The sequence below is a fragment of the Artemia franciscana genome, chromosome 9 (genome assembly GCF_032884065.1).
Source record: "Artemia franciscana chromosome 9, ASM3288406v1, whole genome shotgun sequence".
NCBI lineage: Eukaryota > Metazoa > Arthropoda > Branchiopoda > Anostraca > Artemiidae > Artemia > Artemia franciscana.
Window position 1 is genome coordinate 3,371,117 of NC_088871.1, and position 144,179 is coordinate 3,515,295.

The 144,179-nt window shown below is 36.2% G+C and overlaps 3 protein-coding genes and 1 long non-coding RNA gene across 7 annotated transcripts in view; 2 read left to right on the forward strand and 2 right to left on the reverse strand.

Moving 5' to 3' along the window:
• Window positions 1–5,398: 5,398 nt before the first annotated feature.
• On the reverse strand, window positions 5,399–87,168 carry LOC136030892 (uncharacterized). Of its 2 annotated transcripts, none has more exons than XM_065709985.1 (12): window positions 87,007–87,168; window positions 79,121–79,281; window positions 58,927–59,029; window positions 54,357–54,566; window positions 50,861–50,961; window positions 48,191–48,352; window positions 39,525–39,621; window positions 33,775–33,888; window positions 22,930–23,024; window positions 19,428–19,641; window positions 12,968–13,130; window positions 5,399–5,729 (listed from the first exon to the last, which is right to left on the reverse strand). In XM_065709985.1, exons 1-12 carry the CDS (start codon window positions 87,068–87,070, stop codon window positions 5,534–5,536), a joined length of 1,680 nt encoding a protein of 559 aa, XP_065566057.1. In that variant the 5' UTR covers window positions 87,071–87,168; the 3' UTR covers window positions 5,399–5,533. The 2 variants fall into 2 exon arrangements, with proteins under 2 accessions (XP_065566057.1, XP_065566058.1); XM_065709986.1 differs by lacking the exon at window positions 87,007–87,168 and adding an exon at window positions 85,384–85,550.
• LOC136030898 (uncharacterized) lies at window positions 48,895–55,729 on the forward strand. Its single transcript, XR_010618386.1, has 3 exons — window positions 48,895–49,288; window positions 51,509–51,667; window positions 55,222–55,729. It is a non-coding gene; the product is annotated as an uncharacterized LOC136030898 (long non-coding RNA).
• A 23,801-nt stretch (window positions 87,169–110,969) lies between the features above and the next one.
• Window positions 110,970–144,179, reverse strand: part of LOC136030894 (large ribosomal subunit protein bL9m-like) — a 67,782-nt gene continuing 34,572 nt past the window's right edge. The window contains exon 5 of one of the 2 annotated variants that reach the window (XM_065709990.1): window positions 110,970–111,170. In XM_065709990.1, the coding sequence (XP_065566062.1) occupies window positions 111,093–111,170 (78 nt within the window). In that variant the 3' untranslated portion in view covers window positions 110,970–111,092. Of the gene's footprint in view, window positions 111,171–144,042 lie in introns of those variants that run through there. The other variant, XM_065709989.1, reaches the window with a different exon arrangement.
• Window positions 114,608–137,101, forward strand: LOC136030893 (2-epi-5-epi-valiolone synthase-like). Of its 2 annotated transcripts, none has more exons than XM_065709987.1 (8): window positions 114,608–114,780; window positions 120,739–121,078; window positions 123,679–124,000; window positions 125,149–125,332; window positions 128,194–128,402; window positions 130,733–130,900; window positions 132,422–132,674; window positions 135,171–137,101. In XM_065709987.1, exons 2-8 carry the CDS (start codon window positions 120,783–120,785, stop codon window positions 135,272–135,274), a joined length of 1,536 nt encoding a protein of 511 aa, XP_065566059.1. In that variant the 5' UTR covers window positions 114,608–114,780; window positions 120,739–120,782; the 3' UTR covers window positions 135,275–137,101. The 2 variants fall into 2 exon arrangements, with proteins under 2 accessions (XP_065566059.1, XP_065566060.1); XM_065709988.1 differs by lacking the exon at window positions 114,608–114,780 and adding an exon at window positions 114,855–115,001.

Consider the following 144,179-nt stretch of genomic DNA (forward strand, 5'->3'; position numbering starts at 1 on the left):
GCGACTCTTAGCTTTGCCAAGTTGCTTATAACTTCGCAATAATAATTTCTTTCTTGTTACAAAATATTTTATCAAATGATAATTTTCGTAGGGAGAAGGGTTTCTTAGCCTGGTATTACACATAATTTCCATCACAACATACTACTAATACTTCTAATAACTCACTGCAGCATCAAGCCACCTGTGGCCCACACAGTTTCACACGCTCTGCCTCCATCTCAATCTATTTAAAGCCGCCCCTCTTCACACCCCTCCCTAGAAATTCCAATGTACTTTAAATCCTTCCTCACGACCTCCACCCCCTCAAACTCTGGAACGACCTGCTATTCGTTTGACCCTAGATGGTTGGCCGAATAGGACGATTTTGAGTTGTGCTGCAAGTATCTTGAATCGATCCTACCAGTCTTCTATTTACAATAACATAATCAGTACCTATTACCTTTATGTTTGATGTGATATTTGTTTTGATATCTGTTCATTTTGAGTTTTAATTATACTTTAACAATGATTTCTGGTCGCTTTAGGTTTAATGTTAAATATTTCTCCAGTTTTCATGTTTTTGGCTTAAGAATTAAAATACTTGATTCAAATTTAAATTCTCAATTTGCATTAGATGATCTGAAACTTATCTCTGATTTCATTCAGTATAAATATTGTATAAACTTCCTTCAATTTGAAATCAAAGTTTGGATTGGTTCTCTGAACGATGATTTTGATTCAACACTAATATATAGAACATATACTCGAAAAAATCCTTGCAAGAGAAGATTCGAAAGACTGAACGTGAATAAGAATAGAATAATGAAAGAATGAATATATTATAGAGGAATTACTCAGTTTTCTTTATTTCTGACTCTTTAAACTGTCTCTTTTGTGACTTTGTCGTTAGTGTTAGCTAAATGTGGTGTAAAGAAGTTATTATTCAGACAACCTCAATGCGTAAATGTCTTAGTTGAGTTAAAAATCCCTCTAAAAAGTCCCTGAAAGTTAAAGCTTAAGTCGCCCTTGAACTATTTCAGATACGCTCTTTTGGCAACCTAGATACCATTACAGTCTTTTGATTTACTTCAATATTCCCCTCAACATTTACCTCAAAAGCAACCTCAATATTCCTTGAAACTTTCCAGTAAGGACTATTAGCTATTCATGAGATATTGCAAATATGTCCTTTTGACAGATGGGATACACAGCGCCTTTTGATTAAGTTCACCACACCCCTCCCTCAGCATTCTCTGTAAGTTTCAAGTTATTACCTTTAACTTGTCCTGGGATATCCGTTTGGTCAACCTGGATGAGAAGTGGTGTCTTTCGTATACGATATATGTCTATACGATATACGATATATTTATAAGATATATTTATATTTATACAATATGTAAACAATATTTATACGATACGTATATTTATATGATATACCATATATATCGTATACGATATATTTCGTATACGTATGATGTTATATACGAAATTAATTAAGTTATATAGAATTCATATATTCATGCAGGAAGGATGGGATCAAGCATGTTTAGCTGCTTCCTTATGGTTTCCTGAAAGTTTCTAGTTAATAATCTCAGCCATTCCTGAGATTCGGCAGAAACACTTCCGGATTTCTTTTCACAACCGGATTCACACAGGATTTCTGGAACCGGATTTCCTTAATTTCAACTTCACCCTCATTATTCCCTTAAAGTTTCAACTTAATGACACTTAACTGTTCTTGAGATATTGAAGATATGTTGTATTTACAATCCAGATGCATACGTATAGCGTACTTTAGTTTAGTTTAGCATCCTACTTAGCAATTCCTGAAAGTTTCAACACAATACCCATAGATACCATAGAAAAGGAATAGATACTAAATTTATCTTGGCTAGGATACCATCTATTTCAATTGCAACCAGCCCGGACATTAGAGTTCCCTAATAAATATACCATATTTCTACCTGCGATCCTATCTATTTGTTTTTGTAGCCGTCAGCTTAGTCAGTAATATTTCAATCAGACGGTTCTATAGGGGCTTATACCTTACACCTTTTTAGCCATAACATGAGCAACTAGCATTCTATTATTAATACCTTTCCAGCCTAAGCAAGACTTAGCTGCTTCCTTAATCATCATAGGACTCATTCCTTGCCTATGTGTCCCATCCTTTTTGCATGAATATATAATTTCTATATAACCTAATTTCGCGCTTCTTACCCCCTGGGATATGAGTTTCTGAAACTCCTAAAGAGTCCAATTTGAAGTGTCTGAATTCAGCAGGGAAAATTTCCATATGATAGTTGTTATTCAACATGTAACGTTCCAAGTTATGATTTACATATTCACTAAATCATTGAAGTTGTTATGGCACCAGGAAAAACAATGGTCCCAGAACCAGTCCAGGATGGGGATTAATAAATTTTCTCAAGTTTACACGAAGTACTGAAGAGCCGAACATCAAGAAGTCCCTGGATCTTCAGTAAACATTAAGGCTTTGTGCAACCCTGGGCCTATCTTGATGACAACATGGTTTTCCACACTTGGCGATGCTCTTCTATCAACAAGAGTTGAATCTTGCACAAGCAACCTCAAGGCTATTACCTCCGGTTCATTATATAATCATACCTACAAATATTATGCTACTAGAAGGAGGAAGCCCATAATAGATAACTTTGCTTTGAAAGATTTTTCAGCCCCTCTCCCCTCCTAAAAAAAACATCGAAACGAACAAAGTTTGGAAGAATGATCCATCAATCAGAATCCAATCAGATGCTATGTCGTTTGCTAGGCAATAATTTCCTCGTTCAGGTCACCCTGAACGTATCCAGGTCACCTCTTAAAACTGGTGACCTGGATGAGTGATGAGTGGATGAGGTGACCTGGATGAGTCACCTCTGATTCATCCAGGTCACCCTGCAGTGGCATTTGCAGTTACGGTTCTAGTTAAGCAAACTAAAAAAAAGGTTCAGCCTGCCCACTATGAAGCCACGTAAGCAGGATTTCTTTTTCGAGGATAAAGAAGGAGGAAGGAGCCTATGGCGGAACAGAGATCCCAAACCATCTCACAACTTCAGAATAACTTCAAACATTTTATGCCCAGTCCATCCTCTTCAGGCCATTCGTCAGGATTATAAATAAAAGCTTGAAATCCGATCAAATTACATTTTTTCCGTGTTTTCGTTTGCAAACTCCAAAATTAAGCAAGAAGCAAACCAGGCACTTTAAAAGGAAAGACGAGTGATAATTAAAAGACCAAATTTAACCTTATTCTTTCAAAATGTTTGGAAGAGGTTTCCGTCTTTCTACTACTACTACTAAAAACACACCACAGTACCAAGCCACCTGAGGCTAACACAGTTACAAATTGTCCTTCTGCATTCTAATCTATTCAAAGCCTCCCTCTTTACACCATCCCAGGAAGTTCCCATTTCCCTTAAATCATTCTTTACGATATCCTCCCACTCCAACCGCAGACGAACTGCTGTCCGTTTAGCCCTATACGGTTGACCAAAAAGGACAAACTTTTGTAATCGATCATCCTTCATTTGCAGAACGTGCCCTAGCCATCTCAACCTTTCTCTCATTATAGCCCTAGAAAGAGGGCTGAAAAACACTTTTTTTACAGCCAAATATTTGAAATACGGTCAGTCAGCCGGGTACCAAAAACAAGCTGTATGCAATTTCTCTGAAAATATCTAGCAAATTTTCCTCCGTTTTTTGGAGCGTCCATCCATCAGTGCAGCTTCCAATATTCTAATCTTGGTTTGGACATTTTTCTTTCTATTCTTTCAAACTTTTTTTGACTGTGAAAAAACCTCCTGAGCCTTGACTATTCTACTTTTAACATCTTACTGCTCCCACCGTCTTTGCTAATAACACTACCAAGGTACGTGAAGCTGTCCACTTGATTGATCTTTTCTTTACCCAACGTCACCATTTTCCTAGTCTTAGTGACTTAATCTTTTTAAAATTAATTTTCAAACTTATTCTAGCACCCTGAACTCGGGAAACCTCGAATAGTTCACTTGCTCAAACTTTAAGCTAGGATGCTTAAATCGTCAGCATAATCCAAGTCCAGGAAAGTTTTTCTTCCCCATTTGATCCTGTGTTCTCTCACTGCCTTTCCTGTGCTCCTTACTACAAAGTCCAACAAAATGATCCATTTAAATGAGTCAGAACACAACTCTACTAAACTCCTAATTTAATACAAAACCAGCTACTAACCTCATTTCCTACCTTATCCGCAGTAGAGTTATTCTCGCATATAACACTAATCACATTTGGCTGGTATACCGCACAAGTATAAGACCTTCATAGCTAAAGCTCTTCTATCAGGTGAATCGAACGCTGGCTCATAGTCTATAAAACTAAGAGCCAAAGGTGTGTGATAATTCGGTGACACATCTTCTACCCTTCCTAAAACTGCACTGTTCTTCTCTTAAAACTTTATCTAAAGTTCTCTCAGTCTAAAAAGTATTATCGTACTAAGAAATTTGCTACCTACAGAGACCAGGCCTCTATATTTACCACACTCACTCTTACCACCTTTCTTATGCAGGGGTTTGAATAAGGTTTTCTTAAAACCACTAGGTACTTTTCGTTTTTAAAAACCATATTCATGATCTTCAGTGGCTTATTTCTAACCTCATAGCCACCATATTTAAAAAACTCATTTCAGTTCACTTTTATCACCTTTCTTATAATGGGGTTTAATTAGGGCTTTCTTAAGATCGCTAGGTACTTCCCCTTTTTCAAAAATTATATTTATAATCTTCATAATCATAAATAATAAATTTAAGGAATAACTACCCATAATATTTATTTGAAACCTTTCGATTCGATAATTCTTCGATTGCACTAACTCGATTACTTCGATACTTCGCGTCAAATTTGAAATCAAGCGCAGGAATTTCAGGGGATCGACACATTTTTTTTTTACGAAATGAAAATTTTCATAATTTGAAATTTAATAGTTCGAATTATCTTTGGTAATTAGGATAAAAGGTCAGAATGATAAAATTATTTTTAAGGTTTCGTGTGAGGTCACTCATCGAAGTCTTCGGGATTCTACCCGAGTAATAATTTTTGTGCAACCTTAAGGACAAAAAAAAGGATTTTTGAAGGGTAGTTTAGAGTAATTTCTAGTCAATTATCATAGCTACAGGAACAACTAGTCATTCGATTAATGCCTTAGGGAACTAAACAGATCACTAAGAATGTTAGTGATGAAATCACTAACAGACCCCTATCCTATATATTTGAACAAATCTCTTATTTTACCATGTCATTGTGGCATATACATGAATTAAAAAAAGATTACACTATTCTTATCGATGTAATTTTGTTTTATAGAGGAGAGAGGGGTCTTGACCTGGGAAAGCCTTTCGAAGCTTTCCATGAAAGGCTAGAAAAGCTGTCATTTTTAATGATGTTTATTCTAAAAAGAATTTAAAAGTAACAAAGAGACAAAAAAACAGAAAAAAACCATAACAAACATGATTGGAAAGGAATTTTAACATGTAATATTGTCGTGTTAGGTTATCCCAAACGGTCACCATAGGGACTGTCCTCCTTCAATAGCCAAATTGTGGCCTGTCATATAATCAGAAGCCTCCGAAGCTAAGAAGACTATAGCACCCTGTAAATCTGTCACCTCTGCAAATCTCCCTGCTGGTATATCCTTGAGCCATAGTTCTGAGAGAGGTTTCAATGCCTCGTTATGAATTAGCGGTGTATCTACAATTCCTCTGAAACAAAAAAAAAATATATAAATAACCTAAAATAAAATAAAAAATATTATAATGTTGGAAGGGCAATAGGTACCCATATCAGTTGGGTAGCAAAGTCTAATTACGCAATTTAATAATTGTTAAATCATATCATTCTTTTTCTGCATAATGGAATATATTTTCTGTACAGACATGCACTTGTTGAGCCCACAAAGAAATTTAAATGCATATTTGTATGAACTTCCCTCCAGGTGTGGATCCAGGGGTGTCGGGAGGAATATGGTCCCACCAAGGTTTTTCTGGCGCCCTCATTCGTTTTTTCATTTTACCTACACCAAGATATCTGGATCCAGCAATAGTCTTCTTTTCTTCATAACAGACGAAGTCTATTCGTGAAGGAGCTAGGCAAGGGGCTATTTATTCTGTTTAATAATTAGGTTTTATGCTCATTCGAGATGTCCCACATCATGTATTCATTAGGGCATTAACACATATCTTCTGATTCATATGGTGACGATATTCTCGTCACCTTTCGAATCTTCTGTTTCATATGGTGACGATATTCTCAAACCTAAGTCGAGCTACTGAGCGTGTCTAAAAGTAATTTCCTGCCCTTTTTGATGATTACTTTAATCTTGGTCTCTAATTAATTGCTATGCTTGGTTGTTAATTATTAATCGCTCTGATTAATTGTAATCTCTATAATGGCTCTGACGATCGTTCATTACATCCCTCAAGTTTTAACAAAATGAAGGAGCCTTTAGAGGTTCCGCGAGTTCAGGGTACAAGAATAAGTTTGAAGATTAATATCAAGAACATAATGTGTATATATATCTATATATATATATATATATATATATATATATATATATATATATATATATATATATATATATATATATATATATATATATATATACTTATATATGTGCGCTTTCTACAGCATAAAGTCTGCTTTTCGTTGACACTTGCTTTAATCGAACAAGATCCTAAGCACCTAAGAGCCTCGCGAATAGATTACAATATTCTCATGGAAATTTGCGAGTTTTACTTTCTGGTTTGTTTTTAAAAAAATAGAATCTATTTGATAATTTGAACAAGAAGTGCCAAGAAATTCAAACAAGAGCTAAGAGCTCATTTGGCACTTTTGACGAGGACGGAAGAGCCAAGAGTCAAAAGCTCATATAGTATGAGCTTTGGCAAAATTCTAAGAATCAATAGATTGCTTTAAAAGGAAAATCAGAAGCTTAATGCCGGTCGCGATTTAAAATAAGTGCTCTGAGTCACGAGGTCCTTCTAAATATCAAAATTCATTAAGATCCGGTCACCCACTCGTAAGTAATAAATAGCTCATTTTTTATAATTTTTCCTCTCCCTTTTGCCCCCCAGATGGTCGAATCTACCAATTTTCATCGTCCTAGCACGTCCAGAAGCACCAAACTCGCCAAAGTACTGAACCCCACCCCTAACTCTCCCAAAGAGAGCGATCCAGTCCGGTTACGTCAATCACGTATCTACGACATTTATAAGCGTTTTCCAAGATTTCCAGTTTCCCCCTCCAACTCCCTCCAATGTCAACTGATCTGGTCGGGATTTGCAATAAGAGCTCTGAAACATGAGTTCCTTCCAAATATCAAATTTCATTAAGATCCGGTCACCCGTTCTTAAGTTAGAATACCTAATTTTTTCTAATTTTTCCAAGTTAACAACCCCCAGCTCCCCTAAAGAGAACGGATCCGTTCCAATTATGTCAATCAAATATCAATACCTTGTGCTTATTCTTCCCATCACGTTTCATCCCGATCTCTCCACTCTAAGCGTTTTCCAAGATTCCCGGTTTCCAAGATTTCCGGTTTCCCCCTCCAGCTCCACCCAATGTCAACAGATCTGGTCGGGACTTAGAATTAGAGTTCTAAAGCACAAGATCCTTCTAAATATCAAACTTGAATAAGATCTGATCACCCGTTCGTAAGTTACAAATACATCAATTTTTTGTAATTTTTCCGAATCACTCCGCCCTTCCCTAACTCCACCAAAGAGAGCGAATCTAGTCCGGTTATTTCCGTCACATATCTTGGACTTGTGCTTATTCTTCCACCAAGTTTCATCCTGATCTCTCCAATTTAAGCGTTTTCCAAGATTTCCAGTCACCCCCCCCCACCAACGACACTGGATCCGGTCGGGATTTGAGATAAGAGCTCTGAGAAACGATATCCTTCCAAACATCAAATTTCATTAAGATCTGATCACCCGTTCGTGAGTTAAAAATACATCATTTTTTCTAATTTTTCCAATTGAACCGTCCCCCACTCCCCCCCCCAGATGGTCGAATTGGGGAAACGACAATTTCTAGTTTAGTCTGGTATGGTTCCGACAAATTTCGTCGTCCTAGCTTACCTGGAAGTGCCTAAAGTAGCAAAACCGGGACAGACAGACCGACAGAATTTGCAATGACAGAATTTGCAATCGCTATATGTCACTTGGTAGATACCAAGTGCCATAAAAAGTTTAGGATTTAGGATCTAGGGGATTGTATTAGTCTAGGATTGCATCAAACATATATAGACAAATACACAGAAAAAAACACACACGCACACACACACACACATTATCTAATATATATATATATATATATATATATATATATATATATATATATATATATATATATATATATATATATATATATATATATATATATATATATATATATATATATATATATATATATATATATATATATATATATATATATATATATATATATATATATATATATATATATATATATATATATGTATATATATATATATATATATATATATATATATATATTTATATATATATATATATATATATATATATATATATATATATATATATATATATATTATATATTATATATATATATACATATATACTACTACTACTACTACTAATAACTCACTGCAGCACCAAGCCGCCTGAGGCCAACACAGCCACGCACGCTCCTCCTCCAACCTAACCTATTTAAAGCCTCCCTCTTTACACCCTCCCAGGAAGTTCCCATTTCCTTTAAATCTTTATTTATGACATCCTCCCAACCCAGACAAGGACGACCTGCTTTCCGTGTAGCCCTAGACGGTTGGCCAAAAAGGACAATCTTCGGTAATCTATCATCCTTTATCCGTAGAACGTGGCCTAGCCATCTCAACCTTTCTTTCATTATAGCCCCAGAAAGCGGGATTGAACCACACTTTTCGTACAACCTACTGTTCGAAATATGGTCAGTCAGCCAGGTACCCAGAACAATCCGTAGGCAATTTCTCTGGAAAACATCTAGTAAATTTTCATCTGCTTTTCGGAGTGCCCATGCTTCAGAGCCATATTTGACCACTGTCATCACTGTAGCTTCCAATATTCTAATCTTGGTATGTAGACTTATCTTTCTATTCTTCCAAACTTTTTTTAACTGTGAAAGAACACCCTGAGCTTTAGCTATTCTACTTTTAACATCTTCACTGCTCCCACCATCTTTACTAATAATACTACCAAGGTAAGTGAAGCTCCCAACCTGATCAATCTTTTCGTTACCTAATGTCACCTGTTCATCTTCACTTATTCCTAGCCTTAGTGACTTAGTCTTCTTAACATTAATTTTCAAGCCTATTTTAGCACCCTGAACTCGTAAAACCTCTAAAAATTCATTCATTTTGCTCACACTTTCATCCTTACCTTAGTACCTTAGACCTTAGTTCCTCCAGAGCCATCGGTGGCGCATAGGGCGTCGACAAAGCCTCTCCATTCGTCTCGCATTGGTGCTGCAGCGATGACGTCTTCCCATTCAGGTATTAGTGAGGTGCCGGCCGTCCTCAGATCTCGGTCATGTGTTCGTCTCAATGTATTTTTGGGGCGGCCTCTCTTTCTTCTACCGTCTGGCTTCCATTCATAGGTTGTTCGAGGAAGGCGGCTCTCTTCCATACGAAGAACGTGTCCCAGGTATGTCCACCGCCTTCTTTTCAGCAACTCAATGACTGGAGGTTGACCTGTTTTTCTGCGTATTTCTGCATTTGTAATTTTTTGTTGCCAACTTGTATTCAACATTCTTCTGAGGCTCATATTTTCAAATGCAAGGATCCTTTTTTCAAGCTGGGTGTTTATTTTCCAACATTCACTTGCGTAAAGGAGAATTGAGAGTACATTGCTATTGAAGAGTCGAAGCTTCAGTCGCATTGAATATTTATTACTTCTCCAAATAGGCTTCAATCTATTGAAGGCACCTGTAGCTTGTCCAATTCTACGTTTAATCTCGGTCGAGATCTCTCCATCACAATCAATCCAGCTACCCAGGTACTTGAACTCCTGGACTTGTTCTAGATCTTTGTTTTTGCAATGGAGAACAAGTGGCGAGGTTGTGATGGCCATGCTCTTCGATTTGTCAATGTTTATCTTTAGCCCGACATTCTCTGCATTCTCGGTAATAGTGTCAAGCAGTTGCTGCAACCGTTCTTTAGACTCTTCGAGAAGGACAACGTCGTCCGCGAAGTCCAGATCAAACAGTTGTTTGTTGCTTACTTTTACCCCGTAGCCCGATGTGAATCTCAGGGCATAATCCATTATAATTATAAAGAGCACGGGGGAAAGTACACATCCTTGACGAACACCAGACATGATCTTGAAAAATCTGGTTGTACCGTTTTCGGTCTTTACGCAACATTCCGATTCTTCATAAAGCGCTATAATCATATCTACTATTTTCTCGGGAATTCCGTAGTATTTCAAAACTCTCCACAAGCAATCTCTGTCAACTGAGTCAAATGCCTTTTAACAGTCAATGAATAGGAGGTAGAGCTTCTTGTTCCATTCTTTTGATTCTTCGACAAGCATTCTCAGTACAAATATTAGATCAGAACAGGATCTCCCAGTTCTGAAACCATGCTGCTCTTCTCGTAGAGTTGCGTCTAGTGCTTTCCGCAGACGTTGCAAAATGATGGAGGCTAATAGTTTGGATGAGACAGGGAGAAGATCGATGCCTTTCCAGTTATGGCAGTTCATCAAGTCTTCCTTTTTGAAGAGTTTGACTATAATGCCTCTGCTCCAATCTCTTGGGACCTTCACTAAGGTCCATATTTTGGTGAAGAGAGAAAGCCAAATGGATATGCAGGTACTAATTGAATACTTCAGCATTTCTGCTGAGATGCCATCAATACCCGGGGCTCGTCCATTTTTTAACTTCTTTGCTGCATGCATGATCTCCTCAGCACTCGGAGGATCTGTATTGATGTCTAGATACATAAAAGGGATATCAGGTACGTTAGCTTGGTCGCAAGTTCTCGGTCTGTTCAGAAGTTTTTCGAAATGGGAAGCCCATCTCTCGTCAATTTTTTCTGGATCAGATATAATTGATCCATTTTCGTCCTTGACAAGGGTGATTCGGCTGCTTTGTTTTCCTACCATCTCATTTGTCAATCGGTAGACAGTCTTGGAGTCACCCTTCCTAGCAGCTTCTTCAGCTAAAGCTGCTTTCTTTTCAAGGAACTGTCTCTTGTCCTTTCTTGCACTCTTTTTTACCTCATTATCTTTTCCTTTGTATAATTGTTTTGTTGCCAGCTCTGAACACCTTGTAGTATCTATGAGCATGGCTTGCTTGAGTGCCTTTCGTTCGTCAATCAGTTTCCATGTTGTGTCAGAGATCCACCTTTCCTTTGGTTTCTTTCGGAAACCTAGCTTTTCTGCGGCAATCGTCGTGTATGCACTTTTTATTTTCTCCCATTTCTTCACACTTTCATCTAATATGCTTAAATCATCAGCATAATCTAAGTCCAGGAGCGTTCTTCCTCCCCATTTGATTCCATGGTCTCCAATTGCCTTTCCTGTGCTCCTTAAGACGAAGTCCATCAAAATGATCCATATAAAGGGGGATAGAACACAACCCTGCTTAACTCCTGATTTAATACAAAACCAGTTGCTAACCTCATTTCCTACCTTAACCGCAGCAGTATTATTCTCGTACACAGCGCAAATCACTTTAATGTATTTTTCTGGTATACCATATAACGATAAGACCTTTGTTAACGCTGTTCTATCAACAGAATCGAAAGCTTGCTCATAATCGATAAAACTAAGGACCAAAGGTGTTTGACAACGAAGGGACTTCTCAATTATTAACCTAAGAGTGAAAACTTGGTCGACACATCCTCTACCTTTTCTAAAACCACATTGTTCTTCCCTTAAAACTTTTTCTACAGCATGTCTCAGTCTAAAAAGTATCATATTACTCAGTAATTTGCTACCTACAGAGACCAGACTAATGCCTCGATAATTACGACACTCACTCTTGTCACCTTTCTTATACAGTGGTTTAATTAAGGTTTTCCTAAAATCATTGGGTACTTCCCCTTTTTCAAAAATGATGTTCATAATCTTCAGTAGCTTATTCCTAACCTCAGAGCCACCATATTTAAGAAACTCATTAATCATACTATCAATACCTGGGGCCTTATTATTTTTTAATCCTTTTAGTACTGTCGCTAATTCTTCCTCACTAAACAAATCTTCCTTCACATCCAAGGTATCACAAACTTTTTCATTTTCATCTATATCTTTTCCTGTAACTGTATCTTGGTTTAGCACATTCTCAAAATGTTCCACCCTTCTTTCTTTAACTTTTTCCTTATCACTAATTGTGGCCCCATTTCTATCTTTAACTGGGACTTGTCCGGATTGGCTACTCCCTTTCAATTTATTAACATGCCAGTATAATATTTTACTATTATGCCGTCTAGCCGGATCTTCCAGATCCTCAGCAATTTTATCCATTGCCTCCACTTCACATCTCCTTAGTTCATATTTTAATGCTTTCTCCGCTTTCTTTACATTCCTTTTGTTTTCATACGACCTATCACTCAGATAATTCTTATACAAACCCCTTCTACTCTCTATTAAACCTAAAGCTTTTTCACTAATATTCCTAGTTGCAGTCTTAGCACTCTTCCCTAGGACACCATCAGCAACTTCACAAATTGTTTTTCTGAAATTATTCCATCCATCTTCCACGTTGTCAAATTTTAAACCCTCAAGTTTAGTACTCAACTGTTCCTGGAATTTTTTTCTCAAATTTTCATCCTGAAGTCTACCAACATCATAACTTTTCGGGAGGGAGTTACCCTTCCGAACATACATTAGATAATAATTAAAACAAATATTTAGAGCAAAATATGTCTTTAGCAATGTAAGACAATCGGATCAATTTAATAAACTACAAACTGGTAACTTACGGAGAGATAGCGTTTACTCGGACCCCTCGATCAATCCATTCTGTTCCAAGAGTTTGAGTAAGCTTGACAACTCCGGCCTTTGAAGTATTATAAGAAAGTTGTTTCTGAGGATGAGGAACTATTAGGCTCGACATAGAGGCAGTGTTGATGATTTTACCATATCCTGAAACAAAATAATCGGTTTAAAACTAAACTACATTTTTTAAACTAAACTACTGTATGGAAAAATAAATGCTGCAAAATGAAGATCGTAACGTGATCCATCATGTTGTGATACAAGAAAAAGTTGGGTTCACTTGCGATGCCATCTAAAATAACTTATGACACGCTCAATGCCGCTAAACCTTGAATATATCGATATATTTGACTACTTTTTAATATTACATTAAGATCCTTCAGTCATTGCTGGCACACACCTCGTCGAATTAGTGTTTCAGCTACTGGGTCTTTTATACAGGGACAAGTAGCAACCTTGTCAACCAACCTTGCTGTAGCAGGGATCAAACCCAGGGCCCTGTATTGCCAAGCAGAGCATCAATCCACTTTGCTACAACAGGGTACTTGACTACCACTAAAATTTTTGGTTTTTGGATGCATTTTTGCTTATAACTTAGTTAGTTCTGAATAGTATAACAGACTATTCTGGGATGATAGAGTTTTTATGGCAAAATTTTGATTGGATGATTGTAGAATTGGCGAGGGTGGCTGCAACTACAAAAAAAAACTATAGAATTCTATACCATGAAAATACTGTATTTATTTGCTGTTTTTGGTTTGTTTATTAGAAAAATTATAGAAATAAAACTATTAAAGTTTTCCAAACTGAAGTGAATATTGGCAAGCGAAAATAAATTTACTTTTTAATTAGTGTTACTCACACTGGTGAGTCACATTGCCCAACACTGCTTGAGAGCAATAGATGGAATCAAGTCTTTCTGTTTCCATTAGATAAATCATTTAAAAAATACAAATCCTCCTCGAACAAAGACAAAAAGTCATAAAAAAAATGAGTCGTCCGGAGAGGAAAATAACGAAAATAACGTCCTGCACTAGTTCTGCACTTTCTAAAATCATACGGATTTGAGCGCTAACTCCAGTGTTCCTACCCTCTCCCCCCCCCCGAATACACATTTAGCTATCTTAACATTTTTTTTCTCATAGATCTAGGAAAATAATAATACTAACCTGTATTGCTCAATATCCCCAAGGCCTCGGCAATACAAAATTAGCAATCTATTTCTAGTAAATTACACTATATAAACTAAAAAATTACAAAAATTTATTTCTATCATCCATTGTTAGCCTGAGAACCTTTAACACTCACAAAATACTCCTCCCTCATCACACTCACCAACCATCTTTCATAAACCTATACTCACCATACAATTCCTTTCATGGCTCACACAATTCTTCATACCCACCCACCATAAGACCCACAGTATCATCCATATCTCTACACACGACGGGGCACAAGTATGGAAGATCCTGCCCTTCCCTCTTCCCTAAATATTTTCTTCTTGCCCCAAGTGGAAAATTATTCCCGCTCAATTCCATAACATACTTTAGCTCCTCCTTTCTTATAAACATCTTAAAAAATACCCCTTCCCCCAAGGTCTCCTTTATAACGCAAGTCCGTTTTACCATGGAATTCAATCTAAAATCCAATTAGAAATGGTGATAATATTGAAAATTAGTAACTTGTCCACGGTTGTCTTGCTAATATTCAGAACAAGGATCATGCACAAATCAAAGCTTCGCTTTAATTTGTGAATTTACTTGTCCTGAATTTCAACAAAGCAGCCCTGAAAAGTATTTTTACTTAGCAATTTTTTTTTCAAACATCATTGTTATGCCGTTCAAACTAGCTCCGTTGGGCAGCTTCACACCGATGGAGACGTTGTTCCCACTGTTCGTAGCAGCGCTGGAAGCCTTCAACCATTATGGTCTTCCAGTATGTCTGATGCAGTCTTTTGAATGATTTCAAAAGTCCAAAAATGACGGTCATTGAGGACATTTCAAAAGGAAGAAGTCAAAGGGACTGAGGTCAGAGGAATGAGGGGAATGGGAACCACATACATTCTTGAAATCAAGAATTCTGTTACGGAGATGGCAGTGAGACATGGGGCATTGTCAGGACGGAGCAACCTTTGCTCTGCAATGTCTGGTTTCACACTCAGACTTGGTGGAAAATGGGGGTTATTGTCATATTTATGCCTTTTTGGTCAAGTTTTGATCAGAATATAAAAGGTAGGAGGTAAGAGCTAATATCCTATTTATGCCTTTTCAGGCCCAAAGCTAATCTTACTTCTATTGAACCGGGGGAGGTGGCTCAAATCCTTGTAGTCACACTATATACCAGGACAGAGGGTTGAATGTCAAAAAACTTGGGTGGTAATTTTTTACTCGAACGAAACTGAGAACTAATTTTTATACTGTATCATTTCTAGTTCTAGACCCAGCCCCCTAAATAGGAGGGGGGAGATCCTTATATCATTATGATCAAAAGTGTGAAGAAATAGCTCGTTTCCTAGCAACACACTTTTGGAATCTACACCCACTCTAGGCTCTGTGAAGCGTATAGGAAAGGGCAGGACAGATGAAGAGGGATAGGGAAAGGAGCCCTATATTCTTCCCATCAGTGTATATTCACGCAGAGGAGGATGGACTCCAATCTAACGTGGTGAGAATTAAGACTTAGGCTTGAATCTACTTGATTTCTATGGAAGTGGGATAAGGGCTTACTGTCATCAGCCTTATTACTAGCCTTATTGCACGCAAATAAGCTCTTTTCTTAGCTTTGCAAGGACGATTTTATAAAAGATTAAATAAAAAAAACGAGTTTTTTAACTGAAAGTAAGGAGCAACATTAAAACTTAAAACGAACAGAAATTACTTCGTATATGAAAGGGGCTGCTTCCTCATCAACGCCCCGCTCTTTACGCTAAAGTTTGACTCTTTCTCTCAACTCTTCTTCTTAAAACAGTAAAAACTTTTAAAAAGTAAACGCAACGAACTTTTGTATTCTCATGTTTTTATTACATATATGAGGGGTTTACCCCCTCGTCAGTACCACGCTCTTTACACTAAAGCTTAAATTTTGTCCCAATTCATTAAGAATGACCCCTGAATCACAGAAGCCGTAGAACAAATAGTTGAAATTAGTGAAAATACTTTAGCGTAAAGAGCAAGGTATTAGGAGGAGGTGAGCCCCTCATATCCGTAATAATTTCTGTTCGTTTTAAGTTTTAATGCTGCGCCTTACTTCCAGTTGAAAAAAACTTGTTTTTATTTATTTTTTCATTGTTTTTTTTAATAATGCTAGAAAATCCTGCGCTCCCTTCATGGAAATTTTCTTACCCCATGACAAATTCCTCGATGGAAAGTTCCCCCAACATATCCCTCTCTTCTCAACCCCTCCCCCAACCAAAAAATCCCCCTGAAAACGTCTGTACACTTCCCAATAACCATTACTATATGTAAGCACTGGTCAAAGTTTGTAACTTGTACCCCCTCCCACGGGGACTGTGGGGGAGTAAGTCGTCCCCAAAGACATAGTTATAAGGTTCTTCGACTACGCTGAATAAAATGGCTATCTCAGAATTTTGATCCGTTGACTTTGGGAAAATAATTAGCGTGGGAGGGGGCCTAGGTGCCCTCCAATTTTTTTGGGCAACTAGGGCAACTTGGGGCAACTAGGCCCCCTCCCTCGCTCATTTTTTCCCAAAGTCACCTGGTCAAAATTTTGAGATAGCCATTTGTTCAGCATAGTCGACAGATCTAATGACTATGTATTTGATGATTACTTATTCCCCCGCAGTTCCCAGGGGAAGGACTGCAAGTTGTGAACTCTGCCCATTGTTTACATATTTTATTGGTTATTGGGAAGTATACAGACAATTTCAGGGGTCGTTTCTAGTGGGGGGATTGGGAGCAGAAGTTTAAGTGTGAAGATCTTTCCATGGAGGAATTTTTAATGGGGGAAGGGAGTTTTCCATGAAGGGGGCACTGAATTTCCAGCATTATATAAAAATGATCAGAAATCAAACAGTTCGTGGTAACGAACTGTAGCAAGGAGCGACCCGGCTCAATAGTTAACAAAACTCTAAAAAACGGAATTTTGATACTAAAAGATATATCAAAAGAATCGGATTTTCATGCTGATTTTAAATATATAAGTTTCATCAAATTTAGTCGTTCACTAAATCATGACGAAGACACATCACGGGTGCGTGTTTATTTGTTTTTTGTTTTTGTTTTTTCCAGTGGTCATCGCATCGACCAAGTGGTCCTAGAATGTCGCAAGAGGGTTCACTCTAACGAAAATGAAAAGTTCTATTGCCCTTTTTAAGTGACCAAAAAAATTGGAGGGCACCTAGGCCCCCTCCCACGCTCATTTTTTCCCAAAGCTAACGGATCAAAATTTTGAGATAGCCATTTTGTTCCACATAGTCGAGAAGCATAATAACTATGTCTTTGGGGATGACTTACTTCCCCACAGTCCCTGGGGGAGGGGCTGCAAGTTACAAACTTTGACCAGTGTTTACATACAGTAATGGTTATTGGGAAGTGTACAGACGTTTTCAGGGGAATTTGTTTTGGTTTGGGGTTGAGGGGAGGGGCTTTGTGGGAGGATCTTTCCTTGGAGGAATATGTCATGGGGGAAGAGAAATTCAATGAAAAGGGTGCGGGATTTTCTAGCATTACTATAAAAAAATGAAAAAATAAACATGAAAAAGTTTTTTCCAATTGAAAGTAAGGAGTAGCATTAAAACTTAAAACGAACAGAGATTATTGCGCATATGAGGGGTTCTAAAAATACTTTAGAATAAAGAGCGAGGTATTTAGGAGGAGATAAATACCTCGCCCTTTATGCTAAAGTATTTTTGGTAATTTCAACTATTTATTCTTCGGCCTTTCTGTTTCAGGGGTCATTCTTAAAGAATTGAGACAAAACTTAAGATTTAGTGTAAAAAGCGAGGTATCAACGAGGGGACAAACCCCTTCATATACATAATAAAAATATAAGAATATAAAAGTTTGTTACGTAAGTTAATTCTTAAGTTACGTGTATTTTTTACTAATAAAAACGTTCGTTAAAAGTTGAAAGTTCTAGTTGCCTTTTTAAGTAACCGAAAATTTGGAGGGAAACTAGGCCCCCTTCCCCACCCCTTATTTCTCAAAATCATCTGATCAAAACTAAGGGAAAGCCATTTAGCCAGAAAAAAGAATTAATATGCAAATTTCATTTTAATATTAATTCAAAAACGTTCAAAAATTAAATAAAAAACTAGTTTTTTTAACTGAAAGTAAGGAGCAACATTAAAACTTAAAACGAACAGAAATTATTCCTCATATGAAAGGGGTTTTCCCCTCCTCAACGCCTCACTCTTTGTGGTAAATTTTAACTCTTTCTCACAACCCTAAAACAATTAAAACAATAACAATAAAACAATTTTTAAACAATAAGAACAATTTTTAAAACAATAAAACTTTAGCGTAAAGAGCGGGGCGTTGAGGAGGGGACAGTTCCTTTCATATACGGAACAATTTCTGTTTGTTTTAAGTTTTAATACCGCTCCTTACTTTTAGTTAAAAAAATTATTTAATATAACACAGGGGTTGCTATATTTCAAGAGTTACTGAATAAAAGTAATGACAACGTTTAAATATGATGTATATATTCTTTACGTTTACCACTGACCATTGGTTCAGTGGTGTCTATTCACAAAACAGAGATGGGGGGGGGTCGATTTTTCAAAATTTTGGTGGGGGATTTTTTTTTATTATTTTAATGAATATACCAAAAAGGTCTTTTTCACTGATAGTATTAAAAAGGTAATTTGAAAGTATAGGGGGCAAGCTACTGATTTGGGAGGAGAGGGGAGGGGTTCTAATAAAGTATTCCCCCGGAAATGACCGGGAACTCTGTGTTTTTATGCAGGTGAAAAATGTTGAAAGATCAAGTTTACTTTTAGCTTTTTTATGCTTTAGCATAATTGACAAATTAAATTTTGTAATTGCATTTTTTATTGAATGTTAAGGTTATCAATGGAAAACCCCTTTTCATTGAACTTATGGCCAACTTACATTACTTGCCCATTTTTATCTTTCTTTTTTTATCATTCGAGGTTTAAAATAAAAAACGTAAATATTTCCCCAGTTCAAAAGGCTGCCGTGCTATGTTCATAAACTGGATCGAACTTAAAGACAAATATTGCGGCTGTTTATAAACATTTTCAGGTTCCTGTTTTAGCTTTGGAAAAATAATAAGGTCAAAAATTTGGAAAAATAAAAAGGTCATTGTGTGATAAATAGAACTGAATCGAGAACTGAAAAGTCGAGAACTGAAACATTATTTTTTACAGCAAGAATGCTCTGGCTTTCTTCAAAAAAGGCTAAATTTCGAATTATACAATTATACGAATTATATAATGATTTTCTAAGACGTTACATTTCTTACCCTGTTTCATCATAGCTCGACCTTCGGCTTGGCAACATAAGAAAACTCCTCTCAAATTGACATTCATAGTTCGATCCCACTCTTCTAAGGTTGTATCCTTACTGGCAGAGTTCAAGTTAACCCCAGCGTTATTACAAGCAATATGAAGTGCACCCCATTCGCTTATTACTTGATCTACCATACGATCGACATCCTCCTTATTTGTTATGTCGGCCTAAAAATGAAGCTGTTTTAAAACAAATTGGTAATTCTTTTAATGAGTTGGAATGTGATTCCTTTTTTTTTCTCTTTTTTTTAAATGCTTCATTGTGTTTTTTTTTTTAAATAAAAATGAACAAATAATAGTAAACGTTCGAAAATTTCAGCTTCATATATTTAAGCCAATATCAACGGAAAAAAGGCGAAATAAATAAAAAATAAAGAGAAAAATAAATATAACAGGGGAAAAATAAGAACGGTAATAAGTTTTACTTCTTATCCCCCCCTTTTTTTTTCTATTGATATAGGCTTTTAGATATGAAGCCTAAATATACATTCACATTTTTTAACTCTTATTTACACATCTATGGAAGTCGAGATGAAAACTGAAACAATATTTGAAAACAGATAAATCATATAGGTCGCATTTAGATAACAGATTAGATAACGTTATTAAATAGCGCATTAGAAAACTGAAACAATACCCGAAAATAGATTATTCATATAGGACACACTTAGATAACCAAATAGTAGATCAACGGCGACTTGTCCCCTACTTTCTTCTACAGGGTGTCCGTAAGGCGTGGGCACAGGCTATTTGTGTTTTTTAATCAAAATTAAGCGCTATTTATTTTTCAAATAACATAGTTCTGAAATTATGTCAGATTTTTCTAAATAACGTCATCATCAATTGTAATTACATCATAGTTGAAACTGCATCATCAATTAAGTAACATCATCTTTTTGTTCAAATAACATCTTTGATATTATTTTCATCATCTGCAATGTAAACGTTAATGCATTTAAAATAATCACGTGAAGTCGATAGAACAAATATGCATTACAATCAATTTGGTACACTCACTCCATGTTCGTTATTGAACATCCAAGTCATCTCCAAGTCAAGTTTATTGAATCTGTTATTTTTGATGAGTACAATTGAATTGAGAAAAAGACGGACAAATAATTTCTTAGGCTATACTGCACGTCCATTTATAATTGAATGAAATAAAAATACTCAAAAATGGGAGAACTTTTAATACGATCGTCAAATTAAAAAAAAAATAATAATAATAAACTTCTGAATATTTCAGCTTCATATCTAGAAGCCTCTATCAACGGAAAAAAGGGGAAATAAATAAAAAATAAAGAGAAGAAAAAAATGTTAGAGGAAAAAATAAGAACAGAAATAAGTTTCACTTCTTATAGTTTCCCCTTTTTTCTGCTGATATAGGGTTTTAGATATGAAGCCTAAATATTCGGACATTTATTACCATTATTTATGCGCAAAAATTGTTGGCTTTAAATTTAACTGCCATATTAAAAATTTCACTTTAATTATATACAAAGTTCATAAGTAATTTCACAGACTGTACTGTCTTTCTATTTACAACAAAAAAAGAAAATATTGAAAAATTTTAAAACTTGTAATAACTTGGGAAAACAAAAACTTTCTTGTACAATTAATAATAAATGTCCAAATATTTCAACTTTATATTAGGAAACCTTTTTGTTGTCACATAAAAAGAAAAGAGTAAAAAGGGGGGAAATAGAAAAATAAAGAGAAGAATGAATATGAAAGGGAATAAAGTAAGAACAAAAATAAGTACTTTTTTCCCCTTTTTTCCATTGATACAGGATTCCGGATGTGAAGCCAAAGCATACAGACTATTACTTTTTACGAAAAAGTTTTTCTTGTTTTGTTTTTTTTTAAGTTCATTTTCCTATAAAAGGTTTTAATTATTTTTTAATCTTTTCGGTTCATTTCAGTTCTACAGGAAACCCATGTAGCCAAGCTTTAATTTCTACCAAAGAGACATCGAAAACCTCTCGGGCTTCACAATATGCGTATGGTTGTAGCAGTTCAACCAAAGAGGAGCGATTATACTTTTATATTTCCCCGCTAAGCTTTTACTGCGCTGTTTTACGTTTGTGACGTAATTTTGCAAGCCAATCAAATGCTTTCTTAAGCGTGTGTTCATTAAAAGACGTTACCCCGTGCCACTAGTCGGTCAAAGCATGAAAAAATCCGGATTTTCAGACAAAAAGCTGACATATGCAGCCATAACTCCAGAACGGTAAATAATAAAAATCCGCTTAATATTTTAAAAGAAAGGCAAAGTTGTTCTTCAAAATTTCTAGTCTATAGTCTATATTATAGTCTATATTTTTAGTCTATAGTCTATATTTTCAAAGTTAGTCTATACATAATTGCTGTTAGTTTATGTTACAACAGTGTCTAGCCCCAAAAACGTGACCTGAGACCATTAGGACTTTACGAGCCATTTTGGGAGTGTTCTAAGAATTTTATGGTTTTTTACATGATGTGTCTTGGAATTCACATTTTTTTTTTTCAGAACAATTTTGGACCTCAATTTTCAAACATAATGAGCCTTTTGTTCAAATTTGATAAATAGAGGGATGGGTAGATAGATATGCATTAGCATACAATAAATAAACACTAATGAAAAATAAAGGTAAGTAAATGCTTATATTCAGGGCTCTATGGTTTGGAATGCAGGGAGAAAAAAAAAAAATCAAAAAGGTGAAAAAATACCTTATACAGGAAAATGAAAAGAAGCCATCCTCCCCTGACTACCCACCAAACCAATCGGAAAGCAAAGTCTCATATGCATCAGCAATAAGAACGTCCACTCCCAAGTTATCTTGGAGACACTAACTGCGCGCCAAAATTAAAAAAAATAAACATATAAGAATTTAGAAAATTAAAAAAGACTATCCAGAAAATATTTTGAAATTTTTCTAAAAGCACCAAGCGAGTAATAGTTTTTAGCTGATTCAGGCGGAGTATTTTAGAGAGCATGAGATTAATTCAAATATGTTTAAAGTAATTAAAGTGGCATGGAGGATAAATAGGGATAAATTTCACAGTAGCCCCAATACGACAGTATAAATTCAGTTCCATTCTTGAACTGACAAATTTTGGCACTGAATCTTTAGCAAAGCAACAGCTTCTAGTTTTTCTATTTAAAGTGTGGTTAAATCCCGCTTTCTAGGGCTATAATGATTGAAAGGTTGAGATGGCTTGGGCAGGTTTTGATGATGAAGGATAATAGATTGCCGAAGATTGAAATGTTCGGCCAATCGTCTAAGGCCAAACAGAAAGCAGGATGGGATGGGAGGATCTTGCAATAACATGTTAACGGAAATGGGAAATTCCTGGGAGGGTGTTAAGAGGGAGGCTTTGAACATATTAGGATGGAGGAGGAGCGTGCGTAGCTGTATTGGCATCAGACGGCTTGATGCTCCGGGGAGGTGTTAGTAGTAGTAGTATTAGTCTCACCTGAATAGAAATGGCTTTGATCCCTTTAGAAATTAGTTCTCTTCGAACACGGTCTGCTCTTAAGGTATCTATATCCACCACTGCCACTTGAGCACCTAAAAGATTGAAGAATGGTTATTGGGCGGGGTATAATTGGATGTTTTTAGAACACCGTTCCTTAAAACTGAAGACTTTTACAAATTTATCTATGATTTCCTGTATTTTTCATGCAAATGGCCTTTTGTGTCGTGTTTTAAAATCAAGTTTTTAAATCAAGAAAACTGTCATTTTTAGGATATCAAGCCTACATAAAACACGTGTTCAGATATATACAAAAGTATTTTGATAAGTTATAAATCTATCGGGATTTTTTATTCTGAAAAATATGTAATTTTTGAGCTGTGATTACACAATTAGACATCGTAATTACAAATTACCTTTTAGCTCAAAGAATTTCTATTTTAAAAAAAGTATTATATGAAAAATATTCATCACTAGACAGTACTTTCAAAAACCTGCCGTTAAAATTTCGGCTACCATAGCCCATGGATCGCTCTTCACTAGATTCCACCTACTGTGTATTTACAGTTATGACTGTCAAGTGTCTAAGGTGCTTTCCCTCGAGTAAAGAGCATAGAGGTCAAGACTCTCTGTGGTAACAGACTTTGCCCAAAAATAGCAAGTACACTTTCTCACAAAGCCCTTTATTGGGCATCCTTGTCATGTTCCAGCGCCCCACTAGCTACTGTCTTACTGTCAACTGTCTTAAAAAAGTAGAGTTGAGAGAAAGAGTCAAACTTTAGCGTAAAGAGCGGGGCGTTGATGAGGGAGCAGCCCTTTTCGTATACAAAGTAATTTCTGTCCGTTTTAAGTTTTAATGTCGCTCCTTACTTTCAGTTAAAAAAACTTGTTTTTTTTATTTAATTGCCAGAAGACATATCACGGATGCGTGTTTATTTGTTTTTTTTTTTTTGTTTTTTTAGTGACCTAAAATTAGAGGGCACCTAGGCCCCCTCCCACGCTCATTTTTCCCGAAAGTCACCGGATCAAAGTTCTGATTAAAGCCATTTTATTCACCATAGTCAAACAAGAGCTAAGAGCTCATATGGCACTTGTGACGATGCAAGAAGAGCTAAGAGCCAAGAGCTCATATGGTATGAGCTCTAACAAAGTTCTAAGAATCAATAGATTGATTTAAAAGGAAAATCAGAGGCTTAATGCCGGTCAGGATTTAAAATAAGAGCTCTGAGTCACGATGTCCTTCTAAATATCAAAATTCATTAAGATCCGATCACCCACTCGTAAGTTATAAATATCCAATTTTTTCTAATTTTTCCTCTCCCTTTAGCCCCCCATATGGTCGAATCTGGGAAAACGACTTTATCAGGTCAATTTGTGCAGCTCCCTGACACGCCTACCAATTTTCATCGTCCTAGCACGTCCAGAAGCACCAAACTCACCAAATCACTGAACACCTCCCCCCAACTCCCCCAAAGAGAGCGAATCCAGTACGGTTACGTCAGTCACGTATCAAGGACATTTGCTTATTCTATCCACCAAGCTTCATCCCGATTCCTCCACTCCAAGTGTTTTCAAAGATATCCCCCTCCAACTCCCCCCAATGTCAAAAGATCTGGTCGGAATTTGAAACAAGAGCTCTGAGACATGGATTCCTTCTAAATATTAAATTTCATTAAGATCCAATCACCTATTCGTAAGATAAAAATACCCCAATTTTCACGTTTTCCAAGAATTCCGGTTTTCCCCTCAAACCCACCCCCAATGTCACCAGATCCGGTCGAGATTTAAAATAAGAGCTTTGAGACACGATATCCTTCTAAATATCAAATTTCATTGAGATCCGATCACCCGTTCGTAAGTTAAAAATACCTCATTTTTTCTTATTTTTCAGAACTAACCCCCCCCCCCCCAACTACCCCAAAGAGAGTGGATCCTTTCCGGTTATGTCAAGCATGTATCTAGCACTTGTGCTTATTTTTACCACCAAATTTCCTCCCGATCCCTCCACTCAAAGTATTTTCCAAGATTTTAGGTTTCCCCTCCCAACTCCTTCCCAATCTCACCAGATCCGGTCGGGATTTAAAATAAGAGCTCTGAGACACGATATCCTTCTAAATATCAAATTTCATTGAGATCCGATCACCCGTTCGTAAGTTAAAAATACCTCATTTTTTCTAATTTTTCAGAATTATCCCCCCTAACTACCCCAAAGAGAGCAGATCCGTTCCGGTTATGTCAATCATTTATCTAGGACTTGTGCTTGTTTTTCTCATTAAGTTTCATCCCGATCCCTCTACTCTAACTGTTTTCCAAGATTTTAGGTTTCCCCCTCCCAACTCCACCCCCCCCAATGTCACCAGATCCAGTCGGGATTTAAAATAACATCTCTGAGACACGATATCCTTCCAAACATCAAATTTCATTAGGATCTGATCAACCGTTCGTAAGTTAAAAATACTTCAATTTTTCCCGAATTAATGGGCCCCCACTACCCCACAGATGGTCAAATCGGGAAAACGACTATTTCTAATTTAATTTGGCCCGGTCCCTGATACGCCTGCCAAATTTCATCGTCCTAGCTAACCTGGAAGTGCCTAAAGTAGCAAAACCGGGACCGACAGACCGAAAGAATTTGCGATTGCTATATGTCACTTGGTTAATACCAAGTGCCATAAAAACGTAATAACTACGTCTTTGGGGATTACTTACTCCCTACAATACCGTGGGAGGGGCTGCAAGTTGCAAACTTTGACCAATGCTTACATATAGTAATGGTTATTGGGAAGTGTAGATACGTTTTCGGGGGATTTTTTGGTTTGGGGGGAGGAGAAGTTGAGGGGGGTTACGTAAGAGGATTTTTCCATGGATGAACTTGTCACGGGAGAAGAAAATTTCAATGAAGGGGGTGCAGAATTTCCAGCATTATTTAAAAAAAAATAACTTAAAATTATTAATTAAAACTTAACTAACATTATTAAACCTAAAATGAAGAGAAATTATTACGCATATGAAGGGTTCACCTCCTCGTAATACCTCACTCTTTACGCTTAAGTATTTTTAGTAATTTGAACTATTGATTCTACGGCCTTTGTGATTCAGGGGTCATTCTTAAGGAATTGGGACAAAATTCAAGTCTAAGTGTAAAGAGCGAGGTATTGCCGAGGGGGTGAACCCCCTCATATACGTAATAAAAACATACGAATATAGAAGTTCGTTACGTAAGTTAATTCATAAGTTACGTATATTTTTTACTAATGAAAACGTTCGTAAAAAATTAAAAGTTCTAGTTACCTTTTTAAGTAATCAAAAAATTGGAGGGCTACTAGGCCTCCTCCCCAGCTCCTTTTTTCTCAAAATCTTCCGATTAAAAGTATGAGAAAGCCATTTAGCCAAAAAAAATTAATATGCAAATTTTGTTTTAATTATTTATGTGCGGAGAGCCAAAATCAAAACATGCATTAATTCAAAAATGTCCAGAAATTAAATAGAAAAAACAATTTTTTTTTAACTGAAAGTAAGGAGCGACATTAAAACTTAAAACGAATAGAAATTACTCCGTATATGAAAGGGGTTTTTCCTCCTCAACGTCCCGCTCTTTACGCTGAAGTTTGTTAATGTTTTACAAAGTAGAATTAAGAGAAAGAGTCAAACTTTAAGAGTCAAACCCCGCTCTTTACGCTAAAGTTTTTTTACTGTTTTAAAAAGCAGAGTAAAGCAAAAGTGTCAAACTTTAACGTAAAGAGCGGGGCGTTGAGGAGGAAAAGCCCCTGTCATTTACGAAATAATTTCTATTCGTTTTAAGTTTTAACGTCTCTCCTTACTTTCAGTTAAAAAAAAACTTGTTCTTTTTATTTAATAGCCAAAAAACACAATGTTACTTACGGTTATCTTATATGGAAACAATAATGAATCTCTGATCCATGCTCACAAAACAACTTGACAAAACGAGACAAAAAGTTGCTTACATGTGTTTTTGTTACTCTAATATTAGTCGGACAAAAACTTCGCGAGGGAAGGGGGGTTCAAGTCCGTTACTCCAACCCCTGGATATACCCCTGATGATTACTCAGAGTGTAAGACTAAAAACGAATCATTTAAAGCTAAAACTTTAGTGCTTTAAAGCTAATTTTTCTTGAATTTGTCAATGCCTACTCTCCTTCAAAACAATCAATCATAGAGTAATGTCGCAGAAACTTTGATAAGAAAGGTATTTCATTGTTTCAAATGTTGTTCTTGAAGATTTGCATAATCAACTGTCAGCCGAGCCATAACGCCAGGGTGAGCTTTCGCCCTGAGACCTCCCATTACAAAATCATTACTCCCATTGCAATGAGTATTCCCATTGCAAACATAAAGAAAAAAAAATCGGAAGATGAAGAGAACAAACGGGACTTCGACCAGTAGAAGAAAAGACAAGCTAAACGACGCAGATATTTCGCCTGTATAAAACAAGGGGTCATCAACACTAAAAGGAAAGAAAAAATTGAAACTAACCTAAAACCAAATAAAATCTAAAACCAAGAAATAAAAAAAAAACAATTGTTGCTACTGTGAATGAGTACAGTTTTTTTTTTCTCTCTTTTTTTGTCATGGCTGGCCTGCTTGGCTTTATATCTTCCAAGACTCCCATTAAGGGTAAGAATATGAGGTATGATACTATACAGGGTTTGAGTCTTCCATGGCGAGGAATCCAAGGAGGAGTGCAATAATAGAGGGAGTCAAGAGATGTTTGTCTGAAATAGGATGTCTGTAACTCCAGAAAGTGAATTTTAAGCCTAAATAACCATAATTTACAAATTTTCGTAGCTTTCAGCTACTAAGTATTCGTTGCGTTCATTCAGAGGGGATTTTTCCAATCTCGATTATATTTTTGGCGCTCAATGTTGTTTTTTTTTGTATACGCTATAATTACACTTTCACCAACTTTGTCTTAAAGAGGTGTTTGATACCCTCCCCCACCCCTATAATGAATGAATGAACTTTATTACCCGTAAAAGTATAAAAAACACGAAGTACGAAGTATTATAAATAAACAAAAACAAAAACGATAAACAGCGAAGAAAAAAAAAATCAAACTAACAAAAGACAGCATGGACCAATTAACCAGTATCAATATGGAAAAAAGGCTGCAGAGGGTCGTAAACATGAATAAGGTTAAAAGTCTTTTTACACAAATCATCACTGGAAGACCGAATCCGAGAAGGCACATCTATTAAACCAAATCGAGCAATTATTTTTTATTTCGGTGCCATCTAGGAAGCCGGAGGAGGAATTCGCAATATCTGCAATAAGCCGCACATAGAGTATGGCGATCTTTCTTAAGAAACAGATGAGCCATGCCTGATAAAAACAAAAGCACAGGGGCGCAATAAGCGTTATAAATCATGCACAAACCGTTGCGGTTGTAACCGCTTTTGTTTGGGGATATTTTTCCGTAAGCGACAAGTAGGTTTTTCACGGCTTGATTCACTAGGGATGAACAGGTAGTGGAAAGTGTCAGGCCGAAACACAGACCAAGCCAACATGGCAGAACTGCAGTCCCAGCAACGAATGGAGCGACCGCACAAGGGCTATTAAAACAAATAAACTCGCATTTAGACGCATCAACTGACAGTACGATCTTAGATAGTTCATTGGTTAAAATAGTAAAATTGGAAAGCAATCCACGGCAAGTTCGGGCAACAAGAACAACGTCGTCTGCACATGCAACAGAAGACAAACCAATATTACCGTAAAAAACGGGTAATACCGTAATGGTACGATAATTTACACATGACGTGGGGTCCTTGCCTCGCTTTTGAATAGACGTTACACGGCCATAAAGGAAACTATCAGGAACAAGTGACTGTGCTAAGCAAGACTGGAAAAATACTTGTAGATGGTTAAGTAGAGCAGGACAATCATAAGCAAAAAATCGGTAAGAAAGGCCGTCAACATCAAGGCTATTTGAACGCTTAATTTTTCTTAAAGCCCGGCGAATTTCAGATATTGCTACAGGCTGGACGTGAGCTTACAGGAGACGGTATAGTAATAGCAATTTAAGCAACTTATAATAGAAAGACTGAAGAAAACTATTAAATACGCTGAACACTTGCTTATAATGATCAACAAAATTAGCTAGCTGGAGACAAGATAGGGTAGATGGGGAACATTTCTCACTATTAATAACCTTATTCCAGGAGGCCTTATCGGTGGAGCCTGGCCATGCATTTAAGCATGCTCTCTTCCAACTGGCCTTATATTCAAGTTTACACTTTTCTTTCACAGAGAACACAACTCCGGACGATCGTCGGTCACATGATATCCACATACGTAGCCAAAATTTGGCTTTTTGCTTAGCACGTTTTACTTCAGGATCAACGTTCCAATTAGGCTTTCTTGTACCAATCCTAAATTTATCCACAGGCACTGCAGCTTTGGAAGTTGATTTAAGGCAATGAAAAATTTGATAATAATAGCAGTTTAGGTCAACTCCTCTTGAAGGCGAGGAAACCGAAGTTTGCAACAGGTGATATGGTGAATGGGTGAATGGGGGGCTCTTATCTGCTAGGAAGTGATTCTAGCAAGAGGATTGACATATCGGAGGTACCAAGAATGTCACAGTTAAGGTCACCAGCTATAACTCAATTTAGGTCTTTCAAACGTAGAATTTCGAGTAGATACTTCAAACTGGAGCAACATTTAGCAAAAGATGTGAACGATGATATAGAACGTCGATCGCAAGGTAAGTAAACGTTTATATAGGCGGTACTGTCACATTGAATCGCTAAGATGTTATCATCACAATGAATCACAGAGGGCTTTGATGGGGAACGGAAGAAAATTGCTAGACCACCGGAAGGGCGGCCTCTAGTTTTCTTGGCCTCTTGCGAAAAAAATGGTGGACAGAAGATCGCTTTAGGCTAGAAACGTTTGATTTGGTCAAAAGATGTTCTTGCAAGAACACTATGTCATGGAATAATAATTCATTAATTAACAAGTCTTTGTCTTTTGTGCCGTTAATATTGAGCGAAGCAAAACTTAAAATAGTGGCTTGGTTCATTCTGGAGCAGAGTTCAGAGCGCGTTTGATCACTGGGCAATTCATACTACAGGAAACATGAGCTTCGCCGCAGTTGGCACATTTCGGAGCCTCTAAGCAAGGATTGACTTTAGTATTGGAATGGCATCCAGAACAGTTAGAGCAATTCATCTCATTCGGGGCACATGGGAAGTGAGCAAACGAATGACGGATACTTTGGCATCTAAGACACTGTCTGGGCAGTTCTTTGTATTCCGATATTTTAAAAGACTCGTAACCCAAGCGCATACCTGTAGCGATGGCAGATTTTAATGTAGCGGAATCAAGGAACTCTAAACGGAATGTATGAGAAAAGCCAATCTGGGTGGCCTAGACAATAAGGAGAATAGCGGAGATGAGTATACTGCTAGAAATACTATCGGGAAGTCCCTTAATTACTCCAAGAGGTTTGCGATCGATCACTTTAGCAAGAATATTTGGATAGCTCGTAACAGCAGATGCGGCAAGAAAATTGAACTTTATCCCGCATGACAACAACCCATCTTTTCCTTACCGGATCGGACTTTACCGACATAATTCCGTCATGTCCGGCGAAAGAATCAAGCTTTTCCTTGCGAGAAACAGGGTCTCTTAGTTCTGGAGGCGTATATTTAAGAACGACAGCGTACGAGGGTTTGCAATTGGTACCCTTACTATCTGAGACCAAAGAACTATTTATAGACGTTGTTGGACTATTAAGGTGAGCAAGCGATTTTAGCTGATCAAGGCACTGGTTGACTTTGGCGGTAAGGATAGAATAAGCTGACGCCGGAATGTTGGGGACTTCAGTGGGGGATTTGATCACGAACCCTGAAATATCAATATTTTCTGCAGAGCAGCGAGAAAGAGTAGCGATAATGTCCGACAATGAACTATTCTTAGCACTGGGTCCCGAACGACGGTACAGGTATAGGCTCATCTGGGAAGCAATTGCTATATAAAAGTTTTTTACCGCCAAGAACGTCTTCATACTGGAAAAAATCACTAGCGTATTTCACAATCGACAGATGATCCAACCCCTCATCGAGATTGTGCTGAGCAAAGTTCAAAACTGGGCAATAATAAAGCGTACTGGTGTTCCAATTGTCCATGATAAGCAAATTTCACTCACGACTGGGCATCAGTCCAAAAACAATTAAGCGAAAAAGGTATATCCACAGAGAAGTTCTCAATAAGCACAATTATGAAATGATCCGCACTGGCCGAATGAATGCAATTAAATAAAAAAAAAAAACGCCCCGCTGTTTATGCTAAAGTTTGACTCTTTCTCTTAACTCTATTTTGAAAACAGTAAGAAACTTTAGCGTAAAGAGCGGGGCGTTGAGGAGGAAAAGCCCCTTTCATATACGGAGTAATTTCTGTTCGTTTTAAGTTTTAATGTTGCTCCTTACTTTCATTTAAAAAACTTACTTTTTTTTATTTAATTTCTGGACGTTTTTGAATTAATGTATGTTTTGATCTTGGCTCTCCGCACATAAATAATTAAAACGAAATTTGCAAATTAATTAATTGCAACAATCGGAAGATTTTGAAAAAAGGAGCGAGGGAGGAGGCCTAGTTGCTCTCCAATTTTTGGATTACTTAAAAAGGCATCTAGAACCATTAATTTTTTACAAACGTTCTCATTGGTAAAAAATATACGTAACTTACGAATTAACTTACGTAACGAACTTCTATATTCGTATGTCTTTTTTGCGTTTATGAGGGGATTCAACCGTCGTCGATACCTCGCTCTTTACACTAAAGCTGAAATCTTGTTCTAATTCCTTAAGAATGACCTCTGAATCACAAAGGCCGTAGAATAAATAGTTGAAATTACCAAAAATACTTTAGCGTAAAGAGTGAGGTATAACGAGGAGGTAAACCCCTCATATGCATAATAATTTTTGTTCGTTTTGAGTTTTAATCCTGCTCCTTACTTTCAGTAGAAAAAACTTTTCATATTTTTTTTCCTTGTTTTTTCAAATAATGCTAGAAAATCCTGCGCCCCCTTCATTGAAATTCCCTTCTCCCATGAGAATTTTTTCCCTGGAAATATCCTCCCACGTAACCACCCCTCAGCTCTCCCCCCTAAACCAAAAAAATCCCCCTGAAAACGTCTGTACACTTCCCAGTAATCATTACTATATGTAAACACAGGTATATGTAAATATGGGGTATAAAAAGGGTAAGAAAATTGGTCTCAAACCTTAAATACCTTATAACATTGATCTCTAACTTACTGTTTCATTATAAATCCATTTTTTTTTATATAATCCACAAGCACTGATTTTCCAATATTAATTTGGATAAATTAATTTTTCCAATGTTATGACGTTTTCTTCTTCATTGACATTGAATTTTAAATAAAAGCATGCGTTTTTGGTCGAAAATATGAAAGCCGGGTATTACGAACGCCAGTTATACTGTTTGCTATAAATTTACCTATATTAAATACAGCAATGGTTAGTTTCCGTATTTAATATAAGCTATGCTTTACCCCCACCCCCCTGATGTGCAAATATATAGTCCAAATTTGTTTCTAAACTATTACAGATTTGAGATTTCAAATAACCTATTATTTTGTAAAAAATGACCGAAAACGCATGCTTTAATTGAAATTTCGGCGACAAGGAAGAAGAAAACGCCATAACATTGATAAGATTTATTTATCCGATTTAATCGTGGAAAACCAGTGCTTGTGGATAATATAACGTCAAAAAAATGGATTTATAATGAAACGGTAAGTTTGAGTCCAATGTTTTAAAGTCTGAGACCAATGTTTTAAGCCTTTTTTATACCCCATAATTAGGTCATTTTTAAGAGGTCAAAAAGTGCTTAAATCTGAATTTCCGGTGGAAGCGATTATTATATTTGTAAAGAGCATAAAAAAAGGCATCGAGTGGTATATTCACTTTATACGAAAGCCAGTAATACTGTTTGCTATAAATTTACCCGGTAAATTTATAGCAAACAGTATTACTGTTTGTAACTTGCAGCCCCTTCCACGGGGACTACATGGGAGTAAGTCGTCCCTAAAGACAAGGACCACTCAGTCGATATGATCACCTCTGGGGAAAAAAAACAACAACAACAAAAAAAAAACAAATAAACACGCATCCGTGATCTGTCTTCTGGCAAAAAAAATGCAAAATTCCACATATTTGTAGGTAGGAGCTTGAAACTTCTACAATAAGGCTTTCTGATACGTTGAATCTGATGGTGTGATTTTCGTTAAGATTGTATGACTTTTAGGGGGTGTTTCCCCCTATTTTCTAAAATGAGGCAAATTTTCTCAGGCTCGTAACTTTTCATACGTAATTGATAACTGATCTTGATGAAACCTATATATTTAAAATCAAAATGTGATTCTTTTTATGTAATTATTGGTATCAAAATTCCATTTTTTAGAGTTTCGGTTACTATTGAGCCGGGTCGCTCCTTACTACGGTTCGTTACCACGAACTGTTTGATGAGAATAAATAATAACTTATCTTTGAGTGGGGCAAGTAATCCAGTGATTTGCAAGTAATCCGAATATTTCAATGCACGACTCAGATGATAGTAGTGCTGAATACTAACTCACAGCCACAATCCATAAATAATCCTTAAGCCGTACTCACATATAAGTTTACAAATTTATCTAACAAGTTTCAATTACAAGTTCAAAAGTATTTCACTCGTTATTTATTCCGAACAGGTACAGAGTTAATCCGGCTCAAAATCAATTAGTTGTTCACTAGTCAAATACCAAAAGAGAACTACCTCTTAAAAATATTATTTCAAAATTATTTTAACGAGACCTACCTGCTTCACCGAGAGCATGCGCAAAAGCTCGTCCGATGCCTTGGCCAGCTCCTGTTACAAGGGCAGTTTTTCCGTCTAACCGCAATCTTTGCATCACTGATTTTCCATTCAAACCTAGGAAAGGAAACAAAACGAATTTATGAAAAATATTTAGTATTAAAATTAACTTAAACATTAATGTTTAAGTTAATTTTAATACTAAATATTTTTCATTGAATAAGTGAATTAAATTATTGTAGAAATAATTTATAAGAGTACAAATTCAACATGATATAAGCTCTAGAAGCCCACGCTTTACCAAGGAGCTCATAAACGAAAAGATTAAGTAGTAGGTATTCTACAGCACATTCAAGCATCTATTCTAAATAATTATAGCAATGATAACAATAGCAATAAGTAATAGCAATATTACAGTTGAGGAAGATATAAATATTATAAGGGGCAGAAAAATCTGAAAAACAAAGAAAAGAGACATTTAAAGAACAGTGATACTGGTTACTACTACTACTACTAATAACTCACCGCATCACCAAGCCACCTGAGGCCAACGCAGCTATGTACACTCTTCCTCCAACCCGATCTATTCAAGGCCTACCTCTTTACACCCTCCCAGGAAGTTCCCATTTCCTTTAAATCTTTATTTATGACATCCTTCCATCCCAGACCAGGACGACCTGCTTTCCTTTTAGACCCAGACGGTTGGCGAAAAAGGGCAATCTTCGGCAATATGTCATCCTTCATCCGGAGAAAGTGGTCTAGGCATCTCAACCTTTCTTTCATTACAGGCCTAGAAAGCGGGATTGAACCACATTTTTCGTACAACTTCCTGTTTGAAATAAAGTCATTCAGTCGGGTACCCAGAACAATCCGTAGGCAATTTCTCTGGAAAACAGCATTAAATTTTCATCCGCTTTTCGGAGCGCCCATGCTTCAGAGCCATATTTGACCACTATCATCATACTGGTTACTGATACGCAACAAAGGCCAAAGATCATTTATAAGAATAAGAAGACCGATATCAAGGGCAAATTCTGCGGATGAAGGATGACTGATTACAAAAGATTGTATCAACCGTCTTGTGCTAAACAGAATGCAGGTCGTCCACAGTTGCGGTGGGAGGATGTCATAAAGAAAGATTTAAGGAAGATCTTCTTTAGAGGGAATAAAGAGGGAGGCTTTGAATAGATCGGGATCAGGCACGTACTCAGAAATTTTTTTTCGGGGGGGGGGGCAAAACCTTCGAAAAAGCAGATATAAATTAGCCCCTTTTTTATTCAGTAACTAAATAAATGCAAAAAGCGCGTATATTGGAAAATACAGATTAACTTTAATCTGCAGAATTGTAGCGGATGGAGGGGAAGAAGACTGAAGCCTCAAAAGTACGTTTTAAGCTCAGGTTATGGTCATAGCGATTTAGAACCAGAGATTAATCTATTATATCCCAGTGAAAGAAAAATTTTAGGGTTAAAAATGCAATATAAGTGCTGTGGGGGGGGGGGGGCAGAAAACGTCAATTTTAATGAAAAATGATAGTTTCCAAAATTGATCCATTAAAAGTTGTACTTTGTCCTGAAAAGGGGGGGATAAAGGTCCTAATATCATGGATAATTCTATTTTGTTGTGAAATCAAACTCTTTTTACGAAAAAAAAGAGCTAAGAGCTCATATGGCACTTGTGACGAGGCAAGAAGAGCTAAGAGCCAAGAGCTCATATGGTATGAGCTCTAACTAAATTCTAAGAATCAATAGATTGATTTAAAAGGAAAATCAGAGGCTTAATGCCGGTCGGGATTTAAAATAACGAGCTCTGAGTCACGATGTCCTTCTAAATTTAAAAATTCATTAAGATCCGATCACCCACTCGTAAGTTATAAATAACTCATTTTTTCTAATTTTTCCTCTCCCTTTTGCCCCTCAGATGGTCGAATCTGGGAAAACGACTTTATCAAGTCAATTTGTGCAGCTCCCTGACATGTCTCCCAATTTTCATCGTCCTAGCACGTCCAGAAGCACCAAACTCGCCAAAGCACTGAACCCCTCCCCCAACTCCCCCAAAGAGAGCAAAACCAGTACGGTTACGTCAATCACGTATCTACGACATTTGCTTATTCTATCCACCAAGCTTCATCCCGATCCCTCCACTCTAAGCGTTTTCCAAGATTTCCGATTTCCCCCTCCAACTAAATATCGAATTGTATTAGGATCCAGTCACCCGTTCTTAAGTTGAGAATACCTCAATTTTTCTAATTTTTCCAAATTAACACCCACCAGCTCCTCCAAAGAGAACAGATCCGTTCCAATTATGTCAATCGTGTATCTAGAACTTGTGAGTATTCTTCCCATCAAGTTTCATCCCGATCTCTTCACTCTAAGCGTTTTGCAAGATTTCTGTTTCCCTCCTCGAACTTACCTATGTCCCCGGATCCAATTCGAGTCGAAAATGGAACATCTGAGACATAAGATCCTTCTATATATCAAGTTTCATTAAGATCCGATCACCTATGCATAAGATAAAAACACTCCAATTTTTACATTCTCCTAGAATTCCGGTTTCCCCCTCCAATCCCCCCCCCAATATCACAGGATCTGGTCAGAATTTAAAATAAGAGCTTTAAAGCACAAGATCCTTCTAAATATCAGATTTCATTAAGATCTGGTCACCCATTCATAAGTTACAAATACCTTTATTTCCGAATTAACCCCCCCCCCCCCCCGCACCTCCACAAAAGAGGACGGATTCAGTCCGATTTGTCAGTCACGTATCTTAGACTTTTTTTTTATTCTTCCCATCCAGTTTCATCCAGATCTCTCCGCTTTAAGTATCCGCTTTAAGTATGGAGGTAGCCCCCCCCCCCAATGATGCTGGATCCAGTTGAGATTTAAAATAAGAGATCTGAGTTATGAGGTCCTTCTAAATATGAAGTTTCATGAAGATCCGATCATTCCTTCGTAAGTTAAAAATACGTCATTTTTTCTAATTTTTCAGAATTAACCCTCCCCCCCCCCCATATAGCGGATCCGTTCCAATCATGTCAATCACGTATCTAAGACTTCTGTTTATTTTTACCACCAAGTTGCATACCGATCCCTCCACTCTAAGCGTTTTCCATGATTTTAGGTTCACCCCCCCCAAACTCCCCCCAATTTCACCAGATCCGGTCGGGATTTGAAATAAAAGCTTTGAGACCCGATACCCTTCTAAATATCAAATTTCATTGAGATCTGATCACCCGTTCGTAAGTTAAAAATACCTCATTTTTCTAATTTTTCCGAATTAACCGTCCTCCCACTCCCCCCTAGATGATCGAATCGGGAAAACGTCAATGATGTATCTATGTCAATGATGTATATAGGACTTGTGCTTATTTTTCCCATCAAGTTTCATCCCGATCCCTCCACTCTAAGTGTTTTCCAAGATTTTAGGTTTCCCCCTCCCAACTCCCCCCCCCCCCCAATGTCACCAGATCCGGTTGGGATTTAAAATAAGAGCTCTGAGACACGATATTCTACCAAACATCAAATTTCATTAAGATCCCATCACCCGTTCGAAGTTAAAAATACTTCTACTTTTTTCTATTTTTTCCAAATTAACGGACCAAAGATGGTAAAACCGGGAAAACGATTTTCTATTTTTAATCTAATCTGGTCCGGTCCCTGATAGGCCTGCCAAATTTTATCATCCTAGCTTACCTGGAACTGCCTAAAGTTGCAAAGCCGGGACCGACAGACAGACCGACAGACCAACAGAATTTGCGATTGCTATCTGTCACTTGGTTAATACCAAGTACCATAAAAAACAACAAAAACAGTACAATCGCTAATTACTTCAAAGAGGGTAAAATGTTAGACAGAAAATGGGTTAATAATTGGGCAGTGACTTGACCGGATAATTGCATGCTGTAAAATCCCAAAAAAGGCTTCACACATGTATCTAGATTCTTAATAAACGTCTTACTTTTGCCAGAAATCCCAAGAAACCATGGGGAAATTAAACATTTCACAAAATTTCGGGGGTGGGCCCGGGCCTGAAGCCCCCCCTGCGTACGTGCCAGATCGGGATGGAGGATTAGCATGCGCAGTTGTGTTGGCCTTAGTTGGCTTGGTACTGTGGTGATTTGTTAGTAGTAGTAGTAGTAATTCTTGACATTAAGCGGATCCATAGAATAGAATGACATAGTTCTTTTATATTGCGAGCTCAATGGCCTGTTTTTTATCGAACTTCGAAGCCCTCTTTAAGAGCATAATACAAGTTTCTTTTCTTAATTTAAACTGACATATTAATTTTCTATATAGTTTTTCTGAGTCGTTCATTCGTAATTCACACAGAATATGAATTGCCATTATCTTAAGTTTTAGTAACGTTGTAACCACGATACCAATTCGGCTGTTTTTTTCCCCTTCAATTCTGAAATTATGTTATTTTTTAGCATCATCATACAGATCATACGTATTGCAGTAATTCGTTAAAGATCTTATTATATCGGAAAATCCGAAATCTAATGCTCTTTTTAGGGAAAGAAAAAATCAGAAGCCATACAATCGTAATTTTTGTGCCACAGGATACGTCTCTGTCCCCAGGTGGCATCAGATTGAACTTAAAAATAGCCATTTAAACCGAAATACCCAAAAATCAATGTCAGGGTGACACGATGCACATAGACCCAGGACTAAGGATGAAAATTGTGCTCCACTTGGAAGATTCAAAATTTAAAGATAGCTAGTCTAATCAAAACGGCCAAAAAATTACAAAAATATGGCATGAAAGTTGTGAGATCATGTGCAGATCTCGGAGCAAGAGGCAGGTGGCAAATCTGAGTGAGCTATTAAGAACACAATTAGTTGTTGAGAAAAAGTAAAAAAAAAGAGTAAATGCAGTTAAAAAAACAACTAAAAAAAGAACACGATGCAATAAATCAGATAATATGTGCTCCACCCCATAGGTTAACATTGATAGCGTGACTTTTGAATACTTGGAATTATTCCTACAAGGGTTGCAGTCTAACATATGTTTGTTAGGAGAAGGGAAATTCTGATCGCTGAAGTATAGAAATTGTATTTTTAAACAGTCAATAAGCTCGAAAATATTATTTTTGTTTCAACTAACAAAAGATCCCGCTTGGCAAAACTTTTTTGGCTAGGAAGAAGTCCACTTACAGACCTTTGGTTGCGGTTTTGGCCAAAATTTATTCATTCTTCAGACATTCATTTGTCCTTTGTTTGGTTTTAATTTGTCTTCAGTTGTCTTTAGGAATCAACATGTCAGTTCTTTGAATTTTTACAGGCAAAAAACATTGTCTATTTTCAAGAATCAGTTGAACTTACTTATTTTCACGGCTGAATGTGGCAACAGCGACAAAAATATGGCGTCGACAAAGAAAATATAAAATATAAAAATCTCATAACGTTGAAAACTTCATAAACTTCAACATCAAATAAACATCAAAAACTTCACAAACTTCAACAGCGACAAAAAAATATAAAATATAAAAACTTCATAATGTTGAAACAACCTAATAAAAATCTTAAAAATTTACAGTTTTTAGGTATGAACAGATCTAAGATGAGTCCAAAGGGGAAAACAGCTTTTGTTTTGATGCCCTTGGTACTGTAAGAATTTGTTTCTTGGGGGTTTTGTTTCTGGAATTATTTTATTTTACAATGACAGTGACCCAGTAAGGAACATAAAAATCGGTAGTTTATGCGAGATTTTCCTGAAAAACTTGAACTTTAGTTTTAACGAACAAAAAATACCGCTATAGACGTCATCTTTCGTTTCGACTTTCTCAACTTCTTCTGCACTATCAGCATGTTGAATAAGCAACATTCCATCTCTGACAGGGAGCAACACCTGCAATTATATTAATTATTTAGATTATTAATTATAATAAATAATTAACTATATTTAAATATTTCAATTAAATAAAATAATTAAATAAATTTAATTATTTATTTAAATTTAATTACATTTTAATAATAATAAATTTAATTAAATAATAAATTTAACAAATTTAATTTAACAAGATTAATTTAATTTAATTATTTCAACAATTTTTAATTAACAATTAATTTAAATTAACTTAATTTAATTAATATAATTTGATTTAAAAAATTCAATTTTAACAAATTTAATTTAATTTCAACAAATTTAATTAAATAATAATAATTATAATAAATAATTAATTATTTCTGACCTGGGTATGGTAGGGATATTTAACAAGAACCGAAAACGCTTTTTTTCAACTTTGAAAATTAGAGAAAATCCACATTTAAATTAGAGAATGTCTTACACTGAATCTATCCGTGATGGAGTCTGTCTGTGGCTTAGATTTTGCCTTGTTTAGATTAAGATACAGAGTCCAAGATTGAGCAGCATTTTCAAAAAGTTAGGTTCCAGTTTAAAATGTTTTTTTTTCTTACAATGCACCCTATCCTCCCTAATAGGGGCCGACACAGCCCCAGATAAGGATAAACTGTTAACAAAATTCTTACTTTATAATGTAGAATAATTTTTATAGTCGAATTTTCATGTTTCCTTGCATTTTATTTAAGGTTTTTAATCATTTTAAAACAAGCTATTCATCAAAAGTCTCTTATTCTTTAGCAATGAAGTTAAATGCCCGTTAGCGAAGAGATGCGAGGATTCAAACAAAAAAAAAACAACAAATAGATACTATATTATTTCAGGGCTATGCGTCAATATATACGAGATTCCATAACTGGCATAGAACAAGGTGAACATACTACTTGATTCGTTTTGTATGTTCTTTTTAAATATACCAAAAAAAATTAGCCTGCGAATGGATTACCCTCCACTCTCCTTGCACATTAGGGGGGAACTTAACCCCACCCCCAAATGTGCAAATATATAGGTTATGCTTGGTTAGGTTATGTAAACAGTTCAGCGTATATATTTCCACATTTCCACGGTTACCGACCGATATATTATATTTTTATTCGCAACTTGTCCAGAAGATGGCACCATAATTCTTTAGGTAATTTTTGTCCAGTCCTTGGAGGTGGAGCCACCGGCTAAGTTTGACAATGGTATAGAGCAGAGTAGAGGTGAGTCAAATGAAGTCAAAATATATTTGTTGTCAATACTTGTCAATAAACACCTGGTACAGCAATGTTTCTAAATGTATGGTGACTTCGAGTATCTACATCCTCTACCAAAACAACTAAACAGAATACAATAAACCATACATTTCTGTTTAATGATTGTTAACTTGTGTGGGTGAAAGATCCAAGATTCAATTGCTTAAAACCATGGTATCCAGTCGGGGCCACAGCTAAAGTGGAGAGGGGTGTTGTAAGGAATGGGAGGGGGGATTCCAGGTTGCTGCCGCCGAGTGTCAACATACTGGAAATTTACCTTGGAAATTTAGCTTATGCATCAGTATTTGTCGGCATACTGGACAATTTTGTCAATAGATTTTTTAAATCTCTCCTCCAAACTTAAAACTCTAGCTGTACTTTTGTATCCAGTGTGCCTAGCATGATATCATTAGTAAGAGACGATATCATGTGAATGTAGAGTAAAGTTTTCACATTAATATGTGAATGGATAAAATTCAAAGTCCCGCTATTGAAAGTTGGGTTTCGAATGATCAATTTCAATAAATATCTTACGCTTCTTTAACTCAGACTTTAATGTATTTGTGAATATGTAACTAAACCGGTTTCTCCTACTATTATTTTTTCTGATTTGTCACATCTGTAAATATCCACCATTGCGTTTGTGTGTATAAGCAGGGTTACCACTCTAGTGATTGTCACTATTTCTAACGATTTTTAAATTGCGTAGCGATTTTTCTTGGCCAGTGATTTTAATCCTAAAACAGTAGCTAAGAGCACACATAGCACTTGTGACGTGGTCGGAAGTGCCAAGAGCTCATATGGCATAAGCTCTAGCAAAATTCTAAGAATCAATAGATTGATTTAAAAAGAAAAATCAGAGGCTTAATGCCGGTCGGGATTTAAAATAATAGCTCTGAGACACGAGGTCCTTTTAAATATCAAAATTCATATTGATCCGATCACCCACTCGTAAGTTAAAAACACCTCATTTTTCTAATTGTTCTTTTCCCTTCAGGCCCCCAGATGGTCGAATTGGGGAAAACGACTTTATCAAGTCTATTTGTGCAGGTCCCTGACACGCCTACCAATTTTCATCTTCCTAGCACGTCCAAAAGCACCGAATTCGCCAAAGCACTGGACCCCTCTAATTCCCCCAAAGAGAGCAGATCCAATCCAGTTACATCAATCACGTATCTAAGACAATTTCTTATTCTACCCACCAAGTTTCATCAAGATCTCTCCACTCTAGGCGTTTTCCTAAATTTCCGATTTCCCCCTCCAACTCCCCTCAATGTTACCAGATCTGATAGGGATTTCAACTAAGAGCTCTAAGACATAGGGATTTCAACTAAGAGCTCTGAGACATGAATTCCTTCTAAATATCAAATTTCATTAAGATTCGATCACCCGTTCGGAATTAACATCCCCCAACTCCCCCAAAGAGAGCGGATTCAGCCCGGTTATGTCAATCACGTATCTAGGACTTCGTGCTTATTCTTCCTACCAAGTTTCATCTCGATTTCTCCGCTCTAAGGTTTTCCAAGATTTTCCCCTTTCCCCCTCCAACTCCCTCCAATACCACCGGATACGGTTGGGATTTAAAATAAGAGCTCTGAGACACGAGGTTCTTCTAAATATTAAATTTCATTTAGATTCGATCACTCATTCTTGTTAAAAAAAACTTATTTTTTCAGTTTTTCCTCTCCCTCCAGGCCCTCAGACGGTTGAATCGGGGAAACAAATGTGGACAAGTCAGTTTGTGCATGTCCCTGACACACATACCAATTTTCATCGTCCTTATAGCTTATAAGCAGCTTATTATAATAGCTTATTATAGCAGAGCAAGGGCTATAAGCTTTACTTTTTGCCCAGCGCTAATATTTATTGTTTTTATGGAAAAGGGAGTCAAACTACGGAGAAGGGTCATTCGATATAAAATCGAAAGTTCTAGCTCCTTTTTCAAAATTCAAGGGTCACCAGATGGCAACCAAGCCCCAGCGCCCTTTTTCCCTAAATGCTTCCGATCAAAATTCTGAAATTTTAAAAGTTAAATTTTTAAGTCCCGCTATTAAAATTTGGGTTTTGAATAATCAATTTCAATAAGTATCTTACGCTTCTTTCAATCAAATGTTCATGTATTTGTCTTTATGTAACTAAACCCGCTTCTTTGATTATTTTTTTTTATTTGTCACTTCCGCACTTATCCCCTATTTCGTTTCTGTGCTCAAAAGCTGCTGCTGATCAGAAAAGGTAAAGAAAATCAAACAATTCGTGTAAATAGCCGAATTTTTGGAGCCCACATCAAATTATTGAGGTTATTCTTTGGTATGTAATAGACTGGGTAGAAACATGTGAGTATGAATATGGGCAGAGAATGGGGGGAGGGGGTTAAACTCTCGGTAAGGTTTTATTGGAGGGGAATATATTAGCAAATTACATCGGTATCGTATCGGTAGGAAACTGATTAATCGGTATTGATATCAGACCCCAAAAATTCATATCGGTCGGACCCTAGTTGAAACTCATATTTGGAAAAAGCATACAAAAAGAAATTGAGTAGTATAATCACCTTGTCCCTATGTTAGTTATGGAATCTCGTATAAGTCGACCTTGTCTTGTTTAACTTAAGAGCCTGTGTTTAAGATTTGGCAGAATTCCAAAATTAGACTCCAGTTTGGATAAATTTGCAGTTTCCAAAAAAATCAAGCGAGAATGAAAGTGAATATATCACTTCTTATCTTTTTTATGCTCTTTCATAATTTAATAATTGCCTCTGGATGACTGTAAATTTGAGCCTTTTAAGAGCATGTGTAAACTAGGATCGTTTTGGATATTACGAATTAAGAATTGTTTTCTTAACTCCTTATGTAGTGGACTGCTCATATGTCTCCTTATGTAGTGGACTGCTCATACACTTAAACCCTAAATTATGTTGAAAACTACATGTGTTTCTAAATGCAATAAGCAGTAGGCTATCGTGACAATGCACCCTCTTCTCTCGTATGGGGCCAGACTTGCCTAGACTAAGCCTTACGCTATATACAAAACTGTAAAAGCCTTTTGATTGAGGAACCGTTTGATATTACTTTTTTATTATTATACCCTCCTCCCCCCAATTCCAGGGGATTACTTATCCAGTGCCCCAAAGACCTGCTGGTAATTACATTACCTATTTTTTAAACAATCACATTTACTAAGCCCGGTTAGCTCAGTCGGTAGAGCGTGGGACTTTTAATCCTAAGGTCAAGGGTTCAAGTCCCTTATCGGGCGAAATTTTTGTACTGCCAGAAAAATTATTTCAATCGTTGAAAAGAATTATTTTTGCTAAACCGACTATAGGTTGCAGATGTATTTCAATTTTTAACTACTTTTAAATAACTACAACTTGAATAGCATTATTTTGAATGATGAAAACTTAGCAAAGCAGGACTTTTTTCTGTAGTGTAAACATAAAATTTTCCCCTTTCAAATTTTATAGTTTCAGTTTAAGAAATAAAATTTCGAGACAAAAGTAAATAACTTCACATCTAGGGTTTTGCAAAGGTTTCAGAAGTGGACAAGCAAATAGAAAGGCTCAATGAAACGAGTAAAAGGGATGGAAAGATTTATTGAGTCTCGTTTTCACTGCCCAACTAGTGGATAGATCAATGCTTGTTTTATCGTTGTCATACATTAGTTTGCGCAGTTACGCCGTTGTGGGTAGCAGTTGACTCCCCACAAAAAAGAAGAAACGCAGGTAAAAAAAATTGCTCATTTTTCCCAAAGTCGCCCAATAAAAATTTTGAGCTAGCCAGTTTTTTCAGCATAATTAAAAAATCCAATAACTATGTCTTTGCGGATGCCTTGACCCCCCAGAGTCCCCGAAGGAATGGCTGCAAGCTATAAACTTTGCCCATTCTTTATTTATAGCATTAGATTTTGGGGAGTATACAGCCGTTTTCAGAAGGAGTTTTTATGGTGGGGGAAGGGTATGTGGGAGTAACTTTCCAATGAGATATTTTTCGTGGGGTAAAGAAATTTTCCATGGAAGGGGAGCCAGATTTCCCAACATTATTTTTAAAAAATCAGAAATTAAAAAGAAAAGACAAGTTTTTTCAACTGAGTGTAAGGAGCAACATAAAACTTAAAACGAACATAAATTATTATGCATACGGGAGGGTCGCCCTCTGCTCAATTCCTCGCTCTTTACACTAAAGGTATTTTTTTAAGAACTTTTAGAAGAGCTTATTCTTCAAATTAATCGGTCTTCGTCATTCAGGAGTCATTCTTAAATAAATGAAACAAAAAATCAAACTTTAGCGTAAAGAGTAATGTATTGAGGAAAGGACGACCCGCCACATGTACGTAATTATGTCTGTTCTTTTTAATTTTTATTGTTACCTTACTTTCGGTTGAAAAAACTTGTCTTTTTTATTTAATTTCTGATTTTTTAAAATAATGCTGGGAAATCCACCCCCCCACGGAAATTTCCCTTCCCCCACAACAAAAAATCTCGTTTCTTTATTTAATCTTATATAAGAACTGCTTTGTAGAGCATGCAGTGAGTCCAGAGAACAATGGGTGTTTTCATTTTAATTAATGCTAAAATATGAGTTTTGTGTCCTGACATTGACTTAGCACTGTATGCATTATTCCACAATATGCCTTTCTCATTAAAAAAATTAATGAGCATAAATCTCATTAAAAAAAAATAATCTCATTATTTAAATATCTCAATTTTCAAATTTCATTATTAAAATAATCTCAAAATAATCTCATTAAAAAAAAATGTCCACTGGAGTCTAACTTACAAGGAATGAGTTTGCAAAAAAAAAAATCTTCAATTATATTATTCTCTTCAAGATGTTGAAACTATCCAATTAAATATGCGGTTTTAGCTGCATCAGTTCCTTCTTTATGTTCTTAGGGGAATTATGAATTTGAAGTGCGTATTCGAGAAACTAATTTATCCTAGGATTATTTGATTCTATTTTTGCCAATAATTGTCAATAAGGCGTCAATAATTGACCAAATTGACAAATTTATTCTGAAAAAAAGAAAAAACAAGGGAAAATCAGTTCCTTCTTCATCTTGTTAGGGGAATTATAAATTTGAAGTGCGTATTCGAGAAACTAATTGGTCCCCAAGATCATTTAGTCTAATTGATTATTCCCGTGAAAGGACTATCCAGCGGCATCTATAAAATCTCGCCAATTTAACCTTAAAATAGTTACCTAGCTTTTGTTCAGCCTGGGCCAGTAAACCCCATCAGTCTCCTTTTGCGTGACTGCGTAGTCTTAATTTCATTTGATATTTGTTTCAATCCTGTCTAATATTCGCACCTCCCCATAGACTAGTCCGTGGCGCACTTGGGAGGGGCACCTCTCAGTTTAGAGAACCCCGGTATAGACCTACTATGGACCCCAAGGAAAAAATATTTTTATTTACAAGTCTTGGGTAGCATACTTTGAATTTAAGTTTTCAGAGTTTAAGAAAAATACGGCTCAGAAAATCTAACTTATATTTCAATGAATTATACTGAAAAGCATTAACTTCTCCGACGCTTCAATTTGGAAAAAAAAAAACAAAAAAAAAAAAAACAGGGACAACCAAAAACTGAATCCATATCGACTTGTATACAAGAATAATTGAAAAAACTTTTTCCACGAAATAATTTTCTCAAGGATGAACTCCATTAAACCAAAAATGGGCAAAAATAAAATTAAATAATCTACCAAGCGTAAATCTACCACAAATCAGCATAAATAAATAAATGAAATCCAAAACCAACAGAAATTATAATAAATAACCGAGTCAAACTCAAAACGAGCTGAAAGTAACATGATTAGGGCCCTCAACCGCTATGCCTTCTCAAGGCCAGGTTCACATAGTACTTTGATTTCATCCACCATTTATTGTCAAAATATTTAAACTTAAAGAGCGTGGTTGAAATTTTACTCTCATGCTTTCAGAGCCAGAACAACATTTTGGTGTCCCTTTTCTCTTTTTTCCTAAATTATTTTGTAAAACTTATTTTTATTCCTCAATTTGCAGCGCTGGGTCCGTTTAAATATCTGATTTGCAGCTAGTATTTCACATCGCTCTATCACGAGGTTTTAGATGACTAATCTTATTTTATTTTGATTAAATATTAATTTTTGATTATTTTGATTATTGTTTTTGATTATGTTGATTATTTTGATAGATCAAATCTTATTTTGAAGGAGTCTACCGAGAAGCTTTTAGGGATAACGTCTGCAGGAATAACGTCCGAAATTTGACAGCCATATCAGCTTCAGTCAAATCCTTTGCAATACTCGTTGTGTCTCCCATTCCTGCTACTGTTGTGTTTAAAGTATTCCTGGAAATATCATAAAAATTGCCCGACGGTAAGTTGAGTTTTTTTATCTTGATAAATTGCTTGACAAAGCAATTAAAATTGTCAAAATGTGGAATTAAATTGCGGAGACAGGCGAATTTCGCCCCTGTGTGTACCAAAGACTGAAGGACTTCTACAGGGCTATTTAGACTACGATTTTGTGTCTGTAGTTAGATAAAAGTGTTTCAACTCACGGCAGCTGCGGAAATTCAGGCATCAAATAAAAGTGCAATAAAATTCCGACCGATCTTTCGCCACGTCAATTACCGACCAGTTTGAAAGTTGGTGTTTTAATTGTCTGCCAAAAACACGAGCCAACAACTGCAATCACTAAGAGGTCACTACCTCGTCTAGAGGTTGTTTCTGATATTCAAACTCCTGAAATAATTGCCAAAAAAAGTTTACTAAGCTGATCTTGGAGAGAGCATCAGAAGCACAATGTATATCAAAGCGTGATTGAAAATACATTGCCCTGGTGATCCTACCTTTGAAAACGGCTTAGCTTTCATTTTTGGCACCTACCCCAGAAGTAGGAAAATTTCAGATGTGACCTTAAGGTATGACAGCAACGAAGCGTCAAGTTACCGACAATTGAGTACAGCAAAAAAAGAAGAATTATAATGTTTTTTTCTTGAAGAATACTAACATTGATTGCATTTTCAATTGACGCTGGAATTTCCATGACTAAAAGTGAACGCTAAAACCTTTTCAAATCAGGCTGATCAAAGAAATTATATAATTTTTAAGTCTAATAAAGTAGCACAAACCATATCCCAATATTACGTGCTTTTTTGTGAATAATAAGAGTGTTATTTCTATACTTATACTTCTAATGAATCCTGAACTAATGAAATAATCATGAATAATGAAGCCTGACCCTTGAAGAGCACATTGTCGACAACAAAATTTCCGCCAGGAGCCAACAGCTTTTTTTATGAATAATAAATAAAATTCCAAAACGGGAATTAAAGGACCTTATTACCTGTTCCGTTCTTGGATCTGAAGCAACGAACTGATTAAATTCTTTCAATGCCTTCCCATTTTCATTCATGTCTTCTTCGCTGCCATATACCTGACCCTTGAAGAGCACATTGTCGACAACCAAAGTTCCGCCAGGAGCCAACAGCTTTCGGTCAATTATAGTCTAATAAAATATAATCATATGTAATATTCATACTTGTACATTTACTAAACGTGTTTCATGAACGTGGTGGCACCCATAGGTGCAACCTAATGGAGAACGAACCACGGCCCATGGTAACCAAAAACTTGACAATACCTTAAGAAAAAACTGTTAAGTAAGAAAAAATAGCCATTTGTAGCTGATTCAGAAATGGTACCTATTATTTAGATTAGTCATAATAGTAAAGTTTGTTGTGAAAACAAATTTATGGGAATTTCGAAAAATAGTCTTAAATCCGTCAAGACCCATAGTAACCAAAAGTTTAAAATTGAGGTCAAAAGAGCTTGATGAGCTTGTGGGTATACAACTCCCAGTTCATCCGCTTCAGATTCTGAAACAGTACATGCTGGCGCATCATCTTTGAAGTCTGATTATGGAACATGATGCAAATTAAATTTAAGGGTATTATTATTTATTTAACAAGTTCAATTTTCAGGGTTTTTCAGCGAAAAATTTTTGAGGTAAAAACAGATTTTTATTCAATATCGGCCCACTTTTTCAAAATGTTGGTTCCTGTCCCCTCCTCTCCGATAGAAAAAAGAACTGAAGCGGAGCTGTGAAGATTCAGCATTAAATTTTTCGAGAAAGGTAAATGAGTTTCCCTCTGATTTTGTCAGTGCATAAGTGTTTATATTTCGAACTGTAAATTGAATTTAATATCCTGATATCAAGCTTCGGTTATCAAGGATGATGATATTAACCTCCAAATTTTGTTATTTTAGGGAGGAGCGAAGTAGGCCCAGGTGGCGTAATTCCAGGTGGGCACGAAGCATGTAAAAATTTGAAATCAAAAGGATAAGTAGTAGAAGAAATACAGAAGTGCAACGTGTTGAGAAGCTGAGAGACGGACGCAAACGAAGCTGCACTCCTGACTGCCATTCGAGATGGATTTTTGAAGTGTGTAGTACGACTAAGTACCTTATATTTTGCTTATCTAAACACGCAATACTCAATCTTTTATGATTTTTTAATCGTCATTTTAACTGATATCTGGTTAAATTACATGAATTACTCGACTTAAGGCTCCTGCTGCATGATATGTGGCGTAGAGAGGGTAGCAACTTTGCTAACTGTCCTTCTTGTCCTTCTTCCACCTGGTCCGAGGCCTGCCCTTCGAGCGTGACCAACCATGGGATGTGGGGTCGAAGTCGTATATAATCCTAAGAGGGACTACCAGTGGCATGTGAGGGCGATGCCCAAACTCTCTGTTGGTTCGCTACGTAATTTGAGTTGAGAATGGCACTTGGTGAGTAAGGGCGAGGAGTCTTTCGTTACTCACAAATTTTCCCATTGGAGCCACTCAATCCAACATATCTGTGTGCATGTAAGGAGGGGTGGGGGACACCGGATCTTACAACTATTTTCTTGAATTTCGTATAATTATCAAGTAAATCGGTTGTTTTTTTTTCTTTTTCTAGTTTGAAGAAAAAGTTTGGAACTACTAATGCATAAATAGTTCCAAGGTGCGTGTATACGTTCTCATGAACAACTAAAAACATGTGCTACGCGTCTGACATGCAAACCTTTTGCTGTCTGGTTCAGCTTAAGTCACTATCGCCATCTGTAGACACTGGGTCCTTTTAGATTTTCTGGAATTTAAAGATGTAGATTTCCTTTTAGATTTCCATTTTGAAGATGTAGTTGTGCTTGGGAAGCAACAAATTGCTAACGTGTGAATTTGAATTTAACGTTAAAGTAAGTTAAATCGTTTAAATTAAGTAAACGTAATTGCAACTACTATTGCTTTTTATAAAAGGAGATGTAATACATTTCTGGGGAAAAAGAAAAAAAAAAAAAAACAGGGAAAAATATTAGGAAAATTTGACTTCCTCAGCGCGCTTTCTCGAATACGTTGGGAAATTTTAACACAGGCGGATTTGCAGTTTTCTATTGAAAAAAAGAAAAAAAAAGAAAAAAAACTTCTAAAATATCGGTAAAAACAAAGCTCAACGACAAAATCGTTGAAGTTTTGTGTAAAACGCAGCTAGCGATGGAATGTCTTTTATTGGGAAAGTCAATGAAGAGTTGTCTTTGAGAAGCAACAAATTGTTAATGTTTGAATTTTTACAGAATTTTATAGGCTACATTTTGAACCAATCAAAATGTTTGCATTTTGATGTCCTAGGTATTTCTAAATTATTATTTTTTATCATTAATTATTAAGTTAGATTATTATTATCATCATTATTAAATTATTTTATTAAATTATTATTATTATTATAAATTTCTCTATTAAATTATATTAAAATGTGAAGCAATCAAAAGAAAAGTCTTAGAAAATCGGTTCAGGTACGAATAGATCTTAAATGGATCAAAGGGGCAAACAATGTTTTCATCTCGATTTTCTTGGTACGTTAAGGCTGTAATGGATTTTTGCCATCTCATAGCCTTTATTTATATTTGTTATAATATATTTATTATATGTCAAGCGTTTCGTTAGGCTATCCATGTGCGCGTAAAGATACTTACCTTGTAATATTCTAAATATCCAGTCTTATCAGCGTCAATGAAAATTAAGTCATATTGTTGTCTTTCATTTGCTAATTGGTTGATTGTCTCTTGAGCACCGCCTGAAATATAAGTTCAAAGTTTAAAAAAATAGTCTTGCTGGATAATAGTTTACAGCTAAAATCTAGGTTTTTTTTTCTTTAAGGTTTTGGCAATTAGATTTTTTGAAAGCGGTGACGATATTAAATTTCCCTATTTCAAATCTTGAGCTGTAGTTCCTTATCCTTTTTTTTCATATTCTCTAGTCCTTATTTCATCATTTACGAAAGCAAAAATATTTGTTATTTCTGTTGCTTTTATAAAGCATAGAATTGGAAATTAATTTCATTTTTTAGAAATACTCAGGAAACATTTAGAGCTTTTTCAGAACCAAAAGACGAAATAAATTTACATCTAGATGCACATCAAATAATATATGAAAAGTGAAAAATAAAGTTAAATAATTATGTTGAATTGTAAGTTGAATTATGTTGAACAATAAAGAAGATATTCTTTTATATTAACCTTTGCTAATTTTTGTTAATATTTGCCTTTAGGTTAATATTGAAAGTATCTTTTTATTTTATACCATAAAAGGTTTAATAATCATTTTTTTTATTCCTTATTTAGAATGAAAACTGAAAAGATTCTTCTTACATCACAAGGCCCAGATCACAATGTTCTCGTGATTACACCTCCAATGTGCTTTACAACTGAAAATACCAGACGATTTCTATGGTCGTTTGAGTCTGTGCTTACAGCAATCCAGAGCGAAGGATTCAGCTTTAAGTAAGTTATTTTTACCTAATTATTTTAATAGAGCCTTATTTGTTTATTATATTAAACTAAACAACTCCAGTTTAACGGCCGCTCTGAGAAATAAAAAAAATTATCCGAAGGGATGAGTGGCTAGGTTAGAATTAAAAGTTACTGGTATAACATAGACAATTCCGCAGCAGAAATCGATTTCTCCAATAACAGCAGCAATTTTCTATCTTTCCGCCTCATCTTTAATGATTATTTGATTGGAGAATTTAAATTTTTTGATTGTTTGATAGGAGAATTTAATGATTATTTAAATTGGAGAATTTAAATTTTTTGATTGTTTGATTGGAGAATTTAATGATTATTTAAATTGGAGAATTTAAAAGAGAGTGAATTGCAGCAGGAAACTAATTAAACATTTCAGGCGTCCTCGGCAGAACAAGAAAGCATAAGGGTGAATAACTGAAGGTAGAACAAGAAAGCACAAGGGTGAAAAACTGAAAAAACTAGAAAATTTATTGTTTGTTTTATTTGTAGTGTTCTCGTTTTTGTCATCGTACGTTGAACTTTATCCCTATTCTACTTTCTTGTTTTGAGGCCAACTATTATATATAAACGCAAAATATTCAAATAGCTTCCTAAAGATTTTCTCATTTTCATTATCGGTAAAGGTCTAGAATTGGGCATCTTCAAAAGGAGATATGCTAAAAACAAAAAGAGAGACACGTTTAGATTGCTAATTTTATGCTCATATTTATATTTTGGTTCGCGTATATGACAATTCATCCCCAGATATCCTCTAATAGCCTTATATAGCCCTAGGCTATATTAAGAAACTAACAGAATTTAAGAGAGAAAATGGGTATGATTTAAATAAAACAGTGGAACAAAAAAAAACAGCTAAGAGCTCATATGGCATTTGTGACGAGGTCAGAAGAGCCAAGAGCCAAGATCATATGGAATGGGCTCTAGCAAAATTCTAAGAATCAACAGACTGATTTAAAAGGAAAATCAGAGGCTTAATTCCGGTTAGGATTTAAAATAAGAGCTATGAGACACGAGAAACTTCTAAATATCAAAATTCCTTAAGATCCGATCACTCTTTCGTAAGTTAAAAATACCTCATTTTTTCTAATTTTTCGAAATTAACCCTCTCCCCAACTCCCCCAAAGAGAGCGGATCCGTCCCGGTTATGTCAGTCACGTATCTAGGACTTGTGCTTATTTTTCCCACCAAGTTTCATCCCGATCCCTCCACTCCAAGTGTTTTCCAAAATTTTGGGTTTCCCCCTCTAACTCCCCCAATGTCACCAGATCCGGTCGGAATCTAGAATAAGAGCTCTGAGACACGATATCCTTCTAAATATCTAATTTCATTAAGATCCGATCACCCGTTCGTAAGTTAAAAATACCTCATTTTTTCTAATTTTTCCGAATTAACGGTCGCCCCACTCCCCCCCCCAGATAGTCGAATCGGGAAACGAATATTTCTAATTTAATCTGGTCTAGTCTCTGATACGCCTGGCAACTTTCATCCTCCTAGCTTATCTGGAAGTGCCCAAACTAGCGAAACCGGGACCGACAGACACACAGAAATTGCGATCGCTATATGTCACTTGGTAAATACCAAGTACCATAATAAATAAGACTCACATCTTAATAACCTCCAAAACACTGCAATCATTGTATTCAGCCTGAATAAGGACAAGAAATAACAAAAGAACTGAAATTATACGAGAGACAATCCGACATAACAGAGACAATCTTTTGTTATTTCTATGTTCTTATTCAGACGAAATTCAGTGATTGCAGTATTTTGGAGATTATTAAGATGTGACTTTTATTATTTGTTTGTTTTCTTTTTGTCTTTTTTTTTTGTGTTTTTTGTTTTGTCTTTTTGTTTTATCCTTTTTTTATATGTTGAGTTTCATTTACTTTAATTTTCCTTTCCTCTTTGATAAATGCTCCTGGACATGGAGTCGAAATATTCGGAATTTTACTATATCAAGTTTATTAAAGAAACTAACCAAAATACGATTGAATTCTCAGTTTATAATACGCAGCAACGAACCATATTTCCTTGTTTTTTCCCATTGTTATCTGTTTTCAAATCAGTTTTCATCAACTATTATGTTATTTTTTTATACATAGCCTAAGGCTATATGAGACCAGTAGAGGAGGGCTGGGGATGAATTGCGAACCAAATTATAAATATGAGCATAAAATTGGCAATCTAAAAATGTTTGGCTTTTTGTTCTAGAATGCCTCCTTCTGAAGATTTCCAATTCTAAACCTTTGCCGCGATATCTTCTTTATTATTTGTACATAATAGTGTTTTCACAACTTAAGTGAGTAATTAGTAAGAAAAGAAGCCTAATCAAGAAAGTACTCTATGAAATTTCCTTTATACAATACATTTCATATTGGATAGATGGCGTTTGATATATTTTTTTTTTTTTGGGGGGGGGGTCATTTTTTGATTTCTTTCAAATGGGGGGGGGGTGTCACAAAAAGTAAAACGCAACAAAATTTGTTTACAAGTATATTGTTACTTTTGGTCGAGTCGGAGGACACAAATTCTGGGGGGGGGGGGGTTAAACTGGGTAAACCCTCCTAGATACGGCCCTATCTGTCTGTACTACACATTTCAGTTCCTGTGCTTCCCGGAATAAATAAGATTGTGCGCTTTTCTATAAAATGAATAAAAAACTCACCGACTTCAACTTTTATTTTCTTTCCGTGTGGGGATTTATCAAAAGACAAACGGGCAAATTTTTCAAGGTAAGGTTCAATTTCACATGCTACAACAGTGCCATCTAACGGAAGTCCTTCAGCTAAAGACAAAGCACCATAACCTGTGAACATCCCTATTTCTAAGACACGCTGAGCTTTAGCCATTCTTGCGAAGAACCGCAAAACCTGCCCTGAAATAAAAAAAAAATTAAGTAGTGATTGATATAAGTAAAGCGTAAATTTGGAAGAAGATTAAAATGTAGGAGTAGGACTAGTGCAGTGGTAGGTTAATGCAATATAGTTAATCGAAACACGATAATAAGCTATTAACAGGAGTAGGGCCCAAAACATTAAATATCTTCTTTTTTTACCAACTTTATTACTCTGTCTAATTATATTTTAATGTATTCTTTAAGAAATTTTTATGAATTCCTAGGTACTATGTCAAATTGTTTTTTATGTTCTCAAGTTACTGCCTTTTTTTAAATTTTGAAATACGAATTTGGTCCATCTGGGTTTGTGAAAAGTCTATTTTTAAAATAAGATATTATTTAAAAAATTCGATTCTATAAGGGAAAATAGGTTCAGAATAATCGTAGATATGGTCAAAAGTCAGTACTATTAAGCCGGCTGCGGTATTACTTCTCCGAACCTGGAAATCAAACCATGTGAAAACCAATTCAACGGTGTGTCAAATCTAAGCTGCAAATATTTTTTTATATGAAAGAATCAATTATAAGATCTTATATGGCTATACAATTTCATTAAATTTAGTTATTATAAGCGTTTCAATTATTTTATTTCACAATTCTATATTTATATTTCCTCTTCCTTTTTTTTTTCTAGAATATTCATCACTTCTCTGTCAAACACTTCCCTGTATGGGGCGATGCTGCCATAATCTTCTTCGTATAAGTTATCTTTCTAGTTTAGTTATATTTTCTCTTGTTATTTATGTATTATGTGGGACAAGTATTTAGTTTCTTTTTTTGGTCGTTTTGTTAATTTTGTTTGCTTTTTCTTTTCTCCATAGGGTTATCTTTGTGGGTTATTAATAAATGATGAATTTGATGAATGCGAAAGATGAGCGGCGGTCTATACTGTGTTTGTAAATATTTCTAGTTATCAATGCAGCTTTACTTCGTCTGTTCTACTGATCTGTTAGTCTATTTTATTATACTGTTTTTCTTTGTTATATTAGCTTTATTATGCTTGCCATTGTTGAGTTACGTGTACTTTTGTTTTTGCTTTGTTTATTAATTTTTTCTCTGTACTCCACTGTTTATACTTTTGTATGTTTGTGGGTAATAAATATTATTATTATTATTATTATTATTAAATGTCTTCTCTGAAAATGTCTCTGTGAATACTTAGGTTCCACAGTCCATTCAGCTAAGTCCATCAAATGAAAAAGTCTTGAATTTTAATATTCTTTTATGAAACAAACCTCTGAGCGGGGGGGGGGGAAGCTTCGCGCCCATCTTCACCTAAGTTACATGATTTTTTTATCACGGTACGTATATTTTTCACACAGTATCCTGATTCAATTTAAATCTACCCTTTCTAATTAGAAAGACGTTATATTACACAACATAAATTTTAAAACATTAGTTAGGTTTAATAAGAAAAAGTACGTACACAAATTGGGTTAAATGGTATAAATTTTAGAAAAGACAGGAAAAAGTTACACATTCATTTAGGTTTTCCTTTTTTCACTGATATCATTAACCATGTTTTTTGTACAATGAAGCTCTTCGACCTTCAAGATACAATAAAAATTATCATAAGGTCCAATCTCTGAGCATTTGTTTGAATGGGATAGTAGAGAACAACAGGGTTGAAAAAGAAAAAAACTATATGCCTTGAAACTAAAATAAATAAGATAGGGGAAAGCAACCCTAAAGAGCGTGCTGATTTCAAGACGCTGTAAATATCAATAATCGTCGACAGCTATGGTAATAACATTTAACGAAAGGTAAAAATCCTCGATTACAATATGATGTAATCATTTTTTTAAAGGCTAAATAGCTACAAGTTAAAGCTTGAGGGACAAATTGTTCAACTGAAAACAATCAATTCGTCCTTAAACTAATTCTCTAACTATATTCTTCATTTTAATTGCGATTAAGTTACTATAGAACCATGGTCCCATTTTGTTTTCTTCTATTCATCTTGGGAGTTAGACCTTGTTCATATCTTTGATTTTGTTTTTGACTTGAGCCATTGCTGATTTTACTTAAAAAGGTTGCCGATTCCGAAAATTCCGTCAAACGAAATACTTGGACTAAATAAGTACCGTTTGACAGAAAATTCTATAAGCCTAGGGTTCAGGCAATACATAAGGAAATATGTTAAGAAAACAATTCTTACTTCATAATATGCAGAATAATCCTAGTTAACATATTTTTCAGGGGGAGATCCTTTACCTTCACTATTTTCCTTGCATTTCCAGTTTTTCCATCACATTTTTAAACATTTGCGTCTATTCTCTAAGCCTTGAAAATCGTTTATAAACAAACACCCAACTGCCATATAACTAATCTAACCTAACTTAACCTAATTTATCAGTATTTGTCTATTAATACTTTTCTGTCAGAAATAGATGGCACTGATGGTGATTACATATATAGGTTATTTAAAAACGGAAAAATACAGTTGAATCCATGTTTAATTTTCAGAATTTTATTGAAAAAAAATTGTACAGCAGTGAAAGAAGCGAAGATAAAGGTTCTCCCCCTGCAAAATATGTTAACTAGGGTTATTCTGCATATTATGAAATAAGAATTGTTTACTTAACATGTTTCCTTATGTATTGCTTAAACACTTGGCTTATACCTGGAAAATTACTAAAATTCGTCGTATTTGAGAAATTGCATCTAAAATTCATTACATTTGAGGAATCACACAAAGGAGGAAAAATCATCAAATTTATTGGTAAATCATTGGTGATGGCTATTTTAATTTTAAAGTGCATCTTTACTTCAGAGAATTTAAGGCCTTTTTTAACAACAATTCTGATTATAAAATTGGAACGGTGAGTTCATAATCTGGATTGTAAAGTCGACAACTACGGTCAAAATAAAGACTGTGTATTTGGTCTGTGGACAATACGACAATCAAATTTTACATGTCGATTTAAAAAACTTGAGCTGGGTTCGACTAAACAAAACTTGGTCAACTAACAAATCTACTTGTTTCGCTTTTAGTGTTTTATTTACCAGAAAGTCAATAAAGTTAACTAATAAAGTTTACCAGGCCTTTGCAAATAGAAAGGAAAGCTTGGCAGAAATTTTGAAGTTGCTTTTGTGTGAGCCCTACAAAAAATTTGGAAGAGACCATCAGGTTCAGGATGGTGATGCCTATAACGATCAACACAAAGAAGAAGGCCAAAATCCAGCCTTTTGTTGAAATTTTACACCTCTTTTTTCCTTCTATAAAAAGAAAATTGAACTCAGAATAAAAAGAAAATTGAACTCAGAATTAAAAATAAATCTGAGTAAGTGCTCTTAATAGCTGTATTATACAATCTTGGAAACCCAAAATGAATCATCATATTTTGAAAGGGCCAAGACTTCTACCATAAAGGCAAGCATAAGCTGTCAAGTTCAAATTTTTTGCCAGAAATTCCTTGTGGATATATAATAACGAAGAATTGGTAATGGTAGTTTCGTAGTAAACTTTTTAGTTAACTGAGAATCCGTTCGTAAAAAAAAAACTTTCAAAGTTAACTAAGAATTACAAAAAAACGGCAAAATCTACTTAAACTATTAGAGTAAAACGAATGATGCTTTGGTTGTTCCACTGATAATTCTGAATCTCGTTTGAAAAACCAGGTTTGTCAATGGAAATGTTCTATTATTTATCGTTCTGGCACAAAAAGATGATTTAGCACAGGTGCATTAACTTTGAAGTAGCCAAAATAAATATAAAAAAAAGTTTTCCTGGATAACATTTGATAGGAAAGAATTCCTATTAGTTCCTCTTTTTCTCGCCATAATCACTGGTTCACAACTTTACTACCTTAAATTGCAGCTTGGAGCAATCTAAGGATTTCTCCTTGTAGAGCTCCAGAGTCAATTACTTAAGTTGTATTCAAAATTATTCAATGACCAGGTGCAGTACGCTGATCAATTGCTTCCCAGTTACGTCTAAACTCCCAGGAGGGCCATTCAACATCCAGGCCACTTATTTATTAATAGTCCATATGCTCGTTGACAAAGTTTATACGTAGAACATGTTAAATTAATCTTCTTTGTGCTGTTTTATTTGCACAGCTTTCACTAAAGACATCCTGCAATAGGTAATGATGATAAAATATGGGTTTAATAATTAGTATTAATTGTCCGCACGAAGGTAAAAGTGAAACCTATCTAAGTGCAAATTTCGGAGAAGGTTCTAACACCATAACCATCAAGATTATCATACGCCTTTTTTTGCAAACTTAAAAGATAGGGAGCTCAAACCAAAAAAGCTCAAAATTTCAATATATTACATTAAACACCTTTATTTACAACTAAACTCAAAAATTAAAATAAAAGATAAATGGATTACCTTCTACATGTCCAGTGATGCACGTGACTGGTAAGTCAAATAAAGTTATTCCCTTTTCATAATTTTCATGCCAACGTTCTGACCGCGTTCTTGTCCATAACTCCTAAAAAAATAAAACGTCATGCTTTGTTCAGCCGCAAGTTAGAAACATTCCTATCGCTATTAAAAGCGACTGGGAGAAAACAAAAGGGCTAACAACTGCTATATAGGCGAACTTTCTTTAATACTTGACTTATGTCCCGAACGTCCTTGCAGGTCGCGTTGAGGCCATCTTCATTATACGTTGACGGATCAGCTCTCTGTAGGATATTCGGACATCTGCTTGATTTAAAAGTTGTAGGAGGTCGTTTCCAAAGTCGTTTCGCCATCTCTTCCTTGGTCTGCCAGGGCGGCGACTGCCATATACTCTACCTTTGAAAATAACTTTTGGCAGTCGTGACTTCTCCATCCGGTGAACGTGGCCCAGATATCTAGGCTGTTGTAGGCGCATTCTCTGGTGTTTTTCGCTTCAGCCCGATCTTCCCGAAGTTCCTGGTTAAGACTCTGTCGAGGTATGTTATACCGGCTATACAGCTAATGTATTATAATAACGCGACCCTAGGAGCCCAAGGGGGTTTATCGCCTTGCTGCATATTGAACGATGTTAGTGTGTCTGTTTTATGTTATACGGATGACGTTCTTAACCTAAGTAGAGCTGTGTTTAGTTTGGAAAAAAGTTTTAGGTAAGACTATTTTAGGTAAAAACTATTGCTAAGAATTATGGCGAGATCGGTCTTTCTTTAAACGCGGCTAAGCCTCAAGTGCTATTATTTAGTTTTAACCGTTACAAACCCTCAGAGTGCATCTGGGTGATTCTGATGTTGTATCACTTCAGGAACTTGTGTACCTTGTATTAACTCTTGTTACATCCCTAAAATCAACTCGAAAATTACTTATTGCCTGAGCCAAACCTAAGACCGTAATGCGTATACTGGTGCAGTTGGATCACAGCTGAATCTTGGTAAACACCACATTGCGAAAGTATATAATGCTGTTTCCCTCCCTCTTGTTCCATATCTGGTTCCTTTCTTGGACATTTTTAACCAATCAGATAAAATAGAAATCAGGAGGGTTTCAATATCTTAAGTTTTTTATTCGTGTTCCTCCTTGGACTAGGAAAGCTAGAGTGCGGGAGAGATGTAAAACCAGCTTGCAAAAGCATATAATGCTGTTTATCTCCCTCCCGTTCTATACCTGGTTCCTTTCTGGGACATTTTTAACCAATCAGATAAAATAGGAATCAGGGGGGTTTACTTCAAACATCTAAAGCTCTTTATTCGGGTTCCTCCTTGGACTAGGAAAGGTAGATTACGGGAGAGATATAGCTTGCCGGATCCTTTTGATGCTGCAGATAAGCTTTTTTCCAAGCTTACATAATATCCGTCGAAATACCCTTGGAATGATTTTTTTTTCTAGTTTGCTTATTGTTTTTTGCTGGGTTATTATCATTTTATACTGTATTTATTTGCATGATTCCTTTAAAGAGGTTTACCACCCACGGAGTGGCTTACTTTTGCAAATTGTTTGGTTTATTCGAGTTTTAGTTTGTACGTATTTGCTCCTGATTTTGTATGTACTTTTTTGTTTAATTCTCTTTCTTTGTGTTATGCTCCGCCGCCATTGTCTTGTTTTTGTGATGGGTTATAAAATAAATCAAACAATTAATTAATTTTGTTTCCAACGCTGAAATGTTTCGCTCGTCCTCCAGTTTTAGAGTCCACGTCTCACAGACGTATAGGGGGGGGGCAACCTTTAATATCCTAAGATAAGTAGTGTAGTTAAGTTAATAAAATGTCAAATGATACCAGACTTGGTAAGCGATTGGCTTTTAAACAAGAGCTCATATTGCGCTTGTGACGAGGGCGGAAGAGCCAAGAGCTCATATGGTATGAGCTCTATCAAAAATCTAAGAATCAATAGATTGCTTTAAAAGGAAAATCAGACGCTTAATGCCGGTCGGGATTAAAAATAAGAGCTCTGAGTCACGAGGTCCTTCTCAATATCAAAATTCATTAAGTCCGATCACCCACTCGTAAGTTAAAAATATTTCAATTTTTATATTTTTCCTCTCCCTTCAGCCCCCCAGATGGTCAAATCGGAGAAAACGACTTTATCAAGTCAATTTTTACAGTTCCCTGACACGCCTACCAATTTCCATCGTCCTAGCACGTCAAGAAGCACCAAACTCACCTAACCAAAGCACCTAACTCCCCCAAAGAGAGCAGATCCAGTCCCGTTACGGCAATCACCTATCTACGACATTTATAAGCGTTTTCCAAGATTTCCAGTTTTCCCTCCAACTCCCCCCAATGTCAACAGATCTGGTCGGAATTTGAAATAAGAGCCCTGAGACATGAGTACCTTCTAAATATCAAATTTCATTAAGATCCGGTAACCCGTTCTTAAGTTAAAAATACCTCAATTTTTCAAATCTTTCCAAATTAACAACCCCCAGCTCCCCCAAAGAGAACGGATCCGCACCAATTATGTCAATCTCGTATCTATAACTTGTGCTTATTCTTCCCATCAAGTTTCATCCCGATCTCTCCACTCTAAGCGTTTTCCAAGATTTCCGGTTTCCAAGATTTCTGTTTCCCCCCTCCAGCCCTCTATGTCCCCGGATCCGATTTGAAAATGGAAAAAAAAAATCCAAATTGAAAATGGAACATCTGAGACATAAGATTCTTCTATATATCAAGTTTCATTAAGATCCGATCACCCATTCGTAAGATACCTCGATTTTCACGTTTTCCAAGAATTCCGATTTCCCCCTCCAACTCCCTTCAATGTCACTGGATCTGGTCGGGATTTAAAATGAGAGTTCTAAAGCAAAAGATCCTTCTAGATATCAAATTTCATTAAGATCTGATCACTCGTTCGTAAGTTACAAATACCTCATTTTTTCTAATTTTTCTAAATTACTCCCCCTCCCCAACTCCATCAAAAAGAGCGGATCCGGTCCGGTTATGTCAGTCACCTATCTTGGACTTGTGCTTATTCTTTCCACCAAATTTCATCCCAATCTCACCGCTTTAAGCCTTTCCCAAGATTCCCCCCCCCCTAATGACACTGGATCTGGTCGGGATTTAAAATAAGAGATCTGAGTTTCGAGGTCCTTCTGAATATGAAATTTCATTAAGATACGATCACTCTTTCGTAAGTTAAAAAACTTCATTTTTTCCAATCTTTTAGAATTAATCCCCCCCCCCAACTTCCCCAAACAGAGCAGATCCATTCCAGTTATGTCAATCCCGTGTCTAGGACTTGTGCTTATTTTTCCCAGCAAGTTTCATCTCGAACCCTCCACTCTAAGCATTTTCCGAGATTTTAGGTTCCGCCCCCCAACTTCCGCTTCACCGGATCCGGTCAAGATTTAAAATAAGAGCTCTGAGACATGATAATCCTTCCTAACATCAAATTTCATTAAGATCCGATCACTCCTTCGTAAGTTAAAAATACTTCATTTTTCTAATTTTTCAGAATTAACCCTCCCCCCAACTCCCCCAAAGAGAGCGGATCCGTTCCAGTTATGTCAATCACGTGCTTATTTTGACTTGAGCTTATTTTTCCCACCAAGTTTCATCACGATCCCTCCACTCTAAGAGTTTTCCAAGATTTTAGCCCCCCCCCCCTCAATTCCCCCCACTGTCACCAGATCCAGTCGGGATTTAAAATAAGAGGTCTGAGACACGATATTCTTCCAAACTTCAAATTTCATTAAGATCCGATCACTCATTCGTAAGTTAAAAATGCCTCATTTTTTCTAATTTTTCAGAATTAACCCTCCCCCCCCAACTCCCCCAAACAGAGCACATCCATTCCGGCTATGTCAATAACGTATCTAGGACTTCTGCTTATTTTCCCCACCAAGTTTCATCCCGATTCCTCCACTCTAAGCGTTTTCCAAGATTTTAGGTTCCCCCCTCCCTCCAATGTCACTGGATCCGGTCAGGATTTAAAATAAGAGCTCTGAGACACGATATCCTTCCAAACATCAAATTTCATTAAGATCCCATCACCCGTTCGTAAGTTAAAAATACTTCATTTTTTCTATTCTTCCAAATTAACCGGCCCCCCACTCCCCCCAGATTGTCAAATCGGGAAAACGACTATTTCTAATTTAATCTTGTCTGGTCCCTGATACACCTGCCAAATTTCATCGTCCTAGCTTACCTGGAAGTGCCTAACGCAGCAAAACCAGGACAGACCGACAGACCGACGGAATTTGCGATCGCTATATGTCACTTGGTTAATACCAAGTGCCATAAAAAGCATTAGATACAGCGAACTTGGAATTAGTTTCTTGAATTACCATTCAATATCGGATTTCTTATTCAGTTACCCTACCCCTTTCACTGTAACGTGGAAAAGGTCCTGCTTTCATTTTAGTGGCGTTTTTTTTATCGGTTTGGTTTTCCCATATTTTACTGGTTGTTTTTTATGGTCATTTTTATTTTGCAATGAGGACAAGATGCCTCGGCCGAGATATTTGCAATGCATTTTCATTTTCACTTGGTGTAATATTTTCGTTTTTTCTTCTTCTCAAGTTTCTTCTCATCTAGCTAAGTTAGTGAAACTTTCAGAAGCTTTTGATCGATTTTATATCCTACAGTACAGGTCCATCAGCTGTAAGATCTGTCTCAAGAATACACTGATACAGTTGCGCTAATTGACGAAAATGTTGGGGGAGGCAAAATGTATTCTTAAAACCTAGAAGGGGTAGTTCTTTGGATTATTTCCAATGAAAATGCCAAAAAAGAGTATTTCTCAATAAAACCACCAAAAAAACATATTTTTCGAAACCTAAGTGGGATATTAGGGAGGTGAATACACCCTCACACATACATAACATGTCAAAGTAGCAACATGTCAATAAGTGAACATTTCATTTACAAAGGAATTAAACCAGTTAATAAAACGACAAAGAGGCGGTAAACAAGGAAAATGGTATAAATAACAGAGAAGAGCAAGACTACTGGAAGGATTCATTGATTCTAACTTTAATATTGTAGGAAACATAAGTTTTTAAGAAAGTTAGTAGGAAATATACTATCCAAATATAATTAGCAAAATTTATACAACAAACTTTATACAATGAATAGCAACTAGAAAAAGGAAAGAGGGCAGAGGTCTGGTAACCTTACAAAATTTGGATTATTGACAGATTCCCTTTTCCCAGTTCGGGATTTAAATAAAATTAAAAAATAAATACTGACCAATTTACCAAAAGAACATCAAGAATCGTCAAAAAATTTCCAAGGAGAAAATTGCACAGAATGGAAAGATGTTATAAAATTTCCATCTACTCCTGAACCTAAAGAGCTAGTTCAATAGCTTAGCACAATCTAATTCTCAATTCTAGACTTTTTTATGACATTAAATGTACCTGCAATTCAGGGCCGTATTCAGGATTTTTGGTAGGGGGGGGGGGCAAAAAAGGAGTAGTGATTATAAAGACTTACGCGTCACCTTTGTTACTTTTGTACGAATCAGGCAAAAATTAGGAGGAGGGACCAAACCGGTTAATCCCCCCCCCTCACTACCAATAATGCGGCCATCATGTGATCATTCCTAGTATTTATTCATTTCTATAGAGGTTTGCAAGATTTTTTTTTTTAGCTAACCTGCTTTTAGCTTTTATTTTTTTTCTAACTCTATGAAGCTAAAATTAATGGGTCCAGGCCAAATTTAATGTTCCAAAAAGAAAATCTGTATTATTTTTCTTTTAAATTAACCGTTTTCCCTCAGATTTTTCTTTGATTTATTCCTCGGATAAAGGAAATGATTTAGACTCATGAGAGTTTAGATATTTCCTTTTTAATACACTAGTTGAAGTTAATGACATCTACTCCTTTTTAACACACTGTTTCAAGTTAATAACATCTAACTTAAGTACTATGCTATTCCAAAGACCCCCCCCCTTACTAACAGTACTTGGCATAAACTCCAACGGCTCATTGAAATAGACAGTGACATCTAAGATGAAGTAAATAATGATAAAGTTTATTAAATTGTTAACATAAAAAAAATGGAAAACTATACATAAGTCGTTGTTTGCATTTAACGAAACTTCTTCAAAGAGAGCAATGTTTCAAAAACGAGATAATAAACTTGAGTTTAGGTAAATTTCGTTTGAGCATTTTTTTTTTCTTCTTTTTTTTATTTATTTTTTTTGTATTCCAATGTCATTGCTTTTTCCTCCAAGTACCACCCAAAATAAGAATTTGTCGAATAGGGTCTTAGTTATTTAAAATCAGACAGATATTTTACTAGAAAAAGGAAGACGTAGACATGGTCTTACATGGAAGGCTGGATTATCGTAGAAACGAAAGCCAATTATCCGTAGACGACCTCGGAGCCACTATCAGGATTAGAATGGATTTTGGATTTCTCGCTATCATTGAAATCAAATATTTACTATAAAATTATGCAAATTACATGAAAAATGAGAAAAAAAATTCATTTTACTTAAGAGAAACATTCATTTTTGAAGTTTGAAACATAACAGTTATTTTTTGGTCATATGAATAATTATAGAATGCGCGTAACTAATGATGAGGGTGATGAAGAAGCAACTAAAAAGAATTAATACACATGGTAGCATTTAGCTAGAATATGTTTAATGTAAGATCTTCAGCGGTTTTCATCCCCGTTGGCCTACCAAGCTCCTTCCTACAACTATTCCATAACATAAGCTACATGTAGAACGGTCTATGATTGATTCATTTATAAATAATACACCAATTAGAATCAAGTTTACGTTCTTACAGACCCTGTGTAAACCAGTCTGAAAAGCCTAATCAAACAGTTCGTGGTAACGAACTCTATGGAGTTCATCAAGTTTAGTCTTATCCATCCAAAGTTATGAACCTGAGAAGATGTGACTTATTTTCAAAAAGGAGAAAACACCCCCCAAGGGTCATAGAACTCTATCAGAGAACTTTATTAGATTCTATCAGAGAACTATACTGTAGAGGTTTCAAGGTCCTATCTGCAAAAATGTGGAACTTTGTATTTTTTACCAGAAGAAAGATCAGGGATGCGTGTTTATTTGTTGTTTTTTTTCTTTTTTTTCTAGGGGTGATCGCATCGACCCAGTGGTCCTAGAATGTCACGAGAAGGCTCATTCTACTGGAAATTATAAATTCTAGTGCCCTTTTTAAGTAACCGAAAAATTGCAGGGCAAATCGGCCCCCTCCCTTGCTCATTTTTTCCCAAGGTCACCGCATCAGAATTCTGAAATAGCTATTTGTTCAGCATAGTCGAAAAATTTAATAGCTATGCCTTTGAGGACTATTTAATCCCCCACTGTCCCCGGGGGAAGGGCTGCAAGTTATGAACTTTGCCCATTGTTTACAAATAGTATTGGCTATCGGGAAGTATACAGAAATTATTCAGGGGGGATTTTTTCTGGTTGGGTGGTTTGGGGTAGGGGATTACGTGGAGGACCTTTCCATGGAGGAATTTTTCATGGGAAGAGAATTTTTCATGAAGGGGCGTCGGATTTCCCAGCATTATTTAAAAAACGATCAGAAATTAAATAGAAAAACAAGTTTTTTCAACTGAAAGTAAGGAGAACATTAAAACTCAAAACGAACAGAGATTATTACGTATATGAGAGCTTTCCTCCTCTCGTCAAAATCTCGCTCTTTACGCTATAAGTTTTTTTTTTAGTACTTTCAAAAGAGCTAAAGTTTTTTCAGTACTTTCAAGAGTGATTTATTCTAATTAAACGACCTTTGTGATCCAGAAGTCACTCTTTAAGAATTGGAACGCAGTTCGAACTTTATAAATAGTGAGGTATTGACGAAGGGGTAAACCCCCTTATATAAGTAATAATTTATATTCGTTTAAAGCTTTAATGTTGCTCCTTACTTTCAGTTGAAAAAACATGTATTTTTATTTAATAGGCGAACAAGACATTAAGCATGGTTCTAAGAGGAGACATTCAACGACAAAAAATACCTCAGTATGGGCAGATATTTTCTTCGTTCCCGTTTTGAATCCGAGTTGAAAATTTCGTTTCTCCTCCAAAACGCTGTTTCAAATGAATAAAGGCCTATTGTTGATGCATTAGCAAAATATCCAATTCGGATTCTATTTTAGATATGTATCGGAAAAACATATCAATCGTAAAATATCTACCTATTTTCTTTTTTTTATATATATAGGAATGCCTCAAAGTTTTTTTTTTTTCAACCATATAAATCAATCGGATTTCACATGAAAATGTCGCTTGGTAGTTTTCACTCGACATATTTACCGTCAAAATCACAGAAATAAAAATCCACGGAGGGAGGGGGTTAAGGTTTGGAAAGTAGTTTTGCCAGAAAGTATCATATTATATTGTTAAATAATACAAAATGCCTTTCTTCGTAATCGATATTACAAAGAAAGGTCTAACCTTACAGGAGAGAATTAAGGTTAAGCATCTGGCCTTACATCTCCTTGCAGAAACCAATACTCTTGAGGTTGAGATCTCCCCTCAGTACAGAAAATTATTTTTATAAATAGGAGGCTTATCGACGGATAATTTATGCCTATACGCGATATCCTATTAACATCAGAAATACCCAAAATGGTAGTTGAATATAATAATCAATCAGGTATTACGAAAATGATCCTTGGAAATTCCCAAGCAACATCGTTTAATATGGGAGCGGGAATCCGAAAAGCAGTATGTTAAGTCTACACAACATAAATTTCGTTGGATAGTGTAGTGATAAAACTAAAAACGTGTTCTTGGATTTTCGACTTTTACTAATATTTGTTCGCACAAGGAAGATTTTGTAAGATATCCAAGATATGTCGAAAACGATTTTGACATTGAAAGCTCCAATTTCTATCTGTTTCTCTAAGCAAGAAGAAACAACAACATATTTTGAAAAAAAGAGAAATTTCCATAAACATTTTAGGGACCGAAGAAGATAGGAGAAAACAAATTAAATTAATCGACAGACCACGCTTAGTTTGACGAGACGGAATATAAACATTCTGAACAAGAAATGCCATATAACGCTTTATGAATCACCACAATTGCATTGACAACAGGCACCACCTCCGTAAGCATGTTCTTCTCTTAGTTTTTCATACTCTCGATCAGTGTTGCCAGATGAAGCATAATTGCGCCATTTGGGCGCTGTGTCGAGTTGGCTGTGCAATGAATTCTCCAAAATAGAGTATTTGCTAAAGCATTTTTTTCATTTCAAAACTAGCACCTTCAGCCCATTTTCGCCCAACGAATGGTTCTTTAGTCGAGGGCCATGTCTAGGAGGCTACCCGGTTTGAACCTCCCCCACCACGAAATGTTTACCCGAATTGCGTAAAAGCAACAAAAATACATATACACAATTTTTCGTTGCGTTTTTTAAAGCCCCCCCTTAACAAAAATAGGCCCTTTCCCCCGAACAAAAATCCTGAACACGGTCCTACATTCGTCATCCTTCCGCTTCTGTGGCTGCGTAGTCTGATGCCACGCATCTTCGAATGCGGCAGTACCAGCAGAGTATTGGTTCGTTTCTTCTTCTTCTTTTTCTTTTTTTTTTTTTTTTTTTTTTGCAGCAGGTTTCGAAGTCTCCACGCACATATCAAAAGGGAAGCTACCACCACAAATTTTCAACTGGCATAGGAGAGTCAATAATTAAGAACGAGTATTACGAGATTTAGGACCCCGATTACATATCAAGTATGCTATTTTCCTATTATGCCAAGTGAATTTGTAATGAGGTGAATGGTATGGTATTCGTGGATTATGTATATTTGTTTTCTCTAAACTGGTTGAGGCAGTACCTAATTTTAACTTTTGTCAGGGTATAACTGTTGCTACGAGAAAAATACTACTGTGCGTAGACGTAACTAGGGTTTTCAGCGCTCAAGGACACTGTTAGTTTTTGCCGCTCTTCTTCCTCACCATCACTACCACAAAATATGTAGAGCATGATATTAACAAATAAAAAAAAACTTTGTTCGGCGCCCCATCAGAAAAGCACCCCGGGGCAGCCGTCTCCCCTTGTCCCCCCAAGCTACGCCACTGCCATTATTTTTCTTGAAATGCTATAATTGTGTCAAAGTTAGAATCGCATTTGTACACGAAAGCTGGGGTAGAACCTATCCACCAGGTCTTAGCTACAACAACGCGTTCTATTGCATAACTTTATTGTTTCTTATATAGTGGAACACCAAGACCCTATGGCTTTCTTTATCTTTGTTATCTCTTTTTCGTCCCATTCTATTTTATTCCTAATCTTCTCGTTCTTTTTTTTTTATCTATAATCCTGTCGGTACTTGTCGGTTATTGGAAAAATACCTAAAAAGTGAACTTAGGTTAATCCTAATGAAAAATAACAAAACATGATGATAAAATAATACTACTACTACTAACAACTCACCGCAGCACCATGCCACCTGAGGCCAACACAGCTACGAACGGACCTCCTCAATCCCAATCTATTCAAAACCTACCTCTTCACACCCTTCAAGGAAGTTCCCATTTCCTTTAAATCTTTCTGTATGACGTTCTGCCACCCCAGACGAGGACGAACTGCTTTCCATTTAAGACTAGACGGTTGGCCGAAAAGGACAATCTTTGGCAATCTATTATCCTTCATCCGCACAACGTGCCCTAGCAATCATAACCTTCCTTTCATTATAGCCCTAGAAAGAGGGATTGAGCCAAATTTTTCGTACTGCCTACTGTTTGAAATACGGTCGGGCAGCCTGGTACCCAGAACAATCCGTAGGCAATTAGCACTTTTCGCCCATGCTTCGGAGCCATATTTGACCACTGTCATTACTGTAGCCTCCAATATTCTAATCATGGTTTGCAGATGCAGACTCATCTTTCTATTCTTCCAAACTTTTTTTAACAGTAGAAAAATATCCTGAGCATTGGTTTTTCTACCTTTAACATCTTCACTGCACCCACCGTATTTACTAATAATTTACGCAATTTTATATCTTTTCATACAAGTCTGTTCAAAGATATTTGATTATTGAAGCTAGTCCGATTTCAACAACGATACGTGCTAAGCTTAAAAATTTTTTCGTTTTCTTTTTTAAGGATTTTGAATCGTTGTAATCCCTTGTCAAAATAGAGAATCATCATTTGTAATAATTGCAATTTTTTTTTGGGGGGGGGTCTTCCTACTAACATTATATAACTGCTTGCGTTCAAGAAGGTTCACTCTTTAAGGTTTCTGAATTGTTGTAATCCATTGTCAAAATAGAGAATCATCATTTGTAATAATTGTAAATTTTATTTTTTGGGGCCTTCCTGCAGACATTATATAAATGCTTGCGTTCAAAAAGGTTTTCTTTTTAAAGTTTTTGAACTGTAATCCCTTGTTAAAACACATAAAAATATTTTTGCAATTACCAGTTTTTTTTTATCTTTACGCAATTTAATGTCTTTTCAAAGATATTTGATTATATAAGCTAGTACGATTTCTAACAACAATATGTACTAAGCTTGAAACTTTTGGTTTTCTTTTTGAAGGTTTTTGAATTGTTGTAATCCCTTGTCAAAATTATCTTTTTTAAAATTTTCAAGAATCACTATAGTTTCAATTCACAAATTAACTGTTGTTAAGACCCTAAAAGAATTACTGAATTTTACATAACTATATCTGCATGCATGCTTTTTATAATGTTAAAAACACTATTGGATCTTCCTAAGCAAGATCATGTTACTGCCATTTGCTACTACAGTGTTGAACAAAAATGCAGCTTTTCGTAACAAATTGATTACAATTTAAACATTAATTTTTTTTGTTACAACATTTTTTGAAATACTTCAGTTTTCCTTAAAATGAGCCAGCTCCAGTGCCCAGTTATCTGCGGGATAACTTGCTTAGTATTTTTTTTAAATGCTTCAGTTTCCCTTAAAATGAGCCATTAAACAGCTCACTACGATGCTCCAGTGCCCAGCTATCTGCAGGGGGGAAAAACAAATATGCTATCAATGCAGAATATCGTGGTTGCAGCCACTTTTCTTGATTTTCAAACCAATGCATTTTCCTTATTATTCAAGGCAAGAGGTTCTGTGGTGGCGCAGTGGATTTGACCTTAGCTTGGTAATACGGGACCCAGAGATCGAATCACGCTGCAGGAATGCACTGCAGGGCCGACGCAGGGACCTTAGTAGTCAAGAAGCGTCGTTAATTCTTAAATAAATAAATTCAAGGCAAGAGACGGCAAGTTTTCTATTTAGGGGTTTCAGACAAAGCAGTGCTAATGGCGTGCTTCTTGTTTTGATCTAAGGCTATTTTCACGAATTATAACCTTTGACATTTTTTAGTATTGATTTTGATCGTCTCTTACTAGGTTGCTAGCTACTGCTGCAACCCTGATAAGAGACAAAGTTCAGAGAATTAAGCAGCTAAGTAATTCAAATATTACAGCATTCCCTAGAAAAGTTTACCGATGATAATACTGCCGGTAAAGCTGAGGCTAGAACTATTAATGAATATTTCAGTTACTATTAACTAAGGTTCGTTCTTTATTATATAAAAATCTAATTTGCTAATGCTATAAATATGATACTGGGTAATTGTTTTTGTCACTATATGTAATATTCACTGAGTCACGCGAGGGTGTGTGGCAGAGCGGTCTAGGGCACTGGTGTTAGGCACTAGTCTATTAGGGGGCATGGATTCGAACCTCACAGCTGTCCAGCTTCTTATTCTAAAGCAAAAAAATTACTAGTTTGAATCTTAAATTATCCCTACTTATACTGAACTATATCGACTAAAATAGTGTATAATATACATATCGACAGTAACGTAATATATCGACCGTAATAATGTCTAATATAAACAGCTACTACAATGTTTTGGGAAAATGCACTTTTTAGTGGAAACTCTGTTTTTAGAAGTTATTTGCTATTACATTTCTAAGCTTTGGACGTGATCGTCTCTTATTAGGTTGCTAGCTACCACTGCAACCCAGATCTGTGGAAAAGAAAAAAAGATGCCGTCGATGCAGAGTATCGTGGTTGCAGCCACTTTTCTTGACTTTCAAGCCAATATATTTCCCTTGTTGTTCAAGCCAAGAGACTATAAGTTTCCTAGATAGGGGTTTCAGACAAGGCGGCTCTAATAGCGTACTTTATTTTTTGATCTGATTCTAGTTTTACGAGTTATGGGCTATGTCATTTTCCACTACGGCGCGTGATTATCTATTATTAGGTTGCCAGTTAACGCTGCAACCCGCATGAATAGAAAGAAACGAATTTCAGAGAATTAGGCAGTTAAGGTAGTCAAATACTGCACCATGCCCTAGAAAAGTTCACAGATGTTAGTACTGCCACTAAGGCTAAGACTTTTACTATTAATTAATATTTCAGCTACGATGAGCTAGCATTCGTTCTTTATTATAGTGCAACCATTACAAAAGTAAACTTCTTCATTCATGAAGGTTTCTAATTTTTCCACATTTTCGCATAACTTTGACCACAAATGTACCATTCAGACCTTGCCTAGATATAAACCTGATTACAAACAGGAAAACGCCTACGACTTTTTCTTCTTTGAAATAGTAAGAGATGAACCTCAAAAAATCAGACAGCTAACTATGTCCAATGTATGCAATGGTTTGTTATTTTAATAATCATCTTTTCATGTAACAAGCCGAGGGACAGTTATTTTCCTATATATGGGTATTGGACAAGGTGGTTTTAGAAGTGTACTTCTCTTTTGAGCAGACTCTAGTTTTAGGATTTATGGGTTTTTGTATTTCTTAGGATGGGGCGCGATCGTCTCATACTAGGTTCTCCAGATTTTGGAGAAGATGGTTCTAATAGTATACTTCTTGTTTTGATCTGAAACTATTTTTAGGAGTTATGGGCTATTATATTTCCCAATATTGGACGTGATCCTCTCTTCCTAGGCTGCTAGCTACCACTGCATCCCAGATTACTAGGTTGCTAGCTACCGCTGCAACCCAGATTGAAGTATAACATAAACTGTTTTAGAGTCGGGTTTTTATAGGCTTGTATAGCGCAGTGGATAGTGCGTTGTCTGTCGCAGCCATATTTTAACAAACTAGACAATTAAAAGTCTAAGCAAAACTTCTATTAATAACTACTACATGACACCCAGCTTCTGGACTGATAATACCGCTGCAACCCTAATTAATATAAAAACCACAAACAGGAAAAAGCTTATGGCTAATTCCTATTTGGGATAGTAAGAGACGAAGTTCAGAGAGTCAGGCTGCTAACTTAGTCTAATATGTGCCATAGTTTGTTCTTTAATAGGTTACAGCCATCCCGACAGACATGATACCGATAAAAATTACATAATCCCTATTTATGTTTCAGTTAACATGGGCTAGATGTCGGTCTTTACTATAATGCTAGCTACCACTGGAACCCAGATTATTTAAAAACATGACATCATACCCAAGAACAGACAATTTTCCAAACATTTTTTGCATTATGCTAACTTTTAGTTACTATATGTCGTGGTTTGTTCTTTACTATAGTTTAAATATATCTACAATCATGCCACCAATGTCCACGACACCATTTATTTTGAACTGTGCCGATCCTGTATACATCTATCCATATGTGTTGCATCATCAAGCATATGATGATTTAGTTTGATATTCCAGTTAGCATAAGCAAGAGTTTGCTCTTTATTATAATTTTTTTAATTTTATTTTAACTACAAAAAGATTCTTAACCCCATTAATTTTCTTTAAAAAAAGCCATAAACAGCTCTCTACGTTGTTCCATTGCCCCGCTATATGAGGAAAAGAAAAAAGAAAGAAAAAAGATGCCGTATATGCAAAATATCGTGGTTGCAGCCACTTTTCTTGCTTTTCAAGCCCAAATATTTCTCTTGCTGTTCAAGCCAAGGAACGGTAAGTTTCCCATATAGGGGTTTCGGACAAGGCGGCCCTAGTGGTCTGCTTCTTGTTTTGATCTGGCACTATTTTAAGGAGCTACGGGTCATTATATTTCTTAGTAATGGACATGATTGTCTCTTACTAGGTTGCTAGCTACCGCTCCAACCCATATTTCGGAGAAGGTGGTTCTAATAGTGTACTACTTGTTTTGATGTGAAACTATTTTTAGAAGTTGTGGGCTATTATATTTCCTAATATTCGACGTGATCGTCTCTTACTAGGCTGCTTGCTACCACTGCAACCCCGATTACTAGGTTGCTAGCTACGGCTGCAACCCAGATTACTAGGTTGCTAGCTACCGCTGCAATCCAGATAACAAGTGTGGCTGCAATCCTGACATCCTTAGAAATACTTAGTGTAACCGATCCTTGATATAATTCTCAAATATAGCGTAGAGTTTGTTTTTTACTCAAAAATCGTCTCGGATTTGTCTTCATCATTACTTTTTACTTTCAAGCTTGATGTGGATAATAAGGTCTACTATCGTTCTTTATTTTACTGCAACCTGGAACCATGATTAAAAACAGGAAAGAGCCTTTCTTTGGAATAGTAGGAGACGAACCTTAAAGAATCAGGCAGTTAAATAAGTCCAATATATGCAATAGTTTTTTCTTCTAATGATCGTCTCTTATTATAACAGAAAACTAAGATAAAAAAATTGAATTTTTTAAGGAAATACACATTAAATGACACGTCGGGTAGTTAGAACCTAACAAAAAATAAAATTAGTTTTAAAGCTTTCAGGCGTTTTTCTAGTTTTGATTAAAAAATTACAATTATTGCTCAGACGCCATAAATATATAGACGCCAGACGCCATAGATGTAGCAAGTTTCTTTCACATGAGCAATTAGACTGCTTTTCGAGTGTCCAGCTATCTGAGTGGAGAAAAAAACGAAAAAAAAGATACCCTCGATACAGAATATCGTGGTTACAGCCACTTTTCTTGATTTTCAAACCAATATATTTTCCTTATTACTAAAGCCAAGGGACTGTTAGTCGCTTATATAGGGGTACTGGACAAGGCGGTTCTACTAATGTGCTCCTTTTTTGATCTGACTCTAGTTTTAGTAGTATTAGGTTATTTTGTTTTTTACTATGGGACGTGATCGTCTCTTACTCGGTTGCTAGCTACCGCTGTAGCCCGGATACTACAAGGTAGGTCAATCTGCCCACCTGATCAATCTCTTCGTTAGCCAACGTTACCTTTTCATCTTCATTTATTCCTGGCCTTAGTGACTTAGTCTTCTTAACATCAATTTTCAAACCACTTCTAGCATCCTGAACTCGCAAAACCTCCAAAAGTTCATTTATTTTACTCAAACTTTCCTCTAGGATGATCAAATCATCAGCATAATCTATGTTTGGGAGAATTTTCCTCCCCATTTGATTCTGTGGTCTGCCATTAGAGAAGATTCTTCTCTTAAAAATTTGACTACGACATCTCTCAGTCTAAAAACTATCATATTACTAAGTAGTTTGCTGCCTACAGAGACCAGACTAATGCCTCGATGATTACCACACTCACTCTTATCCCCTTTCTTATACAAATACTTAATTAAGGTTTTCCTAAAATTGTTAGGTACTTCCCCTTTTTCAAAATCATATCCATAATCTTCAGTAACTTATTTCTAAGCTCAGAGCCACCATATTTAAGAAACTCATTTACCACACTATCAGCACCTGGAGCCTTATTATTTTTTAATCCTTTAGTACTGTCGCTAATTCTTCCTCGCAAAACAAATCTTCCTTCACATCCAAGGTATCACAAGTTTTTTTCATTTTCCTCTGTATCTTTTCCTGCAACTCTATCTCGGTTTAGCAGATTCTCAAAATGTTCTGCCCATCTCTCATTAACTCTTTCTTTATTACTAATTGTGGCCCGTTCCTATCTTTAACCAGAACAAGTCCGAATTGACTACTGCTTCTCAATTTATTAACATGCCAGTACAATATTTACTATTATGCTGTTTAGCTGCATCCTCCAGATCCTCGGCAAATTTATCCATGGCCTCCACTTCACACCTCCTTAGTCCATATTTTAATTCTTTCTCCATGTTCTTTACATTTCTTTTGTTGTCATATGATGTATCACTCATACCATTCTTGTACAAGCCTTTCCTCCTCTCTATTAAACATAAAACTTTTTCACTAATATTCCTCGCTGCAGTCCTAACTTTCTTACCTAAGATACCATCAGCAACGTTATTAATTATTTTCTAAAATTATGAAACCTAGCCCAACCTAACGTAACATAACCTAACCCCTGCCCCCACCCCTAATGTGCAAATATACAGCCCAAATCATACAAGTCCAATGCATTTTGTCCAAGCCCAATGCATTGTATTATTCATTACTAGTTTTTGTAGCTATGAAACCGGTTTTCTGGGATGTAATCTAAACGTAATTCTTAAATCTGTTGCTAATAGCCGACAAGTACCCTCGTATCTTTTTCAGGTTCCATAAAAATAATCACAGCGGGAAAAATATTCAGCCTGCCTATGAAACCATGTAAAGCTAAAAAGGAAAGCTAAAAAGGAAAAAAAGAAAGCAAAAAAAAGGAAAAAGGAAAGCAAAGGAAAGCTAGTTAATTTTCTGTCAAGTAAAAATTGATGTCACTACTCGGTTATTGTATTACCTCAGGTTAAGGAACCAGCATAATATGCTGGCATTATATTATAATGCAGTCTTTTAACCTGGGTGGATACATTGTTGTCTATATCCTCTTTTTGTAATTATGCCTGAGTACTTACGTATTATTTCAACCCCACTGATGTTCCTGATCTTTTATAAAACCGGTTTCTCTTTGTGCAGTCGGAGTTAATCATCTTAGCCTAAGTTATATAAACTACTATGAAGGTATTTTTTAATCAAATATTTAATATGCAGAGTTGGTTGTGTTAGATATTTAATATAATGTGCTATGGGCGGCCTGCTTTCCATAATTGTCTCTTGTAGTTTCCATAATTTTGTTTCTAAAGTATTGTATTTTCGATCAGATTTTGGTATATTTCATTATAATCTAACTTCACTTCTTGAGTGTGGTCGCTACAATATGTAAGTACTTATGTCTGTATTATTGGCTCAGGCAGCTATGCATATGTCGCATTTGTCACTATTCGAGCTAAAGGTAAACAAAATAGCATCGTAAAAATAGGAAGAATCCACTCAGTGACTTATTCCGTGCTGCCATTTGGCGTTTTACGGATGAACGCTAAACGAATCAGTCAATTAAAATTCCAACTTCCCTGTGCTGTGTGCAAAAAGACATTTGGTACTTACGCATTATAGCGACCACAATCAAGAAGTGAAGTTAGATTAATAATAATGAAATATGCCAAAGAAAATAAAACACTTTAGCAACAAAATTATGAAAACTACAACAGAGAATTATGGTAAGCCGGCCGCCCAGAACACATTATATTAAATACCTCACCTAACCAAATCTATATATTAAATATTTAATTAAAATATACATGCATTGTAGTTTATCTCACTCGGACTCAGCTAATTATCTCCTAGTCCGATTTCCTGCACACATAGAAACCAGTTTTCCAACAGATCAAGAACATCAGTGTGGTCAAGATAATACGTAAGTACCAAACATTTTTTCTCGAAATCTGTTGGTTGATTAAGTTCCATCGTGTCCGTAAAACACTGAACGGAAACGCAGCATTGGCTTTCCCTGGTCTGACTAGGTTAGGCTGATCGCGTGGTGTCTCTACTGTACAAGTGCGCAAAGCTGAATGCACTCCCTGTCTAAAATCAAAACCCACCACCTACATACGCGTTGCAGAGAATATGTTTGAACTTTACACAGTCGTACTATCAAATCGAACGTCCAGGGATGAAGCGCGTAAACAGGTGGCAAAAGCCAGACAAGAACAAGAGGTGTGTGTGCAATCCTCTCCGTCAACTATGTGCATGTGGAGCTTAGAAAATTCCAATGCAGAAAATCCTACGGTAAGAAATACACCTTTACACAAATTCTGATTTGTAATTGGAATTATATGTCAAGTTTTAGAAGAGTAGAAAATACTGAAATAAAAAAAAAATACTGAAATGAAAAATTTTTATCGGCAAATGAAATTCTTCTAAATTATCTTATTCGCTACCCCTCCCCCAGATGGTCGAATCGAGGAAAAGACTATTTTTAATTTAATCTAGTCTAGTCCCTGATACACCAGCCAACTTTCATCATCCTAGCTTATCTGGAAGTGCTCAAACTAGCAAATCCCCCCACTCCCCCAAAGAGAGCGGACCCGGTCCTATTGTGTCAATAGCGTATCTAGGACATGTGCTTATTCTTCCCACCAAGTTCCATTTCGATCTCTACGCTCTAAGCGCTTTCCAAGATTCCCGGTTTCCCCTCCAACTCCCCCCCCAATGTCACCGTATCTGGTCAGGATTTAAAATAAGAGCTCTGAGACACGATATCATTCTAAATATCAAATTTCATAAAGATCAGATTACCCGTTCGTGAGTTAAAAATACCTCATTTTTTCCAATTTTTCCGGATTACAATTTTTCCGAATTCCGAGACAATAGCCAATCGTTTAATTAGAATAGGAAGCTTTTTAAGTGCTTTTTCTTTTTTTGAAAGTGATAACAGCTTTAGCGTACAGAGCAAGGTATTGAGGAGGGGACAAACCTTCATATCTGCAAAAATCAATATGCAAATTTCATTTCAATTTTTCATGTACGGTGAGCAAAATTCGAACCTGCATTAGTTGTAAAACCTCCAAAAATTAGATGGAAAAATAGGTTTTTTTTAAACTAAAAGTAAGGAGCGACATTAAAACTTCAAAAGAACAGAAATTACGAAATATGAAGGGGGCTGTCCCCTCCTCACCACCTCGCTCTTTACGCTAAAGACTGACTCTCTGCCCCAACTCTACTTTTTAAAACAATAGAAAACTTTAGCGTAAATAGCGAGGCATTTAGGAGGGGACAACCCCTTTCATATACGGAATAATTTCTGTTCGGTTCAAGTTTTAATGTCGTTCCTTACTCTCAGTTAAAAAAAACTTTTTTTTTATTTAATTTCGGAAAAAGGCGAAGATTAAATATGTCTTGACAAAAGGGATCATTCGATGGAACTTACTTAGTTTGAGGGTGTTAAAATATCACATAACGCCTTTTTTAGCTACCGCATTCCACATGCGCAACTTATCACATATTTCTTTTCCATGAAACTCTTTTGGATACAGACAGACCCAAACCCCTTTCGTTTGGGGTTTCAATGATTACCTGTAGAGCTGGTGAGGGTTGTGTCGTTGTTTTTTCAAGATATTCATCTAAACCAGACGCTATTTGTATTGCCTTCTTTAATAAAATTTTTACTTCATCATTTCCAGTTATCAAAGCTTCTGCTTTCTTTAGGACATCAGCTAGTACTTCTAAAGGTGTATCTAGAAATAAACAAAAATTATACATTATTAAATATTAAACACGGTGACTATGGACACCAGAAGTACCTGCCTACTAGGCCAGGGGACCATGCGTAGGGTTGTATTTTCGATGGATGATTAATACACATTCTTACTCCTAGAATTTTTTAGTTTTCAACTTCAATTTAGAATTTTGTTTCCAGTTTGTAAGGCCAAATTTGAGCCCGAATCCTAAATTGTTAACAAACGAGCTCAGACCCATGCATCGGGTTGTATGTATTCTGAATATCTGTTTAAGGGGTATTTCATCAATCAGTATCTTTGTTTCATCAGTCAGTGTCTGTTCAGTTTTGTTTCTACTGACAAGTCAGACCCCGACTTGTAAGCGTTCTAAGCTACGAAACCCGCTTTTTACTCTATTAAATCAAAACAAACAAGTTTTTACAACTGAAAATCAGCAGTAACATTAAAACAAACTTGAATAAAACTTAAAACAAAAGGAAATTGTTCCGTATATATGAGGGGGCTGCCCCTTCCTCAGCCATCGCTCTTTACGTAAAGTCTGAAAGTTCTCTAAAAATACATTTTATTAAAATTCAACGGTCCTTGTGTTTGAGCAGTTTTTCTTAAAGAATTGTGACAAAATTCAAATTTTAGAGTAAAGAGCAAGGAAGGAGGAAGGAGCAGCCCCCCTCATATACAGGAAATCAGTTCGTTTCAAGTTACGTTGTGAAATAGCTTGGTGTCATCTTTTTTTTTACATACAGTTCTTCAAGGAGCAGTGAAAACTCATTTCGTCTCTGACTCTAAAAAAAAAAAGTTTTTCCGAGGGAAGTAAAGAGCGAAGTTGAAACTTAAAACAAATAAAAATCATTACTTCAAAGCCTATCTAACATATATGAATAAAACTAATGCAAATAAATCAACTGGTGATATTTCCCTATGTTCATAGGATTACAGAAAACTAGCGCTTTACTGAAAACACAAAAAAAAATATAAGAATTTTGGTACGGTAAAAGTAAACCTTTTAAGGAAATTTCTAACAGTAACATTTTTAGATTGTTGCTTAATTTATTTTTCGTTTAATTTGCCATCACTTCTGCACAATGAGTTCAGTTCAATGATTGAGAGTCGTTTGGATCTTAAAAGGACATTTAATGATCATTTTGTAGATAAGTTGGAAGTGAAGGAATCTTAACAGTATTAGGACTACAGACTCACTTTAAAATTTGTATCACAACTTAAAATTCTCCGTTCTATAGCGAGAAATAACTGGATTTCCAGAGTTCGTTTGATATGTTCTTCATTTCGAAGATGTTACCTGATATATCAATCCATTATTTTATATACCGTGTAATGACTTTTAACTTATTATTTCTATGCCTAAGTTCTTAGAATAATTTTGATTGTATACTGAAAGTTACTGATATCACGCCTCCTGTAGGTCTATGAAAGGCGTTATAGATTAGATTGTTGTTGTGAGGCTACGTATTTACTTTTGACTTCTGTATCAATGTTCTCGTTTTTTTTTACTTGGCTTTTGAGTTTTCAGTAAAGCGCTAGTTTTCTGTAATCCTACAAACATAGGGAAATATCACCACTTGATTTATTTGCGTAAGTTTTATTGATATATGTTAGATAGGAATAATTTCCGTTCGTTTTAAGTTTTAATGTTGGTCCTTAGTTTCAGTTGAAAACTTATTTTTTATATAATTTCTAATCACCCACAATCTAGGGGAGATAAGACACCTCAGCCCTTATTAAGGAGCTGAACTAAGAAGCCGTACAAGAAGTGAAGGAAAAAGTAAGTTTAGAGTGGAGAAAAAAATAAAAACAGTGTTTTTTTTGTAAAAAAAAAAAGAAGAAATAGACCTTTAATTCTTTGTTTGAAAAAAATTTAGTGTAGTAGCACTTAAGAAAGTAGCTCCAAGCGAATAGGTTCAATACAAAAGCTTCGACACGATATACAAAACCGAGTGGACAGGTTTGTATATCGACATACTTGCGGACAATTTTGCTAGCTCAACAGAAATGTGCCATTAGGCTTAGGGATTTATTTGACCTGTTTCTAAATAAAAAGCCACTCATTACTCAGAAAAGAATGGAAATTTCAAAAAAAGATAATTTCTTGTGTAGGTACGATAAATGGTATTATAAACTAAGTTTGTTAACATTGCAAAAATTTTGGGAAGAATTACCTGAATTCTCACACAGAACTGTTTTCACTTGTCTTTCTTCCTCTTTGAATGCACAATTTTATGTATGGAGAGAATATTACGGTGGAATTGTCAAGTAAATATTTTCAATAAGGAAGCATAACAATAAGTAATCCTTCTTTTAATGCACAACTTTGAGTGGCTCCAGAACCACATGCCTACACTTCGTCAACCACTAGGTTGCCAGGGGCTGGGGTAGGGAGCGTAATTTGCTATGGGCAGAGGGGGCTACTTCCCCTCCGAGACATCAGTTTTCCTCCAGACCCAATTTTAACCCCCCCCCCCTCCCAGCTGAAATTTAGTTTCTCCAAAAATGCTGTCAAGACCAAGATAAACCTGCATAATTCAAGCATCCACTGAAACATGTCATTTTTCTTTAGTACATCTTTACCTTCTTTTTTACTATACACCTTGTTTTTCAGTTTTCTCTGTCATTTTCACTTGACTGGGAAAATAGGCTCCAAATTTGACCCCCACAGGATTTTGATAAAATTACGTCATTCGTTGCAAACCACGAACTATTGCAAACCATGCCCTGGGACATGCTTTGAAAAATGAATGCATCACATTTAGAAAAACAGTGATATTATCTGAAAATGATCGTACAGAAGGGAAAAAACGATGATTAGGAAAAAACAAGCAAGAATCGAACACAAGGCACTCTAATTCGAATTCGAGCACTGTACTAACAGAACCACGCCTCTAATAATCTATTTTGAAATATTAGTGTTTGTCCCTTGACGGCGTAGCTTATTATGGTAGCTTATTATACTTGGAGGAGGAACATACGGCAGGTGTTCTTGCAGACCTCCAGTTAAAAGTTTTGGACCATAATCATTACAATGATGATATTATTTTATACTTCCAAGCTTTTCTATATAAGAATTGACATCAACAGTGTCTTTTTAGCGCTTTAGATGGTATAATTGATAAATATAACGTAGATATGAGCAATGGCTTTCAAATGAGCCATTAAACGTCAGTCTAAGAAGTTCTGGTAGCCCACTAGCCCCAGCTATTCCTCTTCAGAATTGGCACCAAAAGTGCCATTTTTAGTGCCATTTGGAACTTGCTGATGGTGAAATTTATAGGAAGGGGGGCAATTTGTTACGGTACAGGGGGCATTACCCCCTTAGGACCCACGTTTGCCCCCCCAGACATCATTTAGGCCCCCCAGCTGAAATTTAGTTCATGCAACATATCTTGTCAAAACTAAGATAAGTCTGCATAATTCAAGTATCCAGAGAAACAGATCAGTTTCCTTTAGTACATCTTTGCCTCTATGGTAATATGTGGCTCATTTTTCAGTTTCACTATGATTTTCATTTGATTTCAGAAATTTGGCCCAAATATATCCTTTATATGAGCAATTAAAAATCTGCCTAGATACCGGCGATAGCAATACGCCCAATAGCAATACGCCAAAACCGATACACATGATATAAATACATTCCATACCGATACAGTGTGCAGCCCTTTCTCCCGGGACTTTGGAAGGTCATGAAAATCAAAGATATTTTACCTTTGAACTATGTTGAACAAAACGGCTATCTCAAAATTGTGATTCGATGACTTTGGGGGGAGGGGGCTAGTTGCCCTCCAATATTTTTAGTCACTTAAAAAAGGACATTAGCAAATTTAATTGCCGTTCAAATGAGCCATTATACATCTCTCTAGGATGTTCTGGTCACCCCCTAGCCCGAAACGAAAAAAAAAGGGGAGACAGATCAGTGCTACCCATGCAAAAAAGCGATTTTCCTTGTTGTTCAAGGAGAGGGGCTGTAATTTCCCAATACTAGGTTTTCAACCGTGCTAATTCCAATGGCAGACTTTTAATTTGATCTGACGCCATTTCCGCGGGGTCTTGAACTTTTTTTTCGAAATCACCATTAAATTTCTTTTCCCAATAAACTTTTACTTCTAAGACGAACCGAAATAATAGTTACCATTTCTAAATCAGAGTCAGGTGGCAATTTTTTTAATTAGGTAGTTTTTTTCTAAGCGCATTTTTTTTAACTTTTGGTTACTACGGGCTGTGATTCGCTCTTTACCAGGTTGCAGTTACCGCTGCGAACATGATTCGAGGGTTGAATCAGTCTCCTCTACAATTAACATAGAGCCAATGAATAAATTAAGTTGCCAACTAAGTAATTAAGTTGCCATCTAAAACATATCACTGAATTTTTCTGTTTTTGCGATATCATTTTCCTTTTTTTAAGTCCGCATTGTTAATATTTTATCTCTTTCTTTTTCCGATTCTTTATTGTTTCCGCAATAATTAATCCTGTGCTGGGAATGCTTTGTTAGTTACGATTGGCGTAATTTGTTATGGGGTAGGGAGGCAACTGCCCCTCCCAGATCCCAGTTTGACCCACCCCCTGACCCCAGTTTGCCCCCAACTGAAATTTGGTTTCTTCGAAAATCTTGTCAAAACTAAGATAAGTCTGCACAATTCAAGCATCCACAGAAGCAAGCTAGTCTTCTTTAGTATATTTTTGCCTTTATGGTACTATTTGGCTTATTTTCAGTTTTCACTGTCATTTTCACTTGGTTTGGGAAAATTGGCTCCAACTTTGTCCAGCCCCCTCCCCCTAGGGGAGGGGGGCTTTTTTACGAAATTACGGAACTGCTTGTTGCTGGTAGACTATGCAGATGGTAGTCTGGTAGACTATGCAGAATATACGTTTCTCCCTTAATTTAACTGACCGAGAGTCCCTTTTCCGGGGGTTTTGGGTACGTAATAATAGCAACGGTAATAAAGGAAAGTTAGAGGTATAAACCATGCTGAGATAAAATGCCAACAAACAGTTACTTCCAAGCTACTTAAAAGTGACCCGAGGAGGTCGTCACTCTTGGCCAATCCACATTGGATTTGGTTAGTAGTAACCGCTAAAACCGCTAAAACCGCTAGTAGTAAAAACCGCTAGAAAGTGAGAGGGGCAAGTTCAGAAGTTCTTACAATAGTTCCACTTGCTTTAAAATAGTAGTATTATGGCTTCTTGTTACGTTTATTAAAAAAATATTTTGAAATTATTCCATTAGATTTATTACGTGGGAATTTCCTGTATCTAACCCATGATGTAGGTTTTTATAGCCAATATGCAAATTCTCTAAAGTTGGACTCTAAGATATATCTTGTTGACTAGTTCAGATGGAAAATGCCCTCCTTATTCTCTGATTGGCTGGCTTTGGCAGAATTCCAGAGAAGTTCAAATAAACTGAATATTGGAGTTGAGTTTGGTATTTAGCTAAAATGTACTATAAATGGGCCCAACGCAGGGTTGTATCCAGAATTTTTTTGGAGGGGGGAGGGGGGCTACTAAAAACTTTAGAAACGCATCAAAATTTCTTTCTATTCATTTTTGTTACGTTTTTACGAGTCAGGCAAACATTTCGGGGGGAGGGTTCAAGTCCTCTAACTCCCCCTGGATACGTCCTCAGCCCAACGTTAGCTGAATCTCGGCGTCAGCTAAATCTGCTTTTGAGTTCGGCTTACACAAAACTTAAAGTAGTTTTCTTGGCTTGCGTCCAATAACGTTTAAAAACTTGGACACAAATGTTGTCTTTCTAGTCTAGCCAATAAAATAAAATCACCCCAAATTTTCGTGAACAGAGATAAACAATTGTTTCACTTAAATTGTGCGTGAACATTCCAAGGATTATATTTAAAATTTGGTATTTGTCAGTAAAAATTCCTGTTGTAAATAAGCAAAAGAAAAGATAAAAAAAAGTTATATCCCCCAATAATACTTAATTGCAAAAACCAGTCATGTCACTAAGATTTAAAAATAAAATCATAGTCAGTAAAAGGTAACATCCACGCATCGGAAAATTAACTTGAATAATTACATAGAAAAAAGAATCTATAGTAAATAAATAAAAAAAGATAAGAACAGATTTCTATTACCAGGTGGAACTACACTAGAACACGGATTTGACATAGTATCACAAGTTTAATCAACTCTTTCACTGACTCTGATTTGTCTTTGAATGAGAAAACCTTCTCTCATTAGCATGCTGTCTTGGCTGAACGCCTAGATTAGTTTAAGGAGATAAGCACTTCTATTATGTACTACCATGTTAGGCAAAACCTTTAAATATTGGATTTTAATGAGGCTCAAACATAAAATATTGTTGAAAAGAGGGAAAACAGCAGCATGTATGTACGCAATGCTTTATTCAGGGGGAACAAATAATGAAAAAAAGCTTTTTCTCGATAATTTGAATGATAAATGCTTGAAATCCAGAAAATTTAAGACTTCATGAGCAGGGCCTGATGAAGGGCGATTGGAATGATTGGGCTCAATCGGTCCCCGCGTTTGAAAGGACCCCGCGCCGCCATCAAATGAACAACATTTTTTTTCGAAATTATGAAATATTCTTAGCAGTTTCAGTATGCGTTGCTACTGGAGAGAGATCATTTTCCAGGCTAAAACTAATAGATACTTTTTGATATCAACAATGAATCAGGAAAGATTAAATAGCTTAGCAATTATGTCGATTGTAATTGAAGATGTAAGAAAATTAGATTTTCTAACTGGTTCAGAAGAATTGGTTAAAAATATCTCATTTTTTCTAATTTTTCCTCTCCCTTCAGGCCCCCCGACGGTCGATTCGGGGAAAACGACTTTAGAAAGTCAATTTGTGCAGCTCCCTGGCACGCCTACCAATTTTCATCGTCCTAGCACGTCCAGAAGCACCAAACTCGCCAAAGCACTGAAACCCACCCCTAACTCCCCCAAAGAGAGCAGATCCAGTCTGTTTCACGAAATTTGCTTATTCTACCCACCAAGTTTCATCCCGATTTCTCCACTCTAAGCGTTTTCCAAGATTTCTGGTCTCCCCCTCTAATTCCCCGAATGCTAACAAATCTGGTCATGATTTGAAATAAGAGCTCTGAGACATGAGTTTCTTCTAAATATCAAATTTCATTAAGATCCGATCACCCGTTCTTAAGTTAAAAATACATCAATTTGTCTATTTTTTTCCAAATTGACACCCCCTAGCTCCCCCAAAGAGAACGGATCCATTCCAACTATGCCAATCACGTATCTATAACTTGTGCTTATTCTCCTCATCCCCCCCCCCAGATGGTCGAATCGGGGAAATGACAATTTCTAATTTCATCTGGTCTGGTCCCTGATACGCCTGCCAAATTTTATCGTCCTAGCTTATCTAGAAGTGCCTAAACTAGCAAAGTCGGGACCAAAAGACGGACAGACAGACCGACAGACCAACAGAATTTGCGATCGCCATATGTCAGTTGGTAGATACTAAGTGCCATAAAAAGGTAAAGGTACACTAAAGAAAACTGATTAGTTTATGTGGATGCTTGAATTATGTAGGTTTATTTTGGCTTTGACAAGATTTTTGGAGACATTAATTTTCAGATGAGGGTGGGAACTGGGGTCTTGGGGTGAGGCAGTTGTCCCCCGACCTATTAAAATTATTTTCCTGCTGTCCAGCCCCGAGTCTGAAGGCTTACAGTTTATCAGGATATTATTTTTTTTTTTTTAGCTTTCAAACCTACCTTTTACCGGGAAACACCTTGGACATTCTTGTGTGATAAATTCTAAGCCAAAAATATTAGTCATCCAAAATCAGAACACATCACCTGATTGCTTAATTATTTATTTCTAAAACGTTTTCTCTCAAAAGGGTTCATAATTGCACTAGGTTTTCATAAAACAGCAAAATTTCAAAAAGTAATGGATGTAGACTTTTTTTTTCAGGAACTGAGTTTTGATATGGACTTGCCAATATTCCTCCCGCTCTCAAATCCGTTACGTCTGGAAACATCCAGCAAATTTTCATTCGCTTTTTGGAGCGCACACGCTTCGGAACGATATTTGGCCACTGTCATCACTGTAGCTTATGATATTCTAATCTCGGTTTGCAGACTTATCTTCCTATTCCTCTAAACTTCTTTAACTGTAAAAAAAAAACCTTGAGCCTTGCCTATTTTATTTTTTACATCTACACTGCTCCCACAGTCTTTACTAACAATAATTTTCTTATATTTCGTGTACTCACGTTAGTTTTTTGTAAGAACAAGCAAGAAAATTTTCAGAAAAAAGTATATTTAGAGCGGGAGAGAGTCTCTTGGCCGTAACTGCCATCCTCTCCTCTATCAACATCTTGAAATTTTTAAGCAATTTATTATGTTTTCGATATACCTGGTTTATTTTTGCGTTGTCGAGCCCTCTTCTTCCCCTTAAAAAAATCTAAAAAAAAATCATTCGTAGGCTATCTGTAAAGAAGTATTAAGAAAACTTTGACATTTGGCATTCCTCCATCCATTTAAACTTCACAAGGACTATCAAGTTAAATATTGGAAAATCTTCAAGTCACCATTATATTCAGATTTTTTTGGTCCCAATTACATAGAACCATAAATCATGTGTCCTGTTTTCTTGTACAAGTGATCACTAATAGGTTGAGAGAGGCGAATTTTTTTTAACCGTTTTCATTAGGTTTCACCATAGTACGCGATATTCTAATCGTAAGAAACCGAAAATTTGGATTTAATAAATTTGTAATGAAAAAGTAATTCTGGTAATATGAGCATAAAAGGAGGCGCTCAAAAATTTTTAATGTAAAATGGGAAGGGGGGGGGGGGTTAAAGGCATTGAGTGAACATTCAGGGCTTTAAGACCCCATCCAGTTAGCTCCACGAATAAGATACTTGAAGCAAAACAGTAGATTATAGTCTCCCAAAGAATCACCTATCACAATTCTTTTGCACATGAAGAGAGATAACGCCATCTACGGTAGTTTATGCAAGTTTTAAGCATCAGTTTAACAGGAACTTAAGCATTCAGTGGCGGCCTTTTCAGTTCTCTGAAAAGAAGAAAAAGCATTCTGGAAAATAAGAATTTTACATTGGTGAGAACGTAAAAAGGTTAAAAAAAAAAGGTCCAAGATTGAGGAATTGTCACTTTTCCATTTTGGCGGATGTCAAAATACATTTTTTCTAGGGCTCACCAACAAATTTCCAAGATTCGAGGAGGAGTAGGCTAGAGCTTAAGGAGGCGATTCTTAGTAGGTTTGATGGTACCATCATCCCTTGGCTCTGAAATTCATGAGATCTGTGAGAATAAGAGAAATGCCGAGTAAAATGTGAGATTTTCTGCAGTCACAAACACCAAAAACAAAAAGAACAATAGGGGATTTTTTAAGACAGTGGGAAACAAATTAGAATTAATATTTCGGCCCTATGTCCAAGGGCCATGCTCAGCAATACAAATAAGAAAAAACAACTTACGAGAGGATGAAATATATAAAACTAAAATAAACAATTTTTCAAAACAGTCCCAGCATCCTTACCTCAGCGAAGTTCAACCAGGACTTCAGGTTCAACCAGAAGAGTCCTGGTTGAACTTCGCTGAGGTAAGGATGCTGGTACTGTTTTGAAAAATCGTTTATTTTAGTTTTATAGATTTTATCCTGTTGTAAGTTGTTTTTTCTTATTTGTAGGGACGGCCCTTTGACATAGGGCCGAAATATTCATTCTAATTTGTTTCCCATTGTCTTGAAAAATCCCCTATTGTTCTTCTTGTTTTTGGTGTTTGTGATGAAAAGGCAGTGTGGTCTTCGTCGTTATTTACTTCTCTGCAGGCTTGGTCTCCCTAAGCCACTCGGCTCTTGGGAATAATTTTTGTTTTAGTTTATTTTCCTTCTTCAATTGTTCCTTTGATTTCTTTGAAATTTTCAATAAATCTATTTTTAACTTAAAAAATTCTGAAACTTTGTTCCTGAAATTTTCTTTTAGCATGCCATCAAGGATTTATGTTTTTTGCACAAATTTTTGGTATGTTATTTTTTTTTTTTTGCAATTTTTCACCGTAAGATAACAATTTTGTTTTCATTTGATAGCCAAAATTCAGCTTTTTTAATCCACCGATTAGGTTTTCCGTATTTTCCTTGTATTTTTTAGATGGAAATTCAGATGAAGAACGATAGGGGAGGAAAAAAAAGCGCAAAATAAGGAAATTTTCTTATTTTAAAGCAAGCCTAAGTAATGTTATAACCTAAAGTCTTAGCAATATAATAGTTCTAACACGATGAATAAGAGATTTGAGACTAATCCATCCAATATCACAAGAATCTGATCCTTTCAGGGTAAGTTAAAGCCTTAGACGTGTCACTTGTCAGTAAGGCATTTCACAGGGACCATAAACCTTGGCCTTTATTTTGGAAAAAAATAAGTCAAAGTCCAAGCAGTTCGGCAAATTTTTGGTTTTATGGTTCGACTACCTTGTACCAGGCACTTAGATCTAGCCACAGTTGCCGCCACCAGTGATTTATCACTATTTCTAGTGATTTTTTATATTGCCTAAACAGAAAATCAGTAAATTAGCACATAATTCACTAGATTATTAAAGAATATCACAGTATCATCCGAAAAAAAACAACTAGAATCTAGTGATTTTTACTTTCACCGGGCGGCAACGCTGGATCCAGCCCAATAGAACTCAAATTATGTCCCAAAAAGGCTTATGTGAACAGACAACATACTTGGACAAACTTAACAATTAAAACTCGGAAGTTTTCAACGCTAACGTTTCGATAAAAATAAAATAATAAATATGTATCAAATTTTCAAACGGAGTAAACACAAACATAAAAAATACAGGAAGTTGGCTAACTTTTTTGGATACTCTTTTGTACGTTTTGCTATCCTTTTGCGTTTCTTCCGTATACGTTTTTGGTCAGTTTTGTTCCTTTGCGCTTATTAATGTTTGCTATTAAAAAAAAACTAATTAAGCATGAGCACCTCCAGAGGGGAAAAGTGTATGACTATGCATTCGTCTTTTCAATTATTACTATTACTACTACTAATAATAACTAATTGCATTACCAAACCACCAAAGGCTAACATTAGTGTGCACGCTCTTCTTCCGCCCCAATATGATCAAAGCTTCGCCACATATGGTTGCTCCCTTTGGATTTTTGTAGCCATAGCTGCATTGTTTAACTCATTTGCCAGTGCCTGACCCCTTGTATATTAACAATTTTCGCAGCATCGTCTCGCCGTGACTCTACACGTGATTTTAGGCTCACTGTTTCTATGGCCTATTACGCAATAGAAACATAAACAACATTCTACAGGCTTTTAAATATAGCGCTCGCGGACACCAAGGTTGGGACAATCTTATATAATATACCCAACGTAATATGAATATTAATGTAAATTCCATCCTGAGAATAGTCGGAATGATGCTTTTGTGGAGATTATGGGGCAATTTGAAAATATTTATTCATACTTGATGGATTCTTCAATTGCATTAAAAATTTTAATTTATCTATTACCTTTGAACGGAGGAATATGGGACAAAATTTTTCAGGGGTCTTTCGACCAACTTCAGAAATGAGAGCTGAGGAATGGACTACGTTTTTCGTTTATATTTCCACTGATCGTCGAGGTCGAGATCAATTTTCATCAGAATCAGCTAGATTCGATTAGCAAATCCAGACCACTAGCGAAAAATATTCTAGTTGAGTGGTTTTAGTGTCAAACTGACGAATTAGACTAATTGAGAAAAAAATGGGATCGAATTCTCGCAAAATTTTGCTAATTATTTCATTTTTTCATGCTAAAAATTTAGCGTGACTCCAGGTTAACCATATAATTTTTTGGTAGTGGTGGGGGCTCATTGTTTTGAAAGTATTTTATATATATATATATATATATATATATATATATATATATATATATATATATATATATATATATATATATATATACTACTACTACTACTACTAATAATAATAATAAATCACTGCAGCACCAAGCCGCCTGAGGCCTAGTTTTCTTATTCATAATGAAACATAGAGACATAATGGGATGGGCAGAGGAGAGCTCCAGCTCCCCTCCTGGCTGAATGATGATGTCTCCTATTTCAAATTTTCCTTTCGAGATTTTTATTATACAGCATTGGAAGTGCAGATTAGACCTGGTAAACCCCCTCTTAAATTCAGCTTATGGGCACCCATGGGTTCAGCTATTATGAGAACCTTACAATGAACTTACAGAATTTATGCCAGCTCTATAAAGTGGAGGCCTAGAAACGCCTATTAAGGTATTATGGCAAATGTTAGAATTTGATCACTTTCCACTTTTAAACGCCCATATTGAAGCTACTAGGCTAAACGATATTATCATACCTGTACACACAAGAATAGAATCTTCCCAAAACTCTCCCAAACCATCCATTAGGGAATTAAAGGATATACAGATCTAAAATGCAGGATTTGGGTGTCCTTATTCTCTTTTTAGAACAACCTTACAATTTTCCAGGTAAAACTTTGACCGCATGCTCCCAAGGGCAACTGCGTAATTTTCAAAAGGGGAGGCAGGGCATCATAAATTTTACCTCTACTGCTGGGGAACAATTTTATTGTTTTGATGTTTTTTTTTGTTTCTTTTTAACATCATATTTCCATATTCAAAAAGCATAATCTTTAATCGTAGTCACGATCATCACGGGGAACAGGCAGATGCTCCGTCACCATATCCCTCTCTTCAGGTGTACTTACAGTCGGGAATCACCGAGATTATAACCAGTCATATTGAGGAGACGCCTATCGGTTTTAAGAGGAATCTACTCCATTTTGATCAGATGCTATTTTCCTATCTTAAACAATGCTCAACATCTTTCTCTGGAATCGCTATTTTTAGCAAATCGCTATTTTTTATGCTCCTAAAAATGGCCAAAATGTTCAAAGTATTTTTTCCAAAAATACCATTGGTCTTTAAATAAAAATAAACTATCACACGCGCTCTAATATCTAAAAAGCTCTATTTCAAGATGATAAAAACGAACTAAAATATAAATAATATATAATTTGAAACCGCTTAGTTATCTAAATTAAACGTATGAACCGGATTTTATTTGTGACATCTGATTTCTTCAAAAACTTCTGTTTTAGTATTTTGTCGAAAACAGCCTCTGTTTACACCTTAAGCTTTATTTTTGTCAGATTACAGCTTATAAAGCCCATAATGCTTAGGGGGAGTTTAATAGTTTTTACATGTTAGTTTAAAGGAGATATTGACTTTTACTACACAAGAAAGTCCTATGTGTCTACTTTGTTTTTTCAATAGCTACGTCCAATTTTGTCAAAACCCTTTATATATCACAACTTTGACAAACAGACTGGTCGAATTTGACACGTGGAAGTCTATTCTTAATGGGGTTGCTTTATTACGGATTGTTTTGGTTACTTCGTTGACGATTATAGGGAAATATAAAGATGCTAATCTTTATAGAGATCTAATAGAAGGGAGCCAACGTTTAACTTCCCCCCCCCCCCCGGCTGGTTGGTCTCCAATCACTTTCGACTTATAAAAAAGGACTAGAACTCTCCGTTTCTGATTTAAAAAGCACCCTCCAAAGTCTCTAAAACCATGAGGTTGAAGAAAAGGCAGTCCTCCTCCAGCACGGAATGCTCATTTTGGGATTAAATGTCGCTCTTTACCTTTATAATAACAGCATAGAATAAAATATTCCCAGAAATCAAGAGGGATTAGATATCAATTTCGCATTCGGATGTGAGTTTTAAAGTTTCTTGTACTCCCCTTCACCCATGGAAAAACAACCCACCCGAAAAATTCCTGGCTAAGGCCCTGGGGATTATACATCAGTCTCTACCCCCACTTTCCCCTTGTCTCTCCGTTTGAACTGATTCTGTATCAAAGAGTTCGTGCTGTCAGTGAGGGTTGAATCAGCTCAATAGTAACCAAAACTCTAAGAAACAGAATTTGATATCAATTGACACATCAAAACATTTTTCTTATCATGATGATTCCCAATATACAAGTTCATCAAAAATATTTTATTAATCATAAATCATAAAATTCATTTTTACTGTTACCCATCAAAAGTTACCCATTAAAAGCCTGAGAAAATTTACATGTTTTTCGAAAAAGGGATAAACATCCCCTAAAGGTCAAGGAATCTTAATGAAAATCCTATCATTAGATTTAGCGGACCAGAGAACTCTACTGTAGAAGTTTCAAGTTCCTATATAGCAAAATGTAGAATTTTGAATTTTTGGTTTGCCAAAAGAAAAATAATAAATCCGTGTTTTTTTTTTTTTTTTTCCCAGAGTTGATGGTATCGAAATAACGGTTATAAAAGGTCGTTAGAGAGTGCATTTGAACGAAAATTAAAACTTCTAGTGCACGTTTTAAGTGACCTGAAATATTGGAGGGCAACTAACCCCCTCAGGGGGCTATTTGTTAGAAAAAATAGAAATAGGAGGGGTCCTCTCCCACGACCATTTTTCCCAAAGTCGTCCAATCAAAATTTGTTTATAGTCATTTTGTTCAGCATAGTTAAAATATGTCTTAAGGGGTACCATGACCCCTCTGCCCTCCCTCCCATAGCCTAAGGAGAGAGGCCTACAAGTTATGAAATTTGCATATTATTTACATATAGTATTCGTTATAGGGAAGTATGCAAACTTTTTTGAGAGGGAGAATTTTCTACTTGGGTAGGTTTCTATGGAGAGAGTTTCTATGGGGAGGTTAATTACTGGGGCTAGCTTTCGAGGGTAAATTTTACAGTGGCGAGATTTGGCGTAATTTCTAAACGAAGTTATTTTTATTTGTCTTACTTTGTCTTTGCCAGCTCAATTTTGCATGTAGATATTTTTCCAGGGGAAATGTCCAGGGGCTATTTTCAGCATGTTTAGATTTCCAGGGAAAAAAATTTCCACGGAAGGAGGGATTTCTGGGGATATCGAAAAACGACTAGAAATTAGAGTCTCTTTCAAATGGATTTTTCATGCTGAATCATTTTAAATGGTTTTTAAAATAAAAAATAGTTTTTCTACTTATGAAGTTATATCAAGTGTTGTTTTTAGTGCTCTATCACACTTGACACTTATGGTAGAATTGATAAACATCAAGTAGATAGGAGCAATAACTTTCAAATGATTAATGATTATGAATTAATGATTATAATTAATTAATGATTATGAATTATTAATGAATTAAACGTCATTCTAAAAATTTTGGTAGCCCAATAGTCCCAGCTTTTCCACTTGAGAAATTGACCAAAAGTTCCATTTTTAGTGCCATTTGGAACTTGCTGATGGCGGAATTTACAGGAAGGCCGTAGATATGAACAATATCTTTTATATGAGCTATTAAAAATCTAACTAAGATGCATGCGATACCAACACGCCCAATAACAATACACCCATATCGATACGCGTGATATCGATACGGCCGGTACCAATACAGTATGCAGCCCTTTCCCCAGAGACTACGGAGGTTTTGAACTAAGACAGATAGCTTTTTTTTTCGACGGCAGTCGATAGCTCTTGATGAGCTGATCAAAGTATGTGGCATCCATGTTTTGGTATTAAAATTCCTTCATGAGATATACGAGTTTGCAAGTTAAAGGGGTTGACAACTTCAATAGTAAGGTACACACTGAAACCAAAAATAGGCCGATACCAATTGTGAAACATATAGGGGAGTTTTAAGCAACAATCGGCTGTTAGCTCATAATCATCTTCGGCAATGGGGGGCTCGCAACTTTTGTTAGTTGGTGTACTAATTATTTGTTTCCGGTGGTTCGTGTACTTATTATCTTTTTCCGGTGTATTTGATGGTAAGACATATTTGGTTCCAATGGTAAGACATATAGGGGACTTGTAAGTAATAATTGGCTGTTTGGCTGCAACCATCTTCAGCGATGAGGGGTTTGTAACTTTTGCTAGTTGCAATGAGGAGTTTGCAACTTTTGCGAGTTGGTGTACCAAGTATCTATTTTAAGATCCTTACAGATTAACAACTTCAGCGTTTAATCGAAGCGAGGAAACAAAACCAAGATGTTACTCTCGCAACACTTTACTCGGTGAAGCCGAACAAATGTTGCCGCAACACCTCATGTTGCCCATGCAACATAGATCTAGTTAATATGGGTTTTGATTTTCGCTCTCCGTACATGAATAATTAAAACGTAATTTGCATATTAATTTTACTTTTTTTTTTAGCTAAATGGCTTTCTAAAAGTTCTGATTGGATGATTTTGAGAAAAAAGGGGCGGGGAGGGGGCATAGTTGTCTTCCAATTTTTTGATTAACTAAAAAGCCACTGGAACTTTTAATTTCATTTACGAACGTTTTTCTTATTAATAACCATGCGCTACTTACAAATTAACTTACGTAACGAACTTCTATATTTGTATAATTTTATTATGTATATGAAGGGGTTTGCCCCCTCGTCAAAACCTTGCTCTTTACACTAAAGTTGAAATTTTGTTCCAATTCCTTGCGGATGATCCCTGAATCACAAAAGCCGTTTGATTACAGTAAATAGTTCTTTTGAAATTACTAAAAATCCTTTAGCGTAAAGAGCGAGGTATTGAGGAAGGGACTAACCCCCTCATATACGTAACAATTTTTGTTCGTTTTAAGTTTTAATGTTGCTCCTTACTTTCAGTTAATTTTTTTTACTTAATTTCGCATTGTTTTCTAAATAATGCTGGAAAATCTAGCAACTCCTTCATGGAAATTCTCTTCCCCCAAAATCAATTCCTCTATAAAAAGATAACTCTCATGTAAACCATCCACCCAGCCCCCCCACCACCAGAAAAAATACTCCATGAAAACGTATGTATGCTTCCCAATAACCAATGCTAAATGTAAACAATGGGCAAAGTTCATAGCTTGCGGCCCATCCCCCAGGGAATGTAGGGGATTAAGCCGTCCTAAAAGACATAGTTATTGAATTTTTCAACTATGATGAACAAAACGGCAATCTAAAAATTTTGATCCGGTGAGCTCCGGAATAAAAATGAGCGCGGGAGGGGGCCTGGTCGCCCTTCAATTTTTTGGTCACCTAAAAAGGGCATTAGAACTTTTATTTGCGCTAGAATGAGCCCTCTCACGACATTCAAGATTACGACTTGATCGATACGATTGCCTCTGAAGAAAAAAAAAAAAAAAAAATAGACACGCATCCGTCATCTTTCTTCTGGCAAAAAATACAAAATTCTACATTTTTGCAGATACGAGCTTGAAACCTCTATAACAGGGTTTAATGATACGCTGAATCTGACAGTGTGATTTTTATTAATATTCTATGACTTTTAGGGGGTGTTTCCCCCTTTTTTAAAAAATAAGGAAAATTTTCTGAGGTTCATAGCTTTTGCTGGGTGAGACTAAACTTGATGAAAATTATACATTTAAAATCAGCATGAAAATCCAATTTTTTGATGTGTATATTGGACAATCCGTTTTTGAGTTTCGGTTATTATTGAGCCGTGTCGGTCTTTACGGTTTTTTTTTCTGCAGGGGGAGGGAAAATTGTTTAGGAAAATTTCCCGTGGGGCAGAAAATTTTTGGGAAGAATTTTCGTTCAACGGGGATCAAATTGTCTAAACAGATTTTTCCGTGGTAAAATGCAAGTAATGTCCACATGGGTGCTACAAGGTGACATTTCCCTTCTTATTTCACAAAAACGTTTCAAGCGTCTATTTTAATCATTTATTCGAAGTGATTTACTTCATAATGCAGGGATATAGTTGGATACACAAGGGAAAGTTTGACAAGGGATACCAAAAAGAGGACGTTTGAATTGCCTAGTTGCCTCACTGACCCTTCAAATGAAAACTAAATGAGTTTTTGGGACTTGTTGTCTAATTCTTTTTAGTTCCTACGTATACATTCAGGCTACGCCTTAATTGTTGCTTTTAAGGAGGGAGTGTGGGGAGAGTAGAAATGGTGCCACAATGTTAGAAAACCACATTATTCTAAGGAAAAATCTAAGGAAAAAATTATTCTAAGGAATGATCCCCGCTGAGAATTTCCCCTGGAGAATTCCGCCAAAACATTCTCTCCATATGCAAAACTATGCATTCAAAAAGAAAGAAAGACAAATAAATAGAATTTTACAGAAGAATTCAGGGTAATTCTTCCAAAAAAGTTTCTCCACTTGGGAGATTCCTCCAGATAATCTTCCATCTACAGAAAAATCCCTGCAAAAAATGGCCGTATGCTCCCCATAACAGACAGTTAGGCCTATCTGTAAACAATGGACAAATTACAAAAATTAAAAAGGCACTTAAACTTCTACAATGGGGTTTTCAAATAGTTTTGTAGTTACGGAGGGAGAGAGATATTTCAAAGTATGCATTTTAATCCCAAAACATCCTCTCATTCAGCCTTCAGATAGATTAAATTAAAAAACGATTTTATATTTTTTAACTGAAAGTAAGGAGCAAGCTCTCATTCAGCCTTCAGATAAATACAGAATGGGTTCTAAGGGAGGGATGAGGGGAAGGAAGAGGTAAAAAGTGATGTATCCCCGGGGCCGTGAACAGGACTTTTGTTTTTTGGGGGAGGGTAAAAAAAGAGACTTTAAAACACACATCACAAATTTGAAATTTATCCTTAATTCCTTTTGATTAATTGGAATATTTCTGGTCTACGTTGTTATTACGAAAGTAAAGAATAAAATTAAACTCCAAAAGGAGCAGAACTTATTCCGTATAGGAGGGAGACTGTCCCTTCCTCGTCCCCGCCTCAAATCATGGTCGCAGAAACTTCGGAGAAGGCTCATTACATAAAAAATTAAGAGCTTTAGTCTTTTTTGCAAGTCCAAAGTAATAGGAGATCAGTCAACCACGAGGAGTATTTTCTTGGGAGGGGCTAAACGCTTAAACCTAAAATAGTGACGAAGACCACACTGCCTTTCCATAATAAACAAATACAAAGTAGAAACAATAGGGAAAATCTTTTCAAGACAGTGGAAATCAGTTCTGTGAATATTTCGGCCCTATGTCCAAGGGCATTCTTTTTGTCAGTCCTGGTTGAACTTCGTTGAAGCAAGGTGGCTAGGGCTGTTTTTAAAAACATTATTAGTTTTAATTCTTACAATTTAATGTAAGTTTATTTATATACATATTTTCTCTCTCGTTCTTGTATTGTGCTGAGACGGCCCTTGGACATAGGGCCGAAATATTCACAGAACTGATTTCTACTGTCTTGAAAAGATTTTCCTTATTGTTTCTATTTTGTATTTGTTTGCCTAAACCTAAACCTTTGTATATGCAAGCACTGTGAAAAAAAAATATAATTTACTGATGTTTGCTTGGTAAAATTTATCATTAATATTCAATTATTAACTAGTTAAAGTTTGCATTACGAAAAAGGAAGTTTTCTATATAATAGTTATAAAAGTATATATATATATATATATATATATATATATATATATATATATATATATATATATATATATATATATATATATATATATATATATATATAAAAGTATATATATAAAAGTACTGTTTTAACTGATAATGCTGTTTCTTTCCTATGGTTTGTTCCCATCCGGAACAATTTGAATTTGAAACCCTATAAGTCAAAACTAAAAGGCCCCTGAGTCCCGTAATATCCATTGGGTTGCAAGCATTGGCGATAAGACTGTTGTTCAAATGACTTTTAGAATTTACGCGGGAAAAATTGAGAGTACCTGTCACCAATCACTACATCAGTGGGATAACTGTATATGGTGCGTTAGCTCAAAACGGTGAAAATGAATTATGATTTTCAATGGCCGTGACATTGTCCCTTTAATGGGCACATACCCTATTATCACTCTCATTTGTATGCATAATGTTTGTGACAAAGTCGAGAAAAGCAAAGGCCTGTTAAACCACTCTGAACATAGCAACAAAGTTATACGATCAGATTACTTCGGCTTACGATTTTACAATTACACCCTAGGCCTTTGCTAATTGACTGCAATTTTTCAGTGGCTCGATTAAAGCATTAGGGATTTCACTCTGGTCTACATTATTTTTGTCCTAATACTTGCTGTCATTTTTGGTTTAAACAATCTCCACCTCTTCACCACCCAGACTCCTCACTACTACTACTACTAGCAACTCACTGCAACACAAAGCTGCTTATTCGCAGAACGTGCCTTAGCCAACAACACCAACAAATATGAATGTAATAAAAATATTGGTAAAATCCTCCCCATAAGCATGACGAACATAATTTCGTTAACATTTTTGCTATCACGGGTCAATGTGGTTTGCGAAATTATCAATATTAACCGAATCACTAGAAAAAAAGAAATTGTCATATCAAATATCACAAGAATTGGCTTATTATACTGATTCCAAATATATATTAGTGCTGCCCATCAAAAGATACGAGCCTGAGAAAATTTGTCTTGTTTTCAAAAAAGAGGGAATATCCCTAAATGTAAAATCCCCTTAAAAGCGAAGGAATCTTAAGAAATCACACCAGTTTGATTCAGTGTATCAGAGAATCCTACTGCAGTTGTTTCGAGTTTCTATCTACAAAAATGTGGAATTTGTACTTTGTAGATCATGGATACGTGATTGCTATTATTATTTGTTTTCTTTTCCCCAGGGGGATCGTCTCAGACTAATGGTCCTAGAAGATCAACAGAGGGCTCATTCGAATATGAATTAAAAGTTCTAGTAATCCTTTTTAAGTGACCAAAAAGATTGAAGGGCAACCAGCCCCCTTCCTTTCCCCCGAGCTTCATCCCCTGAAGTCGTCTGATCCATTTTTTTCAGCATAGTTAAGAGGTCCAATATCTATGCTTTTGGTGATAATATGATCCTCCATATTCCCGGGAAAGGACTATTAAGTTGCGCAATTGTGGTGATATAAGGGGAAACGTATCGAACCAATTATCATAGAACATCGGTAGAAGGCTCATTCGAACCGAAATACAAAGTTCTAGTGCCCTTTTTAAGTGACCAAAAAGATTGGAGGGCAACTATCTCCTTAGCCCTTCCCCAAATTCTTCGGATCCAAAACTCTAAGATTGACGTCTTGTTTAGAATAGCTGTTTGGCCCAACAAATATCCATTGGGGGTGAGATTACCACCTGCAGCCCCTGGGGAAAGGGCCGTAAGCTCTGAAATTGGCCTATATTGTCCGTATACAGTATTCGTAATTGGTGTTGATCATGGTTACAGCAGTTTCTGCAACCTAGTAAAGAGGGGCCCGCAGTCCATAATAACCAAGAGTTAAAAAATATGTTTAGAAAAAAGAACTGCTTAGTGAAAAGAAAATTGCCATCTGACATTGATTAAGGAATGGTAACTATTATTTCGGTTCGTCTTGAAAGTAAAAGTTTATAGCGAAAATAAATTTATGGTGATTTCTAAAAAAGCACGAAACCCCTCAAAAATGGCGTCAGATCAAAAAGAAAAGTGTACCATTGGGATTAGCACGGTCGAAGACCTTATTATGAGAATTTACAGTCCCCCATCTTGAACAACAAGGAAATCTACAAGTGCCTTATGGCACTAAAAAAGGCATTTTTTGTGCCATTTCTCAAGGGATGCGGCTACCAGAATACAGTACACAAATTTTGAATACCTCATATAAAAGATATTGCACATATCTACGTTCTTCCTATAAATTCTACCATCTGCAAGTTCCAAGTGGCACGAAAACGGCACTTTTAGTGCCACGTCTCAAATGAAGAAGCTTGGGCTACTAGGCTACCAGATCTTTTAGAGTGTTGTTTAAAGGCTCATTTGAAAGCTATTGCTGATATCTTCGTGGTTTTTATCAATTCTACCATCTGTAAGTGCGAAACAACACTTTTGGTTTCACTTCTTAAGTAGGAAAGCTTGGAAGTATAAAATGGTATCCTTGTAATGATTATAGTCCAAAACCCTTTATTGGAGGTTTGCAGGAGCACCTCCCGTATGTTCCTCCTCCAAGCCCCCTTAATAAGCTATGTAATTATGATTCTACAAATACCAAAAGATTAAATTAGATTAGAGGTCTAGTAGGGGCAGTTGCCCCCTCTTATCTGACCTTTGAACTGTTTTAAAAAATAGCTATCTCAGAATTTTTATTGGATGGGTTTGGGGAAAAAAGGACATGGAAGGGGGGCAAGTTGCCTCCAGATCGAAGATCCGAGGTAACTCCCCCCCCCTAAGCCCTATTTCCCCAAACCCATCCGATAAAAGTTTTGAGATAGCCATTTTATTAAAAATAGTTTAAAGATAGCAAAAACTCCGGTGTCAACATACAACCCTCCCTAGGGCCGGGGCAGGCGTTGTATAAAATGGACTGGTAGCATAAATGGTTCTTATGGAAGGGATGCTCGTATAAACTTCGGAGAGGGCTCATTTGATTGGAAACTGAAAGTTCTTGTTCAGTTTTCTCTCTTGACAAGAGTCAAGAGAGATCGAGTCAAGGGGATTTTCCTCCTCAACGCCCCGCTCTTTACGCTAGAGTTTGACTCTTTTTCTTAACTCTACATTTTAAAACAATAAAAAACTTTAGCGTAAAGAGCGGGGCGTCGGGGAGAAAAATCCCCTTTCAAATACGGAGTAATTTCTGTTCGTTTTAAGTTTTAATATCGTTCCTTACTTTCATTTAAAAAAAAAACTTGTTTTTTTTTTGTTTAATTTCTGGACGTTTTTGAATTAATGCATGGTTTGATCTTGGCTCTCCGGTACATAAATAATTAAAACAAAATTTGCATATGAATTTTTTGGGGCTAAATGGCTTTTTCATAGTTTTAATCGGAAGATTTTGAGAAAAAAGGAGCGAGGGAGGAGGCCTAGTTGGCCTCCAATTTTTTGATTACTTAAAAAGGCAACTATAACTTATAATTTTTTACGAACGTTTTCATAAATAAAAAATATACGTAACTTACGAATTAAATTACGTAGCAAACTTCTATATTCGTATGTTTTTATTGCGTATATGAGGGGTTCACCCCTCGTCGATACCTCGCTCTTAACATTAAAGCTTAAATTTCGTCCGAATTTCTTAAGAATGACCCCTGAATCACAAAGGTCGTAGAATAAATAGTTGAAATTACTAAGAATACTTTAGCGTAAAGAGCGAGGTATTACAAGGAGGTAAACCCATCATATGCGTAAAATTTCTGTTCGTTCTAAGTTTTAATGCTGCTTCTCACTTTCAGTAGAAAAAACTTTTCATATTTATTTTTGCATTGTTTTTTTTAAATGATGCTAGAAAATCCTGCGCCCCCTCAATTGAAAGTCTCTTCCCCCATGAGAAGTTCCTCCATGGAAAGAAAAAAAGAGGTAAAGGATACGGCATTAGACTTTACAGTCCGTACTGGCGGTGCTGATCTCCGTTTCTTGGCCCTTCAGCTAGGAAGTGCAATGGGGGGTTGGGGGCCAGCCATCCTGTGCTTTCGCACACCCTTCCTGTTTACCTTCCCCACGTTTCTCCAGGTACCCATTTAGAGCTGGGTCGACTCTGGCTAAGCTTACAGAGTCACGCCACTGACCCCCGTCCCAAACTGAAGAATTGGGTACACTGGGATTCAAACCCGTGTCCTCTCAGACAAGGGAAAATCCCTTGGAAACATCCTTCCCGATAACCCTCCCCCTCAAATATTCCCCCGTCCCAAACCAAAAAATCCCCCTGAAAACGTATGCACACTTCCCAGTAACCATTACTACATGTAAACACAGGTCAAAGTTTGTAACTTGCAGCCCCTCCCACGGGGACTGCGGGGGAGTAAGTCGTCCCCAGAATTTTGATCCGGTGACTTTGGGTAAAAATGAGCGTGGGAGGGGGCCTAGGTACCCTCTAATTTTTTCGGTCACTTAACAAGAGCACTAGAACTTTTGATTTCCGTTAGAATGAGCCCTTTCGTGACATTCTAGGACCACTGAGTCGATACGATCACCCCTGGGAAAAAAACAAATAAGCACGCATCCGTGATTTGTCTTCTGGCAAAAAATGCAAAATTCCACATTTTGTAGATAGGGGCTTGAAACTTCTACAGTATGGTTCTCTGATACGCTGAATCTGATGGTGTAATTTTCGTTAAGATCGTATGACTTTTAGAAGATGTTTCCCCCGATTTTCAAAAATGAGGCAAATATTCTCAGGGTCGTGACTTTTGATGGGTAAGAATATTCTTGATGAAACTTATATATTTAAAATCAGCATTAAAATGCCATTCTTTTGATGTAACTATTGGTATCAAAATTCCATTTTTTAGAGTTGCGGTTACTATTGAGCCTGGTAGCTCCTTACCACAGTTCGTTACCACGAACTGTTTGATTTGATATTTAGGAGGATATCGTGTTTCAGAGCTCTTACTTTAAATCCCGATCGGATCCGGTGACATCTGGGGGAGTTGAAGGTGGAAACCTAAAATCTTGGAAAACGCTTAGAGTGGACAGATCAGGATGAAACTTGGTGGCAAGAATAAGCACAAGTCCAAGATACGTGACTGACATAACTGGACCGGATCCGCGCTCTTTGGGGGAGTTGGGGGGGTGTAATTTGGAAAAATTAGAAAAATGAGGTGTTGGTAACTTACGAATGGGTGATCAGATATTGATGAAATTTGGTACTTAGAAGGATCTTGTGCTTCAGCGCTCTTATTATGCATCCCGACCAGATCCGGTGACAGTGGGGGGAGTTGGAGGGGGAAACCGGAAATCTTGGAAAACGTGAAAATTGAGGTATCTTTATCTTACGAATGAGTGATCGGATCTGAATGAAACTTGATATTTAGTAAGGTTTTATGTCTCAGATATTCCATTTTTAATTCGAATCGGATCTGGGAACACAGGGAGCTGGAGGGGGGAAACAGAAATCTTGAAAACCGGATATATTGGAAAACACTTAGAGTGGAGAGATCGAGATGAAACTTGATGGGAAGGATAAGCAAAGTTTTATATACGTGATTAATATAATTGGAACAGATCCTCCCTCTTTGGGCAGTTGGGAGGATTTCCAGTGCTTTAGCGAGTTCGGTGCTTCTGGACGTGCTAGGACCATGAAAATTGGTAGGCGTATCAGGGCCCTGTACAAATTGACCTGATAACAGTCGTTTCTCCGATTCGACCACCTGGGGGGATGGAGGGAGATGAAAAAATGAAAAAAGAGGTATTTTTAGCATGGCCGACTCAGTGACACCCAATTCGAGTTTAGAAAAGGTCATTCAACTAGTCGAGCTGCCATTCATCTTGTTGATTTTGTAAATAATTGCTTCGAAAAAGGTGAGATCCCCCTAACAGTATTTTTTGATTTTAAGAAAGCGCTTGATACCGTAGATTTTAGCATTGCATTGCAGAGATTAGAATGCTTGGGTATTAAGGGAGTGTGTCTGGAGTGATTTGAAAGTTATTTATGCGGGAGTTCTATTAAAGTGATGATTGATGATGTGTTTTCTTCATCTTATCAAGTTTCATGTGGTGTGCCACAGGGGTCGGTCCTTGGTCCACTTCCTTATCTAGTTTATGTAGATAGCATGAGGTTCTATCTTCCGGATTGTTGGTTAACGTCATTTGCTGATGACATTGAAGTTACGTTTTCTAGTCGTTGTTTGGATAGCCTTTTATTGAAAGTGAATGGAGTTTTGAGAAATATCCATGTTTTACTATATTGAGTTTGTTATCAGTAAACGTTGCTAAGACTAACTTTATTTTATATACTAGAGTAGGCAAGCCCAATGATATTAATGGTAAAATTCTGTTTGATAATAAGCATGTTGTTCAGGTTCAGGAAATCGGTTATTTAGGTTTTTACATTGATTGTAATCTTTCGTGGAAACGCCAGAGTGATATTGTTGCAACAAAGGTTGCCCGCGGCCTTGGAGCAATTCAACGTTTCAAAAATTTTTATCGCCGAGAGTTTTATTGCTTTTATACTACGCTCTGATTCACCCTTATATCTCGTATTGTTGCAATTTTTATAAGAATTTTAAACTCAGATAAATGTGCTCAGATTCTTCAAATTAAAGCGATGCGTCTTATTGGTGGATATGTTGAAGGTGAGCACAAGACTAAAGCTTGCTTCAAAAAGTTACAAGTGCTGAATTTAGGACAGCTACGGGAGTACCAAGTTGGAATTTTTGTCTATCAATGTTGGAATAATGTAAGTCCAGAGCTTTTCATGATTATTTTAGTGAAAATAGACCGTTGCATCATTATGAAACGCGTCACGCTAGTGATTTCGTCATCCCGCACAGAAGTGGAGCCAGGGCCGGCTTCCCTACTAGATTTTCAGGGCCTAAAGTTAGGAACTCCGTTCCGGAGAGCATTCAGGCGGCTGAGCACCTGGGGTTATTAAAAAGTAAATTGAAAAAGTATTTATTAGGCCAAGGTTCATAGTTTTATTTTTTTCTTCTTTTATGGCACTTGGTATTAACCAAGTGACATATAGCGATCGCAAATTCTTTCAGTCTGTCTGTCGGTTTGTCGGTCTGTCTGTCTGTCTCCGTTTCGCTACTTTAGGCACTTCCAGGTAAGCTAGGACGGTGAAAATTGGTAGACGTATCAGGGACCAGACCAGATTAAATTAAATTTGTTTTCCCGATTTGACCATCTGGGGGGGGGATTGGGGGCCGGTTAATTCGGAAGAAATAGAAAAACGAAGTATTTTTAACTTACGAACGGTGATGGGATCTTAATGAAATTTGATAGGAAGGATATCGTGTTTTAGAGCTCTTATTTTAAATCCTGGCCAGATCCGGTGACATTGGGGGGAGTTGGAGGGGGGAACCTAAAATCTTCGAAAACTCTTAGGGTGGAGGGATCGGGATAAAACTTGGTGGGAAAAAAAACCACATGTCCTAGATACGTGAATGACATAACTGGAACGGGTCTGCTCTGTTTGGGGGAGTTGGGGGGGATGATTAATTCTGAGAAATTAGAAAAAATGAGGCATTTTCAGCTTACGAAGGAGTGTCGGATCTTAATGAAATTTGAAGTTTGGAAGGACATCGTGTCTAAGAGCTCTTACTTTAAATCCCAACTGTATCTGGTGACATTGGGAGGAATTGAGGGGGGAACCTGAAATTTTGGAAAACACTGAAAGTGGAGGGATCGGGATGAAACTTAGTGGGAAAAGTAAGCACAAGTCCTAGATACGTGATTGACATAATCGGAACAGATCGGCTCTATTTGGGTGAGTTTGGGGGGGGGGGGTGATTCTGAAAATTAGAAAAAATGAGGTATTTTTAACTTACGAAGAGTTTTCGGATCTTAATGAAATTTGATGTTTGGAAAGGTATCGTGTCTCAGAGCTCTTATTTTAAATCCCGACTGGATCCGGTGACATTTGGGGGAGCTGGGTGGGGGAACCTAAAATCTTGGAAAACGCTTAGAGCGGAGGGATCAGGATGAAACTTGGTGGTAAAAATACTCATAATTCCTATATACGAGATTGAAATAACTGGGACGGATCCGCTCTCTTCGGGGGAGTGGGGGGGGGAGAGGATTAATTCTGAAAAATTATTAAAAGGTATTTTTAACTTACGAAGGAGTGATCGGATGTTATTGAAATTTGACGTTTGGAAGGATATCATGTCTCAGAGCTCTTACTTTAAATCCCGACCGGATCCGGTGAAGAGGAAGTTGGGGGAAGGAACCTAAAATCTTGAAAAACGCTTAGAGTATAGGAATCGGGATGAAACTTGGTGGGAAAAATAAGCGTAAGTCCTAGATACGTGATTGACATAACCGGAACGGATCTGCTCTCTTTGGGGGAGTTGGGGGGAGGGTTAGTTCTAAGAAATTAGAAAAAATGAGGCATTTTTAACTTACGAAAGAGTGATTGTATCTTAATGAAATTTCATATTTAGAAGGAGCTCGAAACTCAGATCCCTTATTTTAAATTCCGACCAGATCCAGTGTTATTAGGAGGGGGAGAACCTTGGAAAACGCTTAAAGCGGAGAGATCAGGATGAAACTTGGTGGAAAGAATAAGAACGATTCCAACATAGATGACTGACATAACCGGACCGGATCCGCTCACTTTTTCTGTCAAAGCCTTCTTGTAATTTAGCAGTTCATAGCGTATAAAGTCAAACAAAACGTTCTTCTTGAATTAACAGTAATCTAATTTGATATTTTCCCTCGATTAACCTAACGCAACGATATACAGGAAAAGAGAAAGTTTATCCCTTATTCAGCGCCATTTTAATTCTTTCGCAATTTTTCCTATTAATCAACAATAGAGTGATGTGAAAACAAGGGTACAAGTTTCAAGTTTAACTGAAAACATCTATATAGAGGGCCTACGATCCCTAAATACGATAAAATTCACACACTCCTTTCATTGGCCTTGAGCACTGGAATATTTGCCACTTTCTGTATAACTTATACTTGCAAGAGATCCAGGCGTTGTTTTGTGGGAATTGTTTTTAACAATAAGCTTCCCAGACTCTCGATAAGCTAGAAATTTTCTTTAGCTAGGCTTAAACATTCTGTCTCCACCTTAGTATGTGCGACACAACAAAATATGCCTGCAACTTCAAAGGAACCCGAAATATTCCAACCCCTAACGTAGGTAGTGATTTATTTGCCGAATTAGGGGCCAAAATTAAGATGTACGGGGTAAAGTTGGTAAACCAGAATTTTAAAAATCCATAAAAAGTATGCAAAATATGGGAAAAGTCGCAAACATTGAGACTACAGAAAGACTGGATCACCCCCCCCCCCTACTGTATAGGTACATGAAATCAATTTAAAACGAATGCTTATTGAATTTACAACAAGATCAAATTTTTCGGGTAGCTTACTAGAATTTATTAGAGTTTACATAGGCGAAGTGAACAAAAACAGAAGTAGGTTGGGAAACGGGGCAAAATCGTTCCCACTTCAAATGCAGCTGTTATTTGTAAAGACAAATCGAGAGCCTCACTTGGACAGCTTCTCATCTCCAGGTACATCATTGCCAGAGGCGTAGCTTAAGACTTTCTGAAAAGGGGACGAATGACCAGCTAGAGGAGGCAAGTTGTTTTGGGGAGGGGCTGAAGCCCCTTGCCTTCTCCTATCTTCAATATAATATCCTGCCTTTTGTGTTTATGTGTGAACCAGGGTTTCCACTATGGGGATTTCCCCCCTAAAATGGGGATTTTTGAAATCTTTTAGGGGCAAGATTTTTTTTAGGGATTTGGGGATTTTCTAGGGATTTTTCCTCTCTCATGGACTTTTAGGGAATTTTTAGGGGGTTTTCCTTTAATTTGTTCATCATCATCATCTTCTTGATCAGAGAAGCAGGATAGTTCGATTTAGAATCTGTATCCTTGCGAATTGAACTTGGAATCACAGAGAAGAACTTCTTCAGTTACTTAAAAATTTTAACACCACACAGATTTTGAGATGTACAGGAGTCCTAAGCAACAAACTAGCAACAAAGAACTGTTTGAAACAGTTCCATACTGATGTGGGCTTCAAACAATAATTTCAGCTTGGACTGTTCTCGATTAATGAAGTCATTTTTGGGTTGTTTTTTCATAAGATTATTTGGTAGATGAAATGTCATTTTTTTACAGGTCAGATAAATAAAGTTATAATATATTTTGATAGTTTTATTGGGTACGTAGTTGTTCTTACTGTAGTAATTTTTTTGACAAGCAGTGCATGTACGATTCTTTTTCTCCACAGTACTTGTATGTTGTTTAGGTTTTCTGTGTAAAAAAAAAAAAAAAAATGAACTCGAACTTGTAGCCGGCTTTATAAGTACTGACGTGAATAGTAGAGGTGGGCTATAACTATTCGAATACCTCTCTTACCATTTCATTACCCTAGTTTTCAACAGACAAACAAACTGACAGCATTTTATTTTTAAACAATGGCACATGTAGGAATAAATGTATTGTGTGTTTTTGGCAAGCCTACGTACCCAGGGGAAAACCATGAAGCTCTATACTATATTTGGTAAATTATTTGCTATTCATGTTTTTGATTTACAAATAAAGTGAACATACCTCTCGATGTCGTTTTTTATGTTCTTTACAAATGTAATAATCACTTCTGTCGCAAATTCAAATTTAAGCACAATTTGAGCTCTTGAAAATGACCAAAATATTTCTAGTTTTGGGGTATAAACAAAGCTTAAAACATTGGTCTCAGCCTTGAACTTCCTACAGAAGGATAATGTGGAATCAACTAGTGGAATCGCTTTAGAAATCGATGTGAACAATCGAAAGTTTTGACTTCCCCTTGAAAGCGTTTACTTAGGTCCAAACGGACACGATTCCCTCTCTACGTTAAGGTCAGATACCGCTGTCCCCCCTGATTCAATCGAAGTAGTTCTCAAAGCTGCACAGGCGTTCCATATCAAAGCAGTAGACAAGATACAGAAAAGGCTCCATTTCGAAGACGACATTTTCAAATATGCTGAAATGGTTGACCCAGTGTCAGCCCAATCACTTCAGCTTGCCTCTCTGCTACCTTTTGTTAGGAAGTATGGACAGGTCCCATGGGACGGAACCAAAACCGAGCAGGAACGGAGGAGGCAGAGCCTCATCGATATTGAAAACGTCAAAACAATGCATGCTATAACCTGCTGGTGTTTGGTATTGGCGAAAAAAAATGCTGCCGGAAAAGAATTTGTATCCTAACCTGAACCGCCAGTATTATTTATTTCCACCGTTCCATTTTCATATGTCAATGTCGAGAGGTTTTTGAGTGCTGTCAAAGTAGTAAAAACTGATCGTCAGAATAAATTGAAAACATAAACTTTGTGGGGGATTCTAAAAACAAAATATGGAACGAAAATGGCTCAAGAAAGTGTAGAATGTGAAGATGATCAGTTACTTCACCACATTAGGAGGGTGACAGCTTCAGCCACCATACAAAAAATGTTGAAGACACATCAGAGGAAGATAAGGTCTGATAACGTTTTACAAGATACGATTGAACAGTATTAAACATCTTGTACTGTAACCTACATTACAATATTACATTTTCTTTTCTATTTGCTTAATATTATTTGGAGTATATATGAAGTTCTTTGTATTTAGCTGATGATTAAAAAGTATTTTAAACGGCATGACAAGACATTCTATCATGGTAGTGATAGCTAGTCTTCAATCTAAGAAGCCAAAATGTGCTACCTTTCAATGATACGGGTAAAATGGGATAGGGAGAAGCGGTTTAGGGAGTAATTAGAAAATGGGAGATTTTTAGGGATTTTGGAACTGAAGATGGGGATTTCTAGGGATTTTTCAGCTCTTTATTAGGGATTTAAATAATGAGAAAGTGGAAACACTGGTGTGAACACACCGGCTAGGATATTCAAGCTTGAAACGTGATAAATTGCCTACGCCTTTACGGTTCAACTGAGAGATTGAATTTGAGATGCGAAGTTGGGATTTGGCAAGAATCTTCTTCAATTCATCACCCTCTAAGCAAGGCATTCTTATGTTTCTGTGAATTTTAGGAGGTTAAGACAGGAGGGGGGTTAATTTGAATGCAGATATTTATTAAGTTGATAAAAATAGAACGTGTTATTACAATTGGACAATAACGGAAGACTAAAATTTGTTCTATGTTGTGCTCTTTTCAGGTGTCATTTAAAAAACTGAACCGGCTTTGGTAATTTTGACATGCGAGATAGACATGAAATGTTTATGGTACAGTGTACGTGATTCACATCATGTTCGGTCTAGTATATGTTATGGACTAAATGATCACCTATAATCTTAATCGTATTGCCTTTCAATATGAGAATAACTAAAAATCAATAGTGTTTTTAACATTTCTGGCACCATAAAAAATGGAATAAAATCATTGTGTCTATAACATGTACTTCAGAAATACGAGATGAAAATAATTTCAAAAGATCACCAAGAGGACTTCACTTCCAAGCTGGATCAAACCGTTTCTGGTAAGTGAACGGTAATCTAAGAGCAGGCCATGTCCATAGTAGTTGAAACTGTAAAAGAAAGTATTTCGAAACTTTATGTGCATCAAAGTAATCTAATCTTCGTAACGATTCAAAGTACATAAAATTTACCAAGTTTAAGACTACCTTTCCTAGCAAAAGAAAATTTTGCATAATTTTAGAAAAGGGGGAAATATCCTCCCGCCCCCCCCAAAAAAAAAAGTTCAATCTTGATGGAATTTATAGCATTAAGCTCAGTATGTTGGAGAGCCAACAAAGGGAGGTTTCAGCACCACATCTCCAAAATTACGGAATATTGTGTTTTTCTTTAAATGACGGCTAGTCGTGTTATTATTTTTTTTAAACTTTCTTTAAATTTCACATCAATAAGACTCCACATCTAGTGTCCACACATTTCACAATATATATGTATAAAATGAAAATTTTTGAAGTTATGTGAAAGGTCATTCCAGATCAATCCAGAGGTGGGAGGGCAGGGGAGATTATCCAAAGTTCAAAATTTTGCAACAAAAAGACATAAACTTGAAAAACTGGAAAACAACACAAACCATTTTTGACCCAACCTTAGAATTTTGTAGTGTTTTTTTTTTTTCGGGGATAATAATATGGAAGCATCGGCCCCAAAAAATAGATAAATGGCATACTCTAACAAAACGTTAATTCTAATGCTCTTATGAGTAATGAAAAGATCGCGGCTCAGCAAACAGGTTGCTTCTTGTCAGAGGAACAATATTGGTCCAAATTAGTCAAAATATGCCACGTCCAAAATTCTTCCGATAGCCAGTTAGTTTAGGGGGTACCTATGCGAGTAACAATCGAGAATTTGGATCGCGAACATGAGACATTACCTGTTTTTCACGGTGTTAATACAAGACAATTAGCTTCGGCGCACCGGGAAATATATTGTAGCTATGTTTTAATAAAACATTTAGTTGGTATTTTGGTTAGGTTAGTTTAGGCTACGTATTTAATACAATGTGCCCTGGGCGGCCCCCCTTCCATAATTATTTGTGGCAGTATTCACAATTATGCTAATAAAGTATTATATTGTTATCATATTTTGTTTTATTCCATTAGCATTAATCAAACTTCACTTCTCGAGTGTTTCTCGTATAAGTACCGCTTAGGGCATCGAAAGGTCTTGTAAGGATCTGTCTGATTCCACGGGTAGATTTTTAACTTCACCCTTTACTCTCAAGTGAAGAAAACTTGATTGTTTTAATTTAATTCTAAGAAAAAAACGAAGCAGAACAAAAATCATTGTATTAATTGGGTATGAGCCAATAAGAAGAACATAACCTCCCATTTATTTTCAAAAACCACACGGCAACATGAAAAAAGGACATGCTCCAATAAACAATACATTAATTTTCTGCGGTGGTCGCCCTGAATTTGAAGATTAATTATAACTAGAAATTTGAAAATAAGAGCCATAAAAAGCTGAAATTCCTTCATCCTATTGAGATGAGTTCAGTTGAAATCGATAAGGGGATCTGTTGATTGTCTGCTATTCAAACAGCTTGCTAAGCAATTATGTAACTTAAAACAACGCGAAAATGATCAAGTTATTTGACTGGCGGGGATAGGGGGTTCGATGTACCAGACAAGGCTGTTTCTCTAAAACCAAAGCTCAAATGAGCTTGGTGTTTTCGTAGGAAGGATAGTACGTCAAAGGTAGAATTTATTTTTGATAAGCGCTAGATCAATTTTAAATACAGTTTTGGAAAATACACTGTAAATATGTAGGACATTATATGTGTCGGTTGTAGATAAATCTTCAAAAATGCAACTATTTTACCCGGAGACTTTTACTGTTAAAAACAGATTGATTCCTTCCGTTTACAGACTTTTTCTTAGAGTATCTGATATAGCACAGTCCTCGAATCCAAATCGTCTTTAGTTGTTTAACAAGGACAAGGAACTAGCTCATCACTGAGTGATCATCAAAAATGAGCAGTTCATTTTAATTGCCATCAGAGTGAAGTTAAATGCCGCAACATCTCATCCCCAACTCAGCAAGGTCACTTAACGTACATTGAAGGCATAGCTATGGAATCGCATCATGCCATTGTGTATATGGGAGGAGATCTTGGCTCAGAGGCAGTGGAGAAAAGACAATCTATCTTCAGACCTGGCAAGTACGCACGGGGTGGGCCTTCGGGCCCCCCTCGAAATTTTGTGAAATCTTTAATTTTCCCATGGTTTCTTGGGATTTCTGGCAAAAGCAGGACATTTATTAAAAATCTAGATTCATATGTGAAGCCTTTTTGGGGGGGATTTTACAGCATGCAATTATCCGGTCAAGTTACTACCCAATTATTAACCCATTTTGTGTCTAATTTTTTACTCTTTTTGAAGTAATTAGCAATTGTACTGTTATTACTCTTTTTGTAAGGAGAGTTTGCTTTCCACAGCAAAATAGAATTATCCTTGATATTAGGGCGTTTATTCCCCCCTTTTCAGGACAAAGTACAGCTTTTAATGGATCAATTTTGGAAACAATCATTTTTCATTAAAATTTACGTTTTTACAATAAAAGAACTATCCCCCACAGCACCCATATTGCACTGTTAACCCTAAAATTTCCCTTTCAGTGGGATATAATAGATTAATCACTGGTTCTAAATCGCTATGAACATAATCTGAGCCTAAAACGTTCTTTTGAGGCTTCAGTCTTCTTCCCCCCATCCGCTACAATACTACTAACTAAAGTCAATCTGTATTTTCCGATATACGTGCTTTTTTGCATTACTAAATAAAAAAAAAGTACTACTTTATATCTGCTGTTTCGAAGGTTTTGGCCACCCAGCCGAAAACAATTCCTGCGTACGTGCCTGCTTCAGACCCACACAACTTTTTACATCAGGGGCGTCAATTCATGAAAACGTACGGAGGGACAAAAATATACTTTCCGAAATCTAGAGAGGGAATTTTGTTGTTTATTTCGTTTTTTCAAGGAAAATACCACGAAAAAAAGGTAAAGATATTTTTCAATGAAATACCAAAAAAGTTTTTTTTTTCAATATAGGGGTGGGCAAAAAATCTGGGAGCGGTATCCGCCTCCTGTCCTCCTCCAATTGATGCGCCTGTTGCAGAGACAACCGACAGTGCAGATCTTTTCTGTTCTTTCCTATCGCCATATATCGGACCAATTTCCAATATCAAACTGATTTTTTTTATCAAAATTTAACTTTAACACTTTTGCTTACCCATTTTAATCAAACAGTTACATAATTTTTGATTTTAATTGAAAGCTTAAATCCATTTTCCGCATACATATACGGTAATCTAAACTGGTTATCGTCACGTATACCATATTGTGGTATACCACAATAGTCAACTTGTTGCATAACTGTTTCTAATTATTTCTAGTAATTTCTAATCCAAGAAATTGCCAAATATTTTAAAAATATCGTTCTTAGGGTAAATGTAGGGTAGGTAGCCAATTAGCAGTGGATAAAACTGGAACATTTAGGACCCGAAGCATAGAGAGGCGTCGGCAACTCACTTGATTAGATAATCAGTGCCAGGATATTTAAGTTGGACAGCACTGAGAGAATTCGAGGCAGATCTCAAGTCTCAGGCGTGTAGGCAATACGTTGGTCTGTGAATATTCTGTGCTATTAAGCGGAAATTTAAGGTAGGAATTTGGCTTTTGTTCCGTGGCTGTTAAATAAGCATTTGACATAGAAACGGGTCATTGACATTCTATCTTTGTGATCAAGATAAATGGGGAGGGGGGAGGGGTTTATCATTGTTGGTATGTCTAGCATTGAGTATTCACAGTCAGTTGACTTTGCCTTAATGCCTGGGAATGATAGAAATGCATATGAAGATTGTATTTCAAGCGACATTAGATATGTATGAGCGGGCTTCCCAAATTCATTGTATTTTATTATTATTATTGGGCTGACCGTATCCTCAGTATTAGCAGATGTATTTTTTTCTTGGCTGATGTGGAAAGTTTTGACGAGGATAAGATTAATTGGAATTGAATCTTAAATTTTTCGCAGTTCATATTATTGGCTTACAAATAAAGTTAACATGCCATTCGATACCTTTTTTTTATTTTCTTTACAAATATATTAATCGCTCCTATCGCAAATTCAAATTTAAGCACTTTTTGACCTAAACTATCCTAACTAACCCAACCTAACTATAGATAATTTTGGCGTTGGGAAAACGCAGTATTATTTTGTCAAAAACGAGCGAAAACGCATACTTTAATTGCAAATTCGGCACCAAGGAAGAAGAAAGCGGCTTGTGGATTATATAACATTAAAAAAATGTATTTATAATGAAACATTAAGTTCGTGACCAATGTTTTAAATTTTGAGACCAATGTTTTAAGCCTTTTTTATACCCCATATTTTGATCATTTTCAAGAGGTCAAAAAGAGCATAAATTTGAATTTGCGATAGAAGCGATTATTATATTCGTAAAGAAAATAAAAAAGGCATCGTGTGGTATGTTCACTTTATTGGTAGGTCAATAATATGGACTGCGGAAAATTTACCAGTATCTCTTGCTAAAACAAAAACAGAGTAACCTGTTATTTGTTGATTCAACAACACCGTTAAGTCAAATTGATTAAGCGGACATGTTACATTTCTGGGATTTTAAAAGTCAAAACACTTTATGACTTAACTTTGTTTGGTCATAAGAGGAACGGAATCTGTTAATGTTCAAATGTCCAGGAAATTGCAATCAATTTTTAACATTGAACTTGATATGCTATGGAATAAATTGGGTACTTGTCTGTTACATGGTACATAGGCTACTCGAGAGGTGAAGATAGGTTAATCGTAATTAAATATACCAAAATATGATGAAAATATTTTAGTGATAAAATTGTGAAAACTACAATAAAGAATTATAGTAGAGGGGCCATATAGAACGCATTATATGAAATACCTAACAGAACCTAACCCAATCAACATACGATCTCTATATATTGAATATTCAATAAAAATATACCTACAACGCAGATTTCAACTGAGCCCAAGTTAATTGTGTCCGTTTAAGACTAGTGTTGGGCGATATCGGACGATATACCGCACCAAATATCGAATATTGAAACCGATCGATTTCGATCAATAAATATCAATTTCGGAAACGATATTATTTCGGTTTTTCGGTATCTCCCAGTGAACGTCTAGCAGAAAAGGTCCAACATAGAAAATTGTTTCGCAAATAGCCGAGAAGAACAATCCACTCAATATACTGACTTACATATGAATATAAAGAGCATACACAACTGTATCCACATGATGGCATAGCCCGTTCTCAATCTACGTTTAGTGAGGATGGGGTCTCAGATGTTGTTGAGAACCTCCAAAAGGCTTGGCTAGATAAAATGTCTTCCAAGCTTACAGGCCTTGTTCAGATCACACTCTAGAAATTGTATATTACCCCCATTATCTTCTCCAAGTTGAGAATAAAATAGCAAAATACATGGATTGGGAATCTGTACAATTGGGAATCTGTTTTAGTAGATACAACTGCAGAATCAAGAATCAAGCCAGTTTGTGGGATCACACGATGAAGTTTCAGTAGCCAATGTAAGACGAGCTTCGTCAGCAGCTGCATCGGTCACGGCGCTCTAGAATTTCATTAGAGAGTCTGTAGTTCCAAGAAAAACTGATCCACGATAGTCGTGGAAGACTTGTTATATGGGGCTCAGAAATACATATTCAAAGTTGTCATAAAATTATTGTCTGTGACGGCTACCAATGTCCTAACTGAGAGTGAATTCTAAGTCTAATTGGCTAATCAAATAGTTCATGGTACCATACCTTAAGTAAGGAGTAACTCGCAAAATAGCAACCGAAACTGTAAAACACGACATTTTTATAATAATAGATATATCAGCTGAATGGGATTCTTTACTCCAGATATATAACATTTATCAAGTTTTATATACCCATCAAAAGCTACGAGCCTGATAAACTTTGTAGGATTTTTGGGAAAGGGCGGGAGCACCCTTAAAAATTTAATTCCTCTTAATAGAAATTACAGATTTGGCAGATCAGAGAACCAAACAATAAGGGTTTCTAGCTTCCATATGAAAACATGTGAAATTTTGTAAATTTTGCCAGAAGAAAGATCACGGATGCGTGTTTATTCGTCCTGTTTTATGATTTTTTTTGCCAGGATGATCTCGGCGAACTAATAAGTCACATAAAATCGGGAGAGGGTTTGCTCGAAAGAGAATTACAGTTCTAGTTCCCCATTTCATGACCTAACCCATTGGTGGGCAACCAGATTCCCCCTCCCTCCCATGCTCCTTTTTTTTTACCAAAGTCACCCAATCAAAATTTTGAGATAGCCATTTCGATCAGCATAGTTGAAAGTTCAATTATCATACCTCTGTCCAAAAATGGAATAAACTGAAGAATAAAATGGTAGATGTACAGTGATTATAACTTCCTGAATGAAAAAGGAATAATTGAAATCAATGATACCATAGAAGTGGAATCGTTGAAGAATAAAAAGGCAGATATACAATGAATATAATTTCCTGAATTAAAAAAAAATAAGACTTAGTATCAAAAAATAATGATATTCGCATTATAACGAGATAGGCCAAATCGGTTTTAGTTTGGTCATGGAATTTGGTAGAGGGGGATCCACTCGAGGAATCATTTATTTGTTTCATTTTAATTTCCAATATTTAATTGAAACTTCAATTCTCTTGTCATTAAAATGCCGAATAAGTGCTGATAACGTCCCATTCCTTGTGTTTTGAATTCACATATTTACTCATAAATATTGAACTACCTCTAAGTGCAATTTAATGCTGACTTATCGCTATTTTCAATTTTCTAAGTATTTCCTTAAACCAGGTCCAAAAAAAGAACTGAAATAAATGTGCTAAGAATTATGAGTGAAATAAGTCGCATTTCACACTCCGCCACTGCTACTTGTGGAACATTCATCTCAACATCAGCACGCTGTACCAAATTTCTGCTGAGAATCGAATAAAGTGAAATTAAAACAAATGTGTATATTTTTCTCATAGATTAGAATTGTGCGCGTACGTATAAGTGGTACCAACACATTCTCTTTTTCCATTGTTATCAATATTTTGTCGTGCAGCGCTAGGAGACCGTGATTTGCTTGTGAAGGGAATTATAGACATAAAAACCATACTTAGTGTAACCCCCCTGGCCATACCTTGATTTACACAAAAAAAACCTTTGTTTAACTTTTATAGAATTCGTTTTTTTTAAGATACAAAAGGAAAGGTAATTTTCAATACCTAGGGGTCAATTTTCCATTCCAATTGGTATCCTTGACAATTTTTAATTGATTTAAAGTTTCTTCCGTAATGATGCCAAGAATTGTTCAGATTTTCTGGATATTCTTTGTCAAACAAAACCCAATGAATAAGTTCATAATTCTAACTTGATTTCTCGAATACTGCCAAATCTATGATAGGTCACTGTTGCGCTGCCTATGATTGTTATTTCAGCTTTTAACCGCTGATATTAATGTTATTTATTATTTATTTACTATTAGAAAAATCACTTTAATAAAAAATCATAAATAATGTTCCAATAAATCAAATACATGAATAAGTTTAGTAAAACAAATTAAATTTTACAGAGTTCATATGATCCATTCAAAATTACGATCAAATTAATAATGCGATATCTGGGCTATTAGAACATAGCTTGGTTCAGTTATGAGATTCAGCATCTTGTGCCGGGCGTGGGGGAGGTAGAGGGGGATATGCACTGCAACATTATTGGTAATCTGGCTGAAGAGCACTGCAACATTATTGGTAATCTGGCTGAAGAACCCGTGGGTATACGACCTTCACCCACCCGAAAGCTTGTTTATGCTATACTTCTGTCGTCTGCAGCAGCTCATTGGTGGCAATTTAGGAAAAGCCTAGCACCAGTACTTATATTTATAATTATTTAATGTATATTTTTTATTTATAATGTATTCCATAATGTTTTTAAATTCACCAAGTAGTGTGTTGGTTAATTCACATTTCTTCACTACCGCTTGAATACTACCTACTTCAATAGTACTCGCTTTTGCCCCTCCAATAAACTACTGTAGCTACGCCCCTGCAAAATATTCTCTAAAGACATTAAATAAATGTACGTTTAATGCAGATAGAATAAATTCTAAATATATAGCTCTTAAATTTAGGCTTTGATGTTCCTTTTCAAAAGTATACTTTTGAGATTTACTAGAGCCCGGCTAGTACATTTTGATCTCAATTTCAAGGTATCAAGAGACGAAAAAAACAAGTAGGCTAGTGAAAGTTCCTTTTTTGTACAGAAACTGATCCTTTTTCTGATTCAACCAGCCCATCTGCTTTCAAATATTTCCAAAACTCTATTTAACGCTCATTCCTATCGCACAGAAATAATTCCAAATGTGAAGATACCAAATACATACTGAACAGATACTATTCAGTATCTTTTCTGTTGAATACTGACAGAGATACTGACTGTTGAATATCAGTTATCTTATGTTACCAAGGGTAAGTTTGTGGCATACAACTAGATTTGCCAAACGGTGACAAAAAAATGGCTAGATTTGAATGACTATCTGGTTGATTTAGCAATTTTCTTCAATAATCTAGTGATTTATGTGCCAATTTTGTGATTTTTTTTTATTTAGGCAATGTAAGAAATCACTAGAAATACTGGTAAATCACTAAGGTTGGCAACCTTGCTTACAACTGCTTTCATGTAGCGCTAACCTTTTTCTAACTACGAGAAAGGATAAGTGTCTAAATTAAAATTCGAATGAGCCATTACCCAGCTTTTTGTTATAGCGGTTTGGCGTGATGACTCCTTGAAAAGGTTAAAAAAATGATGCAACTACCCTTACAAACTGTTGCCTTGAAGCAAACATCCGAAATATCGGGCCTATGTGTTTATCCCTCCGGAAAATACTCCCGCAGAAGATACGCCCCCTGCGGAAAATACACTCCGCGGATAATACAAACCCCCGGAAAAGAAAACCCACGGAAAACACCCTCCCTAAAAAAAACCCTGGAAAATACTCCCCCGTGGAAAATATCTCCTCCCGCGGCTGGTTGGTCCTCAATCAATTTCGACTTATAAAAAAGAAATTTCTGACGTAATGAGAACCCTCCAAAATCTCTGCGACCATGATATGGAGGTGGAGATGAGGAGGGGCAGTCTCCCTGGGGGGGGGGGGGTAAAAAATACTTTAAGAAACACATTAAAATGTGAAATTTATATTTGATCCCTCTTGATTTCCGAGATATCATCCTCTATGGATTCTGGTTGTTTTTTTAAGGTCACTGAAACCGCCTTATATAATTTATTCCGAATGGATAACCCCAATCTCCGTAAGATAAACATATTTGAAAGCAGTGGAAAAGTGAACTTTTCTCACTGTATATTTTACACAACTTACCAATGTCTTAAATAATGGCTGCTATCAAAAATCGTAACCACCCTAAACTGTCGCTAGGAATTTCATCGAAGTGTGACACGAAATAATAATCACTTAAATCGATTAGCCAAGCATAGTTTTCACAAAAGGATATTTAAAAAATCCTACAAATCTATAGGATGTACACTATGTCTCATTCTTTTTTTAGGAATCTTATATCCAGTAAGCTGCCAACTAATCACTGCCAAAAAGATGTCCCTATTTCACATTCCACTTCACTCCACCGTAATTGCTTCCATGAACCACCAGGATGCATGCTTGGAAAGCGGCAGCTCAACACCAGAGGCGGAGCTTTGCGTTGAGTTTCCCATCATGGAACCGTTGTACCCACAGAAGAAGAAAGCTTACAACAAACCCCCGATCTATGCCGAAACCATGGATCAGTACGAAACGTCTTACAAACTTGTCCGCGTTAAAGATACCTGGAACTGTGTCCATGCTGATGATGTCTCCGTTGATGAACAGAATCGTGTATCAGAGTCTTTAATGTAAGTATCATGTTCACAAATCGACGCGACCTTATATTATCTTATTTTATATAGCAGCTTTCGTTTCTACAATTAGGGTAAATATAGGAACTCGGTTGTCAATAATCGCACCGAGTCTTGTGCATATTCTCGGTTTTGATTCGGATGCAGCCAATGTACTTTACAAACCTAGTGCTTCCGTTGATTTACTATTAACAGTGCGATTTTTTTTTCCCAAAACCATATGATGAGATTCCCAACACCAAAAGTTTCAAGCCTTTCAATCCAACATAGCAACTTCCACTGTTCAAAACATGTTTTTTTTACCAAAAACTTAGATTTCTGGAAAACTCTTCAAGTGCTTAATTTTATTTAATTTAGAGCACTTGTCTTGGCAAGGTACCCCACTATTAAAAGGGTTTTAAAAAGCCGAATGCGGGGTTCTCAGGCACGTTGAAGTCACATGTAGAGTTTTTATTGGCATTTGACTCTTGGTGTAAGGGCAGTATCTTTTTATCTTTCAAGATGGCTTTTAACATTATAGAGCACTTACAAAAACTAGTATATTCCTTGCATTGTGTTAGTGCATATATGTGAGTGCATATATATATATATATATATATATATATATATATATATATATATATATATATATATATATATATATATATATATATATATATATATATATATATATATATATATATATATATATACATATATATATATATATATATATATATATATATATATATATCTATATATATATATATATCTATATATCTATATATATAAAAATAAGTTGTATATATATATATATATATATATATATATATATATATATATATATATATATATATATATATATATATATATATATATATATATATATATATATATATATATATGTGTGTGTCTTATATTGTACTCTCATGGGCGCCTACTGCTGGTAACGCCATGAAATTTCTTGGCATTGAACCATCGGAAAAAGAAAATTTCGCCAAGCTTTCCATCTGGCCAAAGACTGTCTGTGAATATTCTGGATTCTGGATAAGTTTTCACCCACAAACATAAATTTCCGAAAAGATAAGAATGTACACATTCTTTCCTAATATTTATAGAATGTTACTAGGGAGATTAATGGCCTATTATCGCTCAACATCCTATAGGCTAAGTTTGAGAAATCAAATAATGTGTTTGACTTGTAAAATCATTGACGAATCAGCAATGAACTAATTGAATGAGCCGATAAAGCGAGGTTAGAGATAACAAAATCGCAAAAAATACTAAATTTTCTATTTATTCATGTCAATAAAATTTTCACTCAAGAATTGAAAAGAAAACATGAGCAGTAGCTGGGGTGGAGAAGTTCACAGCTTAACATCGTTTGTCTTCTAAGAAAAACATGTTTGTCATTTCTAAGAAAAACAATTATGGATGGTGTTTTCTCCCTATTCCAATCGCTTGTTTAATTACATAGTCATATGAATATATTTCATGCCATAAAAATGAAACCAGTGTTTTTTGTAATTTTGATGGTTTTAAAAATTAGGTGTGCGTTATAAGAAAGTTTAGTTATGTTTACTATACAATAAATAAAATAAAGTCTGTAATAAAGGAACTGCAAAAAACATTTTCATCTTATTTTGACTCAAAGTATGTTTGTATTACCTTAAAAACTTTTTACTAAAATAAAACATTTTCCAGAATTCAGTTTTAGAAAAAATCTAATACAACTTGTTTCAGTGCGTTTGAAGAAAACCGTAAGACACTTCCCAAATATTGAATATGTTTTTTTGTTTTCAAAAATTTTAGTCAGTAAAATACAAAATTTGCAAACAGACGAACCATCAGACCAAATACAGAAAAAGTAAAGAAAGGAAATAATAAATGAAAAGAGAAAAATCAAATAGGTGAAAAATGAGGATTTTATCAGCCAGTAGCAAAATATGAAAAACAAGCAAATATTTCGACAAGGACCTCCGCCAAGTCGTCCTCAGTGCTCCAAAAATAAGAAAGAGGAAAAAGAAAAAAAAGAAACAAAGAAGAAACAACAAAAAAATCTAACCTTCTTAAGTGAACTGTACGAGAGGAAAAAAGACACTGAATCAAACAACAAAAACCAACTTGAAATCAATGCAAGAGAAGTTACCAGATTGAATAAGTATCCTTTGTCTTGCAACAGATTTCGCCTGTCTACAATTTCGGTTTTCATTAGATATGAGGACAGGCTGTCCCAAATTAGACTGGGTGATATTCATAGAGTCTTTTAATATTAAATTGTTATAAATTGGGCCTAAGGAAATATATCCCGCGTCTCTTTCTTTGTTTTCATACGTCATGCATAGCCAGTATGGTCTCAGAACGTATTTAAGACTAAAAAGTCAATTTTTAAATCAATGAGCTATGGACCTTTCACGTTGCCATGTAAGAACGAACATGACAAATTGTAAGTATATAAACTGCTTTTTAATTAGAGAATTATTTATAGCTGACATATCATAAACAAGGCTACAGTACATAGCTAAGTTAGTTTTAATTAGTTTTAAGTAGCAAATCATTGTTAAAACTAAACTAAACTTTGAAGGAACAAAGAGTATTTTTCGTTAACTTTTTTTTAGCTCTCAACGTTTGGCTCCAGACAACAATGGACTCAGCTGGAGTATTGAGGCTCCAATTCGGTTTAGCTACAACATCACAGAATGCACTAATCTCCTTGATCCATCAAATGATGTACTCATTTACGGCCACTTGACTACACCCGAGGAAGTAGCTGCCGCAAAGGCAAACCCCAAGAAAAGGAGATTGGTAGTAATGGACGAAACGGTGTCAGACATTTATGGAGATAAAGTTGAACAGTATTTTAGGCTCAATGGTTTTGAATGTACAATCTTTGCTTTGGAGACAACGGAAGAGACCAAAAATACTGAGTCCATGCTTAAGGTACTTATAAACAATGTATTTCAGATGTTAAACAACTAGATTGCAAGGGGTGCAGAAAGGCCGTCTGAGAAAAACCTCTGTAAGGGGCTAAGGTGTACCACAAAACATGAGTCTTCAACAAGATTGAAACGTAAAGTTATAAATTTGTGCTTTAACGTGTGTCGGTTAAAATCCACGTAAAATGTTTAACTTCACGACTGAAAAGTTTATTTATCAGAACATTTTGATGCAAGATGAGAGGGGTAAGTGTAGATGGCCATGTCTAAAGATTTGAAAGGAATAGATCATTGTATTTGTTGAAATGGGCATTAAATGGGATTTGAACTTCACTTAGAGGGTGAAGCTTAAACCCACTCTCTTGTGGGTAGGTCGGGGGTGTCGAGCCTGATTTTAGCCCCTTTCTAGTATGACCAATGAACCTTTGTGGTGCCATAGACATTCCACATCTCAGAATGGCTGGGGTATAGGATACTATGGGGAATCGTATCATGAGCACTGGTTAGTCTAATAAAGCACGTACACAGAAGAGAGAGAGGGAGAGACAGAGAGAGAGAGAGAGAGAGAGAGAGAGAGAGAGAAGAAAAGTATTCGGGACTGCTACTCACTTATATTTTTACGAGGGAGGAGGAACTGAAAATATGTTTTGGGTTTGTTTACTCTCATTAAAGTATATTTGTTTGGTTCTAGGAAGTTTAATCTGGGTACCCAAGATATGGAAGGAAATTTTAGAAACTAAATTCTCTATTTCCAAACTATTTTTGTGAGTAAGAGGATATGTCATTGACAGAAAATCCAAATATTGAAAAAAAAGAAGAAATCAATAAGATAGAAAAAATAAATTGGACGTTTATACTGATATTGCTTAGTTCGACAAGGTGGAATGCAAAAACTTGCAGAAACTTCCACGTATTTTATTTTAAATCCCTGCAGCTGAATGATCTAGGAGTTGGACTCGTGGGGTTAAAGAGGGGGACTGGTAAAACACGAGAAAACTGCATTTTTATGCCACTAATTATTCTTTGAAGTGGGTTCTTTGGACTAATCTTCAACGTGAGGGCAATGCTCCAACTAAGTATGCACGCATACAAATGATCATTATTCCAAGGTTCGTTTTTTTTACCGATGTTTTATCAGTTTCTTTTTTACAGATAGCCGAAGCCATCAACAAATTTCATCCGGAGCGTAGATCCGAGCCAATTATCGCAATTGGTGGTGGGGTCTGTCTTGACATGGTCGGTTTGGCAGCCACTCTTTTCAGACGTCGGACACCGTACATCCGCGTGCCAACAACCTTACTAAGTCTTGTTGATGCCAGTGTGGGTGCCAAGACAGGTAAAATTATTTTACTACTTAGTTAAGTTACGTTTCTTCTTGGCTAGACAAGGAATGGAATGCCATGTTTGGGCTATGCAAATAACATGAAATCTCAAAAACCGGTTGCTTTTCAATGTCACTAAAACAGTAGTTGGATTCGGTCCATAAAATTTACACTCCTTCAAGTTTCAGAAAATTGTACTTTAAAAAGACCTGCAAGTTGTTTAGAATTTAGACATTTGGATGTCGTTTGAAATTTTGGTGACCGTATCTACGTTTTTACTTTATGATCATGACCATTCTCAGGCAAACTGGGAAAATACTTGGATACACAAAAAATAATCTAGCCTATGGGGAAACTTGTTTGACCCATTTCCCCTCGTTTGACCTGGCTACTATAAATCCTAAGCATCTTTACCGACCTCCTTTTAAGTCTTCAAACAATTCATTTCATATGGAGCTTGTTTCAGGGACCTGCTGAGGCTTGACAGAGACTTGTTCATTTTGCTCCACCCTGCATGTGTCAAATTATAAAAGTGATAAGGTCCGTTTTCAAATTTTTTATCATCCAAATACTATAGAGCCATGTATAGAAGAAACCAATCACTACCCTTGGACGAGCTTTTGATTGGTTTTTGACCATCTCAGCCAAACTAGGAAAATACGTGGAGACACAAAAAATAATCTAGCCTATGGGAAAGCTTGTTTGACCCATTTCCCCTCTCGGCTACTATAAATCCTAAACAGAGACTTGTTCATTTTGTCCCACCCTGCATGTGTCAAATAATATAAGTGATAAGATCCGATTTCAGACTTCTTATGATCCAAATTAAATAAAAAAAACGAGTTTTTTTAACTGAAAGTAAGGAGCGACATTAAAACTTAAAACGCACAGAAATTACTTCGTATATGAAAGAGGCTGCTTCCTCATCAACGCCCCGCTCTTTACGCAAAAGTTTGACTCTTTCTCTCAATTCTTCTTTTTAAAACAGTAAAAAACTTTAGCGTAAAGAGCGGGGCGTTGATGAGGAAGCAGCCTCTTTCATATACGAAGTAATTTCTGTGCGTTTTAAGTTTTAATGTCGCTCCTTACTTTCAGTTAAAAAAACTCGTTTTTTTTTATTTAATTTCTGAACGTTTTTGAATCAATGCATGTTTTGATTTTGGCTCTCCGCAGAGGAATAATCAAAACGAAATTTGCATATTTTTTTGGGGGGGCTAAATGGCTTTCTCATAATTTTGATCGAATGATTTTGAGAAAAAAAGAGCGGGGGCGAAGCCTAGTTGCCCTCCGATGTTTTGGTTAATTAAAAAGGCAACTAGAACTTTTAATTTTTTACGAATCTTTTTATTGGTAAAAGATTTACGTAACTTATAAATTAGCTTACGTAAAGAACTTTTGTATTCTCATGTTTTTATTACATATATGAGGGGATTCGCCCCATCGTCAGTACCTCGCTCTTTACACTAAAGCTTAAATTTTATCCCAATTCATTAAGAATGACCCCTGAATCACAAAAGCCGTAGAATAAATAGTTGAAATTACTAAAAATACTTTAGCGTAAAGAGCTAGGTATCATAAGGAGGTGAGCCCCTTATATGGGTAATAATTTCTGTTTGTTTTAAGTTTTATTGCTGTTATTTACTTCCAGCTGAAAAAGCTTTTTCACATTTATTTTTTTAATTTTTTTTTAAATAATGCTAGTAAATCCTGCTCTCCCTTCATGGAAGTTTTCTTCTCCCATGACAAATTCTCGATGTAAAGTTCCCCCAGCATATCCCCCTCTTCTCAACCCCTCCCCCCAACCAAAAAAATCCTCCTGAAAACGCCTGTATACTTCCCAATAACCATTACTATATGTAAGCACAGGTCAAAGTTTGTAACTTGTTGCCCCTCCCACGGGGACTGTGGGGGAGTAAGTCGTCCCCAAAGACATAGTTATAAGGTTTTTCGACTACGCTGAATAAAATGGCTATCTCAGAATTTTGATCCGTTGACTTTGGGAAAATAATTAGCGTGGGAGGGGGCCTAGGAGCCCTCCAATTTTTTTGGTCACTTAAAAAGGGCACTAGAACTTTTCATTTCCGTTAGAATGAGCCCTCTTGCAACATTCTAGGACAACTGGGTCGATACGATCACCCTGGGAAAAAAAACAACAAAAAAACAAAAAAACAAATAAACACGCATCCGTGATCTGCCTTCTGGCAAAAAATGCAAAATTCCACATTTTTGTAGATAGGAGCTCGAAACTTCTACAATAGGGTTCTCTGATACGCTGAATCTGATGGTGTGATTTTCGTTAAGATTCTATGACTTTTAGGGGGTGTTTCCCCCTATTTTCTAAAATAACGCAAATTTTCTCAGGCTCGTAACTTTTGATGGGTAAGACTAAACTTGATGAAACTTATATATTTAAAACCAGCATTAAAATGCGATTCTTTTGATATAGCTATTGGTATCAAAATTCCATTTTTTAGAGTTTTGGTTACTATTGAGCCGGGTCGCTCCTTACTACAGTTCGTTACCACGAACTGTTTGATACTATAGAGCCATGTATAGAAGAAACCAATCATTATTCTTGGACGAGCTTTTGATTGGTAAAAAACCATAGAACTTCTCTGGCCAAAAAACTTTTTAAAACCGTATATGCTTCCTCCCCCTTCAAAAAATTTCAGTCACCCTTACACTTGATTTTTTTTTGCAGATGCTTCCAAGACAAAAGAAAAAAAAAATCCACATGCCCGATGCCTTGAAGGTTAAAACTGACGAATAGTAAAATACCCGTTTCTTCCATAAATTTTACTCCGTCAAACGTGTAACTAGCTGGCAGAAAACTGGCTATTTCTAGTTCAATGACTAACAAGTTTCGTTTTTTTAGGAGTCAATTTTTGTGAATGCAAGAACAAGCTTGGAGCGTATGTGCCCCCAGTTGCAGTTTATTTGGATAGATCATTTTTAATCACAGTCTCCAGACGACATTTAAGTAATGGAATGGGAGAAATACTTAAGATGGCATTAATGAAGCATCGGGAACTTTTTGAACTTCTCGAAACACATGGACAGTACCTTCTTGATACCCAGTTTCAGGTAAAAATATCTAATATGGACACATATCAAATCTACGTGCAGAGGGAGGAGGGTGGGCTTGAATAGCTGCGGTGATTTAACAGGCGCTATGTTTCAAAAAATACATGTTACAGACAGGGGCGTAATTTGCTATGGGAGAGGGGGCAACTGCCCATACCAGACCTCAGTTTGTCCCTCAGACCTCACTTCCCCCTTCCTCCCAGCTGAAATTTAGCTTCTTAAAAAATCTTGTAAGAACTAAGATAAGCCTACATGATTCAAGCATCCACAGAAACAGGTCAATTTTGTATAGAATATCTTTACCTTTATGGCACTATATGCCCCTACCAGACCTCAGTTTGTAACCCAGACCTCATTCCCCCCCCCTCCCAGCTGAAATTTAGTTTCTTAGAAAATCATGTAAGAACTAAGATAAGCCTACATGATTCAAGCATCCACAGAAACAGGTCAGTTTTCTTTAGAGTATCTTTACCTGTATGGCATTATATGGCTCATTTTTCAGGTCTTACTGTCATTTTCACTTTATTTGGGAAAATTGGATTCAACTTTGCTCCCCCTCCAGGATTTTGACGAAATTACGCCACTGCTTAGAGGCGAGTGGAAAACCAAAAAACACGTTTCCAGTTTTTGATTGTTCTAAGCAAGTGTTTTAAAAATGGATAGTTTTACTAGGCATTCAAGATCCAATGAAAAAAAAAATGTCAAGGTTTAATTTTTAGATTTGTCAGACCTTATTTGTTAAAAAACCCCTAATCCCAACTTCTCAATGAGCCCACTACGGCCACTGACGTAATCACGTAGATTCAATGCTATCCATGTTGCCAGCCATGCTGGCTGGTTGAAACAGCCATGCATGCTGGCTGTTTCAGAAACACTGAGTTCTTACTAAAACTCCAACTCCAAAGCCTTAGCTGGAAGTTAGTTCGGCGGGTCATAGTTGATTTATGAGTCTACTGCTTAGTAGGGGCCACCCAGCGTGTCCCCAGTTGGCGATAGGGGAATGTCCTACAGATATGTAGGGTACATCTATAGGAGGCACGGATCAAGGGGGGACATTTTCCCAGGGGTCTAATAATAGAAACTGGGGCATCCTCGCCCGGGCGTGTAAAAGCAGGCGGAGGAGGAAGAATGCTCCTCAAATGTACTCTCAGCAGGGCCCACCAGTGTGTGAACACGTCCTGTGGGTTACAAACCTTCTTCCAGTAATTGGTTAGATTGCATGGTGATGCGGAACACCATGATGGGAGGATCCTCAGTAGGAGGATAACTGTGGCAGGGCGCAAGATCCTGATCTATGGAAAACGGCCTCTGCAAAGGACTGCCTCCACCCTTTCGGGTTACCTGCAAGACTGGGGACCCTGCGGTCAACTCTATTCCCACTTGAGGAGTGGCGCCCCTCAAGGAAATTATAGCCTAGTAAATGACACACCATTCGCACGGGATTCTGATTAATGGGTAATTTTTCTGGGCTTGGTCTATTTTGGTGGGCGTTTTCGGGCTGAAATGTGGTGGGAGCATGTCGTAAAGAAAGATATAAGGGAAACAGGAACTTCCTGGGAGGGTGTGAAGAGGGAGAGCGCAGGGTCTCTTTGTATAGATTGGGATTGAGGAGGAGCGTGCGTAGCTGTGTTGGCCTCAGGCGGCTTGGTGCTGCAGTGAGTTATTAGTAGCAGTCGTAATTCTTAGATATTTTTGTAAGCCAGAAAAGAGAACGTGTCGAATTTATGGTGAAATGTTGCATACTTCGTCCTAACCCATGTTTGAAGAAGAGAAAATTCTACATTATCTTAAAAGAGAACGGATTAAATCAACTGATGGAGCTTGCTAGGGAGTGATATGTTATTTCAAGTTATCCACCCGGCCAAACATGAATGAGGAACATACTGGGGAAAACCCTAAAGTTTGCAAACATGACACAGTTATAAGACTATAAGAAGTTATAAGACTATAAGAAAAATTAATAACGGTTTTTTTGTTTACAAAAACGATATAAAATAAAGATTTTGTAAATAACAGTGTCTACAATCAAGTACAAAAGCAAACACATGGAATCCAAGAAATGTTTTCACCAGATCTGTGTTCTATTTAAGTCAGAATTAGCAGTTAACTAATTCTTATTTCCTCCTGTGTTCGTGTTAAGGATTTAGTCTAAATTACATCTGAACGGATCAGTTGTGTTTTGTTACAGAAGACTGTGTGATTAAGATGTTTAATGCAATGCAGAATTCGAGTGTACTTCTAGTAATTTTGAAATTAAAGTAGCACAGTTCTTCATTGCACAATATAATTGTGAAACACCAAGGACAAGTACTAAAAATATTATTATTTAGGACGACAGTCCGAGCTTAAGTAACGATGGCTCCCACAATAACGTGGCAGTCAAAGTGGTCCGTTTAGCCATCCAGACTATGATTGAAGAACTTGCTCCAAACCTTTGGGAGGATGATTTAGACAGACTTGTAGATTTTGGACATCTAGTTAGTCCAGCTCTCGAAATGGTTAGTTATTGTTTTATTTTTGTTTTCAATAAGTGTAAATATATCTTTGCATGAGTATATATTGGTTGTTGAAATCCTGTTGGACGATCCAAAATCACAATAGTCTATTTCTAAAACGCATGCATTCAAGGTAAAAGTATGCGCTACAGGGGAAGACTTACACATTCTAAATATTTTCAAGGACCTGAAATGCGAATATTTTGTAAATTTTCCAATAACTTGTACAAGTACAATCTTGAAATTTATTAGCGTGCGGTTACGACTGTCAAATGTTCTTATAGTCTTTATCACTCCTATTAAAATTAAATGACATAAAAATAAAATAAAATTTCGAAAATGTAGTTCTATCCCACTTTCTTGGGCTATAATGAGAAAGATGTCAAATTGGCTTGAACACGTTTTGTTGATGATTTATGACAGGTTGCCAAATAGCATCCTTTCAGCCATTCACCTTGGCCCAAACGAAAAGCGGGTCGTGTCCGTATGGGGTGCGAGGGGAGGGGGTCCTAAGGAAGGACTTAAAGTAAATAGGAACATCTTTGGAGGGTGTAAAGAGGGAAGCTTTGAACAGATCGGGATGGAGGAGGAGGTACGTGCCTGTGTTGGCCTCAGGTGGCTTGGTCCTACGGTGAGTTGTTAGTATTAGTTCCATAACTCAGGATTAAACGGATATTTTACAAGTACAAAGAATGTCATCATTTTGTCTTCCTAGTAGAAAGCCATCAATAACTTCAGGAATGCTCAAACGCCTTCCATTAAAATTTCCATGTTTCATTTTAAACAGCCACCATAGTGAAAATGAATTATTTTGGAATTGGTTAATTGGAAACTTATTCAACCACATATTTTGAAAAATTAGGAAAATCGGCAATTCAATTTTATAGTGAAAAAGACCTCCGTGTGCAGTTATGCAGTTCCTGATAGCAGCGCCCGCCAAATTAAGAAAAAAGGAAAAGATAAGGATTCAAAATCAGATAAAAAACATGACATCAAACAGTTTAAAAGGACGTAGCTTTCATTTGAAGGTGTAGTGTCTTTGGGAATCAAAAGATTGCTAATTTTTAAATTTTTTACATGCGAAAAGTATCACCAAATTTAGTTTTACTTACTTATTTTCAATTTAAACTTGGCAACGCTAACGAGGATTTCATACTGCCCTAAGAATTCATAATTTTGAAACAACCAAAACAAAACTTATAGGAAAATCAGTTTTCATATGTAAATAGACCTAAAATAGGTCCAGGGGGGCAAAAACGATTTTATTTTATGTACTTAGTATCTGAAAGGTTTAAAAACACCTTTTATTTGAGTTGTATACAGTTGGAAACGAGTGGAAGGTGAGGATTTTCCATATTCAGCTTTTTCATTAGACTAGAATAGAGCTCCATTAATTTTTCTAAGAAACTTTCCACAAAATTAGTATCCATAATTTATTTTTATTGTGATTTGAGTTTTAGTACACCATTGTGTATTTGTAACCCCATTCAAATATTGATGATTTAAAGAGAACTTTTATTTCAGAAAGTGTTACCTGCACTTTACCACGGAGAAGCAGTAAACATAGATATGGCCTACATGTGTGTTGTTGCCTATGAACTGGGTCGTCTCAGTCTCAGTCAGCTCAAAAGAATATTATCCTGCATGCAAGCCCTAGAACTACCAATCTATCATCCCTATTGCGATTCTGAATTGGTCAAAAGTGCATTACAGACCAGATTCAAACACAGCGGTGGAAAAATGAGGGCTCCCATTCCAGTTGGTCTTGGTGAAGCTGGTAAGTTACACTCGTAAATTTAATATATATACTGTTTTTACAAGAACAGGTCAAAACCAATGTGTTAATATTTGTTCATAGCTACATAGATTTGGCAATTTCATACATGAACTGGACTGGGAGGCAATACGTTGTGTAGAAAAAGGAAAAGAAAGTGGAAATTATAAATTGTTTGGACGTTTACAACATCGGAAATATGTAAATATAAAAACTATAAAATGTGATTTTTAAAATCCATGAACCTTAGTATGATAAGTGTAAATCTCACAGAAAGGAAGAGCAAAATAAAAAAAATGATGAAAATAGCACCCCCACTCCTCCCCCAAAAGTCATTTTGTTGCAATCAATACTTTTGTTTATTGAATTAGCGCTCTGCTGGCTGTTAAAGCTCGTGCATGTACTATCTATATATATAAAAATAAGTTGTCTGTCTGTGGATGGATGGATGGATGTGTCAGGTGACGTCACCTGAAAAAACTGGATTAGGTGACGTCAAAACTGCCGGGACACAGGGAGTATAAATGACGACCAGGACACAAGTAAAAAAAAAATTAACAAAACTAAAAAGAAGGTAAAAACTACAAAAAAACTAAAAAGAAAAAAAAACTAAAAACTAATAAAAAAACTAAAAAATCTAAAAATCTAAATAAACTAAAAAAGAAAAAAAAAGGAAAAAAATAAAGGAGAAAAACAAAACTAAAAAACGAATGTATATACAGACCGGTACACCGGGATACAAATGACGACCGGGACACAGGGAATATAAATAACGACCGGGACACAGGGACACAACTACAACGGGGACACCGGGGGAAACAGGGGGATATAAATGACGACCGGGACAAAAAAAATAAAGAAAAAAAAACTAAAAACTAATAAAAAAAACTAAAAAATCTAAAAATCTAAATAAGCTAAAAAAGAAAAAAAAGGAAAAAAATAAAGGAGAAAAACAAAACTAAAAAACGAATGTATATACAGACCGGGACACCGGGATACAAATGATGACCGGGACCCGGGACACAGGGAATATAAATGACGACCGGGACACAGGGACACAACTACAACGGGGACACCGGGGGAAACAGGGGGATAACCTGACAATCTATTTATATGCAAAGACAATGGGACAGCAAAGAATGTTGTATATTCGCAAGTTTTACGTAGTTAAAACCATATATATATATATATCTATATTCACAGGTGGGACATAGGGACACAACTACAATGGCGCGTAACTATTATGGCGCGTAACGACTTACGCGCGCGGGGGGGCTTGGGGGGGGCGCGAAGCGCCCCCACCAACTAGGTGTTGGGGTGGCGCGAAGCGCCACCCCAACAGCTAGTATACTATATTATATTACATATATACTATATATATATACACTATATTACTATATATACTATATTACAGTGCAAAAAATAAAAAATAAAAATGTAGAATACCCAATATCTTGTTGTTATGGCATTTAGCCTTACGAAATGTGTGTGCCATTTTTCGGTCTTTATTTTGTTGAAAACTAAAATTGTTTCCAGTAGATTGATTTATTAAGTACTTTTGAGTCATTTGCGATGGAACTTAGGTTTAATATCATTCACTCCACTGGCGGATCCAGGAGGGGGAGGGATACTCCCCCAAGATTTATTGTGGTGCACGCTTATCCTGTTTTTCTTTTTTCACTCTTTTAGAATATTTTTGTCAATTTAGTCAGTTATTGACACCTTTGTCACATTGCCCCCGTTCCTCCCTAGATTTTGCTCATTGGCACCCTTGTCACTTTGGACCTACCCCAAGATTTTGCTCTTGATCCACCCCTGGTTCATTCTTTTGTAACTTTTTCTTTTGTAACTTTTTCTTTTGTAACATTGTGTGAACTAGTGGCAGAGCTGAATTTCCCAGCACTCGTCTGCTTCTCAAATTATTTTGATTTCCTTTCCTTAATACCTACAGTTCTCTTTAGTTTTTGAACACTTTGTACGTAAATTAGTATAGTTTTATGTTCTGTCCTTTTTGGAATAAAATCTACAAGTACCGTAGAAAGACTTCCAATACAGTCTTAGAAAATACATATTTCAAGAAATTTGCAATGGAAGAAACTTTTTTTCAGAAATATCGTTCCGAAAATTATCACACCAAAAATGTTTGAGTATAACGGTATCCTTTCTGTGTCATTTATTATTGGCCTTCTTCATTTTTCTTGTTCTTATTTTTTGCATTAACAGAAATTTTATTTTCATTCTTTTTAGAAATATTTTTGTGTGAATTTTTCCAACAACACTTGATGTGATACGATCTTTTCTGCGTTATATGTTTATGTCATATGGTTGGCAATCTTTTTTTTCCATTTCTATTTTTCTTTCTATATATTTCCTCGAAATTTTTCATTTCAAAGCCACTTGGACATGTTAGCATCCATTCTGTGTATAGTAGTTTGGCCTTCTATTTCGATTTGTTCTCATTTCTATTCTTTATATTAAAAGAAACTTATTTTTTTCTAGAAATATTCAACGACATTCCAACCGAAGTTTTAGAGAGAGCAGAAATAACTTGGCGACAGCTATCTGCATCCTACGTACAGGAAAAGAGAAAACTCAGTCGCTAATAAGACAACTCCAAAGATCACAAATATCTAAACAGGATTTTGACACCATGGAAAATTTTGTCAAATTTATTTTTAGCCTAGTTGGATGGCTTTAATTTTGTCAAGCGCTGTTACAATAGTAAGGTGATATAAATGGCCAAGGGCGGGGGTTTGATTGCGTCATTTGATGACATATGATTGCGTCATTTCTGACACTGATAGTAATTCATTTCATAAGACCCATAAAGATAGATGAAAGGTAAAAGGAAAGATTATCTCTATTTATTCCCTTATATTTTCATGACTTTGGGTTGTGACCACGATATTTTCAAAATCTTGCTTCTATGTTTTTTCTCTTTCTATGGCAAAAACTACTTTTGCCGATTGCCTAAGTCTATGGCTTCAGAAATGACGAAATCGAGCCCCAACGCCCGCTGATCAAAACCTGGGAACCGGCTGTTTATATAAACCTAACACATCTGTGAATACACTATTAATTAACGTAGTATCGCTTTTTATTAACAGCAGTTTTTTAACGCGTTTTTAAATTTTCGGTTACTATGGGCTAGAGTTCGTTCTTTACTAGATTGCCCATAAGGGAGAAACCATGGTAAAACTATTATTCCAAAGGGAAGATCCGACAGTGGTAATTCAAAACATGATATGTTACACAACGGATTTGTCAGGGAAGTAGTACTTTGTAAGTTTTTTGACCGTTATTAAGAATTGTTTATTGTTAACGGACTGTCAAAATACGGCAAAAGCACTTTGATTTCGAAGACTTTAATTTCAACTATTTCTGTGAATCAGAAAACTCGGTTAAAACAGATTTTAAAAAAAGAGAAAACTTCCAAATATACAAACAACCAAATACGATAAGAGGAAGCCGACAGAACTAATCGATAGAAATGACTATTTTTAAGAAGTGAAATGTAAATCGAGTCTGCCTTTTGAATTACGACTGCCGAATTACTTGCTAGAGGTTATTAATATTTTAGTTACCATGGTTTCCCCGAGTGGCTACCAATAATTGTCTAAATTGGATGTCAGATCTTTGTTAGTTATAGCGTAATCTTTGGACAAGTCATTTCTCTGTGCCCCAGTTTCACAGTCATAGATATTTTTACCGTGGTTGCTTTGCGACCGATAAGCCTTGCAGACTGTGTCTGTGCCATTTAACGCGTTATTTTAACGCTCGTTTTGTTTTTTACGGGGAACGAGAAGTAATGTGATTCCTGTGTTTATGTACCGTTGCTACCATGCTATTACCTGTGCTATTTTTTTTCTAATTTTTTGTGACTTTGTGAGACCTGCGATTCTGTAATTTAGACAGATTTGGCGTTCTTGTAAAGTTTCTTATATTTGTTTCTTGCTCCACGTGCAGAATCTAATTTTGAAATTTTTTAACCTAAAAAGATCACGTAATATCCGAAATCCATAGAAATAAGTATTTCAACTTTCCTATAGAAAAATAGCCGAAATTCATGACTCTCTCGAAGCATGAGTCAATGCGCATTTGGCCATGAACCCAAATGAAAAAAAGCCCCGTAAGTCTAAGAGCCTTTGTTGATTAAATACTATAATCACTAAAGTAATACTACAAAGGTTCAGTCCTGGCTAGGGTTAAATAGTGCTGTAAGCACCAACCTGTTTAAATAAAAGCAATTAGAAAAATTTTTTAAGTCACAACTAATTTATGCTTTGCACTGCCTATTAATAGCACTGCCTTTCGAAGTAACTTTTTGTTTCATTTGCCGATGTCTCTTTTTTATACTGCCCCTTTATGTCTGTGTTTCATTTAGTACTTTTGTTAAACCTGTATTTAATTCAATAAATGATCGAATTTAATATATTTTCTTTAGTTTAGAAACTTGCCCTATTATTTTATTGCCGCATTCCACAAGGGAAAACCGCCTGCAGGTTATTTCAGGGAAGAGAGGGGGAGGGCATATTCGTCAAAGCAGCCAGACAAAAGGGGAAATAATAGGAAAACCATTTGTTAGGGAACCTAGTTCTATCCAAGCCCGCTCTGGGAAAATGCAGAATGTAAGATCATAAGTACCCTGCCAGATATTAGAATTCAGCCAGATATAGACCCTGCCATGATACGGTATAATGGTACTTATAAGATCATAAGTACCCTGCCAGATATTAGAATTCAGCCAGATATAGACCCTGCCATGATATGGTATAATGGTACTTATAAGATCATAAGTACCCTGCCAGATATTAGAATTCAGCCAGATATAGACCCTGTCATGATATGGTATAATGATACTTATAAGATCATAAGTACCCGGCCAGATATTAGAATTCAGCCAGATATAGGCCCTGCCATGATATGGTATAATGGTACTTATAAGATCATATGTACCCTGCCAGATATAGAATCATTCAGCCACATTAATCACAAGAAGGACACCAAACATTAAGAACACATCAGTAGTTGGGTTAAGAGGGTTTAATTGTATGGCGATATATATGAATTGATCCAGAGGTTAGTATATGCCTTATCCTAGAAAAATATGCAATGAGGTTTTGGGGAATAGCTTAGAAAGTCAAAAAAGCAAAAGCAAACTTTCGCATGCAAACCGATTAGGGTTCGCGTAGCGCAGGTGCCGATCTCCTGATTCTCTGCCCTCGGCCGGGGTGCAATGCGTGGTTGGGGGCAAGCCATCCGACGCTTTCCCGTGCTTTTCCCTAGATTTCTCTAGGTACCCATTTGAAGCTGGGTGGACTTTTGGCTTGTCTTACGGGGAAACGCCACTAACCCTCGTCCTAAACCAAACGGTCGGCACCACCGAGATTCGAACCTCCCCATAAATAAATTAAATAGATATGCTCAGACAAGACAACTACTCCAACACCAAACAAGAATGGAGTTAACATATTAGACAAAAAAAAACAACTTAAAAAACGATACTGACCTGGAGCAAGGAAATTATGTTTAAAGTCAGGGGAACTCTGATAATTTTCTGAAAAATATCAATCCAAAATTTTTGGCTGAATCAACAAGCGTCTTCAAGTTTAACTTGGCCACCTTTTAAGATGGCCAAGTTAAAAGTAGCCACCTTTAACAAGGGTGGCTACTTCGAGAGCTTCTGCATAACAGGGAAGCAGCTAAATCTGTAACAAGAGTAGCGCAAAGAGAAATCAATGAAAATCTTTTAACTCACTCCAAGCTGTGATTTAGGATAATATTGAACAAGTTCAACTTTATGTCGAGACTGCCTATTCCTGTTCATAAAAATATTTCCGACTTCCGGTTCTAGATCAATTTTTTATTTATCCTACATCTATGTAAACATGCTTCAATCTATTTCCTTTGTTTCTTCAGTTATGATAGGAACAAAGCTCAAGAGTTTATTTCTATTCTAAGCCACAGGCCTAACCAGGAGTGAGAATACACAATGAGAATGTAGGAGAAAAATAAGCATGGCCACAATCACTAAAAAAGAGATTCCTCTATCATTTGGGTATGAGTCCAGTGGCTTATCTTAATCTTTTATAAAATTCGAACAAGAATCAACGAATGAAATATGCAACGAAAGATGAAACAGATTCCATCTAAAATTTTATCTGTAAAATATTGAGCCTTTATGCAACAGCGGAGGTAAACATTAAACACTTTATAAATGGAATTATCTATAAAATAGAAACTTAGCATAAACTTGAGGCTAAAATAAATTAGTAAAAAAAGAGAGTTTGATCATTTACGTTTTAAGTATTTACTTGTTTCAGCGCACTTCTTCAGGTGTCTGAAAACAGATGAGGTAGTGATCTCTGACCCATTCATACAATTCCATCTCACATGCAAAAATTCAAAAGACAATATGAAGCTAAGTTCATTTCCGAGAAAAAATAATGCCATCTCTGGCCTTTTCTAAAATTCCAATTTCCAAAAATTTCTGTAGGCTAAGCGAGAAGAGAAGAAATAAGATGTGGAAAAAACCTAAATTATATTTAAAACCAAATAATATGTGCAAATACACCAATCGGTCGAGAGCGTATAATTTAAAAGGGTCCATTATATAATTTAAGATTATTCTTTACGATTATATAATTTAAGAGCATTCGATTATTTCGAGTATTTTTTGCCAGAAGGCAGATCACGGATGCGTGCTTATTTTTTTTTTTTTCCCAGGGGTGATCGTATCGACCCAGTGATCATAGAATGTCGCAAGAGGGCTCATTCGAACGGAAATGGAAAGTTACAGTGCCCTTTTCAAGTGACGAAAAAATTGGAGGGCACCTAAGTTCCAACGCTAATTATTTTCCCAATCACCGGATCAAAATTCTGAGATAGCCATTTTATTCAGCAAAGTCAAAAAACCTTATAACTGTCTTTGGGGACGACTTACTCCCCCACAGTCCCCGTGGGAGGGGCTGCAAGTTACAAAGTTTGACCAGTCCTTACATATAGTAATGGTTATTAGGAAGTGTACAGACGTTTTCAGGGGGATTTTTTGGTTGGTGGGGGGAGGGGCTTAGAGGAGGGGGATATGTTGGGCAAATTTCCTCGGATTAATTTGTCATGGAGGAAGAAAATTTCCATGAACGGAGCGCAGGATTTTCTAGCATGATAAAAAAAAAAGAAAAATAAATATGAAAAAAGTTTTTTCAACTGAAAGTAAGGAGCAGCGTTAAAACTTAAAACGAACAGAAATTATTAAGCATATGAGGGGTTTACCTCCTCCTAATACCTCGCTCTTTACGCTAAAGTATTTTAAGTAATTTCAAGTATTTATTCCAAGGCCTTTGTGATTCAGGGGTCATTCATAAGGAATTGGGACAAAACAAGTTTTTTAACTGAAAGTAAGGAGCGACTTTAAAACTTAAAACGAACAGAAATTAGTTCGTATATTTAAGGGGCTGCTCCCTCCTCAACGCCCCGCTCTTTACGCTAAAGTTTTTTACTGTTTTAAAAAGTAGAGTTGAGAGAAAGAGTCAAACTTTAGCGTAAAGAGCGGGGCGTTGAAGAGGGAGCAGCCCCTTTCATGTACGAAGTAATTTCTGTTCGTTTTAAGTTTTAAAGTCGCTACTTACTTTCAGTTAAAAAAAAACTTGTTTTTTTAAATTTAATACACAAAAAAGCGTCTTTCGAATTATCGCATACAATCTTTAATTAGTTCATCGATCGGATTTTTAAACCCCCGTTCTCACGAGCTTTCAGCTAAGTATCTCGACTTTCGATCAATCAAATCTTATCCTTTTGTGAGCAATGATAAAGAATGGAGCACATTGAGTATTTGTGACAGATATTATTAATTGATTTTCGTTACACTTGCCTTTTTTGCCAATCCAGGCCACATAACCATATGTCCCACTTTGTCATTAGTATACTTCTTTATAGTTATTCATAATTAAGCAAAATAACGTTAATTTATTTGTAACCCACTGTACAGTAAAAACTGAATAATAATTTTCTTTTTTTTTAAAAAGGATATGTTTCAATGATCAAGCGCAATTTTGGAACTGTATTTGTAACGAATTGACTAAATGGGTTTATAAATCCAGTAATAAAGAGTCTTAAATGCTTTCGGGTTATCTTTATTATAGAAAACATTAAGCAAAATTTAATTTTAATAGCCTTAAAAATCCCTTAATATAGCTTTATTATCAATTAAAGCAAACAAAGAACTCCGTGTTGAGAATGTCCTTTTTTGGTATGTTTGATCAGTCAGTTTTTAAAACCGTACAAAAAATTTCTCTTAACAACATGCATTTTGAATGTTTGCCAGAGATAAAAAAAAACGAAAGTTGTCCGAGCTCAGGAGTAGGAAATTCATCTGGTTGAAAGATAATCTTGGGCATAAGGATTGATCAAAAGCAACCCTGAAAGCTGGATTAGGAGGAGGAGTATATATAGGTATTGAGTTTATCCAATATCTAGTTTTCTTAGAACTGGAACATCCTGTAAGCTTCTGATATAGTGAAGTCCTTACTCTGGTCAATCACCACCTACGAAAGATTTTCAACTCATCAGGAGGTGATGAAGTTACCACAATCTGGAAGTAATGACAACCCCTCGCACTGGAAGCTGTTCTACGGAATCAAATGGGGGAGGAAAAACACTCCTGGACTTAGACTGTGCTGATGATTGAAGCATATTAGATGAAAGTGTGAGCAAAATGAATGGAATTTTAGAGGTTTTGCGAGTTCAGGGTGCTAGAATAGGCTTGAAAATTAGTGTTAAGAAGACTAAGTCACTAAGGCTAGGAATAAGTGAAGATGAACAGGTGACATTAGGTAACGAAAAGATTGATCAGGTTGGGAGTTTCACTTACCTTGGTAGTATTATTAGTTAAGACGGTGGGAGCAGTGAAGATGTTAACAGTAGAATAGCTAAGGCTCAGGGTGTTTTTTCACAGTTAAAAAAAGTTTGGAAGAATAGAAAGACAAGTCTGCAAGGCAAGATTAGAATATTGGAAGCTACAGTGATGACAGTGGTCAAATATGACTCTGAAGCATGGGCGCTCCGAATAGCAGATGAAAATTTACTAGATGTTTTCCAGAGAAATTGCCTACGGATTGTTCTGGATACCCGGCTGACTGACCGTACTTCAAACAGTAGGCTGTACAAAAATGTGGTTCAATCCCGCTTTCTAGGGCTATAATGAAAGAAAGGTTGAGATGGCTAGGCCATGTTCTGCGGACGAAGGATGACAGATTGCCAAAGATTGTCCTTTTTGGCCAACCGTCTGGGGCTACACGGAAAGCAGGTCGTCCTCGTCTGGGAGGATGTCATAAATAAAGATTTAAAGGAAATGGGAACTTCATGGGAGGGTGTAAAGAGGGAGGCCTTGAATAGATTAGGTCAGAGGAGAAGCGTGCGTAGCTGTGTTGGCCTCAGACGGCTTGGTGCTGCAGTGAGTCATTAGTAGTAGTAATATACTACATACGAAAGGTTTTCAACTCACCAGGAAATAATAAGCTTTAGAAAATTTGGGAGGAAGACCGACCCACCTCCCCAACCCTGGAAGCTCTTCCAAGCTGTTTTCCTGGAAATAGCTGATGAATTAGACAAATAAAATCTGTCAAAAAGCAAACAATTTAGAAAACAGAAAAAAAGGCAAACATTAAAAGAAACATGGGGAAATCTGAAACACCATCACATTTTTTAAGGGAGATCAGTGGACCCATGAGTCTCCACGTGTACAAGATGATTCTTTCCGAAAACAGAAAGCCAATTTTAAACAATTTAACTCCTCAACCCCCTTGCTCCTTAGAACCACCTAAGGCACCGAAAATAAATCATTCCGAATACCCCAAATGTTTTCAAACAGACTTTGACTTTTTTAGTAAAATTCATGAAATATAACTACTATATATATATATACACCAGAAGCTTCGCTTGGTGAAGCGAATTTTAGACATAGAAGCGGTGTCCGGCGTAGCCCCCGAGGAGAACTCCCAATTACTAGCGGAAATAAGAACCCCCATACCCTGATTCACAAAAGGGAATGCCTTTTTGGTAATTTTTCTTGATTTAGTTTTTTTGGACAATTTTACAAGGGGGAAGGTATTTTCGGTAACATTCACTTACTCTCTTCTTTGCCTGGTTTGTCAACAACAAAAAAAGATTGAGTTAATAATCGTTAATCAGGCACCCTTTTAAGCTTCAGTCATTATAGGACTGTATTTCTGCCCGTCTTAAGTTTTACTACCAGGAGACCAAGCTTGTCTCGGCGAAGCAAATTTTAGAAAAAAAAGGCACGTTTCTCTTACCTTTAAATCCCCCCTCTCCATATTTTCAGGCCAGAAAATAAAATTTACTAAAATTTACTTGGTGAGGAATAGTCTTCCGCAGTTCATATTTAGGCATTAGCTTTTTTACAAGAAGAAACTAAGAAAAATACATAGCTTGATCAAGGGCTACCCAGGGCTAATCAAGGGTAAAGCTTAATGTTACGAAAAAAAAAATATTCACTGAGAAATAGTTTTGTGGGGTAAGATTTTGTATGACTAAGGTATTGTGATGCAAATATATGCAGTGAGTAGACAACTTTATACAAAAAATAGCTTAAAAATGACAGGTGCTTGGCTAGAAGCGAAAATTTATAAACAAGGGTTGGATGTGTCACATCCGCCTCGTCACTCTTGGGAAGGAACCCATAGATAATAAATATTACCCTGCATACATTACTAAAATATGTATTGGCATATTCTCGATAAATTTGAATTTTACCTTGCTGGAGGGGTACCGACAAATTAATCTAGCAGGGCTGACGTATTACATGACTTGAAATTCCCCATCTCTTGTCAAAACAGCCCTTCGCATTTGTGCCATCTCTTTTCAACACAACCTCTTCCAAGAATAATCCTGAAATAGCTCAAAAAATAGAAGAGAGCAACGGCCCTTACATCAATCAAATGTCTTCCTTGCCTTGAACCATCTATCAAACATTTTATTAGAATCGTGGATGTGCAAACTGCAGACGACGCAGGGGAGGATAAGAAGATTTTCACAAAGGGTGAGGGGGAGTAGTGAAATCCAGAAAAAGGTGATTCCTGTTCTCAAATAGTCCAAATTTGGGGAAAGTCAGGCTTAAGTGGACCCTTAAGCCCAAGGGCTTTGGTCACCCAAGTGCAAAAGCAGTGAAGTACGGACCTCCCAGGAAAGGTTCTGGACCTCTGTACCCTACTAAATTGTATTTTTAGACTTAAATATACAAAACTTTCCCTATGTAGAGGATTTTTAACACAGAATTTACAGGGTTACCCCGATTACCAACCCCCTAGTACACAGGTAATATCAAATCCTAAAAAATTCTTTTAGTTGAACTTGTAAAAAAAAGTATATTTAAATCCACACAGCTTAAACTAGAGGAATTTCTTTAATTTTGGGAGGCAGAGGCTTCGGTAATGTGTCAAGAATTTCTTTATCTTCCGCAAAAACAGGGTCATTTGCATTCAGATAGAAACC

Excerpts from the sequence above, each read along its gene's own strand:
- LOC136030893 (XM_065709987.1), top strand. The coding sequence starts at position 120,783 with ATGTCCCTATTTCACATTCCACTTCACTCCACCGTAATTGCTTCCATG. Across the intron at positions 124,001-125,148 it reads ATACTGAGTCCATGCTTAAG|ATAGCCGAAGCCATCAACAA; the intron begins GTACTTATAAAC and ends TCTTTTTTACAG. Across the intron at positions 128,403-130,732 it reads TTCTTGATACCCAGTTTCAG|GACGACAGTCCGAGCTTAAG; the intron begins GTAAAAATATCT and ends ATTATTATTTAG.
- LOC136030892 (XM_065709985.1), bottom strand. The coding sequence starts at position 87,070 with ATGACTAATATTTTTGGCTTAGAATTTATCACACAAGAATGTCCAAGG. Across the intron at positions 48,353-50,860 it reads GATATTTAGAATATTACAAG|ACTATAATTGACCGAAAGCT; the intron begins GTAAGTATCTTT and ends ATATTTTATTAG. Across the intron at positions 33,889-39,524 it reads GAAAGATGACGTCTATAGCG|GTTTGAATGGAAAATCAGTG; the intron begins GTATTTTTTGTT and ends TTCCTTTCCTAG.